The following is a 144,179-nucleotide window of genomic DNA, read 5'->3' as shown; positions in this document are numbered from 1 at the left end:
CTAACCCTAACCCTCACCTTCATCCTAAACCTCACCCTAACCCTTACCCTCACCAAAACCCTAACCCTAACCCTAATCCTCACACTAAGCCTAACCCTCAAGATCAGACGAATCCTCATCCTCACTCGAACACTCACACTAACTCTAACCCTAACCCTTATCCTAAACATACACTCATCCTCACACTCACCCTAAGCCTAACCCTAACCCTAAACCTAACCCTCACCCTCATCCTTACCCTCACCCTGAACCTATCCCTAACTCTAACCCTAACGCTAACTCTGACCTGAACACTCACGGTCACAATAACCATCACACTAAACATCACACTATCCCTAACCCTCAACCTAACCCTTACCCTAATCCTAACCCTCACCCTAACCCTAACCCTCACCGAAACCCTAACTCTCGTATTAATCCTAACCCTAAGCCTCACCATCACCCTCACCCTCACCCTAACCCTAACCCTCATAATAACACTAACCCTCACTCTCACCCTCAACCTCAACCTCAACCTAACCCTAACCTTAACCTTAACCCTAACCCTAACCCACACCCTCAACCTAATATTCACCCTAAACATAGCCCTAACCCTTATCTAAGCAAAAACTTCACCCTCACCCTTACACTCACCCTAAACTTCACCCTCACCCTAGCACTCACCCTAACACTAACCCTCACCCTAATCCTAACCGTAACCCTCACCTAAACCTCACCCTAGCCCTAACCCTAACCGTAACCCTAACCCTCACACTAATCCTCACCCTCACCCTAACCCTGAAGCTAACCCTAAAAGTCATCCTCACCATAACCCTCAACCTAACCCTTAAACTCAACATGAAACTAAGCCTAACCCTAACCCTAACACTCACTATAACCCTTACCCTAACCCTAACCCTCACCCTAACTCTAACCCCAACTCTCATCCTCACCCTAACCATCACACTAACCCTCACCCTCAACCTCAATGTCACCCTAAATCTTACCCTCACCCTAGTCATCACCCTAAACCTGACCCTAATCCTAAACATAATTTTCAATCAAACCCTCACCTGACCGTAACCCTAACCGTAATGCTAACACTAAACCTCACCCTTACCCTCACCATAACTGTAATCCTAAACCTAACCCTCACACTAAACCTAACCCCCATTCTTATGCTAACCCTAAACCTAACCCTAACCCTAACAATAACCCTAAACCTAACCCTAACCCTAATCCTAACACTAACCCTAACCGAAACCCTAAACCTAACCCTAAAACTCACCCTAATCCTAATCCTAACCCTAATCCTCACTCTCACCGTCACCCTCACCCTAAACCTGACCCTCAACCTCACCCTAACCCTAACCCTCACACTAACCCTAACCCTCACTCTAACCCTAACCCTCACCCTCACCCTCACCCTCATCCTCAACCTTACCCTAAACCCAATCCTAGCCCTAAACCACACCATCACCCTAAACCTTACCCGAACCCTTATCCTCACACTAACTCTAATCCTAACCCTCACCCTCACCCTCAACCTAAAACTAACCCTAAACTTAACCCTCACTCTAACACTAATTCTTACCCTAACCCTAACCCTCACACTAACCCTCACCCTAACCCTCATCCTAACAATAACCCTAACCCTAACCCTCAACCTCAGCCTCACCCTCACCCTACCCCTCACCCTAACCCTAAACCTCACCCTAAACCTAAACTTAACCCTCAGCCTAAACGTAAACCTCACCCTCACTCTAATCTGCACCCTAAACCTAACACTTACCTAACCGAAACCCTCACCCTCACCCTCAACATCACCCTAACCCTAACCCTCACCCTAACCCTGACCTCACCCTAACCCTAACCCTAATCCTAACCCTAACAGTAAACCTAACCCTCACACTAACCCTAACACTACCCTTCAGCCTAAACCTCACCCTAAACCTAACCATAACCCTAATCCTCACCCTATTGCTAACCCTAAGCCGAAACCTCAACCTAACCTTACCCTCACCCTAACCCTAATGCTAAACCTAACCTTCACCTTAACCCTAAACCTCACCCTCAACCTAACCCTCAATCTAAGCCTTACCCTTACCCTAACCCTAACCCTAACCCTCACCATAATCCTAACCCTAACCCTAACCCTAAACTTCACCCTCACACTAACCCTCACACTAACTCGTACCCTCACCCTAACGCTAACCCTAACACTAACCCTCACCCTAAAATTCACCATCACCCTAACCCTCACCCTAAGCCTAAACCTCACCCACACCCTAAACCTAACCCTCACGTGAACCCTCACTGTCACCCTAATCCTCACCCTCACCCTAAACATCACCCTATCCCTAACCCTAAGCCTAACCATAACCATCACCCTAGCTATCAACCTCACATTAATCCTCACCCTAACACTAACCCTAACCCTTACCTAACCGAAATCCTCTTCCTCTTCCTCACCCTCACCCTAACCCTCACCCTCACCCTAGCCCTGACCATAACCCTAACCCTAAGCCTAACCCTCACCCTCACCCTCATGTTCACCCTCACCCTCAGCCTAAACCTAACCCTTAACCTAACCCCAACCCTCACCCTCACCCTCACTCTCAACCTCACCGTAACTCTAACCCTAACATTAACTCTCACCCTTACCGTAACCCTATCCTTAACCCTCACCGTAAACCTATCACTCACCCAAACTCTAACCCTAAACCTCACCCTCATCCTAAACCTAACCGTAATCCTAACCCTCACCCTAACACTTATCCTAAACCTAACACTAACCCTAAACCTCACCCTCACCCGAAAGCTCACCTTAACCCTTACCTTCACCATATCCATAACCCTAACCCTAACCCTAAACCAAACCGTAACCCTAAACCTAACCCTCACCCAAACGCTCAATCTAACCCTCACCCTCACCCTAACCCTCACCATCACCCTAATCCTCACCCTAACCCTTATTCTCATACTAACCCTAACCCTAACACTCACCCTGACCCTCACCCTAAACCTAACCCTAACCCTTTCCCTCACCCTAACCCTAACCCTCCCCACACCCTAAACCTCACCCTAACCTGAAGCCTAACCTCACCCTAGCCCTCACTCTCACACTAAACATCACCCTTATCCTAACCCACACCCTAACTGTAACCCTAACACTCCCTAAAACTACCCCTCACATTAACCTCAGCCTCAACCTAATCCTCACCCTAACAATAACCCTAACCCTTACCTAAGCAAAACTCTCACCCTCACCCTCACCCCCACTCTAAACCTCACCGTCACACTAGCCCTCACCCTAACCCTCACACTTACCCTAACCTTCACACTATAACCGTACCTCTCAACCTAACCCTCACCCTCACCCTCAGCCTATCCCTCATGCTAACCCTAATTGCAACCCTAACTCTCAACCTCACCGTCACCCTAACCCTAAACCTAACCCTAATCTTCACCCTCACCCTCATCATAATCCTAAGCCTTACCATAACCCTAACACAAATCGTTAACCTTACCCCCACCCTCACCCTCACACTCACCCTAAACCTCACCCTCACCGTAGCCCTCACCCTAAACCTAAACCTCACCCTAACCCTAACCCTAAACCTCACTCTTACACTAACCCTAACCCTAACTCTAAGAATAACCTAACCCTAACCCTAATCCTAACCCTAACCCTCACTCTAACCCTAACCCTAACCCTAAAACTCAGCCTAAAACTAATCCTAACCCTAAACCTCACCCTCACTGTCACAGTCACCTTAACCCTGACCCTCAACCTCACCCTCACCCTAACCCTCAAACTAAACCTAACCCTCACCCTAACTCTAACCCTAACCCTCACACTCACTCTCACACACAGCCTAACCCTTAACCAAACCCTAATCCTAACCCTAAACCTCACACTCACCATAACCCTAACCCTAAAAATAATGCTCAACATCACCCTCACCCTCACACTTACCGTAATCCTCACCCTCAACCTCACCCTCACCCTAACCCTCACCGTCACCCTAAACTTCACCCTAACCCTATCCCTCATCCTAACCCCAAACTTAACCCTAAACCTAACCCTCACCCTAACCCTAACCCTAACCCTAACCCTACCCCTCACCCTAACCGTCATCCTAACCTTAACCCTAATCCTCAACCTAAACCTAACCCTCACCCTCACCCTCAGCCTGAGCTAAACCCTAACCCTAACCCTAATCCTAAACCTAATCCTCACACCCTCACTCACCCTAACACTAACCATAACCCTAATGCTAACCATCACCCAAACCTCAAACTAAAAATAACCCTAAACCTAACAATAACTGAAACACTAACCCTAACCCTAATCCTAACCCTAACCCTCACACTAATCCTAAGCCTAAACCTATAACTCACCCTAACCCTAACCGTAACCCTCACCCTAACACTAACCCTCACCCTAAGCCTAACCCTAACCCTCACCCTAAACTTCATCCTAACCCTAACCCGCACCCTAACCTTCACCCTAACCCTCACCCTAACCCTAACCCTACCCTCAAATTAACCCTCATCCTAACCGTAACCCTAACCCTCACCCTAACCCTTTCCCTCACCCTCACCCTCATCCTCACCCTCAGCCTAACCCAAACCCTAAACTAATCTTAAACCTAACCGTCACCCCCTCCCTCACCCTAATCCTAACCATAACCCTAATGCTAACCCTCACAGTCACACTTAACTTAAACCTAACCCAAACCCTAACAATAACTGTAACCCCAACCCTAACCCTAATCCTAACCCTAACCCTCACTCTCAGCCTCAACAAAACTCTAACCATCACCCAAACCTCAACCTGACAATAACCCTAAACCTAACAATAACTGAAACACTAACCCTAACCCTAATCCTAAAGTTAAACCTCACCCTCACCCTATCCCTAAACCTAAACCTTACCCAAATCCTCAACCTAACCCTATTGCTAACCCTAAACCTCACCCTCACCCTAAACCTCATTCTAACTCTAAAGCTCACTATAACCCTAACGCAAATGCTAACCCTAATTCTCACCCTCAACCTAAACCTCACCCTAAACCTAACCGAAACCCTCACCCTCACCCTCCCTCTCACCCTCACACTAACGCTCACCCTCACCCTAGCCCTCGCCCTAACCCTAACCCTCAACCTAACCCTAACCCTCCCCCTCACCCTCACCCTAACGCTAACCAAAGCCTAACCCTCACCCTAAACCTAACCCTAACCGTAATGCTAACCCTAAACCTCACCCTCAATCTAGACCTCAGCCTAACCCTAACCCTCAACCTAACCCTAACCCTCAGCCTCACCTTCACCTTCACCATAACCATAAACCTAACCCTCACCCTCACCCTAACCCTCAGTGTAAACCTTACTCTCACCCTAATCCTAAACTTAATCCTACCCCTCACCCTAACTGTAACCCTCAATCTCACCCTCACCCTCAGCCTAAGCCTAAGCCTAACCCTAACCCTAATCCTAAACCTTACCCTAACCTTTACCCTAACCCTAACCCTTACCCTCACCCTAAACCTCACCCTAACACTAAGGCAAACCCTAACCCTCACCCTAATCCTAACCCTGATCATAAACCTTATCCTCACACTAACCCTAACCCTAAACCTAACCCTAACACTAACCTAACCCTCACCCTAACCCTAACCCTACCCCTTACCCTACCCCTCACCCTAAACCTAACATTAACTCTAACTCTCACCCTAAACATAACCCTAACCCTCACCCTCACCATAACCCTCACCGTCACCCTAAACTTCACCCTAATATTGACCCTCACTCACACCCTAACCCTCACCTGAAACCGAACCCTAAACTTCACCCTAACCCTCATACATACCCTAAACATCACCCTATCCCTAACCATCACCCTAACCCTAACCTTAACCCTTTCACTCAACCCCATCCTCGCCCTCAGCCTAACCCTAAACCTAACCCTAACACTCACCCTAAAACTCACCCTAACCTTAACCCTAACCCTCTCACAAGCCCTCACCCTAACCCTAACCCTAATCCTAACCCTAACACTAAGCCTCACCCTCTCCCTCAGCCTAACCCTAACCCTAACTGTAATCCTAACAATAAACCTCACCCTCACCCTAACCCTAACCCTCACCGTCACCCTCACCCTCACACTCACCCTAACTCTCAACCTCACACCCAAACCTCACCCTCACCCTCAACATCACCCTAAACATCACCCTAACCGTAACCCTCACCCTAACCCTATCCCTCTTCCTAAACCTCACAATAACCCTAAGGCTAACCCAAACCCTCAACCTCTTCCTAACCCTCACCATAACCCTTATCCTCACACTAACCCTAACCCTAAACTTCACACTAACCCTAACCCTAACCCTCACGCTAACCCTCACACTAACCCTAACCTTCACCCTAACTGTCACCTTAAAAATAACGCTAACCCACACCCTCACCCTAACCCTCACCGTCACCCTAAACTTCACCCTATCCCTCAACCATAACCTAATCCTCACCTGAACCCGAACTCTTTCCCTCACCCTAACCTTCACCCTCACCCTAAACATCACCCTAAACCTAACCCTCACCCTAACTCTAACCCTAACCCTCACCCTACCCCTAAACCTCACACTAACCCCCAAATTCAACCTAAACCTCACCCTAACAATAAAGCTAACCCTTACCTAACCGACACCCTCACCCTCACCCTAGCCCTCACCTTAACCGTCACGCTAACTTTAAGCCTAACTCTCACCCTCAACCCCAGAATAACCCTAACCCTCAAACTCACCCTCACCGTCAGCCTCAGCCTAATCCAAACCCTAACCCTAATACTAAACCTAACCCCCAACCTCACCCTAACCCTAACGCTAACCCTCACCCTCACACTCACCCTCACCCTAACCCTCATCCTCAACCTCACCCTCACACTTACCCTAACCCTCATCCTAAACTGAACCCGAACCCTCTCGCTCACCCTCATCAAACCCTCAACCTCAGCCTAACCCTAATCCTGACCCTAATCCTAACCCTAAACCTCACACTCACCCTAACCCTCATCCTAAACCTAATTCTAAACCTCAACCTAACCCTAACCAACACCCTAAACCTCACCCTAACCATCATCCTCACCGTAACCCTCATCCTAAACTTTAACCTCAAACTAACCCTAAACCTAACCCTAACCCTCAAACTAACCCTAAGGCTCACCCTAATCCTAAACCTACCTCTCAACCCAAACCTCACCCTAACATTCACCCTAACCCTAACGCTAAACCTCACCCTCACCCTAACCCTCACCGTCACCCTAACCTGACCCTAACCCTAAACCTAAACCACACCCTAAACCTCACCCTCACCTGTACCCTCACCCTAACCTGAACCCTCACCGTAATCCTCACCGTAAACCTCACCCTAACCCTAAACCTTACCCTAACCCTATCCCTAACTCTAACCCTCACCCTCACCCTAACCCTAACCCTAACCCTCACACTAACCCTCACATTCAACCTAATCCTCACCCTAACAATAATGCTAACTCTTACCTAACTGAAACCCTCACCTTCACCCTCATTCTCACCTTATCCCTCACCCTCACCCTAGCCCTCAATTTAACCCTAACCTTAGCCCTAACCCTTACCTTCAGCCGCACCCTCACTGTCACCCTCAGCCTTACCATAACCCTAAGCCAAGTCGTAATCCTTACCCTCAACCTCACCCTCACACTCACCCTAAACCTCACCCTCGCCGTAGCCCTCACGCTAAACCTAAACCTCACCTTAACCCTAACCCTAAACCTCACTCTTACCCTAACCCTAATCCTAGCCATAACAATAACCCTAATCCTAACCCTAATCTTAACCCTAACCCTCACCCTAACCCTAACCCTAATACTAACCCTAAACCTCACCCTCACTGTCACAGTCACCCTAAATCTAACCCTCAACCTCATCCTCACCCTAACCCTCACACTAACCCTAACACTCACCCTAAGCCTAACCCTAACGCTCACCCTCACACTCAGCCTAACCCTTAACCAAACACTAATCCTAACCCTAATCATCACACTCAACCTAACCCTAACAATAACCCTCACCATCACCCTCACACTCACCCTTACCCTAACCCTCACCCTCAACCTTACCCTCACCTTAACCCTCACCGTCACCCTAAAATTCACCCTAACCCTAACCCTCACCCTAACACAAAAAATTAACCCTAATCCTAACCCTCATCCTAACCCTCACCCTAATCCTCACCCTAACCCTAACACTACCCCTCACCCTAACCCTCATCCTAAACATAACCCTAATCCTCACCCTAACCCTAACACTCACCTTCACACTCACCCTCAGCCTCAGCCTCAGCCTAACCCTAACCCTAATCCTAAACCTAAACCTCACCCCCTCACTCAACCTAACACTCACCATAACCCTAATGCTAACCCTCACACTCACCTCAACCTAACCGTAACCGTAACACTAACAATAACTGAAACCCTAACCCTAACCCTAATCCTAACCCTAACCCTCACTCTAACCCTAACCCTAACCCTATCACTCACAATAACCCTAAAACTAAACCTAACCTCACCCTTACTGTAACCCTTACCCTAACCTTCACCCTACCCCTAAACCTAACACTCCAACTAAACCTCACCCTAACCCTCACACTAACCCTAAGCCTCACCCTAAACCTAACATAACCCTCACGCTCACCCTCACCCTCACCCTCCCCATCAGCCTAACCCTAAACCTAACCCTAATCCTAAGCCTAACCCTTACCCTCACCCTAACCCTCAACCAAACCTTTAACCTCACACTAACCCTAACCTTAACCGTAACCTTCACACTAACCCTATATTTCACCCTAACCCTAACCCTACCCCTCAACATAACCCTCACCCTAACCCTAAACCTCACCCTAACACTCACCCTAAACCTAACCCTAACCCTCACCCTTAACCTAAACCTCACATTACCCTAACCCCACACTAATCCTAACCCTAACCCACACCCGAACCCTCAACCGAACCCGAACCCTCAGATTAACCCGAACATGAACCCTCACCCTAAACGTCAGCCTCACCCTAAACATCACCCTAAACATCACCCTCACTCTAACCCTAACACTAAACCTAAACATAATCCTAACACTCAACCTAACCCTCACCCTCACCCTAATCCTCAGCCTAACTCTAACCTTCACACTAACCCTGAACCTTATCCTAACCCTAACCCTAACTCTAACCCTCACCCTAAACCCAAACCTCACCCTAACCCTCGACCTAACCGTAACGATATCCCTAACCCTCACTTCACCGTAACTCTAACCCTAAACCTTACCCTATCCCTCACCCTAAACCTAACCCTAATCCTAAACCTCAACCTAAACTTAACCCTAACCCTCACCCTAACCCTAATCCTTACCCTAACTCTAACCCCAACACTCACCCTAAAGCTAACCATAACACTAACCCTCACCCTCACCCTCAACCTAACCCTAACCCTAACCCTAATCCTAACCCTCACCCTCACCATCACCCTCACCCTAATCCTCACCCTCAATCTCACCTTCACCCTAACTCTCAAACTAACCCTAACCCCCACACTAATCCTAACCCTCACCCTCAACCTCAACTTCACCCTAACCTTAAAACTAACCCTAACCCTAACCCTAACCGTCACATTCACCCTAAACCTAATCCTCACCGTCACCATCACCCTCACCCTCACCCTCAACCTCACCCTCACCCTAACCCTCACCCTCACCCTAAACATCACCCTAACCCTAACGCTCACCCTAACCCTAATCTTAAGCCTAACACTAATCCTAACCCTCAACCGAACCTTTATCCTCATACTAACCTTAACTTTAACTCTAACCCTAACCCTAACCCTCTCCCTAACACTAACCTTAACCCTCACCCCAACCCTCACCTTGATCTTAACCCTAACACTCACCATCACCCTCACCATTACCCTAACCCTAACGCTAAACCTCACACTCACACTCACCCTAACCCTAACCCTATCCCTAACAATAACACTAACCCAAACCATAACCGTAATCCTAATAATAACACTCACCCTAACCCTAACCCTAACACTCACCCTAACCTTAACCCTCACCATAAACCTCACTCTAACCCTAATGCTAACCCTAACCCTCCCCCTCACCCTAACCATTATCCTCACACTAACACTAACCCTATGCATAACCCTAACCCTCACACTAACCCTAACCCTACCCGTCCCCCTAACCGTCCCCCTAACCCCAACCCTAAAGCTAACCTTCACCCTAACCATAATATTAACCCTAACCCTCATCCTCACCGAAACCTCACCAGAACCCGAACCATCCCACTCACCCTAACCCTCAGCCTCAACCTAAACATCGCCCTAACCCTAACTCTCACCCTAATCCCCAACGTATCCGTCACCCTCACCCTACACCTCACCCTATCCCTAACCCTCAACCTCACCCTCACCCTCACCCTAAGCCTAACCCTAACCCTAACCCTAATCCTAAACCAAACTTCACCCTCATCCTCAGCCTAAACCTAAAACTAACCCTCACCAGCACCCTCAACCTAACTCTAACCCTTACCATAAACCTCACACTAACCCTAACTTTCAAACTTACCCTAACCCTACCCCTTAACCTAACCCTCACCCTAACCCTAACCCTCACCCTAACACTCACCTAACCCTAACCCCAACCCTCACCCTTACCCTAACCCTCACTGTTACCCTAGCCCCACCCTAACCCTAACCCTAACTCTAAACCTAACCCTAACCCTAACCCAAACCATAACCCTCGCCCGAACCCTAACGCTAACCCTATCCCTCACTTCACCCTAACCCTAAACCTAAGCCTAACCCTAAACCTCACCCTAATGCTAAACCTTACCCTAACCCTAACCCTAACACTAACACTAACCCTAGCCCTAACCCTCAACTTAACCGTCACCCTATCCCTAACGCTAACCCTAACCCTCACCCTCAACCTAACCCTCATCCTAGCACTTATCCTCACACTAAACCTAACCATAATCCTAACCCTAACCCTCACATTAACAGTAACCCCCACCCTAACCCTAAACCTACACGTCAATCTAAACCTCACCCTCACCCTAACCTTAACCCTAACCCTCACCAGAAAACTAACCCTGAACCGCACACTCACTCTAAAGTTCACCATCACCCTAAACCTCACCCTAACCCTCACTCTCACCCACAACCTTACCCTCACTCTCAACCGAACCCTAACCCTCACCCTAACACTTACCCTCACCTTCAACATCACCCTTACCCTACCCCTCACCCTAATTGTAACCCTAGCCCTCACCCAAGCCCTAACCCTCACACTAACCCTCACGCTCAACTTAAACCTCACCCTAAAAATAACCCTATACCTTATCTAACCGAAACCCTCACCGTCACCCTCACTCTCACCCTAAACCTCACCCTCAACCTAGCCCTCAACCTAACCCTAACCCTAAACCTAAGCCTTACCCTCAACCTCACCCTCGCCCTCAGCTTAACCCTAACCCTAACCCTAAAACTAACACTCACCCTCACCCTCTCGCTCACCCAAAACCAAACCCTAATTCCTAACCCTAACACTCAACCTCACCCTAACGCTAACCCTAATCTTTAACTTTACACTAACTCGAACTCTAATCCTAACCCTAACCTTCACAGTAAACTTAACCCTCACCTTAACCCTAACCCTACTCCTCACCCTCACCCTAACACTAACCCTAAACCTCACCCTCACCTTAACCCTCACCTTCACCCTAACCCTAAACCTAACCCTAACGCTAACCACCACCCTAAACCTCACACTCACCCGAACCCTCATCCTCACCCAAACCCTCACCCTCACCATAAACATCACCCTAACCTTTATACTCATACTAACCCTAATTCTAACCCTAACCCTAACCCTCACACTAACAATAACCTTTCCCTAATCCTAATCCTACCCCTCACCCTAACCCTCACCCTAAACCTAACACTAACCCTAACCCTCAACCTAACCCTAACCCTATCCCTTACCCTCACCCTAACCCTCACCGTCACCTTAACCCTCACAATAAACCTAACACTAACCCACACCCTAACCCTCACCCTCAACCAAACCATCATCCTCACCCGAACCCTCACCCTCACCCTAACCCTAAGCCTCACCCTAGACATCACCCTAACCCTAACCCTCAAACTAACACTCACCCCCACCCTAATCCTCACCCTAACCCTAAACCTAATCCTTGCCTAACCGAAAACCTAACCCTCAAACTCACCGTAAACCTTAAACTCACCATGGCCCTCAACCTAAATCTAAAGCTCACCCTAACCCTAACCCTAAACCTCACCTTCACCCTCACACTAAACCTAACCCTAACCCTAAACCTCAGCCTATCCCTAACCCTTAACCTTACCCTAACCCTAACCCTCACACTCACCCTAACCCTCACCCTAATTCTAAACCTAATCCTAACCCTAAATTTCACCCTCACAGTTACCGTCACCCTCAGCCTAACCCTAACCCTAACCCTAATCCTAACCCTCATCCTCACCCTCACCCTCACCCTAAACTTAACCCTGACCCTAACACTAATCTTAAACTTTACTCTCACCCTAACCCTAACAATAACCCTAAACCTAACCCTAACCCTAATCCTAACCCTAACCATCAAACTTATCCTAAACCTAACCCTAAAAGTTACCCTAAACCTAATCCTAACCCTATCACTCACCATCACCCTCACCCTCACCCTAACCCTCACTCTCACCCACACCCTCACCCTCAGCCTAAACCTAAACATAACCCTCATCCTAACCCTAACCCTCAACCTAAACCTCACCCTAACCATAACCATAACATTTAACCTCACCCTAAGGCCCACCTGAACCTGAAACCTCACACTAACCATAACTATAACGCTAACCCTAACCCTCACAATAACGCAAACCCTCAACTTAACCCTAACCGTACCCCTCACCCTAACCCTCAGCCTAAACCTAACCCTAACCCTAAACCTCACCCTCACCCTAACCATTACCCTCACCCTCACCCGAACCCTAACTCACACTAAACCTAACCCTAACCCTAACCCACAAACTAACCGTCACCCTCAGGCGAACCCTCACTGGAAGTCGAACCCTCAATCTAACTTCAACCCTCAGCCTCACCCTAAACACCACCCGAAACCTAACCCTCACTCAAACCCTAACCCTAACCCTCACCCTAACCCTAACCCTCAACCTAAACCTCACCCTCACCCTAATCTTCACCCGAGCCCTAACCCTAACGCTTACCTAACCGAAACCCTCACCCTCACCCTCAGTCTCAACCTAACCCTCAACCTAATCCTAACCCTAACCATCACCCTCAACCTCACCCTCACAGTAACCCTAAACCTAACCCTCACCCTCACCCTAACCCTCACCCTAACCCTAACGTTAAACTAACCCTCACCCTAACCATACACTTCACACTAACCCTAACCCTCAGCCTAACCCTAACCCTTACCCTTACCCTAACCCTAAAACTCATACTCACCCTAACCCTCACCCTAAACCTAAACCTAATCCTAACTCTAAACTTCACCGTCACCCTCACTGTAACCCTCCGCCTAACCCTAAACCTAACCCTAATCCTAACCCTAACCCTCACCCTCACCCTAAACCTAACCCTAACCCTAACCCTAAACTTTACTCTCAACCTAAACCTAACAATAACCCTAACCCTAACCCGAACCCTAATCCTAAACCTAACCCTCAACCTAACGCTAAACCTAACGCTAAAATTCAACCTAACCCTAATCCTAACCCTAACACTCACCATCACCCACAAACTCACCCTAACCCTCACCCTCACCCTCACCCTCAGCCTAAAACTAACCCTAAACCTAATCCTAACCTTAACCCTCAACCTCACCCTAACCCTAAGCCTAAACCTAAACCTCACCGTCACAGTCACCCTCACCATTAACTTAACACTCACCCTCAACCTCACCCTCACCCTAAGCAGTACTCTCACCCTAACCCTCACCCTAACCCTAACCATAACCCTCATCCTAAACCTAACCCTCACCCTAATCCTCACCCTAACCCTAACCATAACACTTAACCTAACCCTCACCCTAACCCCCACCCTAACCTTCAACCTCAAACTAACCCTAACTCTAAACCTAACCCTAACCCTCACACTAACACGAAACCTCAACCTAACCCTAACCCTACTCCTCACCCTAACCCTCAGCCTAAACCTAACCCTAACCCTAAAACTCACCCTCACCCTAACCCTAACCCTCACCCTCAGCCTAACCCTAACCCTCACCCTCACCCTAACCCTCACTTTCACCCTAACCCTAACCCTAACCAACAAACTAACCGTCAGCCGCAACCGAGCTCTCACCCTCACCCGAAAGCTCAATCTCACCCCAACCGTCAGAATCACCCTAAACATCACCGTAACCCTAACCCTCACTCTAACCCTAATCCTAACCCTCACCCTAACCCTAACCCTCAACCTAAACCTCAACCTCACCCTAATCCTCACCCTAACCCTAACCCTAACACTTACCTAAACGAAACCCTCACCCTCACCCTCACTATCACCCTAACCCTCACCCTAAACCTAAACCTAACACTCACCCTCACCCTCACCCTCACAGTAACCCTAACCCTAAACCTAACCGTCACCCTAACCCTCACCCTAACCGTAACTCTAACCTAACCCTCACCCTAACCCTCTCCCTAACCCTAATGCTTAACCCTAACCCTTACTCTCCCCCAACCCTCACCGTAACACTTACCGTCAACCTAACCCTAACCCAAACCCTAACCCTCACAGTCACCCTAACACTCACCATCACCCTAACCCTCATCCTTACCCTAAACCTCAGCCACACCCGATCGCTCAACATCACCCGAACCCTAACACTCACCCTAAACCTCACCCATACACTAAACCTCAGTCTAACCCTAACCCTCACCAAAACCGTAACGCTAAACCTCACCTTAAAACTAACCGTCACAAAAACCCTCACCCACAACCTAATCCTCTCCCTAACAATATCCCTAATACTTACCTAACCGAAACACTTACCCTCACCCTCACCCTCACCCAAAACCTCATCCTTATCCTAGCCCTCACACTAACCCTAACCCTAACCCTAACCCTTAACCTCACCCACACTCTCCCCCTCCCCCTCAGCCTAAACTTAACCCTGACCCTAACTCTCACGCTAACCCTCACACCCACCCCAACCCTAACCCTAAACCTTACCCTAACAATAAACTTAACCCTAAACCTAAACATACTCCTATCTCTAACCCTCACCCTATACCTTAACCTAACGCGAAAACCGACCCTAACACCAATTTGAAACCTAACCCTCACCCTAAACCTAACCCTCACCCTAACCCTAACCCTAACACTCACCTTAACCCTAAACCTCACCCTAAACCTAATGGTAACCCTAACCCTCACCCTCAACTTAACCCTCACCCTAACCCTTATCCTCACACTAACCCTAATCCTAACCCTAACCCTCACACTAACCCTAACCCTCACCCGAACCCTTGCCCTACCCCTCACACTAACCCTTACCCTAACTCTGACCCTAATACTAACCCTCACCATAACCCAACCCTAACATTAACCCTCACACGCACCCTCCCCCGAACCCTCACCCTAACCCTCACCCTCACCCTAAACGTCACCCTAAAGCTAACACTCACCCTAATCCTATCCCTAAACCTCACCCTAACCCTAACCTAATGCTCACCCTCACCCTAATCTTCACCATAACCCTAACCCTAACTCTTACATAACCGAAACCCTCACCCTCAAACTCACCCTCACCCTAACCCTCACCCTCACCCTACCCCTCACCCTAACCTTAACTCTCACCCTAAACATAACACTCTCACCCTAAACCTAAGCTTAACCCTAAACCTCATCCTATCCATCAAACTAAATCTAACCCTAACCCTAACGCTCACCCTAAAGCTCAAACTAACCCTAACCCTCAACGTCACCCTAACCCTCACCCTCACCCTCACCCTCACCCTAACCCTCACCCTAACCCTTATCCTCACACTAACCTTAACCCTAATCCTGACCCGAATCCTAACATTCACCCTCACTCTCACCCTAAACCTAACCTTAACCCTAATCCTAACACTAACCCTCAACTGCACACTCACCCTAACACTAACCCTAACCCTAACCCTCACTCTCACCCACATCCTAAACCTAAACCTAACCCTAACCCTAACCCTAAAGCTCACACTAACCCTAATCCTCACCCTATGCCTATCTCTAAACTTAACCCTAACCCTAACCCTCACCCTCAACCTAACCCTAATGATAACACTAACCCGCACCCTCACTCTAACCCTCACCCTTATCCTTACCCTCACCCTAATCCCAACCCTCATCCTCATCCTAACCCTCACCTTAACCCTTACCCTCACCCTAACGACCTCCCAAACCCTAACCCTAAACCTAACCCTAACCCTCACCCTAACCCTCACCCTAACCCTCATAATAACCTTAACCCTAACCCTAAACCTCACCCTATCCCTAACCCTCAAACTCACCCTAAAACTCACCGTAACCCTTACCATCACCCTAACCCTAACCCTAACCCTGAGCTTAACACTCACACTAAACCAAAACCTCACCCTCAGCCTAACCCTCATCCAAACCCTAAACTAAACCTAAACCTAAATTGCACCCTAACCCTAAACCTCACCCTAAGCCTCAGTCTCAGCCTAACCCTATACCTAACCCTAATCCTAACCTTAACCCACAACCTCAGATTCACCTTAACTCTAACCATAACATTAATCTTAAACCTCACCCTCACCCTCACACTAACCCTAACCCAAACTCTCACCCTAACCCTCAGCCTAAACCTAACGCTAACCCTAACCCTCACCCTCACCATAAACCTCAGCCTAACTGTTAAACTGACTAAAACCCTGACCCTAACCTTAACTTTAATATGCACCCTAACGAAAACCCTCACCCAAAACCTAACACTCAAGGTGACCCGAATCCTCAACCGAACCCTTACACTCACGCTAACCCTAACCCTAACCCTAATCCTATACCTGTCCCTCACCTAACCTTAACCCTAACCCTAAGCCTAACCATCACCCTCACCCTAATATTCACCCTCACCCTAAATATCACCCTAAACCTAACCCTCAACGTATCCCTAACCCTAACACTCACCCTCACCCACACTTCAACCCTCACACTTACCCTAACCCTAACCCTCACCCTCACCCTCAACCTAACCCTAAACCTAACTCTAACTCTCACCCTAACTCTAACCCTTAACCTAACCCTAAACCTACCCCTCACCCTAACCCTCACGCTCACCCTAACACTAACAATATCGCTCAACCTAAACCTAACCCTAACGCTAAACCTCAACCTAAACCTAAACCTAACCTTCACCATAATCTTAACCCTAACCCTAATCCTCACCCTCACCCAAACCCTAACCCTCACCCTCACCCTAAACATCACCCTAACCCTAACCCTCACCCTAAACCTAACCCTAACACTCACCGTAATCCTCACCATAACCCTAACCCTAACTCTAACCCTCAACCTAGCCGTCACCCTATCCCTAACGCTAACCCTAACCCTCACCCTGACACTAAACCTCATCCTAACACTTATCCTCACACTAAACCTAACCCTAACCCTAATCCTAACGCTCACATTAACCCTAACCCTCACCATCACCCTAAACCTACCCCTCACCCTAAACCTCACCTTCACCCTAACCCTAACCCTAACCCTCACCCAAAACCTAACCCTAACCCGCACACTCACCTTAAAGCTCACCGTCACACTAAACCTCACCCTAATCCTAACCCTCACCCACACCCTAACCCTCACTCTCAACCGAACCCTAACCCTCACCCTAACACTAAACCTCTTTCTCACCATATACAACACCCTAACCCTCACAATAAGCCCTAAGCTGACCCACACCCTAACCCTAACCCTCAACCTAACCCTCACCCTCAACCTAATCTTCACCTTAATCCTAATCCTAAATCTTACCTAACCAAAAACCTCACCCTCACCCTCTCCATAACCCTCACCCTCAGCCTAGCCTTCACCATTACCCTAGCCTTCACCCAAACCCTAACCCTAACCCTCAACCTCACCCTAACCCTAACCCTCACCCTCACCTTAAACAGTTCCCTAACCCTAACCCTCACCCTAACCATAAATCTAAACCTCACCCCAAACCTAACCCTGACCCTAACCCTAAGGATAACCCTACCCAAAACTTCACCCTAACAATCACCCTAACCTTTAACCATACACTAAACGTAACTCTATCCCTAAACCTAACCCTCACACTAAACCTAACCCTCATCCTAACCCAAACCCTAACCCTCACCCTAATCCTCACCCTAACCCTAACCCTTACCCTGTCCCTCACCCTAAACCTAACCCTAATCCTCACCCTCACCCTAACCCTTATCTACACCCTAACCCTCACAATAACCCTAAACATCACCCTAAACCTAACCCGAACCTTATTCCTCAGCCTCACCCTAAACTTCACCCTAACCCTAACTTTCACTCTAACAATAACCCTAACCATCACCCTAACCCTTACCCTCAACCTAACCCTCACCCTCACCCTAATCCTCACCCTCACCCTAACACTAACCCTTACCTAACAGAAAGCCTTATCCTCACCCTCACTCTCACCCTAACCCTCCCCCTAACCCTAACGCTAAACCTCAGACTCACTCTCAGCCTAACCCTAACACTAACCCTCACACTAACCCTCACCCTAAACCTAACCATAAACCTAACACTCACCCTAAACTTCACCCTAACCCTAACGCTAACCCTAACCCTTACCCTCATGCTAAACCTCACCCTAACCGTTACAATCAATCTAACCCTAACGCTAACACTCACACTAACCCTAACACTCACCATAACCCTAACCCTACCCGTCACCCAAACTCTCACCGTAACCCTAACCTTAACCCTCACGCTAAACCTAAACCTAAACCTCACAGTCACCCTAACCCTCGCCATCACCCTAAAGCTCACACTAAACCTAACCCTCACCCACAGCCTAACCCTCAATTTTACCCTCACCCTAACTCTCACCCTAAAACTCACGCTCACCCTAAAATTCACCCTCACCCTAAACCTCAACCTAACCCTAACCGTCACCAAAATCCTAACCCTAACACTCACCCTTACCCTAACCCTCACACTAACCCTCACCCTCAACCTAATCCTCATCCTAACAATAACCCTAACCCTTAACTGAACGAAACCTTCACCTTAACCTCAACCTCACACTCTCCCTCACCCTAAACCTAAACCTAACCCTAACCCTAAACCTCACCTTCAACCTCTGACTCCCCCGCAGCCTAACCCTAACCCTAACACTAATCCTAAACCTAACCTTCTCCCCCACCGTAACCCTAAACCTAATCCTAATCTTAACGCTAACCCTCACCCTAACCCTCACCCTAACCCTAACCCTAAACCTAACAATAACCCTAATCCTAACCCTAACCCTCACCCTAACCCTAACCCTCACTCTAACCCTAACCCTAACACTCACCCTAAACCTAATCCTCACCCTAACCCTCACCCTAACCCTAACCCTCACTCTAACCCTAACCCTAACACTCACCCTAAACCTAATCCTCACCCTAAACCTCAACCTAAACCTAAGGCTAACCCTAACCCTCATCCTAAACATAACCCTCACCCTAACCTTTATCCTCACACTAACCCTAACACTAACCCTAACCTTAACCCTCACACTAACCCTCACACTAACCCTCACCCTAACCCTAACCCTAACTCTCATACGAACTCTCACTCTAACCCTAACCCTAATCCTAACCCTCACCCTAAACCTAACAATAAGCCTACTCCTCACCCTCACCCTCAAACTCACCCTACCACTCACCCTCACCCTAAACATCACCCAAACGCTAACTCTCACCCTAAACCTAACCCTAACCCTCACCTTCACCCTAACCCTCAAACTAAACCAAAACCTCATCCTAATCATCACCATAACACTAACCTTAACCCTTAACTAACAGAAACCCTCACCCTCACACTCACCCTCACCATAAATCTCACCCTCACCCAAGCCCTCACCCTAAACTTAACCCTCACCGTAACCCTAACAAGAACCCTCACTCTCACCCTACACAGACCCTAACCCTAACCCTCACCCTAACACTCACCGTAACCCTAAACCTCACCCTAATCCTAAGCCTCACTCTATCCCTAACCCTAACCCTCACCATAACCCTAACCCTAATACTAACTCTCAACCTCACCCTACCACTCACCCTCACCCTCACCCTCATCCTAACACTCAACATAACACTTATCCTCACAATAACCCTAACCCTAACCCTAACTCTAACTTTCATCCCCAACCTCACCCTCACTCTAACTCTACCCCTAACCCTAACCCTCACCCTCAACCTCACCCTAACTCTAACCCTAAACTTAAGCGTATTTCAAATCCAACACCCTCACCCTATATCTAACCCTAACCCTAAACCTATACCTCAGCCTCACCCTCACTCTAACCATAACCCTAACCATAACCCTCAACCTAACCCTCACCGTCACCCTAATCCTCTCCCTAACCCTAACTCTTACGGAAACGAATCCCTCACCCTCACCCTCACTCTCACCCTAACCCTTACCCTAACTCTAACCCTAACCCTCACCCTAACCCTCACAATAACCCTAAATCTAACCCAAACCCTAACACTCAATGTAACCCTCACCCTGAAACTAACGCTAATCCTAACCGTTACCCTCACCCTAACTCTCACCCTAACCCTTACCCTCACCTTAACCCTCATGCTGACTCTTACACTAACCCTAATTCTCACCCTAAATCTAACCCTAAACCTCACAGTCACCCTATCCCTCTCCGACACCCTAACACTCACCCTAAACCTAACCATCACCCACACCCTAATGTTCAACCTCACCCGATCCCTAACGCTCACCCTAAAACTCACCCTCTCCCTAAACCTCACCCTAAGCCTAACCCTCACCGAAAAGGTAACCCTAACATTCATCCTAACCCTAACCCTCACACTAACCCTCACACTCAACCTAATCCTCACCCTGACAATAAATATAACCCTTACCTAACAGAAACCCTCACCCTCACCCTCATCCTTACCCTCACTCTAGCCCTCAGCCTAACCCTAACACTAATCCTAAACCTACACCTCACACCCACCCCTCACACTAACACTAACGCTAACCCTACCCTCACCCTCACCCTAACCCTAACCTTAACCCATACAATAACACTAACCCTAACCCTAAAACTGACACTAAACCACACCCTCACCCTAAACACCACCCTAACACCAACCCTCACCCTAAACCTCCCCCTAACCCTCAACCTCAACCTAACCCTCAACCTAAACCTCACCCTCACCCTAATCCTCATCATAACCCTAAGCCTAAACCTTACCTAACCGAAACACTCACAATCACACTCACCCTCACCCTAACCCTCACCCTCAACCTAATCCTAAACCTAACCCTAACCCTCAAACTAACCCTCACTCTAACCCTAACCCCAAACCTAACCCTCACCCTAAGCCTCATCCTAACCCTAACCCTCACATTATCCCCACACTCTCACCCTAACTCTAATCCTAACCCTCACCCTCACCCTAATTCTAACCCTAACCCTAATCCAAATTCTAACCCTCAGTCTCACCCTCACTCTAACTCTAACCCTAACCCTAATCCTCACCCTCACTCTCACATTAAACCTAACCCTCACCCTAATCCGCACCCTAACCCTAAACCTCACCCCAACCCTAACGCCAACCATAAACCTCACCCTCACCTTAAATCTCACCCTAACCCTTAAACTCACCCTAACCCTAACCCTAAACCTAAACCTAATCCTCGCCCTAACCATAACTCTCACCCCAAACCCAAAACTCAACCTTACCAAAAACCTCACCCTCACCCTTACACTCACTCTAACCCTAACCCTAAACCTAATCCTAAACCTAACCCTCACCCTAACCATCACCCTCACACTAACCCTCAACATCACCCTAGATATCACGCTAACCCTAATCCTGATCTAACCCTAACACTCACCCTAACATTAACCCTCACCGTATCCCTCACCCTAACCGTAACGCTAAATCTAAACCTAATACTCACCATCACCCTAACACTCACCGGAAACCTAAGCCAAACCCACACTCTAATCCTCACACTCACCCTAACACTCACACCCACCCGAACCCTCAACCTCACCCTAACCCTAAACCTAACACTCAACCTAACCCTAACCCTAACCCTAACCCTAAACCTAACCCTAACACTCACCCTAACCCTAACCCTAACCCTAATTTGAACACTGAACCTCACCCTCACTCTCACCCTAACTCTAATCCTAACCCTAACCCTCACCCTCACCCTAACTCTAACCATAACCCTAATCCAAATTCTAAACCTACTCTCACCCTCAGCCTAACTATAACCCTAACCCTAACCCCAACTTTCACCCTCACCCTCACCCTAACCCTGTCACCCTAACCCGCACCCTAACCCTAACCCTCACCCTAACCCTAACACCAACCATAACCCTCAACCTCACAATAAACCTCACCCTATCCCTTTAACTCACCATAACCCAAACCCTAACCATAACCATAATCCTCACCCTAACCCTAACTCTCACGCACAACCTAAAACTCAATCTCAACTTAAACCTCACCCTAACCCTAATGCTAACCCTAACCCTAACCCTCACCATCCCCCTAACACTCAGCCGAAACCTAACCCTCACCCACACTCTAACCCTCACCCTCACCTGAACACTCACACTCACCCGAACCCTCAACCTCACCTTAACCCTAATTCTAACACTGAAGCAAACCCTAACCCTAACCCTAACCCTAACACTCACCCTAACCCTAACCCTAACCCTCACCCTCAACCTAACACTCACTGTCACGCTAACACTAATCCGTAACCTAATCCTCACCCACACCCTGACCTTCACCCTCTCACGAACACTCACACTCACCGGAACCCTCACCTTCACCCAAACCCTCATCGTCACCCTAAACATCAACCTAACCTTAACCCTCACCCTAACCCCAACACTACCAATCACCCTAACCCTGACCCTCAACCTAACCCTCACCCTCAACTTAATCCTAAACCTAACCCTAAGCCTAACACTTACCTTATCAAAACCCTCACGCTCACCCTCATCCTAACCCTCACCCAAACCCTAGCCCTTACCCTAACCCTCACCCTAAACCTAACCCTAAACCTATACATGAACCTAAACCTAACCCTAACGCTCACCCTCAACCTAAACCTCACCCTAACCCTAACACTCACCCTAACCCTAACCCTAACTCTAATGAAAACCCCAACCCTAAAGCTAACCCTATCCTTCACCATCATCCTAACCCTCACCCTAACCCTTATCCTCACACTAACCCTAATCCTGAACCTAACTCTAACCCTCACACTAAGCCTAAACCTCACCCTAACCCTAACCCTACCCCTCACACTAACCCTAACCCCAACACTCAACCTAATTCTAACCCTAACCCTAACCCTCACCCTAATCCTCAACCTCACCCGAACCCGAACCCTCACCTTAACCCTCAACCTCACCCTAAACATCACCTTAAGACTAACCCTCACCGTAATCCTAACCCTCACCCTCACCCTTAACCTAACCCTCAACCTAACATTCACCCTCACACTAATCCTCACCATAACCCTAACCCTAAACTTTACCTAACCGAAACACTCAGCCTCATTCTCACATTCATCCTAGCCCTCACCTTAACCTTAACCCTAACCCTAACCCTAACACTAACCCTCACCCTCACCCTAAACATAAACCTAACCCTAACCCTCAAACTACCCCTCACCCTAACCCTAAACCTAACCCTAACCCTCTCCCTAACCCTCAACCTAACCCTAACCCTAACCCTAACCCTCAACCTAAACCTGAACCTATCCCTCATCCTCAACCAAACCCTCACCCAAACCCTAAACTTCACCCTAAACCTAATGCTAACCATTAACCTAACGCTAACCCTAACCATCAAACTGAACATAACCCTCACCCTAACCCTTGTCCTCACACTAACCCTAAACCTAACCCTAACATAACCCTCACACTATACCCTAACCCTCAACCTAACCCTAAACTTATCCGTCACACTAACCCTCACTCTAACCCTAAACCTCAAGCTACCCCTCACTCTTACACTAATCCTAACCATAATTATAACCCTAACCCTTACCTAACTGAATCCCTCATCACCACCCTAGCCCTCACCTTCACCCTAGCCCTCACCTTAACCTTAACTCTCACCCTAAACTTAACTATCACCACAACCCTAACACTAACACTCACCCTCACCCTAATCCTCACCATAACCTTAAACCTAACACTTACCTAACCGAAATCCTCACACTCACCCTCACGCTAACACTAACGCTAACCCAAAACCTCAATCACACCCTAAACCTCACCCTAATACTTACCCTCACCATAACCCTAACCCTATCCCTAATCCTCACCCTAAACCTAACCGTCACCCACACCCTAAAATTAACCCTCACCAAAATCCTTACCCTCACCCTAACACTCACCTTACTCTAAACCTAATCCTAAACCTAACCCTCAACATCACCCTCACCCGCCCCCAAACCCAAACGCTAAGCGTAACCCTCACTCTCATCCTCACCGTAACCCTCAACTCACCCTTATCATCACCCTAAACCTAACCCTAACCCTCACCCTCACACTAAACAATACCCAAACCCTAACTCTCACCCTAAACCTAATCCTAACCCTCTCCCTAAACGTAACCCTAACCCTCACCCTCACCCTAAACTTCACCCTAAACTTTAAACTCACACTAACCCTAACTCTAACCCAAATCATCACACTAACCATAACCCTCACCCTAACCCTAAAACTACCCCTCACACTAACCCTCACCCTAACACTAACTCTAAACCTAACCCTCACCCTTAACCTCACCCTAACCCTCACCCTCAAACAAGCCATCAACCTAACCCTAACCCTCAACCTAACCCTAACCCTAACCCTCACCCTCACGTTCAACCTAACACTAACACTAATCATAATCCTCACCCTAAAACTCACCCTAACACTAACCCTAAGCCACACCCTAAACCTCACCCTCACCCTCACACTCACCCTCACCCGAACCCTCACCCGAAGCCTAACATTCAGCCTCACCCTAAACTTCAACCTAACCCTAACCCTCAATCTAACCCTAACCGTAACCCTCACCCTAACCGTAAACCTCAACCTTACCCTCACCCTAAAAATAACCCTAACTCTAACACTCACCCTAATGCTCACGGTCAACCTAACCCTTACCCTAACCCTAACCCTCAAACTAACCCTAACCCAACCCTCAACCTCACCCTAACCCTAAACCTAACCCTAATCCTAATCCTCACCCTAAACCTAACACTTACCCTCACACTCAACCTCACCCTAACCCTCAACCTAGCACTCAACGTAACGCTAACCCTAACCCTAACCCTAAACCTCACCCTCACCCTCAGCCTGAACCTAACCCTAATCCTAAACCTAACCCTAACTCTACCCCTCACCCAAACCCTCACCCTAACCCTAACTCTAAACCTAACCCTCACCCTAACCCTCACCCTAAACCTCACCCTCACCCTCAGCCTGAACCTAACCCTTACCCTCAAACTAACCCTAAACTTAACCCACACAATAGCCTTCAACCTAACCCTAAACATCACTTTAACCATCACCCTAACCCTAACCCGAAGCCACACCCTAAACCTCACCCTCACCCTCACCCTCACCCTCACCCGAATCCTCATCCGATCCCTAACACTCAGCCTCACCCTAAACGTCAACCTAACCATAACCCTCACTCTAACCCTAACCCTAACCCTCACCGTAACCCTAACACTCAACCTAATCCTCACCCTCACCCTAGCCCTCACCGTAACTCTACACCTAACCCTAACTCTAAACCTCACCCTCACCCTCTGCCTGCCCCTCAGCCTAACCATAACCCTAATCCTAAACCTGACCATTACCCCCACCATGACCCTAAACCTAACCCTAACCCTAACGCCAACCCTCACCCTCACCCTAACCCAAACCCTAACCCTAACAATAACCCTAAATCTAACCTTAATACTAACACTAACCCTTACCCTAACCATAACCCTAACCCTAAATCTCACCATAACCCTAATCTTAAAACTAACCCTCAACCTAACACTAACCCTCACTCTAACCCTCACCCTAACCCTCACCCTAAACCTAACCCTAATCCTAACCATCAACCTAAACCTAACCGTAACGCTCACCCTCAACCTAAACCTCACCCTAACCCTAACACTCACACTAACCCTTACCCTAACCCTAATGCTAACCCTAAACTTCACCCTCAACCTAACCCTCACCGTAACTCTTATCCTCACACTAACCCTAATCCTAAATCTAACCCTAACCCTAACCCTCACCCTAACCCTCATCCTAACCCTAATGCTAACCCTCACCCTCACCATAACCCTAACCCTAACCCTGACCCTCACCCAAACCCTTACCCTCACCCGCACCAGAACATACACCCTCATCCTCACCCTCACCCTTACCCTAAACTTCACCCTAACCCTAACCCTAAACCTAATATTAACCCTCACCCTCACCCTAACCCTAACCCTCAACCTAACCATAACCCTCACCCGAACCCTCACCATAAGCCTCACCTTAACCCTCAACCTCACACTATACATCACCCTAACACTAACCCTCACCATAAACCTAACCCTCACCATCACCTTTAACCTAACCCTCAACCTAACCCTCACCCTCACACTAATCCTCACCATAACCCTAACCCTAAACCTTACCTAATCGAAACACTCACCCTCACCCTTAACCCAATCCTCAGGCTCACCCTAGCCTTCAACTTAACCTTAACCCTCACCCTAAACCTAACACTAACCCTCACCCTCTCCCTAAACCTAACCCTAACCCTAACACTCACACTAACCCTCACCCTAACCCTAAACCTAACCCTAACCCTCACCCTAACCCTCAACCGAAACCTGACCCTAAACCTCACCCTCAACCTAACCCTCACCCTAACCCTAAGTCTCAACCTAACCCTAATGCTAACCGTAAACCTAATGCTAAACGTAACCATCACCCTCAACCTAACCCTCAACCTAACCCTTATCCTCACACTAAACCTAAACCTAACCCTAACCCTAACCCTCACACTAACGCTAACCCACACCCTAACCCTAACCTTACCCCTCACACTAACCCTCACCCTAACCCTAAGCCTCAAGCTAACCCTCACTCTCACCCTAATCTTCACCATAACCCTAACCTTAATCCTTACCTAACCGAAACGTTCACCCTCACCCTAATCCTCACCCTCACCCGAAACCTAACCCTCACCCTCAACCTAGCCCTCACCCTAACCCTAACAGTCACCCTAACCCTAACTCTAACCCTCACCCTCACCCTAACCCTATCCCTCACCCTAACTCTAACCCTCAACCTAACCCTAACCCTCATCCTAGTCCTCAGCAATAACCCTAAACCTAACCCTTACTTAACAGAAACCCTCACCGTCACCCTCAACCTCACCCTAACACTCACACTCACCCTCACCCTCACCCTCACCCTCAGCCTAAATATAACCCTAAGACTAATCCAAATCCTAAACCTCACCCTCACCCTCAACCTAACTCTAAAGCTAACATTAAACAAAACCCTCACCCTAAATGTAAACCTATCCCTAACAGTCACCCTAAACCTAAACCTAATCCTAAACCTAACGCTCACCCTCACCCTAACCCTTACCCTCACACTAACCCTAACCCAAACCCTCAGCCTAACCCTCATCCTAACCCTACGCTTAACCCTAACCTCAGCCTAAACTTAATCCTAACCCTAACCCTAACCCTCACCCAAACACTAAACATCACCCTCACCCTCAACCTGACCATCACCCTCACCCCAACCCTCCCCCTCCCCCTCCCCCTAACCCTAACCCTAACCCACTCCCTAAACCTAACCCTCACCCTCACCCTCACCATCACCCTCAACCTAAACCTCATCCTCGCCTCACCCTAATCCTAACCGTAACCCTAAACCTCTCCTGAAACCTAACTCTGACCCTCAACCTCACCCTCACCCTAAGCCTAACCCTACACCTCAGGGTAATCTTAAACCTAACCATCACCCTCACCCTCACTCTAAACCTAAACCTCACCATAAGCCTAACCATAACCCTAACACTCACCTTCACCCTAATTCTCACCATCACCCTAACACTCACCCTAACCCTAAACCTCAAACTAACCCCAACCCTAACCCTCACACTAACCCTAAACCTCACCGTAACCTTAATCCTAACCCTCACACTAACCCTCACCTTAAGCCTAACCCTAACAATCACCCTAAACCTAACGCTAACCCTCACAGTCACCCTAAACCTCACCGTCACCCTAAACCTCACCCTAAACCTAACCCTCACCTACAGCCTAACGCTGAATCTCACCCTCACCCTAACCCTCACCCTAAACCTCACTCTCACCCTAAACCTCAACCTAAACCTAACCCTCACCAAAACCCTAACCCTAACACACAACCTAACCCTAACCTTCACCCTCAACCTAATACTCACCCTAACAGTATCCCTAACCCTTACCTAACTGAAACTCTCACCCCCACCCTAAAGCTCAATCTCACCCTCACACTCACCCTAACCCTAACCCTAACCCTAAACCTCACCCTCACCGTCACCCACCACCTCAGCCTAACCCTAAATCTAACACTAATCCTAAACCTACCCCTCATCCCCACCCTCACCCTATACCTAACAATAACCTTAACGCTAACCCTCACCCTCACCCTCACACTAACCCTAAAGCCTAACCCTAACAGTACGCCTAAACCTAACCCTAACCGTAAGCCTTACCCTAACCTTCACCCTAACCCTAAACCTCAGCTTAACGCTAAAACTAACCCTCACTCTAAACCTCACCCAAACGCTAATGGTAGCCCTAAACCTCACCCTCAACCTAAACTTCACCCTAACCCTTATCCTCACACTAACCTTAACGGTAATCCTAACTCTGACCCTCACACTAACCCTAACCCTCAACCTAACTCTAACCATAACCCTCACATTAACCCTCACCCTAACCCTAAACCTAATCCTAACCCTCATTCTAACCCTAACGCTAACTCTAACCCTCACCCTCACACTCACCCATACCCTAAACCCCACCCTCACCCTAAACATCACCCAAACGCCAACCCTCACCCTAAACCTAACCCTGACCGTCACCCTAACTCTTAACCTCACCCTAACACTAACCCTTACCCTCACCCTAACACTAACCCTAACCCTCACACTCACCCTAAACGTCATCCTAACACTTATCCTCACACTAACCCTAACCCTAACCCTAACATTCAAACTAACCCTAACCCCCAACCTATCCCTAAACCTACCCCTCAACATAAGCCTCACCCTAAACCTAACCATAACTCTAAACCTCACCTTAAAACTAAGCCTAACCCCAAACCTCACCCTTACCCTAACCCTGCCCGTCACACTAACACTCACCCGAACCCGAACCCGAACCCACACCCTAACCCTAACCCTCTCCTGAACCTCACCCTCACCTGAAACCTCACCCTCATCCTAACCCTCACCCTCAGCCTAGCCCTAACCTAACCCTAACCCTCCCCCTAACCCTAACCCTAACCCACGTTCTCACCCTCATCCTCACCCTAACCCCAACCCTATCCCTAAACCTCACCATAACCCTAACCCTAACCCTAATTCTAAACTTAACCCTCACCCCAGCCTAACCATCAACCTAACCCATACCCTCACCCTAATCCTTAACTTAACACTAACTCACATTAAACCTAACCCTCACCCTAACCCTAACCCTACCCCTCAGCCTAAACCTCACCCTAACACTAACCCTAATCCTAATCCTCACCCTATCCCTAACGCTAAACCTAACCCTCACCCTAACCCTCACCTTAACCCTTACCCAAACCCTAATCCTCACCCTATCACTAATCCTAACCTAAAATCTAACCCTAACCCTCAACCTCACCCTAACCCTCAAACTAACCCTCACCCTAACGCTAACCCTAGGGTGAGGGTTACCTCACCCTAATCCTAACCCTCATCCTCACTCTCACACCAAGCCTAACCCTAACCTTAATCCTAATCCTAAATCTAACCCCAACCCTCACCCTAAGACTCATCCTAACACTTACCCTCACAATAACCCTAATGCTAAACCTCACACTAACCCTCACCCTCACCCTACCCCTCACCGTCACCAAAACTCTCACCCTAACCCTAACCCTCAGGCACACGCTAAACCTCACCCACACCCGAACCCTAAACCTCACCCTAAGCCTCACCCTAAGCCTAAGTATAACCCTTAACTTCACCCTCACTCTAACCCTCACTCTAACCCTTAATCTCACACTAACTCTAACCCTCACACGAACCCTAACCCTCACCCTTACCCCAACCCTACCCCTCACCCTAACCCTCACCCTAACACTAACCCTAAAACTCACACTAACCCTACCCTTCACCCTAACCCTAAACCTCACACTAAACCACACCCTAAACCTAACGACAACCCTAACCCTCGCCCTCAACCTAACCCTCACCCTAACACTTATCCTCATACTAACGCTAACCCTCAAACTAACCCTAACACTCACCCTAACCTTAACCCTTACCCTCAACCTAAACATAAACATAGCCATAACCTTAAACCTCACATTAACCACCTCCTTCACCCTCACCCTAACCGTTATGCTCACACTAACCCCAAGCCACAACTTAACCCTAACCCTCACCATAGCCCTAACCCTAAACCTAAACCTAACCCTCACCCTCACACTAACCCTAACTCTCACCCTATCCCAAACGCTAACCCTATCCCGCACCCTCACCCTAAACCTCACCCTAACCCTTACCCTCACCATAACCCTAAACCTAACTCTAATCCTCACACTAACCCTAACAATGACCCTCACCCTAACACTCACCATAACCCCACCGCTCACTCAAAACCTAACCCTCACTGTCACCATAACCCTCACCATAAACCTAACCCTAAACCTAAACCTAACCCTCACCCTCACACTAACCCTAACTCTCACCCTATCCCAAACGCTAACCCTATCCCGCACCCTCACCCTAAACCTCACCCTAACCCTTACCCTCACCATAACCCTAAACCTAACCCTAATCCTCACACTAACCCTAACAATAACCCTCACCCTAACACTCACCATAACCCCACCCCTCACCCAAAACCTAACCCTCACTGTCACCTTAACCCTCACACTAACCCTAACCTTAACGCACACCCTAACCCTAAACATAATCCTAACCATAAACCTCAGCCTCACCCTAAACCTCACCCTAACCCTTATCTTCACACTAACCCTAAACCTTACCCTAACCCTCACACTAAGCCTAACCCTCACCCTAACCCTAACCCTACCCCTCAACCTAACCCTAACCCTAACCCTACCCCTCAACCTAAACCAAACCCTCAAAATATCCCTCAACCTCACCCTAATCCTAACCCTAACACTAACCCTAACATTACCTAGCTGAAAACCTCACCCTCACACTCAACCTCAACCTAAACCTCACCCTCATCTTAGCCCTCACCCTAACCCTTACCCTCACCCTAATCCTAACCCTATCACTCACCCTCACCCTCACCCTCACCCTCACCAATACCCTCACTCTAACCCTACCCAAAACCTAATGCTACACCTAACCCTCACCCTCAGACCAACCATCACCCTAACCCTTGCCCTCACCCTAACCCTTAACCAAAACCTAACACTCATACTAATCCTAACCTCACCCTAAACCTAAACCTACACCTCAGCCTTAACCTCACTCTAATCCTAACCCTAACCCTAATCCTCCCCCTATCCCTAACCCTAATCCTAACGCTCACACAAACCCTCACCTTATCCCTTACCCAAAACCTGATCCTCAACCAATCACTAATCCTAACCTTAACCCTAACCCTCATCCTCGCCCTAACCCTAACCCTCACCCTAACCCTTACCCTAAACCTCAACCTAAACCTAACCCTTACCCTAACCCTCACCCTAACCCTAATGCTAACCCTAACCCTCACCCTAAACTTCAACCTAACCCTTATCCTCACACTAACCCTAACCCTAACCATCACACTAACCCGAATGCAGACCCTAACCCTAGCCCCACCCCTCTACCTATCCCACACACTAACCCTAACCCTAAACATAATCCTCACCCTAACCCTAACCCTAACACTCACCCTCACCTTCAACCTCACCCTTACCCTAACACTCTACCGAACCTGAATGCTCACCCACACCATAACCCTCACCCTAACCCGAACCCTTATTCTCACCCGAAACCTCACCCTCACCCTAACCCTAACCCTCAACCTAAACATAACCCTAAACCTCAACGTCACCCTAAACCTAAGCCTAACCTTAACCCTAACCCTAACCCTCAACCTCACCCTATCCTCAACCTAAACCAAACCCTAACCCTTACCTAACTGAAACCCTCACCTTCACCCTCACCCTCACCTTCAACCTAACCGTCAACATTACCCTAGCTCACACCCTAATCCTAACCCTCACACTCACCCTAACCCTAACCCTCACTCTGACCCACACCCTAACATTAACCCTAACCCTAATACTAACCCTAAGCCTAACCCTAACCCTAATGTTACACCTAAACCTCACCCTCACCCTAACCATCATCCTAACCCTCACCCTCACCCTAAAACTTACCCTGACCCTAAAAATCACACTAAGCCTAACCCTCACCCTAATCCTAACCCTACACCTAAACCTAACCCACACATTAACCCTAAACCTAACCCTTACCCTAACCCTAACCCTAACCCTCCCCCTCACCTTAACCCTCGCGGTCACCTAACACTCAACAGACCCTGAACGCTGATCCACACCCTAACCCTCACCCTCACCCTCAAACTTATCATCACCCTCACCCTAAACCTAACACTAACCATCACCCCCAACATTATCCTAACACTAACCCTAACCCTAATGCTGACCCTAATGTAACCCTAATCCTCACCCTCACCCTAACCATCACCCTAACACTTACCCTCTCCCTAAACCTTACCCTAACCCTAACCCTCACACTACACCTAAGCCTCACCCTGACCGTCACACTCACCCTAAGACTAATCCCAACCCTAATCCTAAATCTAATCCTCACCTTCACCCTAACAGTAACCCAAAACCTAACCCTCACCCTCACCCTTACCCTAACCCTAAACGTCACCCTAACCATCACCCCAACCCTAACGTTAACCCTAACTCTCACCATCACACTACCCATCACCCTAACCCTTACCATCACACTAAACCTAACCCTATCGCTAACCGTAACCCTCACACTAACCCTAACGCTCACCCTAAACTTAAACTTACCCCTCACCCTAACACTCACACTAACCCTCAACCTAAACCTAACACTAAACCTCACCCTCGCCAGAACACTAAACCTCACGTTAAAATTCACCTTCACCATAAAGATCACCAGAACCCTAACACTCAGCCTAACTCTAACACTAACCCTCACCCTAACGCTAACCCTAACCATAACCCTCACCCTCACTCTAACCCTCACTCTAACCCTCACCCTAACACTAATGCTATCCCTACCTGTCACCCTAAACCACATCCTAAACCTTACCATCACCATATCCCTAACAGTAACCCTAACCCTAATCCTCAATCTAACCCTAACCCTCACCCTCACCCTAACACTCACCCTCACCCTCACCCTCACCCTAGCCCTCACCCTAACCCCAAACCTAACACTAATCCTAAACCTAAACCTCATATTCACCCTCACCTAAACCCTAACCCTAAACATAACCCTAACCCTCACCCTCACCCTAACAGTCACCCACACCCTAAACATCACCCTAACCCTAACCCTCACCCTCACCCAAACCATTACCCTCACCCTAAATCTAACCCTGACCCTAACCCTCACCGTAACCCTAAGCCTAACCCTAAACTTAACCCTCACTCTACCCCTTACCCAAACCCTAAAACTCAACCTATCACTAATCCTAACCCTAATCTTAACCCTAACCTTCACTCTCACCCTAACCCTCACCCTAACCCTTACCCTCACTCTAATGCTAACCCTAACGCTAACCCTCACCCTAATCCTAACCCTCACCCTCACCCGAAGCCTAACCTTAACCCTAACCCTAATCCTAAATCTAGCCCTCACTGTCACCCTAACCCTAAACCTAAGCCTAACCCTCACCTGCACCCTAACCCTCACCCTAACCCTAACCCTAACCCTCACCCTAACCCTAACTCTAACCCTCATCCTAACCCTATCCCTAACCCTCACCCTACACCTAACCCTCAAACTAACGCTCACCCTCACATTAATCCTCAACCTAACCCTAACCCTAACCCTTACCTAAGTGAAAACCTCACCCTCACCCTCACCCTCATCTAACCCTCACCCTCACCCAAGCCCTCACCCTAATCCTAACCCTCACCCTAACCCTAAACCTAATCCTCACCCTCACCATCACCCTCACCGTCACCCTAACCCTAACCCTAAACCTAATCCTAACCCTCACCCTCACCCTACCCTCACGTTATACTAAACATCACCCTAAACCTTACCCTCACCCTAACCCTTACACTGACCCTAATATTCACATTAACCTAACCCTCACCCTAACCCTAAACCTACCCCTCAGCCTAAACCTGACCCTAATCCTAACCCTAAACCTCACCCTACCCCTCACCTTAACCCTTACCCAAACCCTAATACTCAACCTATCACTAACCCTAACCCTAATCTTAACCCTAATCCTCACCCTCACCCTAAACCTCATCCTAACCCTTAAACTCACTCTAATGCTAACCCTAACCCTAACACTCAGCCTAATCCTAACCCTCACCCTCACCTTAAGAGTAACCTTAACCCTAACCCTAATCCTAAATCTAACCCTCATAGTCACCCTAAACCTAACCCTAACCCTCACCCTCACCATAACCCTAAACCTAACTCTCACCCTGACACTCACCCCAACCTTAATACTAACCCAAACCTCACCCTCACCCTAACCCTTATCCTCACACGAACCCTCACCATAACCCTTACCCTCACCCAGATGCTAATCCTAACCCTAACCCTCACCCTAATCCTAACCCTCCCATCACCCTAAGCCTAACCCTAACACCAATCCTAAATCTAACCATCACCAACACACTAACCCTAACCCTAAACCTAACCCTCACCCTCACCCTAACCCTCACCCTAACCCTAACGCTAACCCTAACACTCACCATCACACTAACCCTCACCCTATCCCTTATATCACACTGAAACTAAACCTATTCCTAACCCTAACCCTCACACTAAACCTAACGCTCACCCTAACCCTAACCATACCCCTCAACCTAACCTTCACCCTAACACTCACACTAGCCCTCACCCCAAACCTAAACCTGAACCTCACCAGAACCAGAACACTAAACCTCACCCTAAACTCACCCTCACCATAAACATCACGCTAACCCTAACACTCACCCTTACTCTAACCCTAAGCCTCACCCTAAATATAACCCTAACCGGAACCCTCACCCTCACTCTCACCCTCAACCTAAACCTCACCCTCACCCTTACACTCACCCTCACCCTAAACATCACCCTAACCCTAACCCTCACTCTAACCCTAACCCTAAACCTCATCCTAACCCTAACACTCTCGCTAATCCTCAACTGAATCCGAACGATAAATCTAAACGTCTCCCTCACCCAAACCCTCACACTAACCGTTATGCTCACACTAACCCTAATACTCACACTAACCCTAAACCTCACCCTATCCCTAACCCTAACCCTATCCCACACCCTAAACCTCACCCTTACCCTAAAACTAATGATAGCCCTAACCCTCACCTTCATCCTAAACCTCATCATAACCCTTACCCTCATCCTAACCCTAAGACTAACCCTCAAACTAAACCTCACCCTAACCCTTACCCTCACCCTAACCAGCACTCTAAGCCTAACCCTAACCCTCACCCTTACCCTCACTCTAACCCTAACCCTAACCCTCACCCTCACCCTAAACCTAACCTCACCCTCACCCTCATTCTCAACCTCAGCCTAAGCCTAACCCTAACCCTAACCATAATCCTAAACCTAACCCTGGCCCGCAGGCTCAACTTAACCATAACCCTAACCAACACCCTCACCCTCACCCTAAGCCTAACTCTATCCCTAACACTCGCCCTAAACCTATCCCACAGTCTAACCCTAACTCTAACCCTCAGCCTCACCCTAAGCCTAACCCGAACCCTAATCCTCATCCTAACCCTAACCTTAACTCTAACACTATCCCTTACCCTCACCCTCAACCGAAACCTCATCCTAACCCTTACCCTCACCATAACCCTAACCCTTAACCTAACCCTAATCCTCACCCTAACCCTAACCCTCACCCACACCCTAACACTCACCCTCACACTCACCCTAACACTCAGCCAAACCCTAACCCTTACCCTAATCCTAAACCTAACCCTCACGCTGACACTCACCCTAAACCTAAACCTAACCCTAACCCTAACCCTCACCCTCTCCCTAAACCTTACCCTCGCCCTAAACATCACCCTAAACCTAACGCTCACCATAACCTTAACTGTAACCCTCGCCCTAACCCTAACACTCAGCCTAAACCTCACCCTAACCCTAACGCTAACCCTAACCCTTACCCTCACCCTAAATCCCAGCCTAACACTTATCCTCACACTAACCCTAAACCTAATCCTAACCCTCACGCTAACCCTAACCCTCACCCTAACCTTAACCCTACCGCTCAACCTAAGCCTCACCCTAAACCTAACTCTAACCCTAACCCTCACCATAACCCTAACCCTATCCCTAACCGTCACACTCACCCTAACCCTCACCGTCACCCTAACACTCACGTAAACCCAAACCTGACCCACACCATAACCCTCACCCTCTCATGTACCTCACCATCACCTGAAAGCTCACCCTCACCATAACCCTCACCCACACCTTAAACATCACCCTAACCCTAACCCTCACCCTAACACTAACCCTAAACCTCACCAAAAATCAAATACTCAAACTATGCCTCACCCTCAGCCTAATCCTCAACCTAACCCTAACCCTAACCCTTACCTAACTAAAACCCTCACCCTCAACTTCATCATCAATCTGAGCGTAACTCTCACCCTCACCCTAGCTATCACCGTAAACCTAACCCTCACCCTCAACATCACCGTAAGCCTAACCCTAAACCTAAACCTCACCCTAACCCTAGCCCTAACCCTAATGCTTACCCTCACACTCACCCTCACACTAACCCTCACCCAAAACCTTACCCTCACCCTAACCCTTACCCTCACAATAAACCTCACCTTAACCGTTACACAAACACTAATCTTTACCATATCACTAATCGTAAACCCTAGAACTAACTCTAATCCTAACCCTCACCCTAAAACTTACCCTCAACATAATGCTAAACCTAAGCCTAACCCGCACCTTAATCCTAACCCTCACCCTCACCTTCACCCTCACCTTAAGCCTAACCATAACATAAATAGAAACCTCACCCTCACCCTCACCCTAACCCTAACCCTCACCCTAAAATTCACCCTAACTCTAATGCTAACCCTAAACCAAACCCTCACCCTAACAATAACGCTAACCCTAACCCTCAACCTCACACTGACCCTCAACCTCACCCTCACCCTAAATCTAACCGAACCCTAATACTAACCCTCACCTTCACCCTCACCATCACCCTAACCCTAAACCTAATACAAACCCTCACCTTCAACCTCACCCTAAACCTAACCCTCACCCTGACCCTCACCCTAAACCTAACGGTAACCCTAAAACTCACCCTCACACTAAACCTCACCCTAACCCTTATCCTCACATTAACCCTAACCCTCACACTAACCCTAACCCTCACTCTAACCCTAACCCTAAGCCTCACCCTAACCCTAAACCTAAACCTTATACTAATCCTCACCCTCAACCTAACACTAACCCTCACCCTCACCCTAGCTCTCACCCTAATACTGACCCTAACACTAACCCTAAACCTAAACCTTATTCTAATCCTCACCCTCACCCTAACCCTAACCATCACCCTCACCCTCACCCTCACCCTGAGTGTAACCCTAAACCTAACCCTAATCCTAACCCTAACACTCACTGTCACCCTCACCCTAACCGTAACCTTACCCAAACTCTAAAACTCACTCTCACCCTCACCCTAACACTAACACTAAACCTCACCCTAAGTCTAACCCTGACCCTAACCCTAACCCTCACCCTCACCCTCACCCTAATCCTAAACCTAACACTAACCCTAACCCTCACCCTCACCTTACCCACATCCTAACCCTTACCCTCACACTAAAGCTAACCCTAACCCTAACCTTCACCCTCACTCTAACCCTCATTGTCACCCTAACCCTCACCCTAAGCCTAACCCTCACCCAAACCCTAACCCTCAACCTAAGCCTAACCCTAACCCTATCCCTAATCCTGAACCTAACACTCACATTAACCCCAAACCTCAACATAACCCTAACCATCACCCTCACCCTAACCCTCACCGTCACACTAACACTCACCCGAACGCGAACCCTCACCCAGACCCTAACCCGAACCCGAACCCGAACCCTCACCATCACGCTAAACATCATCCTACCCCTAACGCAAACTATAACCCTAAACCTAACCCTCACCCTTAACCTAATCCTCACCGTCATCCTAACACTCACATGAATCCGAACCCTCACCCACACCCTTACCTTCACCCTCATCCTTACCCTCACCCTCACACTAAACATCACCCTACCCCTACCCCTAACCCTAACCCTCACCCTTACCCAACTAAAAACCTAACCCTCACCCTCACCCTCACCCTCACCCTCAATCTAACCCTCAACCTCACCATAGCCCTCACCCTAACCCTAAAACTCACCATAACCCCAAACCTAACCCTCACACTGAACCTCACCCTTACCCTAAACCTTACCCTAAACCTAAAACTCACCCTAGCCCTAAAACTAACCCTAATGCTAAAGCTAATCCTCACCCTCACCCTAACCATCACCCTAAACTTTACCCTCACCCTAAACATTACCCTAACCCTAACACTCACACTAAACCTAACCCTCACCCTAAACCTAAACCTACCCCTCAGCCTAAACCTCAACCTAACTCTAATCTTAACCCTAATCCTCACCTTATCCCTAATCCTAACACTAACCCTCACCCTAACACTCACCTTAACACTTACACAAACCCTAACCTTCACCCTATCCCATCCCTAACTCTATCCCTCACCCTAACCCTCACGCTCACCCTAACACTAATGATAATCCTAAGCCTCACCCTCACCATAACCCTTACCTCATCCTAACCCTAAGCCTCACCCTCAACCTGAACCTCACCCTAAACCTTAACCTCAACCTAACCATAACCCTAACCCTAACCCTCACCCTAACCCTAACCTCACCCTCAGCCTCAGCCTCAGCCTCAGCCTAAACATAACCCTTACCCTAACCATAATCCTAACCCTAACCCTCACCCTCAGCCTCACCCTAACTCTAACCCTAACTCTAAACCTAACCAACAACCTCACCCTCACCCTAACCCAAACCCTATCCCTAACACTCACCCTAAATCTAACCCTCAGCCTAATACTAACTTTAGCCCTCAGCCTAACCCTAAGCCTAACACGAATCCTAAACCTCACCCTAACCCTCATCCTAACTCTAACGCTATCCCTAACCCTCACCCTCACCCTAAACCTCATCCTAACCCTTACCCGCACCTTAACCCTAACACTAAACCTAACCATAATCCTCACCCTAACCCGAACCCGAACCCACACCCTAACACTCACACTCACCCTCACCCTGACCCTAACACTCACCCAAACCATAACCCTAACCCTAATCGTAAGCCTAACCCTCATGCTCACCCTCACCCTAAACCTTACCCTAACCCACACCCTCACCCTAACCCTCACCCTCACCCTAAACATCACCCTAACCCTAGCCCTAAACCTAACCCTAACCGAAACTCTCACCATAGCCCTAACCCTCACCCTAAACCTCAACCCATCCCTAATGCTAACCCTAACCCAACCCTCACCCTAAACCTCACCCTATCACTTATGCTCACACTAACCCTAACCCTAACCCTAACCCTAACCCTCACACATTCCCTAACCCTCATCCTAACCCTAACCCTACCCCTCAACCTAAACCTCACCCTAAACCTAACCCTAAAAATAATCCTCACCTTAACCCTAACCATAACCCTAACCAAAACCTTCACCCTAACACTCACCGTCACCCTAACTCTCACCCGAACCGGAACCCTCACCCACAAACTAACCCTCACCCTCTCCTGAACCTCACCCTCATCCGAAAACACACAGTTACCCTAACCCTCAACCTCACCCCAAACTTCATCCTAACCCTACCCCTCAACTTAACCCTAACCATCAAACTAAGACTCACCCTCACACTAATCCTCACCCTAACCCTAACCCTAACCCTTACCTAACTGCAGCACTCACCCTCAACCTCATCATCACCCTCATCCTAATTCTCACCCTCACCCTAGCCCTCACCATAAACCTAACCAATACCCGAACCCTAACGCTAACCCTCACCCTCACCCTCACCCTAACCGTTACCCTAAGCCTAAACCCCACCCTAACACTAGCCCTAACCCTAATGCTTACCCTAACCCTCACCCTCAACTTACCCTCACCCAAAACCTTACCCTCACCCTAACCCGTACCCTAACCCTAACACTCACATTAACCTAACACTGAGTCTAAATCTCAACCTAACCCTCACCCTAACCTTCACCTTAACAATTACCCAAACCCTAATCTTCACCATATCACTAATCCTAACTCTAGCCCTAACCCTAACACTCACCCTCACCCTAAACCTAACCCTAAAACTTATCCTCACCCTAATGCTAATCCTAACCCTAACCCTCATCATAATCCTAACCCTCACCCTCACCTTCACCCTCACCCTAAGCCTAACCATATCCCTAACCCTGATCCTAAATCTAATCCTCACCCTCACCCTAACCCTAACCCTGACCCTCACCCTCACCTTACCCTCACCCAAACCCTTACCCTCACCTTAACCCTCACCCTAACTCTAACGCTAACCCTAACCCACACCATCACCCTAACTATAACGCTAACCCTAACCCTCACACTAACATTACCCCTCATATTAACTCTCACACTAACCCTCACCCTAACACTAACACTTACAGTCACCCTCACACTAACTCTAACCCTAATCCTCAGAATAACCCTCACTCTCAACCTCACCCTAACCCTAAGAATAACCCTAAAACTCACCCTCACCCAAACATTAATGCTAACCCAAACCCGAACCCTCACCCTAACCCTCACCCTCACCCTAATCCTAAACCTAACCCTCACCCTGACCCTCACCCTAACCCTAACGCTAACCCTAATCCTCACCCTCACACTAACCCTCATCCTAACCCTTATCCTCACAATAACCATAACCCTAACCCTAAACCTAACCATAACCCTCACACTAACCCTAACCCTCACCCTAACCCTAACCCTACCCCTCACCTTAACCCTCACCCTAATCCTAACTCTAACCTTCACCCTAATCCTAACCCTATCCCTAACATTTACCTAACCGAATATCTCACTCTCACCCCCACCCTAGCTCTCACCCTTACACTAACCTCACACCCTAACACTAACTCTAACTTTAACCCTCACCCTAACCCTAACCGTAACTCTCACCCTAACCCTGACTCTAACACTCATCCTTACCGTAAGCCTAATCGGAAACCTAACCATCACCATAACACTCACCCTAACTCTATCACTATCCCGAAAACCTCACCCTAAGCCTCATCCTAACCTTTACCCTCACCATAAGCCAAACACTACACCTAATCTTCACCCAATACCTAAACCTCACTCATCACCTAACACTCACCCTCATCCTCACCCTCTCCCTAACTCTAATCCTAACCCTAATCCTAAACCTAATCCTCATGCTCACCCGCAACCTAACCCTAACCCTAACCCTCACCCTAACCCTCACCCTCACCCTCCTAAACATCACCCTAATCCTAACACTCACCCTAACCCTAACCGCAACCCTCACCCCAACCCCAACCGTAAATCTTACCCTAACCCTTACCCTCACCCTAACCCTCACCCTAACCCTTACCATAACCCTCACCCTAACCCTAAGCCTAACGCTAACCCTAACCCTCACCCTCACCCTAAACCTCACCCTAACACTTGTCCTCACACTAACCCTAACCCTAACCCTAATACTAACCCTACCCTTCAAACTAAGCCTCACCCAAAAACTAACACCAACCCTAACCCTCCCTGTAACCCTAAACCAAACCTTAAACCTCAACCTCAACCTAAACCTCACCATCAATCTAACACTCACCAGAACCCGAACCCTCACACACACCCTAACCCTCACCCTCTCACGAACCCTCACCCTCACCCGAAACCTCAACTTCACCCTAACCCTGACCATCACTCTAAACATCACCCTAACCCTAACCCGTACCCTAACACTAACCCTCACCTGAACCCTAATACTAAAACTAAGCTTCACCCTCAACCTAATCCTCATCCTAACCCTAACCCTAACCCTTACCTAATTGAAACACTCACTCTCAACCTCACCATCACCCTCAGGCTTACTCTCACCCTCACCCTAGCCATGACCCAAAATCTAACCCTCACACTAACCCTAACACTACCCCTCACCCTCACCCTCACCCTAACCCTCACCCTCACCCTAAGCCTCACAGTAACCCTTACCCTCACCCGAACCCTTTCCTTAACACTTAGGCTCACCCTAATGCTAACCCTAACCCTAATCCTCACCCTAATCCTAACCCTCAACATAAACCTCACCCTCACCCTCACCCTCACCCTAACCCTAATCCTAAATCTAACCCTGACCATCACCCTAACCCTAACCCTAACCCTAAACTTCACCCTCACCCTCACCGTAACCCTAAACCTAACTCTCACCCTAACCCTCACCCTAACCCTAATGCTAACCCTAAACCTCACCATCACACTAACCCTCACCCTAACACTTTTCATCACACTAACCCTACCCCTATACCTAACCCTAATCTTCACACTAAACCTAATGCTCACCTTAAGCATAACCCTACCCCTCAGACTAACCCTCACACTAACACTCACAAAAACCTTCACCCTCACCCTAAACATCACCCTAATTTTAACCCTTACCTTATCCCTGACTGTAACCCTCACCCTAACCCTATTCGTAACCCTCCCCCTAACCTTAACACTCACCCTAACCATCACCATAACCCTAACGCTAATCCTAACCCTCACCCTCACCCTAAACCTCACCCTAACACTTATCCTCAAACTAACCCTAACCCAAACCCTAACACTCAAACTAATCCTCACGCTAAACCCAACACTATCCCTAACTATCACTGTAACCCTAACCCTAACCTTAACACTAACCCTCACCCTAACTCTCTCCGTCAACCTAACACTCACCCCATCCCGAACCCTCACACACACCCTAACCCTCACCCTCTCCCGAACCCTCACCCTCACCCGATACCTAACCTTCACCCTAACCCTCACCCTAAACATCACCCTAACCCTAACCCGTTCCCTAACCCTAACCCTCACCCGAACCCTAACACTCAAATTAAGCCTAACCCTCAACCTAATGTTCATCCTAATCCTAAACCTAACCCTTACATAAATGAAACCCTCACCCTCAACCTCACCATCTCTCTCAGCCTAACTCTCACCCTCACCTTAGCCCTGACCCTAAACCTAACCCTCACACTAACCCTAACCCTAACCCTCACTCTCACACTCACCCTAAACCTCACACTCACCCTAAGCCTAACCCTAAACCTTACCCTCACTCTAAAACTTAAACTAACCCTTACCCTCACACTAATGCTAAACCTAACCCGAACTCTCACCCTAATCCAAACCCTCACCCTCAACATCACCCTCACCCTAAGCCTAACCATAACCCTAATCCTAAATGTAAACCTCACCATCACCCTAAACCTAACCCTAAACCTAACCCTCACCTTCACCCTAACCCTAACCCTACCCCTCACTGTAACCCTCAACATAACCCTAACGCTAACCCTAACCCTCACCATCACACTAACCCTCACTCTAACACTTATCATCACACTAACCCTACCCCTATCAATAACCCTAAACCTCACACTAAACCTAATGCTCATCCTAACACTCACCCTAACACTCACCGTAACCCTCATCCTTACCGTAAACATCACCCTAAACCTAACCCTCACCCTAAACTTAAGCGGAACCCTCACTCTAACCTTAACCCTCACCCTAACACTAATGCTAACCCTAAACCTCACCCTCACCCTAAACCTCACCCTAACACTTAGCCTCACACTAACCCTAACCCTAAACCTAACCCTACCCTACCCCTAAAACTAAGCCTTACACTAAACCTAACAGTAACCCTAAACCTCACTGTAACCCTAAACCTAACCTTAACCCTCACCCTCATCCTAACCCTCACCGTCACCCTAACACAAACCCGAACCCGAACCCTCAGCCACACCTAAACCTCACCCTCTCCCGAACCCTCACCCTCACCCGAAACCTCACCTTCACCCTAACCCTGACCCTCCCCCTAAACATCACCCTAACCCTAAACCTTACCCTAACCCTAACCCTCACCCGAACACTAACCCTCAAACTAAGCCTCACCCTCAACCTAATCCTCATCCTAACCCTAACCCTAACCCTTACCTTACTGAAACCCTCACCCTCAACATCACCATCACCCTCAGCCTAACTCTCACCCTCACCCTAGCCTTGATCCTAAACCTAACCCTCACCCTAACCCTAATCCTAACCCTCATTCTCACCCTCACCCTAACCCTCACCCTCAACCTAAGCCTGAGCCTAATCCTTTCCCTCACCTTAACCCTTACCCTAATCCTTACCCTCACACTAATGCTAAACCTAATCTTAACCCTCACCATCACCCTCACCCTAAGCCTAACCATAACCCTAATCCTAAATCTAACCCTCACCATCACCCTAACCCTAACCCTAACTCTCACCCTCACACTAAACCTAACCCTAACACTCACCCTAACCCTCACACTAACCCTAACGCTAACCCTAACTCTCACCATCACACTAACTCTCACCCTAACACTTATCATCACATTAACACTACCCCTATCCCTAACCCTAACCAATACACTAAACCTAATGCTCACCCGAACCCTAACACTACCCCTCAGCTTACCCCTCACCCTAACACTCACCCTAACCCTCAAACTAAACCTTACCCTCACCCGAAACCTAAACCTCACCCTAAACCTCACCCGCACCATAAACATCACCCTAAACTTCACTCACCCTAACTCTAACCTTAAACCTCACCTTAACCCTAACCCTAACCGTAACCCTCACCCTTACTCTCACCCTCACCCTCAACCTCACCCTCACCCTCACCCTAACCCTCACCCTAACCCTAACACTAACCCTAACCCTCACCTTCACCCTACACCTCACGCTAACACTTATCCTCACACTAACCCTAACCCTAAACCTAAACATAACCCTACCCTTCAAACTAAGCCTCATCCTAAACCAAACACTAACCCTAACCCTCACTGTAACTCTAACCCTAACCTTAACCCTCACCCTCAACCTAAACCTCACCGTCACCCAAACACTCACCCGAACCCGAGCCCTCCCCCACAACCTAACCCTCACCCTCACATGAAATGTCATCTTCACACTAACAATGACCCTCACGCTAAACATCACCTTAACCCTAACCCTTACCGTAATCCTAAACCTCACCCTAAAACTAAGCCTCACCCTGAACCTAATCCTCATCCTAACCCTAACCCTAAACCTTACCTTATTGAAACCCTCACCATCAACCTCACCATCACCCTCAACCTAATTCTCACCCTCACCCTAGCCCTGACCCTTAACCTAACCCTCACCTTCACCCTAAACCTAACCCTCACTCTCACCCTAACCCTAACTCTCAACCTCACCCTAAGCCTTACCCTAATCCTTTCCCTCACCCTAAACCTTACCCTAACCCTTACACTCACACTAATGCTAATCCTAAACCTAACCATCAACCTAATCCTAACCCTCACCCTCATCCTCACCCTCACCCTAAGCCTAACCCTAACACTAATCCTAAATCTAACCCTCAACATCACCCTAAACATAACTCTAACCCTAACCCTCACCCTCACCCTAACCCTAACCCTAACCCTAAACCTCACCCTAACCCTAACGCTAACCTTAACACTAACCATCACAATAACCCTCACCCTAACACTTATCATCACACTAACCCTACCACTATCCCTAACCCTAACACTCACACTAAACCTAATGTTCACCTGAACCCTAACCATACCCCACAGTCTACCCCTCACCCTAACACTCACCCTAACCTCACCCTAAAACTAACCCTAAACCTCACACTCACCCAAAACCTAAACCTCACCCTAAACCTCACCCTCACCATAAACATCACCCTAACCCTAACACTCAACCTAACTCTAACCCTAAACCTCACCCTAACCCTAACCCTAACCGTAACACTCACCCTAACTCTCACCCTCACCCTAAACCTCACCCTCACCATAACCCTCACCCTTACACTCACCCTCACCCTAAAAATCACCCTAACCCTAATCATCTCTCTAACCCTAAACTTAACACTTACCCTAACCCTAACAATAACAGTAACTCTCACCATCACTCTCATCCTCACCCTAAACCTCATCCTCAACATCACCCTCACCCTTACACTCACCCACACCCTAAACATCACCCTAACCCTAACCCTCACTCTAACCCTAATCCTAAACCTGACCCTAACCCTTATCCTCTCACTAACCCAAACGCTCACACTAACCCTATCCCTCAACCTATCCCTATGCCTAACCCTATCCCTCACCCTAACTCTCACCCTCACACTAACACAAATGTTAACCCTAACCCTAACCCTCACCCTAACCCTCACTCTAACCCTTACCCTTATACTAACCCTAAGCCTCACCCTCAACCTAAACCTCACCCTAACCCTTACCCTAAGCCTAACCTGCAGCCTAACCCTCACCCTAACCATAAACCTCACCCTTACCCTAACCCTAAACTTAACACTAACCTAACCCTCACCCTAACCCTAACCTCACCCTCACCCTCAGGCTCAGCCTTAGCCTAAGCTTAACCCTAAACCTAATCCTAATCCTAACCCTAACGCTCTCCCTCAGCCTCAACCTAACTCTAACACTAACCCTTACCCTAACCCACAACTTCACCCTCACCATAACCTGAACTCTACACCTAACCATCACCCTAACTCTAACGCTATCCCTAAACCTCACCCTCACCCTAAAACTCAGCCTAACCCTTAACCTCACCATAACCCAAACCCTAACCCTAAACCTAATCCTCATATTAACCCTCACCCTCACCCATATTCTAACACTCACTCTCACCCTCACCCTCACCCTAACACTCACCCTAACTATAACCCTAACCCTAATCCTAAACCTAACCCTCACACTCACCCTCACCCTAACCCTAACCCTAAATCTAACACTAAACTTCACCCTCACCCTAACCCTCAACCTCACCCTAATCCCAACCCTCACCCTAACCCTAACCATAACCCTCACCTAACCCTATCCATAACCCTCACCCTAACCCTAAACCTCACCCAGGCCCTCACCCTAACCCTATCGCTAACCCTAAACCTCACCCTCGCCCTAAACCTCACCCTAACACTTATCCTCACACTAACCCTAACCTTAACCCTAACCCTACCCCTCAAACTAAGCCTCACCCTTAACCCAACACTAACCCTAACCCTCAATGTAACCCTAACCCTAGCCTTAACCCTCAACCTCACCCTAAAACTCACCGTCACCCTAACACTCACCCTAACCCGAACCCTCACACACACCCTAACACTCACCCTCTCCCGAACCCTCACCCTCACCCAATACCTCACCTTTACCCTAATCCTGACCATCACCCTAAACATCACCCTAACCCTAACCCTTACCCTAACCCTATCCCTCACCCGAACCCTAACCCTCAAACTAAGCCTCACCCTCAACCTAATCTTCATCCTAACCCTAACCCTTACCCTAACCCTAACCCTCACCTGAACCCTAACACTCAAAAAATCCTCAACCTCAACCTAATCCTCATCCTAACCCTAACCCTAACCCTTACTTAATTGAAACCCTCACCTTCAACCTAACCATCATTCTCAGCCTAACTCTCACCCTCACCCTAACCCTGACCCTAAACCTAACCCTCACACTAACCCTAACCATAACCTTCACTCTAAACGTCACCCTAACCCTCACCCTCACACTAAGCCTTACCCTAACCCTTACCCTCACCCTAAACCTTACTCTAACCCTCACCCACACACTAAACCTCACCATCACCCTCACCCTCACCCTCAACCTAAACGTCACCCTCCCCCTAACCCTAAATTTAACCCTAATCCTGACCCTAACCCTAAACTTCACCCTCAACCTCATCCTCACCCTAAGCCTAGCCCTAAACCTAACCCTAATCCTAAACCTAACCCTCAAACTCATACTAACCCTAAACCAAACCCTAAACCTCAACGTCACCCTAACCCTTAACCTAACCCTCAACATAACCCTCACCCTAACCCTAACACTCACTCTAACACTAAACCTTAACCTGACACTCAACCTAACCCTAACGCAAACCCACACCCTCACGCTAACCCTTACCCTAACCCTAAGGCTAACCCTAACCCTCACCATAGCCCTAACACTCACCCTAACCCTTATCCTAAAACTAACCCTAAACCTAACCCTAACCCTCACAGTTACCCTAACCCTCACCCTAACCCTGACCCTACCCATCACCCTAAACCTCACACCAAACCTAACCCTAAACCTAAACCACACCCTAACCATAACCCTAACCCTCACCCTCACCCTAACACTCACCGTCACCCTAAACCTCACCCTAAATCAAACCCTCACGCACAACCTAACCCTCACCCTCACCCTCACCCTCACCGTTACACTAACCCTCACCCTTACCCTAAACTTCACAATAACCCTAACCCTCACCCTCACACTAACCATAACCCTCACCCTCACCGTAACCCTAACCCTGAAACTCACCCGCACACTCAGCTAAGCCTATCCCTCACTCTCAGCCTAACCCTCAGCCTAACCCTTACACTTACCCTAAACCTAACTCTAACCCTAACCCTAACCCTAATACAAAGCCTAACCCCCACCCTCACCCTCACCCTCATCCTAACCCTTACCCTCACCCTGAACCTCACCCTAAACTTAACTCTTAACCTAACCCTAAGACTAAACCTCACCCTCAACTTCACCCTAACCCTAAACCTAACCCTAATCCTCACACTAAACCTAAACCTAAACATAACCCTTAACCTCACATTAACCCTCCCCATAATCCTAACCCTAACACTAACCCTCACCCTAACCTTATCCCTAAACCTAACCCTGACCCTAACCCTAATCCTCACACTAACCCTAAACTTAAACATAAACCTAAACCTAAACTTAACCCTCACCCTAAATCTAACCGTAACACTAACCCTCACCCTAATGCTAAACCTAAACCTAACCCTCACCCTCACCCTAACCCTCACCGTCACCCTAACCCTTACCCTAAAACTAACACTAACCCATACCCATACCCTAAACCTCACGCTGACACTCACCCTAACCCTAACCCTCACCCTCATCCTCACCCTAATCCTAACCCTAAAACTAATCCTCACCCTAACCCTAACCCTCCCCCTCCCCCTCATACTTAGCCTAACCCTAACCCTAACCCTAATCCCAAACCTAACCCTCACCCTCAGACTAAACCTAAACTTAACTCTAACCCTCACCCTCATCCTCACCCTCAACCTTACCTAACCCTAACCCTAACCCTCACGCTAACCCTAACCCTCACCATAACGCTAACCCTAAACCTAACCCTATTCCACACCCTAAACCTCAGCCTAACACTAATTCTAACCCTAACCCTCACCGTTACCCTAACTCTCTTCCTAACACTTACAATCACACCAACCGGAAACCTAACCCTAATCCTCACACTAACCCTAATCCTCACCCTAAACCTCAAACTCACCCTAACTCTCACCGTCACCCTAACCCTCACTCTAAACCTAACCCTCACCCAGACCCAAACCCTCAACCTAACCCGAACATGAAACTTCACCCTAACCGTCACCCTCAACCTAAATATCCCCCTAACCCTAACCCTCACCCTAACACTAACCATAAATCTCACCCTCACCCTAACCTTAACCCTAACCCTAACCCTAAACCTAACACTCACCGTAACACTCACCCTAACACTCAGGCTAACCCTAACCCTAAATCTCACCCTAGCACTCACCCTAAACCTTACTCTCACTCTAAACTTAAGCCTAACCCAAACCCTCACACTAAACCTAACCCTCACCCTAACAATAAAGCTAACCCTATCCCTCACCCTAACCCTAATCCTCACCATAACCCTAACCATAAAACTAACCCTAAACCTAACTCTAACCCTCACCCTCACCCTCACCATCACCCTAACCCTAATCCTCACCCTCACCCTACCCTAACCCTAACCCTCAGCCGCACCCTCACCCTAACCCTAACCCTAACCCTCACCCTCACCCTAACTCTAACCCTCAAAATAAACCTCACCCTCACCCTAAACCTAACCGTAACCCTAAAACTCACTCTAACCCTAACCCTAACCCTAATGCTATCCCAAATCCTCACCCTCACCCTAACCCTCACTCTAACCCTTAACCTCACCCTAACCCTAACCCTAACCCTAAACCAAAACCTCCTTCTAACCCTAACCCTAACAATAGCCCTCAACCTAACCCTTACCCTGACCGTCACTCTAAACCTCATCGTAAACCTAACCCTCAAAATAAGCCTAAACTTAACCCTCAAGCTCACCCTAAACCTAAGCCTAATCCTAACACTCACCCTAAACCTAACCCTAAACCTAACCCTCAATATAACCCTCACCCTCACCCTCACCCTCACCCTAAACCTAACTGTAACCATAACCCTCACCCTAACCCTACCACTAACCCTAATGCTATCCCTAACCCTCACACTCACCCTAACCCTCACTCTAACTCTTACCCTCAACCTAACCCTAACCCTAAAACTAAACCTCATCCTAACCCTCACCCTAAACCTAACCCTAACCTTAACCCTCACACTAACCCTAACCCTCAACCTAACCCTAAACCTTTCCCTCACCCTAATCCTAAACCTAACCCTAAGCCTCAGCCAAACGTTCTTCTGAAACTTAACCATAACCCTCAACCTAACCCTAACCCTAACCCTAAACCTAACCCTCACCTAACCCTAAACCTCACCCTCACCCTCAACCTCACCCTCAACCTAACATTACCCTAACCTTATTCCAAACCCTAACCCTGACACTCACCCTCACACTAACTCTAACCCTAACCCTAACCCTGACCCTGAACCTAACCCCAACCCTATTCCTAACCCTCAACCTAACCCTAACCCTCACCCTAACCCTAACCCTAACCCTCACCCTCACCCTCACCCTAACCCTAACCCTAATGCTATCCCTAAACCTCACCCTCACCCTAACCCTCACTCTAAACCTTACCCTCACCCTAACCATCACCCTAACCCCAACCCTAACACTAACACTAAACCTCACCCTAACCCTAACCCTAAACATAACCCTCACCCTAATGCTCACCCTAACCTGCAACCTAACCCTAACTCTCACACTCACCCTAAACCTCACCCTAAACCTTATCCGCACACTAACCCTAACCCTAACCCTAACTCTAACCCTCACTATCACCCTAAGCCTAACCTGAACACAAACACTCACCCTAAACCTCACCCTAATTCTAACGCTATCCCTAAACCTCATCCTCACACTAAACCTCATCCTAACCCTTACCCTCATCATAACCCTAACCCTAAACTTAATTCTCACGGCAAACCTAACCCTCACCCTCACCGTAAACCTCACCGTCACATTAGCCCTCACCCTAACCCTAACCATCACACATACCCGAAAACTCACCCACAACTGAAACCTCACCCCCACCCTTAACTTTCCCTAAACCTCACCCTAAACCTAACCCTCACTCTAAACCTAACTCTAATCCTCACCCTCATACTAAACCTAACCCTCACCTTAACCCTCACCCTAACTCTCACCCTAACTCTAATGCTAACCCAAACCCTCACTCCCACCCTAACCCTAACCTTAATCATTATCCTCACACTATGCCTAACCCTAACCCTAACACTCACATTAAACCTAACCCTCACCCTAACCCTAACCTTAACCCTCACCCTAGCTTTCAACATAACCCTAACCCTATCCCTCATCAAACCCTAACTCTAACCCTCAACTTCACCCTAAACCTCAATGTCACCCAAAGCCTCGCCCTAACCCTAAACCTCATCCACACCCTCAACCTCACCTTCACTTTCACAATCACCCTAAACCTCACCCTCACAATAAACATCACCCTATCCCTAACCCTTACCCTAACCCTAACCCTAACCTCACCTTAACCCTAACCCTCACTTTAAAACTCACCCTCACCCTAATCCTCACCCTAACCATAACCCTAAGCCTTTCCTAACCGAAACCCTCACCCTAACCCTAACCCTTACCCTCACCCTAGCCCTCACCCTAAAACTAATCCTAACTCTAACCCTCACGTCAACATCACCCCACCCTCAACTTAACCCTAACCTAACCCTCACCCTAACCCTAACACTAATGCTAACCCTAAACCTCAACCTCACCCTAACCCTCACCGTAACACTTACCCTCACCCTTAGCCTCAACCTCAAACTCAACACTATCCCTAACCCTAACCCTAATTCATACCTTAACCTTCACCCTCACACTAACACTAACCCTAATACTAACCCTCAATTCACACTAACCCTCACCCTAACACTCACCCTAACCCTTACCCTCCCCCTCACCCTAACCCTAACTCTAACTCTAAACCTCACACTAAACCTAACCTTCACGCGAAACCTAACCCTACCCCTCAAAATAACCCTCACCCTAACCCTACCCCTAAGTCTCTCCCTAACCCAAACACTAAACCTAACCCTCACCCTCAACCTAGCCCTCACCCTAAACTTAATCCTAACCCTAAACCTCACTCTAACTCTTAACTTCACCCTAACCCTCACCCTCACCTCCACCCTAACCCTCACCCTAAACCTAATCCTAACATTAACCCTCACCCTCATCCTAACTCTCACCCTTAACCTAACCCTAAACCTAAACCTAACCCAAACACTGACACTAATTCTCACCCTAACCCTAACTTTAACCCTCACCCTCAACCTCACTCTAACCCTCCCCCTCCCCCTCACACTAACCCTAAAGCTAAACCTAACAATCACCCTAACCCTCACCCTAAACCTAATGCTAACCCAAACTCACCCTCAACATGAACCTCACGCGAAACCTTACCCTCACGCTAACCCTAACCCTAACCCTCACACTAAACCTAACACTCACCCTAAAACTAACTCTACAACTCAGGCTTACCCACACCCTAACCCTAACCCTAATCATCACCCTATCCCTAACCCTAACCCTAACCCTCACCCTCACACTAACCCTTACCCTGACAATATCCCTCACCCTAACCCTAACCCTAAACCTCACCATAACCCGCACTCTAATCCTAACACTCATTCTAACACTAACCCTCACCCTAACCCTTAACCTCACCCTAAGCGTAACCATAACCCTAACTATATCCTCAAACTAAACCTAACCTTCACCCCAATCCTTACCCTAACCCGCAACTTAACCCTCACCCTAACCCTAACTCTAAAGTTCATGCTGACCCTCACCCTAAACCTAAACCTAACCCTTAGACTAACCCTCACCCTAACACTCACTCTAACCCTAACCCTCACTCTCACCCTAACCCTCACCCAAACCCTTACCTCATCCTAACCTTAACCTAACTCTAACTCTAACCCTCATTCTAAACCTAACCTTCACCCGAACCCTAACCCTACCCCTCAACCTAACCCTCATCCTAACCCTAACACTAAGCCTCTCCCTAACCCAAACATTAATGCTAACCCTCACCCTCAAACTAGCCCTCACCCTAAACCTAATCCTAACCCTAAAACTCACCCTAACCTTAAACTTCACCCTAAACATCACCTTCACCCCCACCCTAAACCACACCCTAAACCTAACCCTAACATTAACCTTCACCCTCACCCTAACTCTCACCCTTAAACTAACCCTAAACCTAACCCTAACCCTGACCCTAATTCTAACCCTAAACCTAACCTTAACCCTCACCCTCACCCTCACCCTAACCCTCACCGTCACACTCCCGCTAAACCAACACTAACCCTAACCATCACCCTAATACTCACCCTAACCATAATGCTAACCCAAACACTCACCCTCAACATAACTCTCACCTGAAGCATTACCCTCACCATAACCCTAACCCTAACCCTCACACTAAACCTAACCCGAACCCTAAAATTATCTCTACCACTCATCCTAACCCACACTCTAACCCTAACCCTAATCCTCACCCTATCCCTAACCCTAACCCTAATCCTCATCCTCACCCTAGACCTCACCCTAACCCTAACCCAAACCATCACCCTAACCCTAACCCTCACCCTAACCCTAACCCTCATGCTCACCCAAACACTCACCCTAACCGTAACCCTAACCCTCACCCTAACCCTCATCCTAACCCTAAACCTCACCCTCACCCTAAACCTCACTCTAACCCTAACCCTAACCTTAACACTCACCCTCAGACTCACCCTCACACTAATACTAACCCTGATCCTATCCCTCACCCTCACCCTAACCCTAACCCTAACTCTCACGCTAACCCTTACCCTAACCCTAAAAATCACCATATCCCTCACCCTAAACCTAACCCTCATCCTAACACTAAACCTCCCCCTAAAGCTTAACCTCTCCCTAACACTAACCCTAACCCTATCACTCACACTAACCCTAACCCTCAACCTAACCCTAAATCTGCTCCTCATCATAATACTCATTCTAAGCCTAACACTCACCCTAACCCTAAACCTAACACAAAACCTAAACCTCTTCTTAACCCTCACCCCAACCATAAACCTAACCCTTACACTAATACTCACACTAACCCTAAACCTAACCCTTAACCTCAGCCTAATCCTCACCCTAACCCTAACCGTCACACTCAACGTGATCCTAATCCTTACCCTAAACCTTAGCCTAACCGTCATTCTCACCCTAACCCTCACCCTAACCCTGACCCTCACCTTAACCCAAAACCAAACCCTAACCCTAAAACTCACCCTAACCATAAACTTAAAACTAAAGCTAAACCTCATCCTAACCCTCACCCTAACCATAACCCTAACCCTAACCCTCAAACACATGCTCACCCTAATCCTAACCCTAACCCTAACCATCACATAACTCTAAAGCTAACAATAACCCTAACCCTAACCCTAACCCTCACCATATCCCTCGCCCTTACCCTAACCCTCACCCTATCCCTCACCCTTACCCTAACCCTCACCCTATCCCTAAACCTAACACTAAACCTCACCCTCACCCTAATCCTCACCCTAAACCTTACCCTCACCCTAACCCTTAGCCTCTCACTAAGCCTAACCCTCAACCTAACCCTAACCCTAACCCTTACCATCACCCTAAATCTCAGCCTAACCCTAACCCTAACCCTAATCCTAATCAAAACCCTCACCCTCACCCTCACCCTAACCCTCAACCTCAACCTCACCCTAAACCTAACCCTATCCCTAACCCTCAACCAAACCCTAAACATACCCCTAATAATAAACCTATCACTCACCCTAAACATAACACTCATCTAAACCCTTACCCTCACCCTAACCCTAACCCTAACCCTAACCCTAACCCTCACACAAAACCTAACCCTCACCCTAACCCTAACCCTAACCCTACACCTGAGCCTAAACCTCACACTAATCGTAACCCTAATGCTACACCTCATCCTATCCCTAACCCTAACCGTAACTCTCAACCTCACCCAAGCACTCAGCTCACACTAACCCTAATCCTAACCCTCACTCTCACCCTCACCAAAACACTCAACCTAACCCTAACCGTAAACCCCACCTCCCACTAACCCTCACTCTAACCAAAACTCTAATTCTCACCCTAACCCTATGCCTCATCATAACAATAACCCTTATCCTAACCCTCACCCTCACCCTAACCCTCACCATAACCTTTGACCTCACCCTAACCTAAACCAAAATTTCACCTTAATCCTCACCCTTACCCTAACCATATCCCTCACCCTATGATTAACCCTAACCCTAACCCTATCCCTCACCATCACCCTAATCCTAACCCTAAACCTCACCCTCAACCTCAACCTCAGCCTAACACTAACCCTAACCATAACCCTCACCCTCACCCTCACACTAAACCTAAGCTAACCCTAACCCTCAGCCTAACTGTAAAGCTAACAATAACCCTATCCCTAATCCTAAACCTAAACCTCACCTTAACACTAATTCTAACACTAAACGTCACCCTAACCCCAAACCTAAACCTAATCCTCACCCTAACCCTAACCTTAATTCTCACCCTCACCATAAACCTAACCATAACCCTAACCCTCACACTTAACCTATCCCTGACCCTTAACCTAACCCTCACCGTAATCCTAACCCTCACCCTCACCCTCACACTAAACCTTACTCTCACCCTCCCCCTTACCCACAAACTAACCGTAAACCTCAACCTAACCCTAACCCTAACCCTCACCATCAGCCTCACCCTAAACCTAACCCTAAACTTAACCCTAACCCTAACCCTCACCCTAACCCTAACCCTCACCCTACCCCTAAACTTCACCCTAACACTTACCCTCACTTACCCTCACCCTAAACCTAACCCGAACCCTCACACTAATCCTAACCCTCACCCTAACGCTAACCCTCACTCTAACCCTAAACCTCATCCTAACCCTAACCCTAAACCTCACCCTAACCCTAAAACTAAGCGTTACCTAACCCTCATCCTAACCCTCACACTAACCCTATCTCTAAACATAACCATAACCCAAACCCTAGACCTCACCCTACCCCTAACTCTTACCCTCAGCCTCACAAACATCCGAACCCTCACCTTCACCTGAACACTCACCCACACCCTAAACCTCACCTGAACACTAACCCACGGCCTAATTCTAACAGTAATCCTCACCCTGACCCAAACCGTCACCCTAACCCTTATTGTAACGCAAAATCTCACCCTAAACCTAACCTAAACCAAACCCTCACCCTCACCCTAAACTTCACCCTCACCCTAGCCCTCACCCTAGCCCTAACCCTAATCCTCACCCTCACCTTAACCCTAACCCTAATCCTCACTCTCACCCTGTTCCTCACCATAAACCTTACCTTCACCCTCACTCATACCCTCAAACTAACCCTAAACCTCAACCTAACCCTAACCCTAACCTTCACCTCACCCTCATCCTAAACCTAACCCTAACCTTAACCCTAACACTAAACCTCACCCTAAACCTAACCCTCACCCTTAACCTAACCCTCACCCTAACACTTACCCTCACTTACCCTCACCCTAAACCGAACCCTAAACCTGATCCTAATACTAAACCTCACCCTCACCCTAACCGTCACCCTACCCCTCACCCTAACCCTACCCCTATCCCTAACCCTAACCCAAACCCTAGACCTCACCCTAACCCTAACTCTTACCCTCAGCTTCACAAACATCCTAAACACCACCTTCACCCGAAATCTCACCCTCACCCTAACACTCACCCTTACCCTAAACCTCACCCTCACCCTAACCCTCAGCCTAATCCTAACCCAAACCCTGACCCTGACCCAAAGCCTCACCCTAACCCTTACCGTAACCCAAATTCTCACACTAAACCTAACCTAACCCAAACCCTCACCCTCACCCTAGACTTCACCCTCAACCTAGCCCTCACCCTCACCCTAACCCTAACCTTAGCACTTAAACTAAACCTAATGCTCACCCTCACCCTCACCCAAACCCTCAACCTAACCCTAAACCTAACACTAACCCTCACCCTAACACTCACCCTTACACTAACCCTCACCCTCACCCTCACCCTCACCCTAACCCAAACCCTAACCCTCACCCTGACCTTCTCCCTAACTCTCACCCTAATCCTAACTCGCACCCTCACACTCAACCTCACCCTCACACTAACCCTAACCCTCACCCTCACCCTCAACCTTACCCTCACCCTAAACCACACCGTAACCATAACCCTCACCCTAACACTAATGCTAAAACTAATCCTCGCCCTAAACCTAACCCTAAACCAAACCCTCACCCTCACCCTCAGCCTAACCCTCACCCTAACTCTAACCCCAACGCTCACCCTAACCTTCACCCTAAATTTAACCCTCACCCTCACCCTAACCATAACCCTAACACTAAACTTCACCCTAACCCTAAACCTAACCCTAATGCTAACCCAAACCCTCACCCTCACCTTAAACCTCACCGTAAACCTTACCCTCACCCTAACCCTAAACCTAACCCTAACCGTCCCACTAATCCTAACCCTCACCCAAACTGTAACCCTAACCCTCACCGTCACCCTAACTCTCTCGGTCAACCTAACCCTCACTCTACCCCTAAACATCACCCACACCCTAACCCTAACCATCACCCACACCCTAACCCTCACCCAAACCTTCACCTTCACCCGAAACCGAATCCTCACGCTAACCCTCATCCTGAAACAAACCCTCACCCTAACACTCACCGTCACCCTAAGCCTCATCCTAAAAATAACCATAACATTTATCTAATCCAAAACCTCACCCGAAACCCCACCCTCACCCTATCCATAACCCTAACAATACCCCTAACCCTAACCCTCATCCTCACCCTAACCCTAACCCACACCCTCTCCCTAACCCTCACCGTCACCCTAACCCTCACCCGAACACTAAGACTCACCCATAACCTAACCCTCACCCAAAACCTCACCCTCACCCTAACCCTAGCCCTCAACCTAACTCGAACCCTAAACTTAACCCTAATCTTAACCCGAAACCTAACCCTCACCCTCACCCTAACCCTAACCCTCAACTAACCCTCACCATAACGCTAACCCGCACCTTAATCCTAGCCCTCACCCGCACGGAAACCCTAACCCTAAACCTCACCCTAACCCTAACACTAACCCTAACCCTAACCCTCACTCTCTCCCTAACCCTAACCCTAACACTCACACGAACCCTAACCCTTACCCTAACACTAACACTCCCCCTCCCTCTCCCCCTCACCCAAACCCTAACGCTAACCCTGTCATCCTAACCCTAAGCCTAACCCTCATCATCACCCTAACCCTTACGCTCTCCTAAACTCTCACACTAACGCTAATCCTAACCCTCACCCAACACTAACCCTAACCCCAACCCTCACACTAATCCTAACCCTCACCCTAACCCTAAACCTAACCCTCACACTAACCCTCACCCGAACACTGACTCTAACCCTAACCCTCACTCTCACCCTAACCCTCACCCTAATCCTTACGGTCAGAATAACACTAACCCTAAACCTAACTCAAACACTCACACTAAACCTAATGTTCAGCTGAAACCTAACCCTACCCCTCACCTTAACCCTCAACCTAGCCCCATCCCTAAACCTCACCCTAACCCTAACACTAACCCTAACCCTCACCCTCGACCTAGCCCTCACCCTAAACCTAATCCTAACCCTAAACCTCACGCTAACCCTAACCTTCAACCTAAGCCTCAACCTCACCCCCACACTAATCCTCACCCTAAACCTAACCCTAACATTAACCCTAACCTTCAACATAACCCTCAACCTTACCCTAACTCTAAACCTAAACCTAACCCTAACCCTAACCTTAACCCTCACACTCACCCTCACCTAAAACTCACCCTCACCCTAACGCTAAACCTAATGCTGACCCTCACACTAAATGTAACCCTCTACAATAACCATAATCCTACCCTTCAGCCTAACCCTCACCATAACCCTAACCATAACCTTAAACCTCACACTATCCCTAACCCTAACCCAAACACTCACCCTCACCCTGGCCCTCACCCTAACACTGACCCTAACCCTAACCCTCACCCTAATCCTAACCTCACCCTAAATGTAAACCTCACCCTCACCCTAAACGTAACCCTCAACCTCACCCTCAGCCTCACCCTCAGCCTAACCCTAACCCTAACACTAATCCTAACCATAAACCTCACCCTCACCCTCAAGCTAACTCTAACCTTAACCCTAAACCTAAAACTCACCCTAATCCTAAGGATAACCGTAACTCCCACCCTCACCTTAAAACTCACCCAAACCCTTAACCTAACCCTAACCCTTACCTGCACCCTAACCCTAACCCTCACATTAAACCTAAGCCTAACCCTAACCTGAACCATACCCCTCACCCTAACCTCATCCTAACCCTAAACCTAACCCTAACCCTCACCTAAACCTAACCCTAAACCTTACCCTAACCCTCACCCACACCCTCACCCTCAGCCTAACCCTAATCCTAACCCTAAAACTCAGCCTTAACTTAAACCTAACTCTAACCCTAACCCTAACGCTAACCCTCAACCTCACCCTAAACCTCACCCTAAACATTACCCTCACCCTAAACCCAATGCTAACCCTAACGCTCCCGATAATCCTAACCCTAATCCTCATCCTCAACCTAAACTTAACCCTAATCCTAATCCTCACATTAAACCTAACCCTCACCCTTACCCTAACCCTTACCATAACCCTAAACCTAACCCTAACGCTCACCCTCACCCTAATCCTCACCCTAAAGCTTATCCTCATCCTCAACCTTACCCTCAAACTAACCCTAAGCCTCAACCTAACCCTAACCCTAACCCTCACCATCACCCTCACCCAAAGTCTAACCTTAACACTAACCCTAACCCTAACCCTCACCCTAAACCTAACCCTAACATTAACCAAAACACTCACGCTAACTCTCACCTTAACACTAAACCTAACCCTAACCATCACCCTCACGCTAACCCTCACCCTAACTTTTACCCTCACCGGAACCCTAACCCTCACACTAAACATAACCCTCACCCTAACCCTCACCCTAACCCTAAACATAACCCTGACCGTCACCCTAACCCTCACCCTAACCCAAAACTCATCCTCACCCTAACAATCACCCTCACCAAATCCTAACCCTAATTCTAACCCTCACACTAACCCTAACCCTCAAACTAACCTTTACCCTACCTCTCACCCTAACCCACATCCTAAACCTAACCCTAGTCCTAAAGCTCATCCTAACCCTAACCGTGACCCTCACCCTCATCCTCACCCTAACCCTAAACCTACCCCTAACCCTAACCCTCATCCTCACCTTAAACCTAACCCTAACCCTCACACTCAACCTCAACCTAACCCTAACCCTCCCCCTAAATCTTACCCTCACCCTACCCTAACGCTAACACTAACCTGAACCCTCACCCTCACACTAACACTCACCCAAACGCTAACCCAAACACTAACCTGAACTCTCACGCTAACCCTCATGCTCACCCTAATCCTCTCCCTAACCCTAAACCTAACCGTTACACTAACCATAACCCTCACCCTCACCCTCAACCTAACCCTAACCCTAACCCTAAACCTCACCCTCAACCTCACCCTCACCCTCATCCTCACCCTAACTCTAAACCTAACCCTACCCCTCAGCTTAACCCTCACCCTAACCCTAACCCACACCCTCAACCTGACCCAAATCCTTACCCCAACCCTTAGCTTAACCCTCACCCTTACCCTAAACCTCATCCTAACCCATACCCTCACCCTAACCCAAAACCTAACACTAACCCTAACACTCACCCTAACCCTAACCCTAACACTAAACCTAAACCTCACCCTAACCCTCCCCGTAACAATAACCTTAAACCTAACACTAAACCTAATCGTCATCCTAAAATTCACCATAACCCTGAACCTAAACCTAACCCTCACCCTCACGCTTACCCTAATCCTCTCCCTAAACCTAACCCTAACCCTTACTCTAACCATCAACCTCACCCTCACACTAACCCTAACCCTAAGTCTAACCCTCACCCTCAACCTCACACTCACCCTCAGCATCACCCTAACTCTAACCCTAATCCTACCCCTCAGCGTAAGCCTCACCCTAACCCTAACCCTCACCCACAACCTGACCGAAATCCTTATCCTAACCCTTAGCCTAACCCTCACCCTCACACTAACCCTCACCCTAACACTTACCCTCACCCTAACCCAAAACCTAACCCTAACCCTAACTCCCACACTAACCCTAACACTCACCCTATCCCTAACCCTAACATTAAAACTAAAAATCAGCCTAACCCTCACTCTAACAATAACCGTAACCCTAACACTAAACCTAATCCTCACCCTACCGTTCACCCTAACCCTAACTGTAAAACTAACACTCACCCTCAACCTAAAACTCACCCTAATCCTTATCCTCAATCTACTCTAACCCTAACCCTTACAATAACTGTCACCCTAACCCTAACACTCACCCAAACCCTAAGCCTAAACCCTATCCCTCACCCTCACACAAAACCTCTCCCTAAGCCTAACACTAACCCTATCACCCTAACCCTAACCCTAAACTTTACCCTCACCTTCACCCTCACCCTAACCCTAAACCTACCATTGTCGCTAACCCTCATCTTAACCCTAAATGTAAGCCTAACATTAACCGTAACACTAACCCTAACCCTTATGCTCACACTCACACTCATCCTCAGCCAAACCCTAACAATCACCCTAACCCTTACACTCAAACTACCCTAACCCTAACCCTAACCATCGCCTTAAACCTAACACTCACCCTAACCCTAACCCTAAATCTAACACTTACCCTAACCCTAACCCTAACCAAACCCTCACCCTAACACTAACCCTCATCCACACCCTAATCCTTATACTCACCCGAACTCTCACCCTCACACTAACTCACACCCTCATCATAAACATCAACCTAACTCTAACCCTCTCCGTAACCCTAAACCTAACCCTCAAACTCATGATCACCCTAATCCTAACCCTAACCCTAACCCTCACATAACTCTAAAGCTAACAATAACCCTAAACCTAACCCTAAACCTCACCCTAACCCTAACCCTAACCCTCACCCTATCCCTCACCCTTACCCTAACCCTCACCCTATCCCTAACCCTAACACTAACCCTCACCCTCACACTAATCCTCACCCTAAACCTTACCCTCACCCTCACCCTTACCCTCTCACTAAGCCTAACGCTCAACCTAAACCTAAACCTAACCCTCACCATCACCCTTCATCTCAGCCTAACCCTAACCCTAACCCTAATCCTAACCCTCACCCTCACCCAAACACTGAACCTAACCCTAACCGTAAACCCCACCCTCCCACTAACACTCACTATAACCAAAACCCTAACTCTCACCCTAACCCTTTGCCTCATAACAATAACCTTTAACCTAACTCTCACCCTCACCTTCACCCTCACCCTAACCTTTGCCCTCACCCTAACATAAACCAAAATTTCACCTTAATCCTCACCCTTACCCTAACCCTATCCGTCACCCTCACCCTAACGCTAACCCTAACCCTAAACCTAATCCTCACCCTATGATTAACCCTAACCCTAACCCTAAACCTCACCATCACCCTAATCCTAACCCTAAACCTCACCCTCAACCTCAACCTCAGCCTAACACTAACCCTAACCATAACCCTCACTCTCACCCTCACAATAAACCTAAGCTAACCCTAACCCTCAGCCTAACTGTAAAGCTAACAATAACCCTATCCCTAATCCTAAACCTAAACCTCAACTTAACACTAACTCTAACCATAACCTTCACCCTAACCCCGAACCTAACGCTAATCCTCACACTAACCCTAACCCTAATCCTCACCCTCACCATAAACCTAACCCTAACCCTAACCCTCACACTAAACCTATCCCTCACCCTTAACCTAACCCATACCGTAACCCTAACCCTCACCCTCTCCCTCACCCTAATCCTCACCATAAACCTTAACCTCACCCTCACCCTTACCCACAAACTAACCCTAAACCTCAACCTAACCCTAACCCTCACCATCACCATCACCCTAAACCTAACCCTAAACTTAATCCTAACCCTAACCCTCACCCTAACCCTAAGCCTCACCCTAACCCTAGCGCTCACCCTAACACTTACCCTCACTTACCCTCACCCTAAACCTAACCCTAACCCTCACACTAACCCTAAACCTCACCCTAACCCTAAAACTAAGCGTTACCCTAACCCTCAACCTAACCCTCACACTAACCCTATGTCTAACCATAAGCATAATCCAAACCCTAGACCTCACCCTACCCCTAGCTGTTACCCTCAGTCTCACAAACATCCGAACCCTCACCTTCATCTGAACACTCACCCACACCCTAAACCTCACCCGAACCCTAACCCTCAGCCTAATCCTAACCCTAATCCTCACCCTGACCCAAACCCTCATCCTAACCCTTACTGTAAACCAAAATCTCACCCTAAACCTATCCTAACCCAAACCCTCACCCTCACCCTAAACTTCACCCTCACCCTAGCCCTCACCCTAACCCTAACCCTAACCCTAACTCTCACCCTAACCCTAACCCTAATCCTCACCCTCACCCTATTCCTCACCATAAACCTTACCTTCACCCTCACCCTTACCCTCAAACTAACCCTAAACCTCAACCTAAACTAACCCTCACTATCACCCTCATCCTAAACCTATCCCTAACCTTAACCCAAACCCTAACCATCACCGTAACCCTAACCCTCACCCTAAACCTAACCCTCACCCTAACACTTACCCTCACTTACCGTCACCCTAAATCTCACCCTAAACCTCACCCTAATCCTAAACCTCACCCTCACCCTAACCCGCACCCTAACTCTCACCCTAACCCTACCCCTACCCCTAACCCTAACGCAAACCCTAGACCTCACCCTAACCCTAACTCTTACCCTCAGGCTCACAAGCATCCTAACCATCACCTTCACCCGAACTCTCACCCTCACCCTAACACTCACCCTTACCTAAACCTCACCCTCATCATAACCCTCAGCCTAATCCTAACCCTAACCCTCACCCTGACACAAAGCCTCACCCTAAGCGTTACTGTCACCCAAATTCTCAGCCTAAACCTAACCTAACCCAAACCCTCACCCTCACCCTAAGCTTCACCCTCACTCTAGCCCTCACCCTCACCCTAACCCTAACCATAACACTAAAACTAAACCTAATCCTCACCCTCAACCTCACCCAAACACTCAGCCTAACCCTAAACCTAACACTAACTCTCACCCTAACACTCACCCTTCCCTTACCCTCACACTCACACTCACCCTCACCCGAACCCAAACAATAACCCTCACCCTAACTCTCTCTGTAACCCTCACCCTAATCCTAACCCTCACCCTCACCCTCACACAAACCCTAACCCTCACCCTCAACCTCACCCTTAACCTTACCCTAACCCTCAGCCTAACCCTAACCCTCACCCTAACACTAATGCTAAAACTAGTCCTCACCCTAAACCTAACCCTAAACCTAACCCTCACCCTCACCCTCAGCCTTACCCTCACCCTAACTCTAACCCTAACGCTCACCCTAACCCTCACCCTAAACTTAACCCTAACGCTCATCCTAAATATAACCCTAACCCTAACCCTAACTCTCAGCCTAAACCTAACCTTCACCCTACTCCAAACCCTAACCCTCACCCTCACTCTAACTATACTCCTAAACCTAAACTTCACGCTTACACTAAACCTAACCCTAATGCTAACCCAAACCCTCACCCTCACCTTAAACCTCACCCTAAACCTTACACTCACCCTAACCCTAATCCTAACCCTAACCGTCCAACTAATCCTAACCCTCACCCAAACTGTAACCCTAACCCTCACCGTCACCATAACCCTCACGGTCAACCTAACCCTCACTCTAACCCTAACCATGACAACAACCTAACCCTAACCATCCCCCACACCCTAAACTTCACCCAAACCTTCACCCTCATCCGAACTCGAACCCACACCCTAACCCTCACCCTGACACAAACCCTCACCCTAACACTAACCGTCAACCTAATCCTCACCCTAAAAATAAACATAACATTTACCTAATACAAACCCTCACCCTCACCCTCACCCCAAAACACACCCTCACCCTATCCATAACCCTAACAATACCCCTCACCCTAACCCTCATCCTTACCCTAACCCTAACCCACACCCTCACCCTAAACCTCCCTAACACTAAGACTCACCCACAGCCTAACCCTCACCCAAAACCTCACCCTCACCCTAACCCTAGACCTCACCCTAACTCGAACCCTAACCTTAACCATAATCTTAACCCTAACCCTAACCCTAACCCTCAACTAACCCTCACCATAATGCTAACCCACACCTTAACCCTAGCCCTCACCTGCACCCAAACCCTAACCCTAACATTCATCCTAACCCTCACCCTAAACCTAACACTAAGCCTAACCCTCACCCTCTCCCTAACCCTCACCCTAACACTTAACCTCACCCTAACCCTCACACAAAATCTCACACTCACGCTAACCCTCACCCTCACCCAAAACCTCACGCTAACCAAACCCTCACCCTGACCCTAAGCCTAACCCTTACACTAAACCTAAACCTAAACCTCACCCTCACACTCACCCTAACCCTAAACCTAACCCTAACCCTCACCCTATCCCTAAACCTAACCCTAACCCTCACCCTCACCCTAGCTCTCACCCTAACACTGACCCTAACCCTAACCCTCACCCTAACGCTCACCTCACCCTAAACGTAAACCTCACCTTCACCCTAATGGTAATCCTCAAACTCACCCTCAGCCTAAACCTAACCCTAACACTAATCCTAACCCTAACCCCCATCCACATCCTCAAGCTAACTCTAAACTTAACCATAAACCTAAAACTCACCCTAATCCTAATGCTAACCCTAACCCTCACCATCACACTAAACCTCACCAGAACCCTTAACCTCACCCTAACCCGAACCCTAAACCTAAGCCTAACCCTCACACTAATCCTAACCCTCACCCTAAACCTAATCCTATACCTCACCCTAACCCTCACCCTAACACTAACCCTAATCTTCACCCTCACCCCAACCCTCATTGTCACCCTAACCCTCACCCTAATCCTAACTCTCACTCACACACTAATTCTCATCCTCACACGAACCCTCACCCTCACACTAATCCTCACCCTCACCCTAAATATCATCCTAACCCTAACCCTAAACCTAACCCTAACCCTCACCCTCAGCCTCAGCCTAACCCTAATCCTAACCCTAACCCTCAGCCTCAACGTAACCCTAACTCTAACCCTATCCCTAAACCTAACCTTCACCCTCACCCTAAACCTCACCCTAAATATTATCCTCACCCTAACCCCAATGCGAACCCTAACCCTCATGCTAACCCTAACCCTAATCCTCACCCTCAACATGAACCTAACCCTAACCCTCACACTAAACCTAACCCTCACACTTACCCTAACCGTTACCGTAAACCTAACCCTAACCCTAACCCTCACCCTCACCCTAATCCTCACCCTAAAACTTACCCTCACACTCACCCTTAACCTCAAACTAAACCTAAACCTCAACCTAACCCTAACCCTCACCCTGACCATCACACTCTCTCTAAGCCTAACCCTAACCCTAACCCTAACCCTCACATTAACCCTAAGCCTAACATTAATCATAACACTCACCCTAACCCTCACCTTAACACTAACCCTAACACTAAACCTCACACTAAACATAACCCTCACCCTACCCTTACCCTAACCCTAACACTCACCCTCCCCCTAACCCTAAACCTAAACCTAACACTAATCCTCACCCTAACACTCAACCTCAGCCTAACCCTAACCCTAATCCTAACCCTCACACTAACCCTAACCCTCAAACTAACACTTACCCTACCCCTCACCCTAACCAACATCCTAAACCTAACCCTAATCCTCACCCGAAGCCTCACCCTCACCTGAACCCTCACCGTAACCCTAAACCTAACCTTCACCCTACTCCTCATCCTAAACCTAATCCTAACCCTCACCGTCAACCTCAACCTAACCATAACCCTCACCCTAAATCTTACCCTAATGCTACCCTAACCCTAACACTAACCCGAACCCTCACCCTAACCCTAACACTCACCCAAAGGATAACCCTATCACTAACCTCACCCTTACCCTAAAGCTCACCCTAACCCTAAACCTAACCCTAAACATAACCCTCACCCTACCCCTTACCCTAACCCTAATCCTAACCCTCACCCTCACCCTCACCCTAATACTCACCCTAACACTTACCCTCAACCTAACACTCACCCTCACCCTAACCGTAACCCTCAACTTCACCCTCACCCTAACCGTGACCCTAACCCTCATCCTACCCCTAAACCTAACCCTAACACTCATCATAAACCTAACCCTAACCCTAACCCTAACCCTCACCCTCAGCCTAACCTTAAGCCTCACCCTATCCAATACCCTCACCCTACCCTAACCCTAACCCTAACCGTAACCCTCACCCTAACCCTTATAAACACCTAACTGTAAACATAACACTAACCCTAAACCTCACCCTAACCCTCACATTAAAACTAACCCTAACCCTAACTGTAACCATCACCCTACACCTCACTCAACCCTAACACTAACCCAAAATCTCACCCTCAGCCTAACACTCACCCTAACCGTTACCCTCGCCCTAGCCATCACCCTCACCCTAACCCTCACCAGAAACCTAACACAAACCCTAATCCTCACCCTCACCCTAACCATAACTCTAACCCTAGCCCTCAACCTAACCCAAACGCTATCTCAAAATCGCACACTCACCCTAACCATAACCCTAACCCTAAACCTCATCCTAATCCTCACCCTACACTAACCCTAACCCTATCCCTAACCCTTACCCTAACCCTAACACTCACCCTAACTGTGACATAACACTAACCCTAACCCTCAAACTAACCCTCACACTAAAACTAAACCTAAACCTAACTGTGACCATCACCCTACCCCTCACCCTAACCCTAAAACTAACCCTAAATCTCATCCTCACCCTAACACTCACCCTAACCGTTACCCTCGCCCTAACTCTCACATTCACCCTAAACCTCACCCTAATCCTAACCCAAACCCTAACCCTCACCCTCACCCTATCCATAACCCTAACATTAAACTTCAACCTAAGCCTAACTCTCGCCCAAAACCTCACAACCACCCTAAACCTCACCCTAACCTTTACCCTAAACTTAACCCTAACCCTCACACTAACCCTTAGCCTCACACTAACCCTCACCCTAACTCAAACTTAACCCTCACCTTAACCCTCAACCTTAACCTAACACTAACCCTAAACCACACAGTCACGCTCACCTTAACCGTCAGCCTAAACCTAACCGTAAACCTAACACTAACCGAAACCCTCACATTAACCTATCCCTCACCCTAACCCTAAACCTAACCCTAAACCTCACACTAAATGTAACACTCACAATAACCCTAATCCTACCACTCAGCCTAACACTCACCCTAACCCTAACCGTAACCTTAAGCCTCACACTATCCCTAACCCTAACCCTAAACCTCACCCTCACCCTAGCCCACACCCTAACACTGACCCTAACCCTAACCCTCACCCTAACCCTCATCTCACCCTAAACGTAACCCTCACACTCACCCTAACCATAACCCTCACACTCACCCTCAGTCTAAACCTAACCCTAACACTAATCCTAACCTTAACCCTCACCCTAATCCTGACCCACACACTTAACCTCACCCTAACCCGAACCCTAAATCTAACCCTAACCCTCACACTAATCCTAACCCTCAACCTAACCCTGATCCTAGACCTCACCCTAACCCTCACCCTAACCATAAGCCTAACCCTCACCCTAACACTCATGCTCACCCTAATCCTCTCCCTAACCCTAAACCTAACTCTTGCCCTCACCATAACTCTCACTCTCACCCTCACCCCAACCCTAACCCTAACCCTAATCCTCACCCTCAACCTCACCCTCACCCTCAGCCTAACCATAACCCTAACCCTAATCCTACCCTAAACCTAAACCTAACCCTAACCCTCACCCTAACCCTAACCCTAACATTAACCATAACACTCACCCTAACCCTCACCTAAACACTAAACCTAACCCTAACCCTAACCCTCCCGCTAACCTTCACCCTAACCCTTACCAGTACCCTAACCCTAACCCTAATTATACCCCTCAACCTCACCATCATTCTAACCCTAACCCTAACCCCAACCCTCACACTAAACCTAACCCTAACCCTAACCCTCAGCCTCAGCCTAACCCTAATCTTAACCCTAACCCTCAGCCTCAATTTAACCCTAACCCTAACCCTAACCCTCACCCTCACCATAAACCTCACCATAAAAATGTCCCTCACCCTAACTCTAACCCTAACACTAACCATCACACTAACACTAACCTTAAACCTACCCTTAAACCTAAACCTCACACTAACCCTAACCCTCACCCTAACTCTAACCCAACCCCTCACGCTAACCATCACCCTCACCCTAACCCTAATGCTAACACTAATCCTCACCCTCAGACTAACCCTTACCCTAACCCTTACACTCACCCTAACCCTCACCGTCACCCTAATCCTCACCCCAAACCTAACCTAAACCAAACCCTCAACCTCATCATAAACTTCACCCTCACCCTAGCCCTAACCCTAACCCTAACCCTAACCTTAACCCTTAAACTAAACCTAACCCTCATTCTCACCCTCACACAAACCTTAACCCTAACCCTAAACCTAACCCTAACCTCATCCTAACACTCACCCTTAACCTTACCTTCAACGTAACAATCAACCTAACCCTAACCTTAAACCTCATCCTAACCCTCTCCCTAACCCTCACCCTAATCCTAACCGTCCCCCTCACCCTCACCCTCACCCTCCCACTAACCCTACCCCTCAACCTCACCCTCACCCTTATGCTAACCCTAAGCCTCACCCTAAACCTTACCATCACCCTAACACTAATGCTAACCCTAATCCTCACCATAAACTTAACCCTAAACCTAACCCTTACCCTCACGCTCAGCATAACCCTCACCCTAAATCTAAACCTAACCCTCACCCTAACCCTCACCCTAAACTTAACCGTAACTCTCATCCTAAATCTAACCCTAACCCAAACCCTAACCCTCACCCTCTCCCTAACCATAACCCTATCCCTAAACTTCACCCTAACCATCCACCTATCCCTAACGCTAACACAAAACCTCACCCTCACCTTAAACCTCACCATAAACCATACCCTCAACCTGCCCGTAACCCTAACCCTCACCGTCACCCTAAACCTAACCGTCAACCTAACCCTCACCCTAACACTAACCATCACCCACACCTTAACCCTAACCATCACGCACACCATAACCTTCACCCAAAACTTCACCCGAATCCGAAACCGAACTCTCACCCTTGACCCTCACCCTGACCCAAAACCTCACCCAAACCCTCACTGTCCCCCTAAGCCTCACCCTAACCCTAAGACTCACCCACACCTTAACCCACACCAAAAACCTCACCCTCACCCTAACCCTAGCCCTCACCCTAACCCTAACCCTAACCTTAACTCTAATCCTAACCCTAACCCTAACCTAACCCTCACCCTTACCCTAACCCTAACCCTCACCCTAACCCACACCCTAACGCTAACCCGCACCTTAACCCTAGCCCTCACCCGCACCCAAACCCTAACCCTAACCCTCACCCTAACCCTCACGCTAACCCTAACACTAACACTAACCGTAACCCTCTTCCTAACCCTCACTCTAACCCTTACCCTCACCCTAACCTTCACACTAACCCTAACCCTTACCCTAACACTAAACCTCCCCCTCCCCCTCACCCTCACCCTAACCCTAAGGATAACCCTAACCCTCAAACTAAACATAAGCCTAATCCTCTTCCTCACCCTAACCCTTACCCTCACCGAAACCCTCACATTCACGCTAACCCTCACCCTAAACCAAACCATCACGCTAAACCTAACCCACATCCTAACCCTAACCCTCACCATAAACCTAACCCTCCCTCTAACCCTCAAACTCAACCTAATCCTCAAATAACCATAACACTAACCCTTACCTAACACAAACTCTCACCCTCACCCTTACGCAAACCCTCAACATAGCCCTCACCTTAACACTAAACCTAACCCTAACCCTATCCCTCACCCTCATATTCACCCTCACCCTCAGCCTACCCCAACCATAAACCTAATCCTAACCCTAAACTTAACCCTCACCCTCAACCTCAACCTAAACCTAAACCTATCCCTAACAATAACCATAACTCTAACCCTAACCCTCACCCTAACCCTAACCCTAACCTTAACCCTAACCCTCACCCTCACCTTAACACTCACCTTAACCCCTAACCTAACCCTAATGCTCACTGTCACCGTCAAACTAACACTCACCCTAAACCTAACCCTCACCCACATTTTAACCCTCACCCTCACCTGAACCCGAACCCTCACCCTAATTCTCAACCTCACCCTAAACATCACCCTAACCCTAACCCACACCCTAACTCTAACCAAAACCTTCACCCTAACCATAACCCTCACCCTCACCCTAACCTTAACCATAACACTAACACTAATCCTAAGCTTAACCCTCACCCTAAACCTAACCCTAAACTTCACCCTCACACTCACCTTAACCCTAACCCTAAAACTCACACTCACCCTGACCCTAACCCTAACCCTGACCCTAACCATAAACCTAAACCTAACCCTCACCCTAAACCTCACCCTAACCCTAACGCTAACCCAAAACCTCACCCTCATCTTAACACTTACCTTAACCCTTACCCTCACCCTAAACCTAATCCTACCCCTAAACCAAACCCTCACACTAACCCTAACCCTCACCCTAACCATAACCCTACACCTCACTCAAACCCTCAACCTATCCCTAACCCTAACCCGAACCCGAACCCTAACCCTTACCTAACCGAAACGCTCATGCTCACCCTCCCCCTAATCCTAACCCAAACCCTAACTCTAACACTTACCCTCACCCTAACACTCACCCAAACCCTAATCCTCTCGCTAACCCTAAAGCTAAACCTTAAGTTACCGAAACCCTCACCCTCAACCTCACCCAAACCCTCAACCTCACCCTAAAACTCACACTTAACCTTACCCTCACACTAACCATAAGCCTAACCCTAATGCTCACCTTCACACTAACCCTAACACTCATCCTAAACCTAAACCTAACACTAAAGTTAAACCTCACCCTAACCCTCACCCTAACCCTAAACATAACCCTATCCCTAACCCTCACCCTCACCCTAACACTAAACCTAACCCTAAACGTCCCTCTAACCCTCACCCTAACCCTAACCCTAACGCTAACCCTCATCCTAACCCTAACACTCACCCTCACTATAACCGGTAACCTAACCCTAAACCTCACAATAACCATAAACCTAACCCTCATCCTCACCCTAACACTCACCCTCAACTTAATTCCAGCCCTAACCCTAACCTTCACACTAACCCTAACCCTCATACTAACCCTTAAACTACCCCTGACCCTAACCCTCAACATAAACCTAACCCTAATCTTAACCCTCATCCTAACCCTAAACTTCACCCTCACTCTCAACCTCAACCTAACCCTCACCCTAAACCTTACCCTCACACTACCCTAACGCTAACACTAATCCGAACCCTCACCCTAAACCTAACACTCACCCAAACCTTAACCCTAACATTAATCCTAAACTTTACACTAAACCTCACCCTAAACCTAACAGTAAACCTAACCCTAAACCTACCCCTCACCCTACCCCTCACCCTACCACTAATCATTACCCTAACCCTCACCCTCACCCTAACACTCACCTTAACATTTATCATCACCCTAACACTCCCCCTCCCCCTAACCATTTCCCAAAACCTAACCCTAACCTAAACCTCACCCGCAACCTAACCCTAACCCTCAACCTCACCCTCGCCCTAACCCTAACCCTACCCCTCTAACCCTCATCTAACCCCAACCCTAACCCTCACACTCATCGTAACAGTAACCCTAACCCTAACCCTCACCCTCACCCTCACCCTCACCCTCAGCCTAACCCTAACCCTCACCCTACCCCTTACCCTCACCCAACCCTAACCCTAAACCTAACCTTTACCCTCACCTTAACCCTAAATCTAAACCTAACACTAACCCTAACCCTCACTCTAACCCTCACCCTAAAACTAACCCTAAACCTAACCGTAAAAATCACATTACTCCTTACCCTAAACCTAGCCCTAACCCTAAATCTCACCGTCACCCTAACACTCACGCTAACCCTTACCCGCGCCATAACCTTTACCTTCACACTAACCCTCACCCTAATTCTATCGAAAATCATAACCCTCACACTCACCCTAAACCTTACCATCACCGTAACAATCACCTTTACCCTAAATCTCACACTAATTCTAACACAAACCCTAAGACTCACACTCACCCTAATCATAACCCTAACCCTAACACTCATCCTAAACCTCAACCTAAACCTAACGCTGACCCCAAACCTCACCCTCACCCTAAACATTACTCTCACCCAAACCCCAATGCTTACCCTAACACTCACGATAACCCTAACCCTAATCCGCACCCTCAACAAAAACCTAACCCTAACCCTATCCCTCACAAAAAACCTAACCCTCACACTAACCCTAACCCTATCCCTCACACTAAAATTAACCCTCACTCTAACCCTACCCCTACCCCTTAGCCTAACCCTCACACTAACCCTAACCCTAAACCTAAACCTCAACCTAATCCTAACCATAAACCTAACCATCACCCTCACCCTAAGCCTAACACTCACCCTCACCCTAGCCCTCACCCTAACACTGACCCTAACCCTAACCCTCACCCTAACCCTCAGCTCACCCTAAATGTACTGCTCACCCTCACCCTAAACGTAACCCTCACCCTCACGCTCAGCCTCAGCCTATAACTAACCCTAACGCTAATCCTAACCCTAACCCTCACCCTCACCCTAAACCTCACCCTAAATATTACCCTCACCCTAACCTCAATGCTAACCCTAACCTTCACGCTAACGGTAACCCTAATTCTCACCCTCAACATAAGCCTAACCCTCACACTAAACCTAACCCTCACCTTCACCCTAACGCTAACCTTAACACTAACACTAATCCTAACCCTCGCCCTCACCCTAATCCTCACACTAAACCTTAACATCACCCTCAACTTTACCCTCAACCTAACCTTAACCTCAACCTAACCCTAACCCTAAACCTCACCATCACCCACACCTAAAGCCTAACCCTAAACCTCACCCTAAACCTCACCCTAACCCTAACCCTCACCCTAACCCTAAACCTCACCATAACCCTTACCCTCAAAAAAACCCTCACACTAACACTAACCTCAACCCTCACCTCAACCCTCACTCTTTACCTAACCCTAACCCTAACCCTCACCCTCACGCTCCCCTTAACTGTCAGCCTAAACCTAACCCTAACCCTAATACTAACCGAAACCCTCACAGTAAACCTAACCCTCAACCTAAATCTAAACCTATCCCTAACCCTCACTCTAAATGGAACCCTCACAATAACCCTCATCCTACCCCTCAGCCTAACACAAACCCTAACCCTAATCGTAACCTTAAGCCTCACCCTATCCCTAAATCTAACCCTAAGCCTCACACTCACCCTAAACTTGACCCTAACCCTAACAGTCACCCTAACCCTCACCTCACCCTAAACATAACCCTCACCCTCACGCTAACCGTAACCCGCACCCTCACCCTCAAGCTAACTCTAACATTAACCCTAAACCTAAACCTCACCCTAATTCTAACGCTAACCCTAACCATTACGCATACCCTAAACCTCACCCAAACCCTTACTCTCACCCTAGCCCGAACCCTAAACCTAACCCGAACCCTCACACTAATCATAACCCTCACCCTAACCCTAAACCTACAGCTCACCCTAACCCTAACCATCACCCTAACACTAACCCTAATCCTCACCCTCACCCCAACCCTCATTGTCACCCTAACCCTCACCCTAATCCTAACCCTCACCCACACACTAACTCTCATCCTAACCCTCACCCTCACCCTCACACTAATCCTCACCCTCACGTTAAACCTCACCCTAACCTCACCCTCAGCCTAACAATAACCCTAAACTTAATCTTACCCTAACCCTAGCCCTCACTCTAACCCTAACCCTAACATTAACCATAACACTCACCCTAACCCTCACCTTAACACTAACCCTAAACCTAACCCTCACCCTCACGCTAACCCTCACCCTAACTCTTACCCTCACCCTAACCCTAACCCTCACACTAAACATAAGACTCACCCGAACCCTAAACATAACCCTCACCCTAACGCTTATCCTAACCCTAACCCTAACCCCAACCCTCACCCTGAACCTAACACTAACCCTAACCCTCACCCTAACCCTCACCCTAAACCTTACCATCACCATGACCTTTACCCTCAAACTTACCCTATACCTCAAACTAACCCTAACCCTAACCCTCACCATCACCCTCACCCTAAGCCTAACCCTAACCCTAACCCTCAACCTAACACTAACCCTCACCCTCACCCTAACCCTAACCTTAACCCTCACCTTAACCCTCAGGCTTAACCAAACCCTAACCATTACCCTCACCCTCACTCTACCCTTAACTGTCAGGCTAAACCTAACCCTAACCCTAACACTAACTGAAACTCACACACTAAACCTAACCCTCACCCTAAACCTAAACCTAAACCTAACCATCACACAAAATATAACCGTCACAATAACACTAATCCTACCCTCAGCCTAACCCTCACCCTAACCCTAACCATAACCTTAAGCCTCACCCTATCCCTAACCCAAACCCTAACACTCACCATCACCCTAGCCTTCACCCTAACACTGAACCTAACCCTAACCCTCACCCTAACCCTCACCTCACCCTAAAATTAACCCTCACCCTCACCCTCACCCTAACCATAACCCTCACCCTCACCCTCACCCTCACCCTCAGCCTAAACATACCCCTAACACTAATCCTAAGCCTAACCCTCACTCTTACCTTCAAGCTAACTCTAACCTTAACCCTAAACCAAAACCTCACCCTAATCCTAACACTAACCCTAACCCTCATACTCACCCTAACCCGAACACTAAACCTAACCCTAACCCTCTCACTAATCCTAACCCTCACCCTAACCCTAATCCTACACCTCAACCTAACCCTCACCCTAACACTAACCCTAACCCTAACCATCACCCTAACACTATCCCTAATCCTCACCCTAACCACAACCCTCATTGTCACCCTAACCCTCATCCAATCCTAACCCTCACTAACACACTAACTCTCATCCTCACCCTCACCCTCACCCTCACACGCATCCTCACCCTGTCTCTAAACATCATCCTAACAATAATCCTAACCCTAACCCTAAACCTATCCCTCACACTAACCCTAACACTCACCCTAAACCTCACGCACACCCTAATCCTCTCCCTAACCATTACCCTAACTATAACTCTCAACCTCACCCTCACCCTCAGCCAAACAATAACCCTAATCCTACCCTAACCCTAACTCTAACCTTAACCCTCACCCTAACCCTAACACTAACCATAACACTCACCCTAACCCTCACTTTAACACTAACCCTAACCCTAACCCTAACCCTCACGCTAACCCTCAACCTAACACTTACCCGCACCCTAACCCTAAACCTCACAGTAAACATAACCCTCACCCTAACTCTAACCATACCCCTCACCCTAACCCTCATCCTAACCCTAACCCTAACCCCAAAACTCACCCTAAACCTAACCCTAACACTAACACTAACCCTCAACCTCACCCTCACACTCAGGCTAACCCTAACCCTAACCATAACCCTCAGCCTCAACCTAACCCTAACTCTAACCCTAGCCCTAACCCTCACCCTCACCCCCACCCTAAACGTCACCCTAAACTTTACCATCACCCTAACCCCAATGGTAACCCTAACCCTCATGTTAAACCTAAACCTACACCTCAACCTAACCCTCATCCTCACACTAAACCTAACCATACCACTTAGCCTAACCCTCACCCTCACCCAAACCCTAACCCTAAACCTCAACCTAACCCTAACCCTCACCCTCACCATCACCCTCACCCTAAGACAAACCCTCACCCTAACCCTAACCCTAACCCTCCCCATAACCCTAACTCTCACCCTAACCCTAACCCTCACCGAAACACTTACCCTCACACTAACTCTCACCCTAACCCTAACCTTAATCCTCACCTTAACCCTAACCCTTAACCTAACCTAACCCTAAACCTCACCCTCATGCTCACCTTAACCGTCAGCCTAAACCTAACCCTAACCCTAACACTAATCGAAACCCTCACACTAAACCTAACCCTCACCCTAAACCTAAACCTAACCCTAAACTTCACACTAAATGTACCCCTCACAATAACACTAATCCTACCCCTCAGGCTAAACCTAAAGCTAACCCTAACCATAACCTTAAGCCTCACCCTATCCCTAACCCTAACCCTAACACTCACCCTCACCCTAGCCCTCACACTAACACTGACCCTAACCCTAAACCTCACCATAACCCTCACCTCACCCTAAAAGTAAAGCTCACCCTCACCCTAACCATAACCCTCACCTCACCCTCACCCTCACCCTCAGCCTATACCTAACCCTAACACTAATCCTAACCCTAATCCTCACCCTCACCCTAAACCTCACCCTAAACATTACCCTCACCCTAACACCAATGCTAACCCTAACCATAACACTAACCCTAACCCTAATGCTAACCCTCACCCTCACCCTAATCCTCACACTAAACTTTACCATCACCCTCATCTTTACCCTCAACCTAACCCTAAACCTCAACCTAACCCTAACCCTAACCCTCACCATCACCCTCACCCGAAGCCTAACCCTAACCCTAACCCTAACCCTCACCCTAACCCTAAACCTCACCCTAACCCTAACCCTCACCGTAACCCTTAACCTCACACTAACACTCACCCTAACCCTAAACTTAACCCTCAGCTTAACCCTCACCCTTAACCTTACCCTAAACCTAACCCTCACCCTCACACTCCCCTTAACCGTCTGCCTAAACCTAACCCTAACCCTAACAATAATCCAAACCCTCACACTAAACCTCACGCTTCCCCTAAACGTAAACCTAACTCTAACCCTCACACTAAATGTAACCCTCACGATAAACCTAATCCTACCCCTCAGCCTAACCCTCACCCTAACCCTAACCATAACCTTAAGCCTCACCCTATCCCTAAACCTAACCCTAATCCTCACCATCACCCTAGCCCTCACCTTAACACTGACCCTAACCTTAACCCTCACCCTAACCATCACCTCACCCTAAACGAAACCCTCACCCTCACCCTAACCATAACCCCCACCCTCCCCCTCCCCCTCAGCCTAAACCTAACCCTAACACTAATCCTAACCCTAAATCTCACCCTCACCCTCAAGCTAACTCTAACCTTAACCCTAAACCTAAACCTCACCCTAATCCTAACGCTAACCCTAACCCTCACCCTCACCCAAACCTTTAACTTCAACCTAACCCGAGCTCTAAACCTAACCCTCACCCTCACACTAATCCTAACCCTCACCCTAACCCTAATCCTAAACCTCACCCTAACCCTCAACCTAACACTAACCATAACCATACCCATCACCCTAACACTAACCCTAATCCTCACCCTCACCCCAACTCTCATTGTCACCCTAACCCTCACCCTAAACCTAAACATCACCCACACACTAAGTCTCATCCTCACCTGAACCCTCACCCTCACAATAATCCTCACCCTCACCCTAAACATCATCCTAACTATAATCCTCACCCTAACCCTAAACCTATCCCTCAACCTAACCCTAACCCTCACCCTAACCCTCCCGCTCACCCTAATCTATTCCCTAACCAAAACCCTAACCCTTACCCTAAACATAACCCTCACCCTCACCCTAACCCAAAACCTAACCCTAACACTCACCCTCAACCTCACCCTCACCCCCAGCCTAACCATAACCCTAACCTAATCCTACCCTAACCCTAACCCTAACCATAACCATAACCCAAACATTAACCATAACACTCACACTAACCCTCACCTTAACACTAACTCTAAACCTCACCCTCACGCTAACCCTCCCCTAATCCTTACCCTCACCCTAACCCTAACCCTCACACTAAACATAACCCTCACCCTAACCTTAACCATACTTCTCACCCTAACCCTCATCCTAACCTTAACCCTAACCCCAACCCTCACTCTAAAACTAATCCTAACCCTAACCCTCACCCTAAACCTCACCCTCACCCTCACCCTCACCCTCAGATTAACCCTAATCTTAAACCTAACCTTCAGCCTCAAACTAACCATAAATGTAACCGTAACACTAACCATAAACCTCACCCTCACCCTAAACCTCACCCTAAACATTCCCCACACAATAACCCAAATGCTAACCCTAACCTTCATGCTAAACCTAACCCTAATCCTCACCATCAACATAAACCTAACCCTCACACTAAACCTAAACCTCACCCTTGCACTAAACCTTACCGTAACTCTCACTGTAACCCTCACCCTAATACTCACCCTAAACCTTACCCTCACCCTCACCTTTACCCTCAAACTAACTCTAAACCTCAACCTATCCCCAAACCTAACCCTCACCATCACCCTCACCCTAAGCCTAACCCTAACCCTAACCCTAACGCTAACCTTCACCCTAACCTTAACCCTAACCCTAACCCTCACCCTAACCCTTACCCTCACACTAACCCTCACCCTAACCCTAACACTCACCCTAACTATAAACCAAACACCAACCCTAACACTCACGCTCACCCTCACATTAAAACTAACCCTAACCCTAACTGTAACCACCACCTTACCCCTCACCCTAACTGTAACAGTAACCCTAATCCTCACCCTCACACCAACCCTCATTGTCACCCTCACCCTCACCCAAACCTAACCATCACCCAGATACTAACTCTCATCCTCACCCGAAAACTCAGCCTCACACTAGTCCTCACCCTTACCCTAAACATCATCCTAACCATAACCCTCACCCTAACCCTAACCTTAAACCTAATCCTAACCCTCATCCTAGCCTTCATGCTCACCCTAATCCTCTCCCTAACACTTACCCTAACCATAACCCTCACCCTCACCCTCTGCCTAACCCTAATCCTAACCATAACCTTCACCCTCACCCTCACCATCACTTCACCCTAAATCTAACCCTAACCTACACACTATCCCTAACCCTATTACTTATCCTCACCCTAACCCTAATATTAAGCCTAACCCTAACCCTCACACTAACCCTAACCCCCACCCTAAACCTAAGCCTAACCCTCACCCTCACCCTAACCCTCAACCTAACTTTTACCCCAGTCTAACCCTAACTCTAAACCTGACATTCACACTAAATCTAACCCAAGCCCTAAACCTAACCCTAACCCTATCTGTAAGGCTCAAACCCACACTCACCCATACCTTCAGCCTAACCCTAACCCTAACACTAATCTTAACCCTAACCCTCACACTCAGGCTAATCCTAAACCGAACCCTAACCCTAACCCTCAGCCTAACTCTAAAGCTAACAATAACCCTATCCCTAATCCTAAACCTAAACCTCACGTAACCCTAACCCTAACCCTCACCCTCACGCTATCCCTCACCCTAAACCTAACCCTCACCAAACCCTCACTCTAACCCTAACCCTAACAATAACCCTCACCCTCAACCTCACCCACACCCTCAGCCTAACCATAACCCTAACCCTAATCCTACCCTAACGCTACCCCTAACCCCAACGCTGACCCTAACCGTAACCCTAACATTAACCATAAAACTCACCCTAACCCTCACCTTAATGCTCACCCTAACCCTAAACCTCACCCTCACGCTAACCCTCACCCTAAGGCTTACCCTCACCTAACCCTAACCCTCACACTAAACATAACACTCACACTAACCCTAATCATAACCCTCACCCTAACCCTCATCATAAACCTAAACCTTACACCCACCCTCACCCTAAACCTTACCCTAACACTAACCCTAACCCTAAACCTCACCCTCACCCTCAGCCTGACCCTAATCCTAACCCTAAGCCTCAGCCTCAACCTAACCCTCACCCTCAGCCTAAACCTAACCCGAAATCTAACCCTAACCCTCACCCTAACCCTAACCCTCACCCTAACCCTAACCCTCACCCTAATCCTTACTCTCATGCTAACTCTCACCCTAACCTAACCTTAACCTTCACCTGAACCTCACCCTTAACCTAACCAATATCTTAACCCTCACCCTCACGCTCACTTTAACCGTCAGCCTAAACCTGACCGTAAACCTAACACTAACTGAAAACCTCACACAAAACCTAAACCTCACCCTAAACCTACACTGAACCCTAACCCTCACACTAAATGTAACCCTCACAATAACCCTAATCCTACCCCTCAGCCTACACCTCACCCTAACCATAATCGTAACCTTAAGCCATACCCTAACAATAACCCTAACCCTAACACTCACCCACAGCCTAGCCCTCACAATAACACTGACCCTAAACCTATCCCTCACCCTAACCCTCCCCTCACCCTAAACGTAACCCTCACCCTCACCCTAAACCTCACCCAAGCCCTTACCCTCACCGTAACTCTCACCCTAACCCTAACACTAACATTAACCATAACACTCACCCTAACCCACACCTTAACACTAACCCTAAACCTAACCCTCACCCTCATGCTAACCCTATCCCTAACCCTTACCCGCACCCTAACCCTCACCCTAAATCTTACCCTCACCCTACTCTAACCCTAACACTAACCCGAACCCTCACCCTAAACCTCACCCTCACACTCAGCCTAACCCTAATCCTAACCCCTAGCCTCAGCCTCAACCTAACCCTCACCCTCAGCCTAACCCTAACCCGAAATTTAACCCTAACCCTCACCGTAACCCTAACCCTCACCATAAACCTCACATAAACTCTAACCCTAAACCTTACCCTAAACCTAACCCTCACCCTACCCCTCACCCTAACCCTAATCCTAACCCTAACCCTCACCCTCACCCTAATATTCAGCCTAATATTTACCCTCACCCTAAACCTCACCCTCATCCTAATCCTAACCCTAAAACTAACCCTCACCCTAACCCTCACCCTAATGCTATCCCTAACGCTCACCCTAACCCTCTCCCTAACCCTAACCCTAACCTTAAACCTCACCCTCACCCTAACCCTCACCCTCACCCTCACCCTCAACCTCACCCTAACCCTAACCCTACCCGTCACCCTACCCCTCATCCTAACCCTAACCCTAACCCTAACACTTATCATAACCCTAACCCTAAACCTAACCCTCACCCTCATCCTCAGCTTAACCCTAACCCTCACCCTACCCCTTACCCTCATCCTACCCTAACCCTAACCCTCACCCTAATCCTAACACTCAACCTAATTGTAAACCTAACACTAACACCCTTACCCCAACCCTCACCCTAAAACTAACCCTAACCCGAATTGTAAACATCACCCTAACCATCACCCTAACCCTAACACTAACCCTAAATTTCACCCTCACCCTAACACTCATCCTAAACCTAACCAAAACCCTAACCCACACCCTCACCTTAACCCTCACCATAAACCTAACCCAAACCCTAAATCTCACCCTCACTCTAACCCTAAACCTAACCCTAACCCTCATCCTAACCCTCACCCTACCCTAACCCTAACCCTAACCCTAACACTCACCCTAACCCTAACACTCACCCGAACTGTAAAGCTAACACTAACTCTAACCCTCACCTTAACTCTCAACCTAAAACTAACCCTAACCCTAACTGTAACCATCACTGTACCCCTCACCCTAACCCTAACCCTATCCCCTAAATCTCACCTGCACTCTAAAAATCACCCGAACCGTCACCCTTGCCCGAACCATCACCCTCACCCTGAACCTCACCCTAAACCTAACCAAAACCCTAAACCTCACCCTTACCCTAACCATAACCCTAACCATAACACTCATCCTATCCGTCAACCTAACCCTAACGATAACCCAAATCCTCACCCTCAAACTAAACCTCACCCTAACTTTTAACCTCACTCTAACCCTAACCCTAAGCCTCATTCTAATCCTAACCCTCACCCTAACCCTAACCATACCCCTCACCCTAACCCCCACCCTAACACGACCACTAACCTTAACCCTCACCCTAACCATAACCCTAACACAGAAACACAACCTAAGCCTCTCAGTCACCTAAACCTCACCCTAACCCTAAATCTCACCCACATCTTAACCCTCACCTTAACCCTAAACCTAAACGTCACCATAACCATAAACCTAATCCTAAACCTCACCCTCACCCTAACCCTAATACTCACCATCATGCTAACTCTAACCCTATCCCCAACCCTCACACTAAACCTATCACTCAGCCTTACCCTATCCCTCACCATCACCCTAACCCTTACAGTAACCCCCACCCACACATTCAACCTTACCTTCACACTAAGCCTAACCCTCAACCTAACTCGTAACCTAAACCTCACCACCAACCTCACCCTCAGCCTAACCCTAACCCTAACCCTAATCCTAACACTAACCCTCACCCTCACCCTCACCCTAACGCTCAACCTCCCCCTCACCCTAACACTAATACAAACCCTAACCCTCACCCTCACCCTTACCCTCACCCTAAACATAACACTAAATCCTCACGCTCACCCTCACCCTAAACTTAACCCTAACCCTATCCCTATCCGTAACCCTCACCCCCACACTCAAAGTTACCATCAGCCTAACCCTAACCCCAACACTAATCCTAACCCTAACCCTCACCCTCAGGATCAACCTAAACCTAACCCTAACCCTAACCCTCATCCTTTCTCTAAAGCTAACAGTAACTCTATCCCTAATCTTAATTCTAAACCTCACCCTAACCCTAAACCTAACCCTCAACCTAACCCCAACGCTAACCCTAACCCTCACGATAACCCTAACCCTAATCCTCACCCTCAACATAAACCTAACCCTAAAACTAACCCTCACACTAAACCTAACCCTCACCCTTATCCTAACCCTCTCCGTAACCATAACCCTAACCTTCACCCTGACCCTCATCCTAATCCTCACCCTAAACCTTACCCTCACCCTCACCTTTACCCTCAAACTAACCCTAAACCTCAACCTAAACCTAACCCTAACCCTCACGATCACCCTCACCCTAAGCCTAACCCTAACCCTAACCCTAACCCCCAACCTAAACCTAACCGTCACCCTAACCCTTACCCTCACTGTAACCCTTACCTTCACACTAACCCTCACCCTAATCCTACCCTTAACCCTCACCTTAACCCTCGACATTAACCTAAACCTAACCCTAACCCTCAACCTCACGCTCCCCTTAACCATCAGCCTAAACCTAACCCTAACCCTAACACTAACCGAAACTCTCACACTAAACCTAACCCTCACCCTAAACTTAAACCTAACCCTAACCCTCACACTAAATGTAATCCTCAAAATAACCCTAATCTTACCCCTCAGCCTAACCCTCACCCTAACCCTAACCGTAACCTTAAGCCTCACCCTCACCCTCACCCTAGCTCTCACCGTAACACTGACCATAACCCTAACCCTCAACCAAACCCTCATCTCACCCTAAATGTAACCCTCACCCTCACTTTCAACCTCAGCCTCAGCCTAAACCTAACCCTAACACTAATCCTAACCCTAAACCTCACCCTCACCCTCAAGCTAACTCTAAACTTAACCCTAAACCTAAACCTCACCCTAATCCTAATGCTAACCCTAACCCTCACCCTCACCCTAAATGTCACCCAAACCCTCACCCTCACCCTAACCCGAACCTAAACCTAAGCGAAACCTAACACTAAACCTAAACCTCACACTAACCCTAATCCGACACCTCAACCTAACCCTCACCCTAACACTAACTATAATCCTCACCCTCACCCCAACGCTCATTGTCACCCTAACCCTCACCCTAATCGTAACCCTCACCCATACACTAACTCTCATCCTCACCCAAACGCTCACCCTCACACTAATCCTCAACCTCACCCTAAACATCATCCTAACCATAACCCTCACCCTAACCCTAAAACTATCCCTCACTCTAACCCTAACACTCACCCTAAACCTAACCCTAATCCTATCCCTCACCCTAAACCTCACCCACACCCTCAGACTAACCATAACCCTAAGCCTAATCCTACCATAACCCTAACCCTAAACCTAACCCTCACCCTAAACCTAACATTAAACATAACCCTCACCCTAAACCTCACCTTAACACACACCCTAACCCTAAACCTCACCTTCACACTAACCCTCACCCTAACCCTTACCATCACCTAACCCTAACACTCACACTAAACATAACCCTCACCCTAACACTAACCATACCCCTAACCCTAACCCTCATCCTAACCCTAACCCTAACCATAACCCTCACAATAAACCTAACCCTAACCCTAACCCTCACACTAAACCTCAACCTCACCCTCACCCTTAGCCTAACCCTAATCTTAACCCTAACCCTCAGCCTCAACCTAACCCTAACTCTAACCCTAACCCTAACCCTAACACTCTCACCCTCACCCTAAAACTTCCCCTAAACATTACCCTCATCCTAACCCCAATGCTAACCCTAACCCTCAAGCTAACCCTAACCCTAATACTCACCCTCAACATAAACTTAACCCTAACCCTCACACTAAACCTAACCCACACCCTTAACGTAACCCTTACCGTAACCATAACCCTAAAACTAACCCTCACCCTCACCCTAATCCTCACCCTCAAACTTACCCTCACCCTCACCTTTACCCTCAAACTAACCCTAAACCTCAACCTAACCCTAACCCTAACCCTCACCATCACCCTCACCCTCACCCTAAGCCTAACCCTAAACCCAAATCTAACCTTAATCCTCACCCTAACCCTAACCTTAACCCTCACCCTAACTCTAACCCTCACCCTAACCCTTACCCTCATGCTAACTCTCTCCCTAAACTAACCTTAAACTTCAGCAGAACCCTCAACCTTAACCTAACCCTAACCCTAACCCTCAACCTCACGCTCACCTTAACGGTCAGCCTAAATCTAACCCTAACCCTAACCCTAACCGAAAACCTCACACTAAAACTAACCCTCACCCTAAACCTACACCTAACCCTAACCCTCACATGAACTGTAACCCTCACAATAACCCTGATCCTACCCCTCAGCCTACCTCTCACCCTAACCATAATCGTAATCTTAAGCCATACCCTAACCCTAACCCTAACACTCACCCTCACCCTAGCCCTCACAATAACACTGACCCTAACCCTAACCCTCACCCTAACCCTCACCTCACCCTAAACGTAACCCTTACCCTCACCCTAAACCTCACCCAAGCCCTTACCCTCACCGTAACCCTCACCCTAACCCTAACCCTAACATTAACCATAACACTCACCCTAACCATCACCTTAACACTAACCCTAACCCTAACCCTCACCCTCACGCTAACCCTATCCCTAAAACTTACCCTCACCCTAACCCTAACCCTAAATCTTACCCTTACCCTACCCTAACACTAACACTAACCTGAAACCTCACCCTAACCCTAACACTCACCCAAAATCTAACCCTAACACTAACCTTAATCCTCACATTAAACCTCACACTAACTCTAACCCTAAACCTTACCCTAACCCTAACCCTCACCCTACCCCTCACCCTTACCCTAATCCTAACATTAACCCTCACCCTCACCCTAATATTCACCCTAACACTTACTCTCAACCTAACCCTCACCTTCATCCTAACCCTAACCCTAAAATTAACGCTCACCCTTTCCCTCACCCTAACTCTATCCCTAACCCTCACCCTCACCCTAACCCTAACCCTACCCCTCACCCTACCCCTCATCCTAACCCTAACCCTAACCCTAAAACTCATCGTAACCCTAACCCTAAACCTAACCCTCAACCTCACCCTCAGCCTAACCCTAACCCTCACCCTACCCCTTAACCTCATCCTACCCTAACCCTAACCCTCACCCTAAACCTAACACTCACCCCAACTGTAAACCTAACACTAACCCTAACCCTCACCCTAACCCTCATCCTAAAACTAACCCTAACCCGAATTGTAAACATCACCCTACCCCTCACCCTAACCCTAAAAATAACCCTAAATTTCACCCTAACCCTAACACTCATCCTAAACCTAAGCAAAACCCCAACCCTCACCCTCACCTTAAACCTCACCATAAACCTAACCCAAAACCTAAATCTCACCCTCACCCTAACCATAACCCTAACCCTAACCCTCATCCTAACCCTCACCCTACCCTAACCCTAACCCTAACCCTAACCCTCACCCTAACCCTAACACTCACCCTAACTGTAAAGCTAGCACTAATCCTAACCCTCAGCCGAACTCTCACCCTAAAACTAACCCTAACCCTAACTGTAACCATCACCCTACCCCTCACCCTAACCCTAACCCTAACCCTAAATCTCACCCTCACCCTAAAAATCACCCGAACCGTTAAACTTGCCCTAACCATCCCCCTCACCTGAACCCTCACCCTAAACCTAACCAAAACCCTAACCCTCACCCTCACGCTAAACATAACCCTAACCCTAACCCTCATCCTAACACTCAACCTAACCCTAACGCTAACCCAAATCCTCACACTTACCCTAAACCTCACCCTATCCTTTACCCTCACTCTAATCCTAACCCTAAGCCTCCTTCTAATCCTAAACCTCACCCTAACCCTAACCATACCCCTCACCCTAACCCCCACCCTAACAGGAACACTAAACTAACCCTCACACTAACCATAATCCTAACACAACCACTGAACCTAAACCTAACAGTCACCCTAAACCTCACACTAACACTAACCCTCACCCACATCCTAACCCTCACCTTAACCCTAAAACTAAACCTAACCATAACCGTAAACCTAAACCTAACCCTCACCCTCACCCTAACCCTAATACTCACCATCATGCTAACTCTAACCCTAACCCTAACCCTCACATTAAACCTATCACTCACCCTTCCCCTATCCCTCACCATCACCCTAACCCTTACACTAATCCCCACCCTCACCCTCACACTTACCCTTACACTAAGCCTAACCCTCAACCTAACCTGTAACCTAAACCTCACCATCAACCTCACCCTCAGCTTAACCCTAACCCTAACCCTAATCCTAACCCTAACCCTCAACCTCACCCTCATCCTAACCCTTAACCTCATCCTCAACCTCACCCTAACACAAACCCTAAACCTCACCCTCACCCTAACCCTCACCCTAAACTTAACACTAAATCCTCACGCTCACCCTCACCCTAAATTTAACCCTAACCCTAACCGTATCCATAACCCTCACCCCCACACTCAAACTTACCTTCAGCCTAACCCTAACACTAACACTAATCCTAAACCTAACCCTCACCCTCAGGCTCACCGTAAACCTAACCCTAACCCTAACCAGCTTCCTAAGTCTAAAGCTAACAGTAACCCTATCCCTAATCTTAATCCTAAACCTCACCCTAACCCTAAACCTAAACCTAACCCTCAACCTAACCCCAATGCTAACCCTAACCCTCATGCTAACCCTAACCCTAATCCTCACCTTCAACATAAACTTAACCCTAACCCTAACCGTCACACAAACTTAACCCTCACCCTTACCCTAAACCTCACCATAACCCTAACCCTAACCCTCACCCTCACCCTCACCCTAATCCTCACCCTAAACCTTATCCTCACCCTCACCTTTACCCTCAAACTAACCCTAAACCTCAACCGAACCCTAACCCTAACCCTCAACCTAACCCTAACTCTCACCCTAACCCTAACCCTCACTGTAACCCTTACCCTCACACTAACCCTCACCCTAACCCTACCCTTAACTCTCACCTTAACCCTCGACATTAACCTAACCCTAACCCTAACTCTCATCGTCACGCTGCCCTTAACCATCAGCCTAAACCTAACCCTAACCCTAACACTAACCGAAACTCTCACACTAAAACTGACCCTCACCCTAAACTTAAACCTAACCCTAACCCTCACACTAAATGTAACCCTCACAATAACCCTAACCTTACCCCTCAGCCTAACCCTCATCTAACCCTAACCATACCCCTCACTCTAACACTAATACTAAAGCTAACCATCACCGTAACCCTAACCCTAACCCTCACCCTCACTCTAACAATCCCTGTCACTCTAAACCTCAAACTTACCCTAAGCCTTAGCCTCAACCGAACCATCACCCTCACCAAAAACCCTATCCCTAACCATAACCCTAAATCTTACCCTCAAGCTCACCTTCACCCTAAACCTAACCCAAACCCTTACCCTCACCCTATCCCTCACCCTCACCCTAAACATCACCATAACTCTAACCCTCACCCTAATCCTAAACATAAACCTCACCCTAAATCTAATCTTCACCCTAAACTTCACCCACACTCTAATCCTCACCCTAAAACTAACCCTAAATCTTACACTCACCCTCACCCTCACCCTCACCCTCAGTCTCAGCCTAACCCTAACCCTAACCCTAATACTAACCCTAACTCTCACCCTCACCCTAAACCTAACACTAACCATTATCCTAACCCTCACCCTAAAGCTCACCCTAAGCCTAAACTTAACCCTAACCCTAACCCTCAAACTACCCCTAACTCTAACTCTCACCTTAACCCTCATCCTATCCCTAACCCAAACCCTAACCCTAACCCTCAACCTAGACCTCACCCTAAACTTAACCCTAATCCAAACCCTCATCCTCACCCAACTCTCAGCCTAACAATTGCCCTCACCCTCACCCTAACCCTAACCGTCAAACTAACCCTAAATTTCACCCATTCCCACACGATAAACCTAATCCTAGCCCTCACCCTAATCCTAACCCTAACCCTAATGCTAACACTCACCCTTACCCTAAGCCTCACCCTCACGATAACTCTCACTCTCACCCTAACCCTCACCCTAACCCTAACCCTCACACACACCCTAACCCTCATCTTCACCCGAATTCTCACCCTCACCCTAACCCTCACCCTCACCCTAAACATCACATTACCCTAATTCTCAGCCTAACCCTAACCCTAAAACTCACCCTAAACCAAAACCACAACCTAAACCTCACTCTCACCCTAAACCTCACCCTAACCATTACCCTAAACGTAACGCTAACCCTAATCCTCACCCATACCCTAAAACTCACCTTAAAACTTACCCTCACCCAAACCCTCACAATAAGACTAACCCTAAACCTCAACCTACCTTCAACCTCACCCTAACCCTCACACTAACTCTCAACCTAACACTAAACCTCACCCTAACCCTAACCCTCACCCTAAACATAACCCTACCCCAAACCTCACCCTCACATTAACCTTCACCCTAACACTTATCCTCACCCTAACCCTCACACTTTCCCTAACTCTAACCCTAACGCTAACCATCAAACTAAACCTAAACCTAAACCTAACCCTAAACATCACCCTAACCCTCACCCTCACCCTAACCCTAACCCTCACCTTCATCCTAACCCTCAACCTAACCTTTACCCCCAACCTAACCCTAACACTAAACCTAACCCTCACACTAACCCTCAACCTCACCCTAACCTTAACCCTACCCCTCACCCTAAACTTCATCCTGACCCTAATCCTCACCCTAAACCTAACCCTAAAGCTAACCCTCAGCCTCACCCTAACCCTCACCATCACTCTAACCCTCACCCTAACCCTACCCTCACCCACACCCTAACCCTCAACCTCATCCTCATCCTCACCCAAAACCTCACCCTTAACCTAGCCTTCACCATAACCCTAACACTAAACCTTACCTAACTGAAACCCTCACCCTCACCCTCACCCTCACCCTAACCCTAACCCTCACCCTCAACCTAACACTTACCCTCACCCTAACCCTCACGCTAACCCTAACCCTCACACTCACACTCACCCTCACCCTCCCGGTCACCCTTACCCTAAAACTAACACTGACCCTCACCCTAACCCTTACCCTCAACTTAACCCTCACCCTCACCCTCACCCTCACCTCAGGCTAACCCTCACCCTCACCCAAAACATCACCCTAACCCTAACCATCACCCTAACCCTAACCCACACTCTAACCCTCAAACTCAACCTAATCCTCACCCTAACTATCACCCTAACCCTTAACTACCCGAAAACCTCATCCTCACCCTCACCCTTAATCTAAACCTAACTATCATCCTAACCCGAACCTTAAACCTAACCCTAACCTTAACCCTAACCCTAGCCCTCACCCTAACCCTTACCCTAACCCTAACACTAACCTTAACCCTCACCCTCAAAATAACCCTGACCCTAAACCTTAACCTCACCCTAACCCTCACCCTCACTCGAACCCTCATCTCACGGTAACCCTCACCTTCACACAAAACTTCACCCTAACACTAACACTCAACCTAACCTTAAACCTAACCCTCTCCCGAACGCTAACCCTCCCTCTAATCCTCAAACTCTCCGTGATCCTCACCCTAAACATAAACCTAACCCTTACTTAACCCAAACTCTCACCTTCACCCTCATTCTCACCCTAACCCCACCCTCACCATAGACCTCCGCCTAACCCTAAACCTAACCCTAACCCTCACCCTCACACTCCCCCTCACCTTCAGATTATCCCTAACCCTAAAACTAATCTTAACCCTAAACTTCACCCTCACACTCAGGATAACCCTAACCCTAACTCTCACCCTAACCCTAAACCTCACCCTAACCCTAACACTAACCCTAACCCTAAACCTAACCCTCACCCTACCCCTCACCTACCCCTCACCCTAACCATCACCCTCACCCTAACCTTCAACCTAACCCTTACCCTCACCCTAACCCTCATCATAAACTCAACCAAAACACTAACACTAAACCTCACCCAAAACATAATCCTAAATTTAAACATCACTCTAACCCTAAACCTCACCTCATCCTATCCCTCAACCTAACCCTTACCCTCATCCTAACTCTGACACAAAACCTATCCCCCACCCTCACCCTAACTCTAAACCTCACCCTAACCCTAACCCTAACCCTAAACCTCACCCTCAGCCTAAGCTTCACCCTAACCCTTACCCTCACCTTAACCCTCACATTAACCCTACCTCTAAACCTAACCCTAACCCTCAAACTAACCCTAAACCTAACCCTAACCTTAACATCACGCTAACCCTCACCCTCACCCTCACCCTAACCCTAAACCTCAACCTCATCCTAACCCTCTCCCTAACTCTTACCCTCGACATAACCCTAAACCTAACCCTAAACCTCACGCAAACCCTAACCTTAACCCTCACCCTAACCCTCATTCTGACCCTAATCCTCACACTAAACCTAATCTTCACACTAAACCTAACCCTAACCCTAAGCCTCACGCTAACCCTAACCCTCACCCACACCCTAACACTCAACCTCACCCTCACTCTCACCATAAACCTCTCCCTTATCCTAGCCCTCACCGTAACCCTAACCCTAAACCTTACCTAACCGAAACAGTCACCTTTTACCCTCACCCTCACCCTAAACCTAAACCTCAGCCTCAACCTAACAATTACCTTCACCCTAACACACATGCTAACCCTAAGCCTCACCCTCACCCTCACCCTCACAGTCACACTCATTCTAAACCTAACCCTCAACTTCACCCTAACCCTAACCCTCAACCTAACCCTCACTCTCACCCGAACCCTCACCTCACGGTAACCCTCACCCTCACCCAAAACATCACACTAACCTTAACCGTCACCCTAACCGTAACCCTCACTCTCAAACTAACCCTAACCCTCCCTCTAACCCTCAAACTCACCCTAATCCTCACCTTAGCCATAACACTAACCCCTACCTAAACAAAAACCTCACACTCACCCTCAACCTAACCCTAACTCTCATCCTAACCCTAACTTTAACCCTAACTCTCACCCAAACCCTAAACCTAAACCTCACACTCACCCAAACCCTAACCCTAACCATAACCCTCACCCTAACCCTCACCCTAAACCTTAACCTCAACCTAATCCTAACAAAAACCCTAACCCTAACCCTCATCCTCACCGTAACCCTCACTCTCACTCGAACCCTCACCTCACGGTAACCCTCCACCTCCCCCAAAATATCAACTTTAACCTAGCCCTCACCAAACCCTAACACTAAACCTTACCTAACAAAAACCCTAATCCTAACCCTAACCCTCAATCTAACCCTAAACCTCACCCTCAACCTAACACTTAACCTCACCCTAATCCTCAGGCTAACCCTAACCCTCACCCTCACCCTCACCCTCGCAGTCACCCTCACCCTAAAACTAACCCTCACCCTCACCCTAAACCTTACCCTCACCCTAACCTTCACCCTCACCCGAACCCTCACCTCAGGTAACCCTCACCCTCACCCAAAATATCACCCTAACCCTAACTGTCACCCTAACCCTAACCCTCCCTCTAACCCTTACCCTCACCCTCATCCTAACCCTAAACCTCACCCTCATCCTAACCCTCACCTTAACCCTTACTCTCACCCTAACCCTAACCCTAAAACTAACCCTCACACTAACCCTAATCCTCACCCTAACCCTAGCCCTACCCTTCACCCTAACAATCACCCTCAACCTAACACTTACCCTCACCCTAACCCTCAGGCTAACCCTAACCCTCCCCCTCCCCCTCCCCCTCGCGGTCACCTTCATCCTAAACCTAACACTCACCCTAACCCTAACCCTTACCTTCCCCCCAACCCTCACCCGAACCCGAACCCTGACTTCAGGGTAACCCTCACCCTCACCCAAACATCACCGTAACCCTAATCGTCACCCTAAACCTAACCCTCCCTCTAACCCTCAAACTCACCCTAATCCTCACCCTAACCATAACCCTAACCCTTACCTAACCAAAAATCTCACCCTCAAACTCACCCTCAACCTAACCCTAACTCTCATCCTAACCCTCACCTTAACCCTAAATCTCACCCTAACCCTAACCTAAACCTCACCCTCAAACTCACCCTCAACCTAACCCTAACTCTCATCCTAACCCTAACCTTAACCCTAACTCTCACCCTAACCCTAATCCTAAACCTCACCCTCACCCAAACCCTAACCCTAACCCTCACCCTAACCCTCACCCTAATCCTAACACTAACCTTAACCCTCACCCTCAACCAAACCGTCACCCTAAACCTTAACCTCACCCTAATCCTCACACAAACCATGACCCTAACCCTCATCCTCACCCTAACCCTCACCCTCATTCCAACCCTCCCCTCCGGTAACGCTGACCCTCACCAAAAAACATCACCCTAACACCAACCCTTAACCTAACCTTAACCCTAGCCCTCTCCCTAATGCAAACCCTCCCTCTAACCCTCATACTCACCCTAATCCTCACCCTAAACATAACCCTAACCCTTACCTAACCCAAACTCTCAGCCTCACCCTCACTCTAACCCTAACATTCACCCTCACCCTCAGACTATCCCTAACCCTAAAACTAATCCTAACCCTAAACTTAACCTTGAACCTCAGGCTAACCCTAACCCTAACCCTAACCCTCACCCTAACCCTAATCCTCACCCTAATCCTAACGCTAACCCTCACACTAACCCTAAAACTAACCCTAAACCTAAACGTAACCCTCACCCTAAACCTCACCCTAACCCTAACCCTAACCATCACCATCACCCTAAACTTCAACCTAATCCTTACCCTCACCCTAACCCTCATCCTAAATCTAACCTTAACACTAATCCTAACCTTCATCTTAACCCTAATCCTAGACTTAAACATCACTCTAACCCTAAACCTCACCTCATCCTAACACTCAACCTAACCCTTACCCTCACCCTAAATCTAACACGAAACCTAAACCCCACCCTCACCCTCACTCTAACTCTAACTCCCACCCTAACCCTAACCCTAACCCAAAACCTCACCCTCAATCTAACCTTCACCCTAACACTTACCCTCACCTTAACCCTCACACTAACACTAACTCTAACCCTAAACTTAAACCTCACACTAACCCTAAACCTAACCCTAACCCTAAACATCACCCTAACCCTCACCCTCACCCTCATCCTAACCCTAAACCTCACCCAATTCCTAACCCTCACCCTAACCCTTACCCTCAACCTAACCCTAATCCTAACCTTAACCCTCACATTAACCCTAACCCTCATCCTAACCCTTACCCTGCCCCTCACTCTAACCCTCACCCTGACCCTAATCCTCACACTAAACCTAACCCTAACCCTAACCCTAACCCTCACCCACACCCTAACCCTCAACCTCACCCTCACTCTCACCATAAACCTCACCCTTAGCCTAGCCCTCACCGTAACCCTAACCCTAAACCTTACCTAACCGAAACCCTCACCCTCACCCTCACCCTCACCCTCACCCTCACCCTCACCCTAACCCTAACTCTCAGCCTGACCGTCACAGTTACCTTCACCCTAACCCACACGCTAACCCTAACCCTCACCCTCACCCTCACAGTCACCCTCAATCTAACCCTAACCCTCACCTTCACCCTAACCCTAATCCTAAACCTAACTCTCACTCTCACCCGAAACCTCACCTCACGGTAACCCTCACCCTCACCCAAAACATCACACTAAACCTAACCATCACCCTAACCGTAACCCTAACTCTCACCCTAACTCTAACCCTCCCTCTAACCCTCAAACTCACCCTAATCCTCACCCTAAACATAACCCTAAACCCTACCTAAACCAAAACCTCACCCTCACCCTCAACCTAACCCTAACTGTCATCCTAACCCTAACCTTAACCCTAACTCTCACCCTAACCCTAACCATAAACCTCACACTCACCCAAAACGTAACCCTATCCCTAACCCTCACCCTAACCCTAAAACTAACCCTAACTCTCAACCTCACCCTAACCCTCACCCTAAACCTTAACCTCACCCTAATCCTAACAAAATCCCTAACCCTAACCCTCATCCTCACTCTAACCCTCACTCACACTGGAACACTTACCTCACGGTAACACTCACCCTACCCCAAAACATCACCCTTAACCTAGTCTTCACCATAACCATAACACTAAACCTTACCTAACCGAAACCCTCACCGTCACCATCACCCTCACCCTGACACTAACCCTCACTTTCAACCTAAAACTTACCCTCACCCTAACCCACAGGCTAAGCCTAACCCTCACCCTCACTCTCACCCTCGCGGTCATCCTCACCCTAAAACTAACCCTCACCCACACCCTAACCCTTACCCTCATCCTAACCCTCACCCGAACCCGAACCCTCACCTCAGGGTAACCCTCACCATCACCAAAACATCACCGTGACCCTAACCGTCACCCTAACCCTAACCCTACCTCTAACCGTCAAACTCACCCTAATCCTCACCCTAACCATAACCCTAACCCTTATCTAACCGAAAACCTCACCCTCACCCTCACCCTCAACCTAAACCTAACTCTCATCCTAACCCTAACCTTAACCCTAACTCTTACCCTAACCCTAACCCTAAACCTCACCCTCACCCAAACCCTAAGCTTAATCCTCACCCTAACCGTCAAACTAACCCTAACACTAACCTTAACCCTCACCCTCAACCTAACCCTCACCCTAAACATTAACCTCACCCTAATCCTCACACAAACCCTAACCCTAACCCTCATCCTCACCATAACACTCACCCTCACTCGAAACCTCACCTCACAGTAACACTCACCCTCACCCAAAACATCACCCTAACAATAACCCTCACCCTAAGTGTAACCCTAACACTCTCCCTAACGCGAAGCCTCCCTCTAACCCTCAAACTCACCCTAATCCTCACCCTAAATATAACCCTAACCTTTAACTAACCCAAACTCTCACCCTCACCCTCACTCTCACCCTAACCCTCCCCCTCACCGTAGCCCTCAGCCTAACCCTAACCCTAACCCTGACCCTCACACTAACACTCACACTCACCCTCAGACTATCCCTAACCCTAAAACTAATCCTAACCCTAAATTTCACCCTGGCCCTCAGGCTAACCCTAACCCTAACCCTAACCCTCACCTTACCCTAACCCTCAACCTAACCCTAACACTAACCCTAACCCTAAACCTCACCCTCACCCAAAACCTAACCCTAACCCTAACCCTCACCCTAACCCTAAAACTAACCCTAACCCTCACCCTCACCTTAACCCTCACCATAAACCTTAACCTCACCCTAATCTAACAAAAACCCTAACCCTAACCCTCATCCTCACCCTAACCCTCACTCTCACTAGAACCCTCACCTCACGGTAACACTGACCCTCACCCAAAACATCACCCTAACCCTTACCCTCATCCTAATCCTAACCCTAACACTCTCCCTAAACCTAACCCTCCCTCTAACCCTCACCCACACCATAACCCTCACCCTCACCCGAACAATCACCCTCACCCTAACCCCCACCCTCACACTAAACATCACCCTAACCCTAATCCACACCCTAACCCTCACCCTCACCCTCACCCTCACGGTCAACCTCACCCTAACCCTAACCCTCACCTTCACCCTAACCCTAACCTTCAACCTAAATCTCATGCTCACCTGAAACCTCACCTCACGGCAACACTCACCCTCACCCAAAACAACAACCTAACCCTAACAGTAACCCTAACTCTCACCCTAACCCTGACCCTCCGTCTAAACCATTAACTCACCCTAATCCTCACCCTAACCCTAACCCTAACCCTCACCCTAACCCTAACCGTCAACCACGCCCTAAACCTAAGACTAACCCTAACCCTAACACTAATCCTAAACCTAACACTCACCCTCAACCTAAATCTAAACCTATGCCTAAACCTCACCCTCACACTCACCCTAACCCTAACCCTAACCATCACCCTCACCCTAACCCTAACCAAAACTCTAACCCTAACCCTCACCTTATCTCTCACCCTAACACTTAACCTATCCCTAAACCTCATCCTCACCCAAACTCTAAACCTAACCCTAACCCTCACCCTAACCCTAACCCTCACCCTAACCTTAACCATAAACCTCATCCTCACCCTAACACTCACCCTCAGCCTAACCCTGTCCCTAACCCTCACCCTCATCGTAACCCTAACCCTTACCCTAACTCTAAACTTCACCCTAACCCTCAAGCTAACCCTAACTCTAACCCTAACACTCAACCTCACCCTAAACCTAACCCTAACCCTTATGCTCACCTTAACCCTAACCGTAACCCTAACCCTCATATTAATCCTAACCCTCACCCTAAACCAAACACACCCCCTAAACCTAACTCTAACCCTCACCCTCACCCTAACTCTAAACCTCACCCTAACCCTCTACCTAATCCTAACTCTAACCTTAACCCTCAACCTCACTCTAACCCTAACCCTAACCCTTGTGCTCACCATATCCCTAACTGTATCCCTAACCCTCACACTAATCCTAACCGTCACCCTAACCTTAACCATACCCATTACTCTAACCTTCACCCTAGCACTAATACTAACCCCAACCATCACCCTAACCCTAACCCTAACCTTCACCCTCACTCTAACACTCCCCATCACCCTAAACCTCACCTTTACCCTAACCCTCACCCACAACCCAACCCTCACCCTCACGCAAAACCTCAACTTATCACTAATCCTAACACTCACCCTCACCCTAACCCTCACCCTCACCCTAAACATCACCCAAACTCTAACCCTCACCCTAATCCTAATCCTAAACCTCACCCTAATGCTCACCCTCACCCTAAACTTCACCCACACTCTAATTCTCACCCTAACCCTAACCCTAATCTTCACCCTAACCCTAAAGCTAACCCTTACCCTAACCGTAACCCTCATCCTAACCCTCACCCTCAGCCTAAACCAAACCTTAACCCTAATCCTAACCCGAACCCCCACCCTCACCCTAAACCTCACCCTAACTGTTACCCTAACCCTCATTCACAGCCTAACCCTTACCCTCACTCGAACCCTCACCTCACGGTAACCCTCACCCTCACCCAAAACATCACCCTAACCCTAACCCTCACTCTAACCCTAACTCTAACCCTCTCCCTAACCCTAACCCTCCCTCTAACCCTTGAACTCACCCTAATCCTCAACCTAAACATAACCCTAACCCTTATCTAACCCAAACCATCACCCTCACTCTCACTCTCACCCTAACCCTCACCCTCACCGTAGACCTCAGCCTAACTCTAACCCCAACCCTAACCCTCACTCTCACACTCAGCCTTACCCTCAGCCTATCCCTAAGCCTAAGCCTAATCCTAACCCAAACTTCACCCTGACCCTCACACTCACCCTAACCTTAACCCTCACCCTAACCCTAACCCTCACCCTAACCCTTACTCTAACCCAAACCTAAACCTAACCCTCACCCTACCCCTCACCCTCACCCTAACTCTAACTGTCACCCTCAACCTAACCTTCACCTTAACCCTTATCCTCACTCTAACCCTCATCCTAAACCTAACCCTAACCCTAAACCTAACCCTCACCCGAAACCTCACCCTAACACTAATCCTATGCTTAAACATCACCCTAACCCTAACCCTCACCCTCATCCTAACCCTCAACCTAACCCTTACCCTAACCCTAACTATAACCCAAATTCTAACCCTCAACCTCATCTTAACCCTAACTCTAACTCTCACCCTAACACTCACTTTAAACCTAACCTAACTATCACCCTCACCCTAACTCTAAACATCACCCTAACCCTCAACCTATCACTAACTCTAACCCTAAACCTCAACCTCACCCTAACTCTAACCCTAACCCTTATCCTCACCCTAACCCTAAACATGACCCTAACCCTCACATTAATCTTAACACTCACCTTTACTCTAACCATACCCCTCACTCTAACCCTCAACCTAGCACTAATACTAAACCTAACCATCACCCTAACCCTAAACCTAACCCTCACCCTCACCCTAACACTCCCCGTCACCCTAAACCTCACAGTTACCATAACCCTTAGCCACAACCCAACGCTCACCCTCACCCAAAATCTCACCCTATCCCTAACCCTAACACTAACCCTCAACTTCAACCTTACCTTCACCCTAACCCTAACCCACACCCTCACCCTCACCCTATCCCTCACCCTCAACCTAAACATCACCCTAACTCTAACCCGCACCCTAATCCTAAACCTAAACCTCACCCTAACACTAACGCTCACCCTAAATTTCACCCACACTCTAATCCTCACCCTAACCCTAACCCTAAATCTTACCCTAACCCTAAACCTCACCCTAACCCTCAGCCTAATTCTAACTCTAACCCTAATCCTAACCCTAACTCTCACCCTCACCCTAAACCTAACACTAACCATTAACCTAACGCTCACCCTCACCCTCACCCTAACCCTAACCGTAACCCTAACCCTAACCCTCAAACTAACACTAAACCGAACCCTTACCTTCACCCTCATCCTAACCCAAACCCGAACCCTAACTCTATCCCTCACCCTAGAGCTCACCCTAACCTTAACCCTAATCCTAACCCTACCCGAACCCTAACCCGAACCCTACCGCTCACCCTAACCCTCATCCTGACCCTCATCCTCAACATAAACCTAAACATAACCCTAACCCTCAGCCTCATCCTAACTCTCATCGTCATTCTAACCCTCACCCTAACCCTAACACTCACCCACACACTAACCCGCAACCTCACCCTCACCCTCACCCAAAACCTCACCCTTAACCTAGCCCTCACCATACCCCTAACCCTAAACCTTACCTAGCCGAGACCCTCACCCTTACCCTCACCCTAACACTGACCCTCACCCTCACCCTAACACTTACCCTCACCCTAACCCTCACGCTAACCATAACCCTCACCCACACCCTCAACCTCACGGTCACCCTCACCCAAACCCTAACCCTCACCTGCACCCTAACCCTTACCCTCACACTAACCTTCACCCTCGCCCCAACCCTCACCTCAGGGTAAACCTCACCCTCAACAAAACCTCACCCTAACCCTAACCGTCAAACTAACCCTAACCCTAAAATTCACCCTAAACCTAACACTCCCTCTAAACCTCAAACTCACCCTAATCTTCACCCTAACTATAACCCTAACCCTTACCTAACCGAAACGCTCACCCTCACCATCAACCTAAGCCTAACTCTCATCCTAACCCTAACCTTAACCCTAACCCCTAACCTTAACCCTAACCCTCTCCCTAAACCTAACCCTAAACCTCACCCTCACCCAAACCATAACCTAAACCTAAACATCAACTTAACATTCACACTAACCCTAACACTAACCCTAACCCTCATCCTCACCCTAAACCTTAACCTCACCCTAATCCTCACACAAACCCTAACCCTAACCCTCACCCTCACTCAAAGGTTACCTCACGGTAACACTCACCATCACCCAAAACATCTCCCTAACCCTAACCCTCACCCTCACCCTAACCCTAACCATCTCCCTAACCCTATCCCTCCCTCTAAAACTCAAACTCAACCTAATCCTCACCCTAAACATAACCTTAACCCTTACCTAACCGAAACTGTCACCCTCACCCTCACTCTCACCCTAACCCTCACCCTCACCATAGCCCTCAGCTTAATCCCAAACCTAACCCAAACCCTCACACTCACACTCACCCTCACCCTCAGACTATCACTAACCCTGAACCCAATCCTAACCCTAAACTTCACCCTGACCCTCAGCCTAACCCTAACCTTAACCCTCACCCTCACCCTAACCCTAACCCTCACCCTAACCCTTACCCTAACCCTAACCCTAAACCTAACCTTTACCCTACCCGTCACCCTAACCCTAACCCTAACAATCACACTCACCCTAAACTTCACCCTAACCCATACCCTCACCCTAACACTCATCCTAAACCTAACACTAACACTAACCCTAACCCTCAAACTAACCCTCACCTTAACCCTAATCCTAACCTTAAACATCACCCTAACCCTAACGCTCACCTCATCCTAACCCTCAACCTAACCCTTACCCTCACCCTAAATCTAACCCTAAACTTAACCCCCACCCTCAACGTAACCCTAACTCTAACTCTCACCCTACCCCTAACCCTTACCCTAAACCTAACCCTAACCCTCACCCACACCCTAACTCTAAACCTCACCATAACCCTAACCCTAACGCTAAACCTCACCCTCACCCTAACTTTCACCCTAACCCTTACATTCACCCTAACCCTCACACTAACCCTAACTCTAACCCTAACCCTAACCCTCACACTAACCCTTAACCTAACCCTAACCCTAAGCCTAAATGTCACCCTAAACCTCATCCTCACCCTAACCCTAAACCTCACTCTCATCCTAGTCCTCACCCTAATCCTTACCCTCACCCTAACCCTAACCCTAACCCTAACTCCCACACTAACCCTAAACCTAACTCTAACGCTAACCCTACCCCTCACGCTAAACCTCATCCTAATCATCACCCTCAACATAACCCTAACCCTAACCCTCAGCCTCACCCTAACCCTCAGCCTCAGCCTAACCCTCACCTTCACCCAAACCCTCACCCACACCCTACCTTCAACCTCACCCTCACCCTCACCCAAAACCTCACCCTTAACCGAGCCCTCAATGTAACCCTACCCCTAAACCTTACCTAACAGAAACCCTCACCCTCACCCTCAACCTAAGCCTAACTCTCATCCTAAACCTAACCTTAACTCTAACTCTCACCCTAACTCTAACCCTAAACCTCACCCTAACCCTATAACTAACCCTAACCCTCACCCTCACCCTAACCTTCATCCCTAAACCTTAACCTCCCCCTAATCCTACACAAACCCTAACCCTAACCCTCATCCTCACCCTAACCCTCACTCTCACTCGAACCCTCTCCTCACGGTAATCCTCACCCTCCCCCAAAACATCACCCTAAGCCTTACTCTCACCCGAACCCTAACCCTAACACTCTCCCTAAACCTAATCCTCCCTCTAATCCTCAAACTCACCCTAACATTCACCTTAACCCTTAGCCTCACCCTAACCCTCACCCTAAGCCTAACACTAACATTAACACTAACCCTAACCTTAAACATCAACCTAACACCCACCCTAACGGTAACCCTCACCCACACCCTAACCCGAACACTCACCCGAACACTCACCCGAACACTCACCCTCACTCGAACATTCACCCTCACACTCACACTAAACATCACCCTAACCCTAACCCGCACCCTAAACCTAAACTTAACCCTTACACTAAACCTAACCCTCAACCTCACCCAAACCCTAAGCCTACCTTTAACCCTAACACTAATCCTAAACCTAACATTCACCCTCACCCTAAACTGAAACCTATGCCTAAACCTCACCCTCACACTCATGCTAACCCTAACCCTAATCCTCAACCTCACCTTAACCCTAAACAAAACCCTAACACAAACACCCACCCTTCCCCTCACCCTAACACTTAACCTAACCCTAACCCTCACCGTCACCCTAACTCTAAACCTAACCCTAACCCACTCCCTCATCCTAACCCTCACAATTACCCTTGCCCTCAGTGTAACCTTAATCCTAAACCTAACCCTAACCCTCAAACTAACACTAAGGGTCAGACTAACCCTAAGCCTACCCCTCACCCTAACCCTCAACCTAAACCTAACTCTAACCCTTACCCTAACCCTAACCCTAACCTTCACCATAACCCTGACCCTCACCCTCACCTTCACCCTCACTCTAAACCTAAACCTAACCCTAACTCTCATGCTAAACCTAAACCTCAAACACACCCTCAGCCTAACCTTAACCCAAACAATAATCCTAACCCTAAGCCTCACACTCACCCACACCCTAACCCTAACCCCAACTCTAACCCTCACCCTCACCCTAAACCTAAACTTAACCGTAAACCTCACCCTAACCTAACCATAACCCTCACCCTAAACCTAACCGTAAACCTAACCCTAAGCCTTACCCTAAACCTAACCATAACATTAACCCTAAAGCTCACCCTAAACCAAAACCTAAACTTAACCCTATCCATCACCCTAACCCTCAAACTAACGATAACCCTAACCCTAACTTTCCCGCTCCCCCTATCCCTCAACCTACACCTTAACCTCATACTCAACCTAACCCTCACAATAAACCTAACCCTCACCCTAACCCTAACACTAAACCTCACCCTCACCCTCAACCTAACCCTAACCTGAACCCTAACCCTCACCCTCACATTCACCTTCATCCTCATTTAAACCTCATCCTCAGCCTCAACCTCACCCTAACCCTAACGTTAAACCTCACCCTAACCGTAAACCTAACCCTAACACTAACCCTAACCCACACCCTAAGCCTCACCCTCACCCTAAACCTCCCACTCACCCTAGCCCTCACCCTAACCCTAACCCTAACCCTAACTCTAATTCTCAACCAAACCCTCACCCTCTTCCTAACTCTCACCCTAACCCTTACCCTCACCCTAACCCTAACCCGCACCCTAACCCTAACACTACCCCTCACCTTAACACTTATCCTTACCCTAAGCCTAAACCTAACACTCACCCTAATCCTCACCCTAACCCTAACACTCACCCTAACCCTAAACTTAACCCTCACCCTCACCCTAATACTAAACCTCACCCTAACCCTCAATCTAACCCTAAATCTAACCCTAAACATAAACCTCAACCTAACACTAATACGAACCCTAACCATCACCCTAACTCTAACCTTAACACTCGCCCTCACTCTAACCCTCCCTGTCAATCTAACCCTCATCTTTACCATAACCCTCACCCACAACCCAACACTCACCCTCACCCAACCCTCACCCTATCCCTATCCCTAACCCTTACACTAACCATCACCCTCAACCTCACCCTCAACCTAACCCTAACCCTAACCCTCACCTTAACCCTCACACTAACACTCATGCTAACCCTAAACCTCACTCTCACCCTAACCTCATCCTAAACCTTACCCTCACCCTAACTCTATCCCTAAACATAACACTCACACTAAACCTAAACCTCACCCTACCCCTCACACTAACCATAAACCTAACCGTAACCCTACACCTCACCCTAAACCTAATGCTAACCCTCACCCTCACCCTAGCCCTCACCCTAACCTAATACTATCCCTAACACTCACCCTAACCCTAAACCTCACCCTAACCCTAACCTTCACCCTCACCCTAACCCTTAACCTAAACCTAACGCTAACATTAACCCTAACTCTCACCCTTAACTTAACCCTAAACCTCACCATAACCCTAAACCTAACCCTAACCCTCCACCTCACTCTAACCCTAAACCTAAAACTTAAACTCATCCTCACCCTAACCCTCACAATAAGCCTATCCCTCACCCTAACACTAACACTAAACATCACCCTCACCCTCACATTCAGCCTAACCCTAAACTTAAACCTAACCCTAACCCTCACCCTGACCCTAATTCTAAACCTAACCCTAACCCTACCACTCAACCTAACCAAAACCCTAAATTTAACCCTAACCCTAATACTCACCCTAAACTTCAACATTACCCTCACCCTAACCCTAACACTCACCCTAACCCTAAACCTCACCCTGACCCTAAACCTAAACATCACCATTACCTAACTCTCAACCTAACCCTAACCCTCACCTTAATCTAAGCCTCAATCTGACCCTAACCCTCACCCTAACCCTAACACTACCACTCAGCCTAAGCCTAACCCTAAACCTAACCCTAATACTCACAGAAACCTCACCCTTACCCTTACCTTAACATTAAACCTCACCCTTACCCTAACCATAACCCTAACCCTAACCCTCACCCTAACCATAACCATAACCCTCACCCTGACCCTAAACCTCAACCTAACCCTAACCCTAACACTAACCCTCATCTTAAACCTCAACTTAACGCTAACCCTAAACCTAACCCTCAACGTATGCTTCACCCTAACCCTAACCCTAAACCTAACCCTCGCCCTAACCCTCAACCTTACCGTTACCTTCACCCTAACCCTCACGCTAAACCTCAACCTAACCCTCACCCTCACCCTAAACAACACACTAAACCTTACACTCAACCTAACCCTAAACCTAACCTCTACCCTCACACTAACCCTAACCCTCACCCTAACCATAACCCTACCCCTCACCCTAACACTCATCTTTACCCTAATCCTAACCCTAACCCAAACCCTCACCCGAAACCTCACTGTAACCATAACCCTCATGCTAAACCTAACCCTAAACTTCACCCTAAACCTCACCCTTGCCCTAAACCTAAACCTAACCCTAATCCTAACCCTAATCCTAACCTTACTCCTAAACCTAAGACTCACCCTCACCCTCACCCCAAATCTAACCCTTACCCTAACCCTAAACCTCATCCTCACCCTAACCCTAACTCTAACCCTAACCCTAACCCTAACCCTCACATTAATCGTAATCCTGACCCTAACCCTAATCCTAAACTTCACCCCAACTCTCACCCAACCCCTAAGCCTAACACTCACCCTAACCCTAACATTAACCCTCACTCTCACCCTAAGCCTCACCATCACCATAACCCTCACCCAAACCCTAACCATCACCCACACCCTAACCCTCACGAACAACCGAACAGTCACTCTAAAACTAAAACTCACCCTCACCCTAAACATCACCCTAACCCCAACCCTCACCCTAACCCTAACCCTAGCCCTCACCCTAAAACTCACCCTCACAATCACCCTAAGCCCAACCCAAAACCTAACACTAATCATAAACCAAAATCTCACCATTACCCTAACGTTAACCCTAACCCTAACCCAAACTTTAACCCTCACCCTCAACCAACCCTCACCCTAAACCTAACCCTAACCCTCAACCTAACACTCAACCTAACCCTTATCCTCACCCTAACCCTAACCTTCACCCTAACACTAATCCTCACCCTAACCCTTACCCTCACCCTAACCCTAACCCCAAACCTAACCCTAACCCTCACACTAACCCTAATTCTCACCCTAACCCTACACTCACCCTAAACCTAAACCTAAAACTAAACCTAACCCTAACACTAATCCTCACTCTAACCTTAAACTTCACCCTAACCCTAACACTAAACCTAACCCTCACCCTATCCCTTACCCTCGTCCTAATCCTAACCTTAATGTTACCCTAACCCTCAGACTGAACCTAAACCTCACACTAACCTAACCCTAACACTCAACCTAACCTTCACTCTAACACTTAGGCTAACCTTAACCCTCACTCTCACCCTAACCCTCAACCTGACACTTACTCTCACTCTAACCCAAACCCGAACCCTCAACCTCACCTTCACCCTAAGCCTAAGCCTAACCCTAAACCTAATCTTTACCCTAACGCTCACCTTCACCCTCACACGAAACCTAATCCTATCCCTAACCCTCACACTCAAACTCAATTTGAGCCTAACCCTCAGCCTCAGCCTCACCCTAACTCTAAACCTTACCCAACCTTAACCCTCACCCTAAATCTAACACTCATCCTAACCATAACCCTATGCCTCAGCCTAACACTCATCTTAACCCTAACCATAAATATATACCTAACCCTCACCCAAAACCTCACCCTAACCCTAACCCTCACGCTAAACCTAACCCTAACCTCACCCTAAACCTCACCATAGCCCTCAAACTAAACCTAAACCTAATCATAACTCTAACCCTAACCCTACTCCTAAACCTAACCCTCACCCTCACCCTCACCCTAACCCTAACCCTAACCCTAAGGGTAACCCTAACCCTCACCCTCACCCTCATATTCAACCTAAACCTAAATCTAACCCTAACCCTAAACCTCACGCTAATCCTAACCCTAACCCTAAACTTCACCCTAACTCTCACACTAACCCTACTTCTAACCCTCACTCTAAACCTAACCCTAACCCTCACCCTAACCCTAACACTCACCGTCACCCTAACCCTCACCATAACCCTAACCGTCACCCACACTCTAACCCTCAACCTCACCCGAACACTCCCCATAACCCTTAAACTAACCCTCACCCTAAACATCACCATAACCCTAACCCTCACCCTAACCCTAAGTCTAACCCTCACCCTAAACCTCACCCTCACCCTATGCCTAACCCTAATCCTGACACTAATCAAAAACCTAAATCTCACCCTCACCCTAAAGTTAACCCTAACCCTAAACCTAACCCTAAACCTCACCCTAACATACAACCTACCCCTTATCCTCACCCAAACCCTAACCCTCACCCTAACCCTAACCCTCATCTTAAACCTTACCCTCACCCTCACCCAAACCCAAAACCTAATCCCAACCCTCACAATAACCCTAACTCTCACCTTAACATTCAACCTAACACTTATACTCACCCAAACCCTAACCCTCACCCTAATCCTAACCCTCACCCTAACCCTTACCCTCTCCCTAACCCCAACCCTAACCCTAACCCTCACACTAACCTTAACTCTCACCCTAACCCTACCCTCACCCTAACCCTAAAACTAAAACTAACCCTAACCCTAATCCTCACTCTAACCCTAAACCTCACACTAACACTAACCCTAAACTTAACCCTCACCATAACCCTGAACCTCACCCTAACCCTAACCTTAATGTAACCCTAACCCTCAGACTAAACCTAACCCTCACACTAACCCTAACTCTAACCCTCAACCTAATCCTCACCCTAACATTCAGGCTAACCCTAACCCTCACTCTCACCCTAAATATCAACCTAACACTTACTCTCACCCTAACCAAACCCTAACCCTCACCTTCACCGTAACCCTAAGCCTAACCCTTACCCTAACCCTAATCCTAACCCTAAAGCTCACCTTCACCCTCACTCTAACAATAATCCTATCCCTATCCCTAACCCTCACCCTCAACCTCAATCTCACCCTAACCCTCAGACTCCCCCTCCGCCTCACCATAACCCTGAACCTAACCCTCACCCTCACACTTGCCCTAAGCCTAACCTTAACCCTAACCCTCACCCTAACCCGCACCCTAACCATAATGCTAACCCTAACCCTCACCCTCACCCTCACCTTAAACCTAACCCTAACCCTCACGCTAACACTAATCCCAACCCTCACCCTCACCCTAACCCGCACCCTAACCCTAACCATCACAATAACTCTTACTCTCAAACTAACCCTAACCCTAACCATAACCAAAACCTCACCCTCACCCTAAACCTCAGCATCACCCTAACCCTCATCACTCTAACACCCACTGTCACCCTATCCCTCACAATAACCCTAAAACTCACCCTCACCCTAACCTTCACCGTCACACTAACTCTCACACTAATCCTAACGCTCACCCACACAGTAGCGCTCACACTCACCAAAACCATCACACTCACCCTAACCCTCACCCTCACCCTAAATATCACACTAACCCTACCCCTAACCCTACCCCTAACCCTAACCCTCACCCTAACCCTCACCTTCACGCTCCCCCTCAGCCTAAGACTAACCCTAACCCTAAACCTAATCCTAAACATAACCCTCACCCGCACCCTAATCCTCACACTCACCCTAACACTCATCCTCACCCTTTTCCTCAACCTAAATCTAACTCTAACCCTTACCCTCACACAAAACCTAACCCTCATCCTAACCCTAAACCTAATCCTAAACCTCACCCTCAACCTAACCCTCACCCTCAATCTATCCCTCACCCTAACCTCTACCCTCACCCTAACCCTAACCTTAACCCTAACCCTCACCCTACCCTAATACTCACCCTAATGATAACCCTCACCCTAAACCTCACCCTGACCCTAAACACAATCCTAAACCTAACCCTCACCCTAAACCTAACCTTACCCTCACGCTATTCCTAAGCCTAAGCCTCAGCCTAACCCTCATCCTAACCCTAACCCTAACCATATACCTCACCCTAACCTTAACCCTAACCCTCACCCAAAACCTAACCTTCATGCCCAACCTCAACCTCACCATCACCTTCACCCTAATCATAACCCTAAATCTCACCCTAAACCTAACTCTGACCCTCACCCTCACCATCACCCCAAGCCTAACCCTATACCTAAGCCTAATCCTAAACCTAAATCTCACCCTCACCCTCACCCTAAACCTAAAGCTCACCCTAACCCTAACCATAACCCTAGCCCTCACCCTAACCCTTACCCTCAACATCATCTTAACCCTCACCCTCAACCTAACACTAACCCTAAACCTAACCCTAACCCTCACCCTCAACCTAACCCTAAACCTAACCCTAACACTCACCCTAACTCTAAACCTAAACCTAATGCTATCCCTAACCCTCACCCTCAACCTAAACCTCATTCTAACCCTTACGTTCACCCTAACCCTCACCCTAACTCTAACCCTAACACGAACACTAATCCTCACCCTAATCCTGGCCCTAAACCTAAACCTAAACCTAACCCTCACCGTAACGCTCACTTTAACCCTCGACCTAAACCTAAAGGTCACCCTCACCCTAACCCTCACCCTAAACCTTACCCTCACCCTAACAATAACAGTAAACCTAACTCTAACCCTCACCCTCACCCTAAGCCTAATGTGAAACCTAACCCTCACCCTAACTCTAACACTATCCCTAAAACTCACACTCACTCATCCTAACCCTTACCCTCATCCTAACCCTTACCCTAATCATAACCCTAACCCTAACCATAACACTAACCCTCACCCACACCCTAACCCTTACCATCACCTTATCCCTAACCCTAAGGCTAACCCTAACACTCAGTCTCACCCTAAACCTAACCCTTACCCTAATCCTCACTCTATCCCTAACCCTAACCCTAATCCTTACCCTAAACCTCACCCTAAACCTTACCATCACCTTAACACTAATCCTAACATTAACTCTAACCCTCATCTTCCCCCTTAGCCTAACCTGAATTCTAACCCTCACCCTAACTCTAATGATATCTCTAAACCTCACCCTCACCCTAAACCTCATCCTAACCCATACCCTCACCATAACCAAAACCCTAAGCCTAATTCTATTCCTCACCGCAACACTAACCCTTACCCTCACCCTAACCCTCACCATCACCTTAACCCTCACCCTAACCCTAACCGTCATCCACACTATAAAACTCACCCTCACCTAAACCCTCACACTCACCCTAACCTTACCCTAAACCTCACCTAACCCTACCCGTCACCCTAAACCTAACTCTAACCCTCACCCTCATACTAAACCTAACGCTCACCTAAACCCTCACCCTAACCCTCACCCTAACCCTAACGCTAACACTAACGCACACTCTCACCCTAACCCTCATCCTAATCCTTATCCTAACTCTAACCCTAACACTATGCCAAACCCTCAAATGAACCCTAACCCTCACCCTAACCAGAAGCCTACCCCTCACCCTACAACTCACCATAAACCTAACCCTAAATCTCAAACTAACCCTAACCCTAACCCTCACCTTCATCCTAACCCTCACCAACATCCTCACCCTCACCCTCAGCCTAACCCCAACCCTAACCCTAAACCTAACCCTCACCCTAACCCTAAACCTCACCCTCACCCTCACCCTCACCCTCACCGTCAGCCAAACCCTAAACCTAACCCTACTCCTAACCCTAACCCTCACACTCACCCTCACCATAACTAACCCTAACCCTAACACTGACCCTCACCCTAACCCCTACCCTGTCCCTAACCCTCAACCTAACATTAACCCTCACCCTAACCCTAACTCTCACCCTAACCCTAAACCTAACCCCAATGCTATCCCTAAAACTCTCCCTCACACTAACCCTCACTCTAAACCTTACCCTCACCCTAAGCCTCACCCTAACCCTAAACCTAAAACTAACTCTCACCATAACACTCACCCTAACCCTCAACCTAACCCTAAACCTCACTCTCAACCTAACCCTCACCCTAAACTTTACCCTTACACTAACACTTACCTTAATCCTGACTCTAACCTCACCCTCACCCTAAGCCTAACCTGAACCCTAAACCTCACTCTAACCCTCAACCTAACTCTAATGCTATCCCTAAACCTCACCCTCACCCTAAAGCTATTCCTAACCCTTACCCTCACTGTAAGACTAACCGTAACCCTAACCCTAATCCTCACCGAAACCTAACCCTCACACTCTCCCTAACCCTCACCGTCACCTTAACCCTCACCCAAACCTTAACCGTCACCCACACCCTAAATCTCACCCTCAGCTGAACCCTCACACTCACCCTAACCTTAACCTAAACCTCATCCTAACCTTAACTCTCACCGCAATTCTAACTCTAACTCTCACACACATACTAAACCTAACCCTCACCTTAACCCTCACCCTAACCATCACCCTACCCCTAACGCTAACCCTAACCCTCATTCTCACGATAAGCCTCACCTTAACCCTTATCCTCACACTAACCCTAACCCTAACCCTAAACCACATATTAACGCTAACCCTCACCCTAAACCTAACCCTACACCTCACACTAACCCTAACCCTAACCTTCACTCTAACCCTAACCCTAACCCTCACCTTCACCCTAACCCTCACCTACACCTTCACCCTCACCCTCAGCCTAACCCTAAACCTAACCCTAAACCTAACCCTCACCCTAAACTTAAACCTCACACTCACACTCACCCTCACCCTCAGCCTAAACCTAACCCTAACCCTAATCCTAACCCTAACCCTCACACTCACCTTCACCCTAACTCTATGCCTAACCCTAAAGCAGACTTTCATACTAACCCCAACCCTATCCCTAACCCTCAACCTAACACTAACCCTCACCCTAAGCCTAACCCTAACCCTCACCCTCACCCTAAACCTAACCCTAATGCTATCCGTAACCCTTACCCTCACCCTTACCCTCACCCTAACCTTCACCCTAACACTAACACTGAAACTAACCCTAACCCTCACCCTAACCCTAACCCTCATCCTAAAACTTACCCTCACCCTAACGCTAATCCTAACCCTAACTCTAACCCTCAACCTCACCCTAAGCAAAACCGGAAACCTAACCCTCACCCTAATCCTCACCCTAACTCTATGCTGTCCCTAAACCTCACCCTCACCCTCAACCTCATTCTAACCCTTGCCCTCACCATAACCCTAACCGTAAGCCTAAACCTACTCCTCACCACAACCCTAACACTCACCCTCACCCTAACCCTCACTGTCACCTTAAACCTCAACCGAACCCTAAGTGTCACCTGAACCCGAAAACTCACCCTCAAGCTCACCCTCACCATAACCTTAATCTAAACCTCACCCTAAACCTAACCCTCACCATAAACCTAACTCTAACCCTCATCCTCATACTAACCCTTACCCTCACCTTAATCCACACCCTAACCGTCATTCTAACCCTAACCCTAATCCTCACCCTAACCCTAAACCTCACCTTAAACCTCTCCTTCACCATAATCCTCACCCTAACCCTAACCCTAAGCCTTTCCTAAACGAAACCCTCACCCTCACCCCAACCCTCACCCTACCCTTCACCCTCAGCCTCACCCTAAGCCGAAACCTACCTCTAAGACTAATCCTAGCTATCCTAATCCAATCTTAAACCAATGTTATCCTTAACCCTCTCCCTCACACTAACCCTCACTCTAAACCTTACCGTCACCCTAACCCTCACCCTAACCCTAAACCTAAAACTAACCCTCACCCTAACACTCACCCTAACCCTCAACCTTACCCTAACCCTCAAGCTCAACCTAACCCTAAACCTAATCCTCACCCTAACCCTCAACCTAACCCTAACCCTCACCCTAAACTTTACCCTCAGACTAACCCTAACCCTAAACCTCACTGTAACTCTCGCAGTCACAAGCCTAACCCGAATCCTAACACTCACACAAACCCTCACTCTAACTCTAACACTATCCCTAAATCTCAATCTCAACATAAACCTCATCCTAACCCATACCCTCACCATAAACCTAACCCTAACCCTAACCCTAATCCTTACCATAATCCTAACCCTCACCCCCACCTTAACCCTCACCGTCACCTTAACACTCACCATAACCATAACCATCACGCCCACCCTAAAACTCACCATCATTCGAACCCTCACCATCACCCTAACCCTAACCTAAACCTCACCCTAACCCGAACCCTCACCCTAAACCTAACTCTAACCGTCACCCTCATACTAAAACTAAATCTCACCTAAACCCTCACCCTAACCCTCACCCAAACCTTACGCTAACCCTAAGCCTCACTCTCAACCTAAACCTCACCTTAAACCTTATCCTCACACTAACCCGAACCTTAACCCAAACCCTCACATTAACCCTAACACTCACGCTAACCCTAAACCTACCCCTCACACTACCCCTCACCGTAACCCTAACCCTAACCCTCATCCTAACACTAAACCTAACCCTCCCTTTGACCCTAACACTCACCATCACCCTCACCCTCACCCTCACCCTCACCCTCAACCTAACAATCACTCTAACCCTTACCCTCACCCTAAACATCACCCTAACTCTAATCCTAACGCTCACCCTAACTTCACCCTAACCCTCAACCTCACTCTCACCCTCAACATAACTCTAATCCTAACCCTAATCCTAACCCTCACCCTAACCCTAACCCTCACCCTCACCCACACCCTCACCCTAACCCTAAACCTAACCCTAACCCTAATCCTCACACTAACCCTTGCCTTAAATCTAACTATAAACATAACCCTCACCCTAACCCTCAACCTCACTCAAACCCTAACCCTAAACCTGACGGGTAAGCTAACCCTAACCATCCACCTTACCCTAACCCTCACCCTAACCATTACTCTCACTATAATCCTAACCCTAACCCTCACCCTAACCCTAACTCTCACCCTCAACCTCACCCTAAGCCTAACCCTAACACTAACCCTAAACCTAAACCTAACCTTCACCCACACCCTAATCCTCACACTCACCCTAACCCTCACACTAACCTTAATCCTCACCCTAACCCTAACACTACCCCTCACCCTAACCCTCACCTTCACCCTCACCCTAACCCTAAGCCTCACCCTAACCCTTACCCTAACCCTAACGCTAACCCTTACCTAATAATAAACCTAAACCTCAACCTCACACTAACACTCAACCTCACCCTAACCTTCACGCTAACCCTTTTCCACACCCTAACCCTAACCCTAACCCTAACCCTATCGCTCACACACCCCCTAAGCCTCACCCTAACCCTTACCCTTACCCTAAACCTAAGCCTATACCTAAACCGCACACTAACCATGAACCTCACCCTAACCCTAAACCTACCCCTCACCCTAACCCTAAGTCTAACCCTAATCCTCACCCTATCCCTACCCCTACCCCTAACCCTCACCCTCACCCTAAATCTCACCATTACCATGATCATCACCCTAACACTAATCCTAACCCTCACTCTCACTCTCACCCTCACCCTCACCGTCAGCCTAAACCTAAACCTGAAACTAAATCTAACCCTAACCATCACCCTCAACCTCACCCAAAACCTAACACTAAAACAAACCCTCACCCTTACCCTCACACTCACACTCACCCTAACACTAACCCTAAAATTAACCCTAACCATCACCCTAACCCTTTTCCTCACCTTAACCCTAACTCTAACCCTAATGCTCACACAAACCCTAACCCTCACCCTAAGCCTTACCTTCGCCCTAACCCTAACCCTAACCCTAACCTTTCCACTAACCCTTACTCTCACCCTAACCCTAACCCAACCCGCACCTTAACCCTCACCCTAATCCTAAACCTAATCCTCACCCTATCCCTATCCCGCAACCTAACACTAACCCTAACTCTCACCCTCACAGTAGCCCTCACCCTAATCCTAACCGTAAACCTCACCCTCACCCTAACCCTAACAGTTATGCTAACCATCACCCTAACCCTCACCCTAACCCTTGCCCTCATCCTACCCTAACTCTAACTATAACCCTCACCTAACCGTAACCTTAACCCTAACACTAACGCAAACCGTACCCCTCATCCTAACCCTAAACCTACCCCTCACCCTAACCCTAAGCCTCACATTTAGCCACACCCTCAGCCTAACACTAACCCTAAACCTAATCCTAACCCTAGCACTCACCCTCAGCCTCACCCTAACTCAAGGACTAACCCTAATACTAACCGTCACCCTCACACTTTCCCTAACCCTATCCCTACCCCAAAACCTAACCCTAACCCTAACACTCACCCTAACCCTAAACATCAACCTCACACTTTCCCTCACACTAAACCTAACCCTCACTCTTACTCTCACCCTCACCCTAACCCTAAAGCTATACTAACCCTCACCGTAAACCTCACCCTAACCCTAATCCTCACACTAACCCTAACCCTAATCCTAACCCTACCCATAATGCTCACCCTAACCCTCACCCTAACACTAACCCTAAATCTAATACTCACCCTAAATCTAACCGTAACCCTCCTCCTCCCCCTCCCCCTCCCCCTAACTCTAAACCTAACCCTAACCCTAATACTCCCCCTCAACCTAACCCTAACCCTAACACTAACAATCACCCTAAGCCTAACCCTCATGCTAATCCTATCCCTAACCCTTACCTTCACCCTAACCCTTATTCTCACCATAACCCTAAACCTAACCATAACCCTAACTCTCACCCTAACCCTAACCCTCACCATCAACCTAACCTTCACCGTCACCCGAACCCTCACTCTCACCCTAAACATCACACTAATCCTAACCCTCACCCTCGCCCCACCCAAACTCTAAACTTAACCCTAACCCTAACCCTAACACTCACCCTAACCCTAACCCTCATGCTAACACTAACCCTAAACCTCACCCTCACCCTAATCCTCACTCTAACACTTAATCTAACCTAAACCTAAACCTAACCATAACACTAACACTCACCCTAACCCTAAACCTCACCATGGACCTAAACTTCACCATCACCCGAACCCTCACTCTCACCCTAACCATCACCCTCACCCTAAACATTACACTAACCCTAACCCTCACCCACACACTCACCGTCACTCTCAGCCTAAACCCAAACCTAGAACTAAACCTAATGGTAACAATCACACTCACGCTCCTCCTAAACCTAACCCTAAACCAAACACTCACCGTTACATTCACCTTCAACCTCAACCTAAATCTAACCCTAACAATAACCCTAACCCTCACCCTAAACCTTTTCCTCATCCTAACCCTAACCCTAACCTTAATACTCACACAAACACTAAATCTCACCCTAACTATTACCCTCACCCTAAACCTAACCCTAAATCTAACACTCAGGCTAACCCTAACTCTCACTCTAACCCAAACCCTACCCCGCAGCCTAAACCTCATCCTAACCCTAAACCTAACCCTAACCCTAACCCTCACCCTCAACCTAACTCTCACCCTAACCTGTACAATCAACCTAACCCTAAACCTAAACATCATACTAACCCTAAACCTCACTCTAACCTAATCCTCACCCTAACCATAACACTCACCCTCACCCTAACCCTCACCCTATCCCTAACTCTAAACCTAACCCTAACCTCAACCTAAAACTCACCCTAAACTTAACCCTAACACTAACCCTAACCCTCACCCTACACCTCACCCTAACCCTAACCCTAACGCTCACCCTAACCTCACCCTAACCTTCACCCTCACTCTTACCTTCAACCTAACTCTAACCCTAAACTTAACCCTAACCCTCACCGTAACCCTAAACCTCACCCTCACCCTAACCCTCACCCTCACCCTAAACCTAACCCTAAACCTCACCCTAACCCTTACACTGATGCTAACGCTAACCCTTACCCTAATAATAAACCTAAACCTCACCCTCACTCTAACACTCACACTCACTCTAACACTCACCCTCACCCTAAACCTCACCCTAACCCTTTTCCTCACCCTAACCCTAACCCTAACCCTATCGCTCACACTAACCCTTACCCTTACCCTAACCCTAATCCTATCCCTAAACCTCACACTAACCCTAAAACTCACCCTAACCCTAAACCTACCCCTCACACTAATCCTAAGCCTAAACCTATTCCTCACCCTATCCCAACCCTAACCCTAACCCTCACCCTCACCCTAGCTCTAATCCTAACTCTAACCCTAACCCTAATCCTAACCTTCACCATCAACCTCACTCTAACCCTAAGCCTATTCCTATACCTCACCTTAACCCTAATCGTTAACATAACCCTATCCCTAACCCTCACTCTCACCCTAAACCTAACACTAAACCTAACCCTCACTCTAATCCTCACCCTAATCCTAATGCTAACCAAACCCTCACCCTAACCTATACCCTCACCCTAACCCTAACCCTAATGCTCACACTAAACCTAACCATATCCCTAACCCTCACTCTATCCCACAAGCAAAACCTAATCCTAACCCTAACCCTCACCCAATGCTAACAATAACCCGCAACCTCACACTAACCCTCACCCTCAGCCTAAAGCTAACCCTAACCCTAATCCTAACCCTAGCCCTCACCTAAGTCTAACCCTAACCCTCACACTCAACCTAACCCTAACCCTAACCCTAACACTCATGCTAACGCTAACTCCAACCCTCACCCTCACCCTAACCCTCACCCTAACCCTAACCATCACCCTAACTCTTACTCTCAAACTAACCCTAACCCTAACCATAACACAAAACCTCACCCTCACCCTAACCCTCAGCATCACCCTAACCCTCATCACCCTAACACTCACCGTCACACTAACCCTCACAAAAACCCTAACCTCACCCTAAACCTCACCCTCACCAAAATCTTCACTCTCACCCTAACCCTCACCCTCAATCTAAACATCACATTAACCCTAACACTCAACCTCACCATCACCCTCACCCTCAGCCTAAGCCTAAACCTAACCCTATCCCTAACCGTAATCCTCACCCTAACCCTAACACTAAACCTAACCCAAACCCTCACCCTCACCTTAACCCCGACCCTAACTCCAACGCTAACCCTATCCCTCACCCTTATGCTAAACCTCACCATAACCCTTACGCTCAATCTAACTCTAACCCTAATGTTCACACTAACGCTAACCCTAACCCTCACCCTCACCCTAACCCTCATGCTAACCCTACCCCTAACCCTACCCCTCAACCTAACTCTAAACCAAACCCTAACCCTCACCCTCTCCCTACCCCTCACCGCCACCCTAACCCTCACCCTAAACCTAACACTCAACAAAACAGTAACTCTCACCATCACCTGAAACCTCAGTTACCCTAACCCTCACACTCACCCTAAACATGACATTAACTCTAACCCTCACCCTAACCCAAACACTCACACAAACCCGAGCCCTCACCCTAACCCTAAACCGAACCCTCAGCCTAACCCTCATCCTAATCCTAACCCTAACCATCACCCTAAACCTAAACCTCAACATCACTCTTACCCTCATTCTCAGATTAACCTAAAAATTAACCCTAATCATAACCCTAACCCTAACCCTAATCCTCACCCTCACCCTGACCCTAACCCTAACCCTAACCCTCACCCTCACCCTCACTGTAACGCTAAGCCTAACCCTAATCCTCACACTAACCCTAACCCTAACCCTAGCCCTAAACCAAACCCTAAACATAACCGTAATGCTAACCCTAACCTTACACTAAATCTCACAGTCACCCTAATCATCACCCTTACCCTAAACTTCACACACACTCTAAAACTCACCCTCACTCTCACCCTCACTTTCACCCTAACACTCACCCTCATTCTCACCCTAACCATCACACTCACCCTAAACATCACACTAACCCTAACCCTCCCCTTACCTTAACCCTAACCCTCACCCTAACCCTAACCCTCACCCTCACCTTCACCGTAAACTTAACCCTAGCCCTAAACCAAATCATAAACCTACCACTCAACGTCACCCTCACCCTCACCCTAACCCAAGAACTAAACCTCACCCTAACCCTAAAAAGAACCAAATCCAAAAACTAACCCTCAACCTAACCCTAACCCCAACTGTAACCCTCACCCTAAGCATCACCCTAACCCTTACCCTCACCCTAACTCTAACCCTAAGCCAAAACCTAACCCTAACCCTCAACCGAACGCTCACCCTACCATAACCCTATACTTAAACCTCACCTTAACGCTAACCCCAACCCTAACCCTCACCCTCACCCTCACCCTTACTTTCACCCTAAACCTTACCCTCACCCTCACTCTATCCCTAACCATAACCTTCACACTAACCTAACCCTCACCTTAACCCTAACCCTACCCATCAGCCTAACCCTCACCCTAACCCTCACCCTCACCCTCACCATCAGCCTAACCCTCACCATAAGCCTAACCCTAACCCTAACCCTAATCGTAAACCTAACACTCACCCTCACCCTCAGACTCATCTTCAGCCTACCCTAAACCTAACCCTAATCCTAACCCTAGCTATCACCCTCACCCTCACCAGAACTCTCACACTAACCCTAAACCTAACCCTCACACTCACCCTAACCTTAACCCTAAAACCAGCTCTCATCCTAACCCTAACTCTCACGTTGACGCTAACAATAAACCTGAACCTCACACTTACCCTTACCCTAAACCTTATTCTCAACCTAACCCTAAACCTAAACATAACCCTAACCCTCACCTTCACAATAATGCTCACCCTAACCGTGACCCTCAACCTAAAGCTAACCCTCACCCACATCCTAACCCTGACCCGAACCAAACCCTCACACTCACCCTAACCCTTATACTCACCCTCAACTTCACACTAACCCTAATGTCACCCTAACCCTAACCCTTACCTTCATCCTAACCCTCACCCTCAAACTCACCCTCACCTTCACCCTATGGCTAACCCTAACCCTAACCCTAACCCTAATTCTAAACCTAAACCTCACCCTAACCCTCAGCCTAACTCTAACGCTAATACTAACCCTAAGCTCACCCTAAGCCTCACCCTCACTCTTACAATCAAAGTCACCCTAACCTGAACCCTATCCCTATCCCTAATCCTCACACTAACCCTAACTCTAACCCGAACAGGAAACACAACCATCACCTTAACCCTAACTGTAACCATCACCATACACTAAACCTAACCCTAACCCTAACCCTCACCGTCACCCTAACCATCACCCTAACCCTAACCCTCACAACCACCCTAACCCTCACCCTCACCTGAATCCCCAATCTCACCCTAACCCTCACCCTCTCCTTAACCCTCACCCTCAACCTAAACCTCAAACTAACCCTAAATCTCACCCGAACCCAAACCCTCTCCCTCACCCTAACCCTCATTCTCACCCTCACACCAAACCTCACCATAAACCTTAACCTCAACATAACTCTAACCCTAACAATTAACCCTAAACCTCAGACTAACCCTAACCGTAACGCTAACCCTAAACCTCACCGTCACTCTCACCCTCAGCCTAACCCTAAAACTAAAACTAAACCTAACCCTAACCCTCAAACTCACCCTCACACTAAACCTAACCCTAAACCTAATCCTAACCCTCACCCTCACCCTTACCCTAATTCTAACCCCAACAATAACCCTAAACGTAACCCTGACCCTAACACGAACCCTAACACTAACACTAACCTAACCCTCAGCCTAAACCTAACCCTCATCCCCACCCTCACCTTAAACCTCACCCTAACCCCAACGCTAAACCTAACACTCACTCTCACCGTAAACCTCACCATAACCCTTACCGTCAACCTAACCCTAACTCTAACCCTCAACGTTACCTTAACCATCACCCTAACCCTAACACTCACACACACCCTAACCCTCACCCTTACCTGAACCCTCACTCTCACCCTAACACTCACCCTCACCCTCACCCTAACATTCACGCTCACCCTAACACTTACCTTAACCCTCACCCTAACCCTCACCCTAAGCCTAAACCTAACCCTAACCCTAATCCTAAACCTAACACTCACTCTAACACTCACCCTCAACCTCACCCTCAGCCTAACCCTAACCCTAATCCTAACCCTAGCCCTCACCCTCACCCTAATACTAACCCTAAACCAAACCCTAACCCTTACCCACACCCTAAATCTCATCCTCACCCGAACCCTTACACTTACCCCAAACCTCACCCTCACCCTAAACATCACACTAACCCTAACCGTCACCCTAAACTTATTCCTTACCCTCACCCTAAACCTCACCCACACCCTCACCCTCACCCTAAGCCTAACCCTAACCCTAACCCTAATCCTTACCCTATCACTAACCCTAACCCTAACGCTCACACTCACCCTAGCCCTCACCCTAACACAAACCCTACCCCTCACCCTACCCCTCACCCTAACCCTAAACCTGACATTCAACCTCACCCTCAACCTCACTCAAACCCTCACCCTATCCCTAACCCTCACCTAACCCTAACCCTAACCCTAACCCTCACCCTCGCCCTCACTGTAGCCCTAAACCTAAATTTAACCGTCAACCTCACCCTAACCCTTACTCTCAACATAACCCTAAACCTAACAAAAACCCTAAACCTCACCGTCACCCGAACCCTCAACCTAAACATAACACTCACCCTAACCCTAACCCTCACCAATACCCTAAACCTCATCCCCACCCGAACCCTTACACTTCCCCTAAACCTCACCCTCATCCTAAACATCACACTAACCCTAACCGTCACCCTAAACTTATTCCTTACCCTCACCCTAAACCTCACCCTCACCCTCACCCTAAGCCTAAACCTAACCCTAACCCTAATCCTCACCTTATCACTAACCCTAACCTTAACCCTCACACTCACCCTAGCCCTCACCGTAACACTAATCCTACACCTCACCCTACCCCTCACCCTATCCCTAACCCTCACTTAACGCTAACCCTAACCCGAACTCTCACCCTCGCCCTCACGCTAACCCTAACCCTAACCCTCAACCTCACCCTCACTCTAACCCTAACCCTAACCCTAACCCTAACCCTAATCCTCACACTAAACCTAACCCGAAACTGAACCCTAACCATCAACTTTACCCTAACCCAAACCATCACCCTAATGCTAACCCTAATCCTAAACATAACCTTCACCTTCACCCTAACCAACACCCTAACCCTAACCCTCACACACACCCTAAGCCTCACCCTCACCCGCACCCTCACTCTCACGCTAAACATCAGCCTCAACCTAACCCTCACCCTCACCATAAACATCATACTAACCCTAACCCTCACCCTACCCCTAACCCTAAAAATCACCCTAACCCTCAACCTCACCCTAAACCTAAGCCTAACCCTAACCCTAAACCTAATACCTAACCTAACACTCAACCTCACCCTAAACCTAAGCCTAACCCTAACCATAAACCTAATACTTAACCTAACACTCAACCTCACCCTCACCCTCATCCTCAGCCTACGCCTAACCCTAACCCTAATCCTCACCTTAGCTTTCACCTACACCCTCAACCTAACTGTAACCCTAACCCTAACCCTAACCCTCACCCTCACCCTAACCCTAACCCTAAACCTAACCCTCACCCTAACCCTATCACTCACGCTAACGCTAACACTAACCCTTACCCTCACTCCAACCCTCACCCTAACCCTTACTCTCATCCTAACCCTAAACCTAACCATAACCCTAACCTCACCCACCCTAACCCTCACCCTCACCCGAACTCAAACACTCACCCTAACCTTCAGCCTCACCCTAAACATCACACTAACCCTAACCGTCAGGCTAACCCTAAACATTAACCTCACCCTAACCCTCACTCTCAACTTCAGCCTCACCCTATGCCTAACCCTAACAGTCACCCTAATCCTAAACCTATCCTTCACCCTAAATCTCAACCTAACCATAATGCTAAACCTAACCCTCACCCTCACCCTAAACCTCACCCTCACCCTTACGCTCACCCTCACCCTCACAGTAACCCTAAAAATAACCCTAAATTTCAAACTAAACCTAACCCGAACCCGAACACGAATCCTAACCTTCACCCTAACCCTAACCCTAACCATCACCCTAAGGCTAAACCTAACCCTAAACCTAACCCTCACCTTCACCCTAACCATCACACTAACCCTAATCCTCACACACACCCTATTTCTCACCCTCACCCAAAACCTCACTCTCACACTAACCCACACCCTCACCCTCACCCTAACCCTCACCGTCACCTTAAATATCAAACTAACCCTAACCCTCAACCTAACCCTAACCCTAACCCTCATCCTAACCCTCAACCTCACACTCACCCTAAGGCTAACCCTAACTCTAAACCTAATCCTAATCCTAACAGTCACCCACATCCTCACCCTCATCCTCAGGCTAACCCTATACCTAACCCTAATCCTAATCCTAGACCTCAGCCTCACCTTCACATTCACCCTAACTCGAAGTTTAACCCAAACCCTCACCCTCACCCTAAACCTAACCCTAAACCTAAACCTCACCTTAAACTTTCCCCTCATGCTAACCCTAACCCTCACCCTCACCCTAACCCTCACCCTAACCCTTACTCTCACCCTAACCCCAAAACCTAAACATAACCCTAACCCTCACCCTCAGCCTAATCCTAACCCTCACCCTAAACCTAACCCTCACCCACACCCTAACTCTCATCCCTCACCCGAACCCTCACACTCACCCTAACCCTCACCCTCACCCTAAATATCACACTAACCCAAACCCTCACCCTCTTCCTAACCCTAACCCTAATCCTAACCCTCACCCTAAGCCCCACCCTAACCCTAACGCTCACCATAAACCTAAACCTTCCCCTCACCGTAACCCTCATCCTAACCCTAACCCTAAACTTCAACCTAACCCTTACCCTCACCCAAACCCTAGCCCTAAACCTAACCTTAGTTCTCACCATAACCCTCACCATAACCCTAACCCTCACCCACACCCTAACCCTCACCCTTACCTGAACACTCACACTCACCCTGAACCTCAGCCTCAACCTAAATATCACCGTAACCCTAACCGTCACCCTCATCTTAACCCTAACCCTAACCCTAAACCTTACCCAAAGCCTCACCCTAACCCTAACGCTCACCATAAACCTAATCCTTCCCCTCACCGTAACCCTCATCCAAACCCTAACCCTAACCCTCACCGAATACCTCACCCTAAACCTTACCCTCACCCTAACTCTAACCGTAACCCTAAACATAACCCTCACCCTAACCCTAACTCTCACCTGAACTCTAACCCTAACCCTAATCCTAACCCTCACCATCACCCTTTACCTAACACTAAGCCTATCCCTAAACCTCACCCTAACCCTAACCCTTACCCTAACCCTAACCCTCACTCTGACCCTAACCCTAACACTAAACCTAACCCTCACAATAACCTTCACCCTAAGCCTAAAGCTAACCTAACACTCACCCTAAACCTCAGCCTAACCGATACCTTCACCCTAACCCTAACCCTAATGCTCACACTAACCCTAACCCTATCCCTAACCCTCACCCTAACCCTCACACTAAACCTAACCCTCACCTTAAAGCTAACCATAAACCCCAAGCTTACCCTCACCCTCACCCTCACCCTAAGTCTAACCGTAACCCTCAACCTCAACCTAAACCTAACCCTAACCATAACCGTCACGCTAACGCTAACCCCAACCCTCACCCTCACCCTAACTCTCACCCGAAACTTAACCATAACCCTAACCCTTACTCTCACCCTAACCCTAACCATAACCCAAAACCTCACCTTCACCCTAACCCTCACCATCACCCTAAACCACACCATCACCCTAACACTCACCGTCACTCTAATCCTCACAATAACCCTAACCCTCACCCACACGCTAACCCTCACCATCACTCTAACACTCACCGTCACCCTAACTCTCACATTAACCCTCACCCTAACCTTCGCCCCCAGCCTAACCCTAACACTAAACATAACCCTCACTCTAATTATCACCCAAACCCCAACGCTAAACTAACCCTCAACCTATACTTCACCCTAACCCTTACCCTCACTCTAACCCTCACCCTCACCCTAAACATCACGCTACCCCTAACCTTTACCCTAAAACTAACACTAAACCTAACCTTAATCCAAACACGAACCCTCATTCTAACCCTAAACCTAACACTAAGCCTCACCCTAACCCTAACCCTAACCCTCACCCTAAGCCTAAACCTCACCCTCACCCTTACGGGCACCCTCACACGAACCCTCCCCTAACCCTCACAGTCACCCCTAACATCATCCTAACGCTAACCCTCACCTTCACCCTAAACTTTACCCTAACCCTAAACCTAACCCTAACCCTAACCCTAACCCTAAGCCTAACCCTAAGCCTAACACTAACCCTAACCCTAACCTTAACCCTAACCCTCACCCTAACCGTCACCCTAACCTTAACCCTAAACCTCACCTTCACCCTAGCCTTCACACTAACCCTAATACTAACCCTAACCCTCACCCTCACTCTAACAATCAACCTCATCCTAAACCTAACCCGAACGCTCAAACTCACTCTAACCCTTGCCCTAACCCTAACATTATCTCTCACCCTCTCCCTCACCCTCACCCTTAACCTCACCCTAACCCTCACCCTATCACTAACCCTCACCTTAAACCTAACCCTCAACCTCACACTCACCCAAATACTGAACCTAACCCTAACCCTCTGCCTAACCCTAATGCTAACACTAACCCTCACTCTCACCCTAAATCTCACCCCAACCCTTACTCTCAACCTAACCATAACGCTAAAACTAACACTAACCCTCACCCGAACGCTTACCCTCAACCTAACCCTAACGCTAACACTAACACTAACCCTCACATTAAACCTAGCCCTCAAACTAAACCTAACGCTAAACCTCAGTCTAACCCTCACCCTAACCCTAACCCTAACCCTAATCCTCACACTATCTCTAACCCTAACCCTGACCCTCAAACTAGCCCTCACACTAATCCTAACCCTAAACCTAAAACTCAATCTAACCCTCACCGTAACCCTAACCCTAACCCTTACCCACACCCTAATTCTAAACCTCACCCTAACCCTCACCTTCACCCTAATCCTCATCGTCACCCTACCACACACCCTAACACTAACCCTCAACCTAAACCGAACCCTAACCCTCACCCTAACCCTAACCCTCATCCTAACCCTAAACCTAACACTCACCCTCACCCTCACCCTAACACTAAACCTAACTCTAAGTCTCTTCCTAACCCTAACCTTAACCCTAATGCTAACCCTAACCCTCACCCTCACCTTAACCCTCATCCTAACCCTATCTCTCGCCGTTACCATAACCCTAACACTAACCCTAACCCTAACAAACCCTCACACTAAACCTAAACCTCACCCTCACCCTAAACCTAACCCTAACACTAGCCCTCACCCTACCCCTCACACTAACACTAATGCTAAGCCTAAGCCTCACCCTCAACCTCACCCTAAACCTCAACCTCACCCTAACCCTAACCCTAATGCTAACCCTAAACCTCACCCTCAACCTCACCCTAAACCTCATCGTCACCCTAACCCTCAACCTAATCCTAACCCTAACCCTCACACTAACCCTATCCAAAACCCTCACCCTCAACCTAAAACTAACCCTAACCCTAAACCTACCCTAAAATACACCCTAACCCAAACTTTAACCATAAACCTCACCCTCACCCTAAACCTCACCCTAAACCTTACCCTCACCCTCACTGTAACCCTAATGCTCACCCTAACCCTCACACTAACGTAAACATCCACCTAACACAAACCCTAACCCTCAGCCTAACCCTCACCCTAACCCTAAACCTAATCCTAATCCTCAACCTATCACTAACCCTAAACCTAACCCTCACACTCACACTAGCCCTCACCATAGCACTAACCTTAACCCTAACCCTCAACCTAAACCTAAACCTCATCCTAACCCTAACCCTCACCCTCACCCTAACCCTCACCCTAAACCTAATGCTAACCCTAAACTGCATCCTCACTCTAACCATCCCACTATACCTAAACCTCACACTAACCCTAACCCTCACCCTAACACTCAACCTAACCCTAAATCAAACGCTCACCCTAACCGTTACCCTGACCCTAAACCTCACCCTAACCCTAACCCGAACTGTAACCCTCAGCCTAAACCTCACCCTTACTCTAACCCTAAACCTCACCCTAACCCTCAGCCCAACCCTAAACCTAACACTAACCCTCACCCTAACCCTCAATCTAACCCTTATGCTCAACCTAATCCTAAACCTTATATTAACCCTAACACTCACACTGACCTTAACCTTCACACTAACCCTAAACCTACCCCTCAACTTAACACTCATCTTAACCCTAAACCTAACCCTAACCCTCACCCTAAACCTAAACCTAACCCTAAACCTCACCCTAACCATAACTCTCACCCTCACCCTCACTCTCTGCCTCACACTAACCCTAACCCTAATACGAACACTAGCACTCATCCTCACCCTCACCCTAACTCTAACCCTAACCCTAATTCTAATCCTCACTCTCACCCTAAACCTAACACTAACAATAAACCTCACCCTAACTCTAACCCTCACCCTAACCCTAAACCTAAACCTAACCTTCATTCTCAACCTAACTCTCACCCTAAACCTAATCCTAACCCTTACCCTAACCCTAATCCTAACCTTCAACTGAACCCTAACCCCCACCCTCACTGTCACCGTTACCCTCATCCTCAGTCTCAACCTAACCCTAACCCTAAACCTAATCCTAACCCTAACCCTCACACTCACCCGCAGCCTAACTCTAACCATAATCCTAATGCTAACCCTCAACCTCAACCTCACCCTAACCTTAACCATATCCCTAAACCTCACACTAACCCTACCCTCACCCTAACCCTACCCCTAAAACTCACACTCACCCTAACCGTAACATTTAACCTAACCCTAATCTGAAACCTGACCCTAACCTTAAAGCTAATCCTAAGCCTCAAACTAAACCTCACTCTAACCCTTACCCTCACCCTAACCCTCACCCTAACCCTAACCCTAACCATTACACTCACCTTAACCCTCACCCTTACCCTAAACCAAACCCTCACCGTAACCCTTACCCTAAAGCTAACCCTAAACCTAACCCTCAACCTCATCCTAACCCTTACCCTCACCCTAACCCTCACCCTAACACTAACCCTAAACCTAACCCTAATACTAACCCTAACCCTCTCACTAACCCTCAACTTCACCATCACACTAACCCTTACCCTATTACTAAACCTCACCCTAAACCTAACCCTCACCCTAACCCTCACACTAAACATCACCCTCACCCTAACCATTACCCGAATCCTAACTTTCACCAACAACCTAATCCTCACCTTCTATCGAACCCTCACTTTCAGCCTCACCTTAAACATCATCCTAACCCTAACCCTCACCCTAACCCTAACCGTCACCCTAAACCTTACCCTAACCCTCACCCTAAACCTAACCCTAACCCTAACCCTCACCCTCACGATCACCCTCACCCTAAGCCTAACCCTAATCCTCACCCTATCCCTAACCCTAAACCTAATACTCACTCTCACCCTAACCATTACCATCACCCTAACCCTCAGCCTGACCCTAACCCTAACCCTCACCCTCATCCTAAACCTTACCCTAACCCTAACCCTAAACCTTACCCCCACCATAACCCTCATCCTAAACCTTATCCTCATCATAACCCAAACACTAATCCAAAGTCTCACACTAACCCTAACCCTCACCCTAACCCTAACCCTCCCCCTCAGCCTAACTCTCATCCTAACCCTAACCCTAACGCTAACCCTCAACCTAACCCTAACCCTAACCCTAACCCTCATCCTAACCTAACCCTCACCCTCACAATTACCCTCCCCCTCAGCCTAACCCTAACCCTAACCCTAATCCTTACCCGAACTCTCACCTTCACCCTCACTTTAACTCTAAAAATAACCCTAATCCTACCCCTCACCCTCATCTCACAGTAAACCTAACCCTATCCATAAACCTCACCGTAACCCTAACTGGCACATTAACCTTAACACAGTCCTCCCCTCCCCCTAATCCTAACACTAAACCTAACCCTCACCCTAACCATCACCCTAACCCTAACGCTAACCTAATCCACACTCTATACCTCACCCTAACCCTTACCCTCCCCCTAAACCTCACCCTAACGCTAATCGTAAACCTCAACCTCAGCCTAACCCTAACCCTAACCCTAATCCTAACCCTAGCACTCACCCTCTCCCTCATCTTAACTCTAAACCTAACCCTAACCCTAACCCTCACCCTCAGTCTAACCCTAACCCTTACACTCACCCGAACCCTAACTCTCACGTTAATGTAAAACCTAACCCTCACCTTCACCCTAACCCTCAACCTAACCCTTATTCTTACCATAACCATAACCCTCAACCTCACCCAAACCCTCATACTCACGCAAAACCTCACGCTCACCCTAAACATCACACTAACCCTAACCCTCACCCTAACCCTAACCCTACCCCTCAGCCTAACTCTCATTCTTAACCTAACCCTAATGCTAACACTCTCCCTAACCCTAACCTTAATACAAAACCTAACCCTCACCCTCAACCTATTCCTCATGCTCACCCTAACCCTCAGCCTAACACTTTTCCTCACCCTAAACCTAAACCTAACCCAAACCCTCATACAAACACTAACCCTCACCCCAAACCTAAGCCTAACCCTAACCCTCACCCTCACCCTAACCCTAACCCTCAACCTAACCCTAACACTCACACTCACCCTAACCCTCACCCTAACCCTAACAGTACACCTCAGCCTAACACTCATCCTAACACTAACACTAAACCTAAACCTCACCCTTACCCTCACCCTCAGACTAACCCTAACCCTAACCATAACCATAACCCTAAACCTAACTCTCCTGCTCAACCTCACCTTAACTCAAACCATTACCCTAATCCTAATCCTCACCCTCACCCTGACCCTAACACAACCCCTAAACCTCACCCTAACCCTAACTGTAACCATAACCCAAACCCTCATCCTAACCTAACCCTCACCCTCACAATTACCTTCCCCCTCAGCCTAACCAAAACCCTAAGCCTAATCCTAACCCTCACCCTCAATTTCACCCTCACCCTAACTCTAACAATAACTCTAATATTAACCCTCACCCTCAACCTCACCGAAACACTAATCTTATCCCTAAACCTCAACATAACCTTAACCCTCACATTAACCCTAACCCTAAACATCCTCCCCACCCTAACCTTAACTCTAAACATAACCCTCAAACTAACCATTACCATAACCCTAACGCTAACCTAACCCTCAACCTATAACTCACCCTAACCCTTACCCTCACCCTAAACCTCACACTAACCCTAACAGTAAACGTCAACCTCAGCCTGACCCTAATCCTAATCCTCACCCTCACACTCACCCTCACCGTTACCCTAAAACTAACCCTCACCGTAACCCTCACGCTCACCCTAACCCTCACCTTAAACCTAACCATAACCCTCACCCTCACCCTAAACCTAACCGTCACCCTCACACTCACCCTCACACTCACCATCACTTTAACCCTCACCCTAAACATCACCTTAAACCTAACCCTCACCTTAAAACTCACCCTAACCCTAACCCTAACCCTTACCCTAACCCTAATCATCTCCTTCACCCTAACCCTCACCCTCATCTGAACACTCACCCTCACCCTAAACCCCACCCTTAACATCGCACTAACCTCACCCTCTCCCTAACCCTAACCCTAACCCTAAATTTCACCCTATCCCTAAACCTAACTCTATCCCTAACCCGAACCCTCATCCTAAACACAAACCTAACATTCACCCTAACCCTCACACTAAACCTAACCCTAACCCTCACCCTCGCTTTCACCCTCACACGAACCTGAACGTGAACACTCACCTTAACCCTCACCGTCACCCTGAACATGACCCTACCCCTAACCCTCACCCTAAACCGAAACCTAAACCTCACCCTAATCCTAACACGAACCCTCATTCTAACCCTAAACATAACACTAACCCTCACCCTCACCCTAACCCTAACCCTAACCCACACCCTAACCCTAAACCTCACCCTCACCCTCACGCGAACCCTCACGCGAAACCTCACCCTAACCCTCAACCTTACCCCTAACATCACCCTAACCCTAACCCTCACCCTCACCCTAACCTTTACCCTAACCCTAACCCTAACCCTCACGCTAACACTTACATTAACCTTAACCCTCACTTGCACCCTAACCCTCAGCCAAACCCTAACCGTAACCCTAACCCTCACCCTAACAATTGCACTAACCCTAACCTTACCCCTCACACTAACCCTCACCCTAAACCTAACCCTAACCCTCTCCCTCAGCCTAAGCCTAAACATAACCCTAAACCTCACCCTAACCCAAACCCTCGCCCTATCCCTAAGCCTAACCATTAACATCAACCTAACCATAACGCTAACCCTCACACAAACCCTCACCCTGATCCTAAAGGTAACCTTAACCCTCACCCTCACCATAACCCTCACCCAAATCATTATCCTCACCCTAACCGTAAATATAACCCTAATCCTAAACCCCACCCTAACCCTCACCCTCTCCCTAACCCTTATCCTAACCCTTACCCACACCCTAAACCTCAACCTAACAATTAACCAAATCTTAACCCTAACCATAACCCTCACACTAACCCTAAACCTCACCCTAATCCTAACCCTACCCCTCACCCAAACCCTCAACCTATCCCTAACCTTCATCCACACAATAGGCCTCATCCTCACCCGAAAACTCAAACTCACCCTAACCCTCACCCTCACCCTAAACATCACCCTAACCCTAACCCTACACCTCACCCTAACCCTAAACCTCATACTAACGCTAACCCTCACCCTTACCATAAACCTGCTCCTCTCCCTAACTCTATCCCTAACGCTTACCCTCAAAATAATCCTCATACTAACCCTAACCCTAACCCTCACCCTCACTCTAACACTCACTGTCAACTTAATCCTACCACTAACACCAACCCTAACACTCACCCTCAACCTTACCTTCACCCTCACCCTCACCCTAACCCTCACCCTCACCCTATCCCTCACCCTAAACCTAACCCTATCCCTCAGCCTAAACCTCACCCTAACCCTAACCCTAACCCTAAACCTAACACTAACCCTAACACTAATCCCATCCCTCACCCTCACCCTCACCCTCACCCTAAGCCTAACCCTAACCCTAACTCTAATCCTAAACCTAACCCTGACCCTCAGCCTCACCCTCACCCTCACCCTAACCCTAACCTTCACCCTAATCCTCACCCTAACCCTAACCTAACCCTCACCCTCACTCTAACCCTCACTATCACCTTAATCCTCACCCTAACCCCAACCCTAACTCTCACCCTCACCCTCAACCTCAACCTCACCCTAAGCCTAACCCTATCCCTCACCCTACCCCTCACCCTAAACCTAACCCTAACTTTCACCTTAATCCTCACCCGTAACCTAACCCTAACCTTCCCCCAAACCGTCACCCTCACGCTAACCCTAACCCTACCCTCACCCTAACCCTAATGCTAACACTAACCCTCAACCTCACCCTAACCTTCTCCGTAACCCTTACACTCACCCTAACCCTAACCCTCACCCTAAACCTTACCCTCACCCTAATCCTAACCCTAACCCTCCCCCTCACCCTAACCCTAAACCTAAACCTCACCCTAACCCACAAATTAACCCCAATGCTCACCCTAATCCTCACCCTACACCTCAACCTAAGCCTCATCCTAAACCTAAACCTAACCCTCACCCTAACCCTAACCCTCACCCTAACACTAACACTAACCCTCACCCTCACCCACATGCTCAGCCTAATCATAACCCTAACCCTAACCCTAAAACTAACTCTAACCCTCACCCTCACCCTAACCCTAAAACTAAACATAACTCTCACCCTCACACTCACTCTCACCCTAACCCTAAAAATAACCCTAAACATAACCCTTACCCTAAAACTCTCACTAAACTTTACCCTCACACACAACCTAACCGTACCCCTCACCCTAAACCTCAACCTCACCCTAACCCTAACCCTCACCCTAACACTAAACCTAACCCTCACCCTAAACCTAACCCTCACCCTAACCTTAAAACTATCCCTCACCCTCACACTCATCCTCACCCTCACCCTCAGCCTAACCTTAACCCTAACACTAATCCTCACCCTAATCCTCACCCTCGCCCTGACCTTAACCCTAAACCTCACCCTCACATTCACCCTCACCCTCACGCTAACCTGCACCTCACCATAAACCTAACCCTAAATTTCACCTCAACTTAACCCTAACTCTCACCCTAACCCTAATGCTCAGCCTAACCCTACACCTAACCCTAAATCTCACATTCACCCTAACCCTAATGCTTATCCTCACCCTAACCCTCACCCTAACCCTTACCCTCACACTAAGCCTAAAACTCACTCTCGCCCTATCACTCACCTTAACACTTAACCTCACACTAACCCTCACCCTAACCCTAGCGCTCACCTTAACCCTCACCCTACCCCTCAACTTAAGCCTCATTCTAACCCTAAACCTAAACCTCAACTTAACCCTAACCCGCAACCTAACCCTAACCCTAACCCTCACCCTCAGCCTAATCGTAACCCTAACCCTAATCCTAACTCTAACCCTCACCCTCACCCTCACCCTCACCCTAACCCTAACACTATACCTAACCCTCAACCTCACATTCACATTCACCCTAAACCTAACCCTAACCCTAAAATAACCCTAACCCTAAGGCTACCCCTAGCCCTCACACTAAACATAACCCTCACACTAACCTAACCATAACTCTAACACTAATCCTTACCCTCATCCTCACACTAACCCTCACCCTAACCCTAAACCTAACCTTCACCCTCACCTTAGCCCTCACCCTAACCCTAATCATAACCCTAATTCTCAACCTAAACCTAACCCTCACGCTCAGACTAACCCTCACCCTCAGGCTAACCCTCATCCTAACCCTAATCCTAACACTCACTCTCACCCTAAACCTAACCCTAAACCTCACCTGAACCCTACCCCTAAACCTAACCCTCACCCTCAACTTTACCCTCAACCTAAACGTTACCCTAAACCTAACGCTAGCCCTAACCCTCACCCTCACCCAAACCCTCACCCTAAAACTTATCCTCAACCTAACCCTAATCCTAACCCTCACACTAACCTTAAACATCACGATAACCCTAACCCTATCCCTCACACTAGCCCTCACCCTAACCCTCACCCTCACCGTAGCCCTCACCTTCAACCTAACCCTTACTCTCCATCTCACCTCACCCTCACACTAAACCTAACCCTAAACCTCACTCTCAACCTAACCCTAACAGTAATCCTAATCCTAACTCTCACACTATCCCTAACACTCACCATAAACCTAACCCTAACCCTAACACTCAACCTCAGCCTAACCTTAACCCTGAACCTAAGCCTCACCCTCAAATTAACCCTAACCCTAATCCTAACCCGAACTCTCACCCTAACCCTCACCCAAACCCTAGCCCTTATCCTAAACCTCACCCTCACCCTAATCCTCACCCAAACCCTAACTCTTTCCTATCTAAAACACTCACCCTCACCCTCACTCTCAACCTCACCTAACCTAACCCTAATTCTATCCCACACACTCACCCTCAACCTAAACCTAACCCTAAATATAACCCTAACACTAACCCTAAAACTAAACCTAACCCTCACCCTAACCCTAACCATAACCCAAACCCAAACACACACCCTCACCTTAAACCTAAACCTCACTCTAACCCTATCCCTAACGCTTACCCTAACCCTAACCCTACCCCTCACCCTAACACTAATCCTAAACCTAATCCTCACCATAACCATAACATTCACCACCAGCCTAACCCTCACCCTCACCCTGACCCTCACCCTAACCCTAATCCTAAATGTCAAGCTCACACTAATTCTCACCCTAACCCTTACACTCAACCTCACCCTAATTATCACACTAACCCTAACCTACACCCTAACCCTAAATTTAACCCTCACCCTCACCCTCACCCTCAGCCTAAAACTAACCCTAACACTAATCCTAAGCCTAACCCTCACCCTCACTCACTCCCTAACCCTAAACTTAATCCTAACCCTCACCCTCACCCTCACCCTCAACCTCAACCTCACCCTCACCCTAACCCTCGCCCTCACCCTAAGCCTAAACCTAACCCTAATCCTAACATGCACCCTAACCCTAACAGTCAACCTAACCCTAACCCTAACCCTCACCCTCACCGTCACCCCATCCCTAACCCTCAACTTAATCGTCACTCTCAACTTAACCCTAACCCTAACCCTAAACCTCACCCTAACCCTAACCCTAAGCCTAAACCTCACCATAACCCTAATCCTCACCCTCACCTAACCCTAAACCTCATACTAAACCGCTCACCCTAATCCTCAACCTATCCCTAACCCTAACCCTAACCCTCACTCTCACCCTAGCCCTGACCCTAACCATAACACTAACCCTAAAACTATCCCTCAACCTAACACTCACCCTAATATCATGCTATGCTTAACACTCACTCTCACCCTAAACCTCACCTTAAACCTTAACCTCACCCTAACTCTAACCCTAACCCTAACCCTCAAACTAAACCTAACCCTCACACTTAACCTAACCCTCACCCTCAACCTCAGCCTAACACTAACCCTAACACTAATCCTAACCCTAACCCTCACCCTCACTCACTCCCTAACCCTAACCCTCACCCTCACCCTCACCCTCACCCTCAACCTCAACCTCACCCTCACCCTCACCCTAACCCTCACCCTAATCCTAATCCTAAACCTAACCCTCACACTAACCCTAACCCTAAACCTAATGTTAACCCTAACCGTCACCCTCAACCTAACCCTTCCCCTCACCATAACTCTAACTCTAACCCTAACTCTCACACTAAACCTAACAATCACCCTTACCCTAACCCTCACCCTCACCCTCACCCTAACCCTAACCCTAAACCTAACCCTAACCGTAACACTAACCCTAATGCTAACCCTACAACTTCCCCTCACACTAACTCTCAACCTAACCCTTATTCTTACCCAAACCCTCATCCTAACCTTAACGCTGACCCTCACTCTAAACCTAACCATCAACCTAACCCTAAACCTACCCCTCAGCCTAACCCTCACCCTAACTCTTACCCTCACCTAACCCAAACCCTAACACTCACCCTAACCCTAATATTAACACTAACCCTCACCCTCACATTAATCCTCACTCTGACACTTACTCTCACAATAACCCTAACCCTCACCCTAACCCTAATTCTCACCCTAGCACTAAACCTAATCCTCATCCTCAACCTAACATTAAACCTCACCCTAACACTCACCCTAACCCTAACGCTCACCCTAACAACAATCCTACCCCTTATCCTAACCCTCATCCTAACCCTAAACCTAACCCTCAGCCTAACCCTTACCCTGACCCTAACCTAAACCTAACATTCACCCTCACCCTCAACCTCACCCTCAACCTAACAAAAACCCCAACCCTAAACCTAAACCTAACCCTCACCTTCACCATCACAGTCAACCTAAACCTAACAATAACACAAAAATTAACACTCACCCTGACACTCACCCTCACCCTAAAAGTAACCCTAACCCTCAACCTCACCTTTGCCCTCACGCTATCCCTAATCCTAACAGTAATCTTCACCCTAACCTTAATCCTCACACTCACCCTAACCCTCACCCTCACCCTCATACTCACCCTAACCCTAACCCTAACCCTAAAACACACCTTCACCCTACCCCTCACACTAACCTTAACCCTCACCCTAATCCTCACCCTCACCCTAACCCTAACCCTCAACCTCACCCTCACCCTAACGCTAATGCTCCCCCTCACCCTAACCCTCACTCTAACCCTTACCCTCACACTAGCCCTAATACTTACCCACACCCTAACAATCATCCTAAAACTTAACCTCACCTTAAAACCTCACCCTAACCCTACCCCTAACCCTAGCCCTCATTCTCACTTTAACCCTAACCCTAACCTTAAACCACACCCTAACCCTACTGCTAACCCTAACTCTCACCCTCACCCATACCCTCAACCTTAACTTTACCCACACCCTAAACTTAACCCTAACCCTAATCCTAAATCTAACACTCACCCTAACCCTAACACTAATCCTCACCCTCACCCTCTCCCTAAACCTAAACCTAATCCTCACTCTCACCTTAATCCTAACCTTAAACCTAATCCTAATCCTCACACTAACCCTAACACTCACCCAAACCCTAAACGTCAACCTAACCCTCACCCTCACCCTCACCCTCACCCTCACCCTAACTCTATCCAAACACCCAACCTCAACCTAACCCTAACCCTAAAAATTACCGTAAACCTAACCCTCACACTAAAACTAACCCTCACCCTAAACCGAACCCTAACCCAAACCCTAACACACACCCTCACCCTAACACTAAACCTCACCATAACCCTAACCCTAAACCTTACCCTAACTCTCACCCTCACCCTAGCGCTCAGCTTAACCGTAATCCTAACCCTAATCATCACCATAAACCTAACACTCACTCTCATCCTAACCCTCACCCTCAACCTAACCCTAATCCTAAACTTCATGCTCACACTAATTCTCACCTTAACCCTTACACACACCCTCAGTCTAACCATCCCACTAACCCTAACGTACACCCTAATCCTAAACTTAACTCTCACCCTCACCCTCACCCTCAACCTCAGCCTAACACTAACCCTAAACCATAATCCTAAACCTTAATCTCACCCTCACTCTCATCCTAACCCTAAACCTAACCCTAACATTCACCCTCACCCTCACCCTCATCCTCAACCTCAACCTCAACCTCACTCTAACCCTCACTCTCACCCTCACCCTAACTCTAACCCTAACCCTAACACGCACCCTAACCCTAACACTCAACCTAACCCTAACCCTAACCCTAAACCTCGCCCTCACCCCATCCCTACGCCTCAACTTAATCCTCACCCTCAACCGAATCCTGAACCTAACACTAACCCTCACGCTAAAAATAATCCTTACCCTGACACACAACCTCACCCTCAGCCGAAACATCACCCTAACCTTAAACCTAACCCTAACCATCACCCTATCCCTAGCCCTCACCCTAACCCTAATCTTCACCATAAACCTAACACTCACCCTAACCCTAACTCCAACCCTAACCCTAACCCTCACAGTAACCCTAACTCTCACCCTAAGCCTACCCTCACCCTAAACCTAAACCTAAATCTAACACTAATCCTAACCCTAATCCTCACTCTAACCCTAAACCTCACCCTAACCCTAACCCTAAACCTAAACCTCACTCTTACCCTCACCATAACCCGAACCTTAATGTAACCCTAACCCTCAGACTAAAGCTAACCCTCACACTAACCCTAACCCTAAACCTAAACCTACCCCTCACCCTAACACTCAGGCTAACCCTAAATCTCACTCTCACCCTAACCCTCAATCTAACACTTACTCTCAACCTAACCCAAACCCTAACCCTCACCCTCACCCTCAGCCTCACCCTAACCCTAACCCTCACCCTAAACCTCACCCTCACCCTCACCCTCACCCTAAGCCTAACCCTAAACCTAACACGAATCCTAAACCTAACTCTCACCCTCAATCTAATGATAACTCTAACCCTAAACCGAACTTTAACCCTTTCCCTCACTCTAGCCCTCATCCTAAACCTAACCCTAACCCTCACCCTACCACTCAAACTAACCCTTATCCTCATCTGAAGCCTAAGCCTCACCCTAACCCTAAACCTCACCCTAAACCTTACCCTCACCCTAACCCTAACCTCAGCCCTAACCCTAACCCTCACAATAACCCTAAATCTCACCCTAACCCTACCCTCGCCCTAACCCTAAACCTCAAAATAACCCTAACCCTATCCCCACTCTAACCCTAAACGTCACCCTAACCCTAACCCTAAACCTAACCCTCACCATAACCCTTACCCTCATCCTAAAACTAACCTTAACGTAACCCTAACCCTCAGACTAAAGCTAACCCTCACACTAACCCTAACCCTAAACCTCAACTTAACCCTCACCCTAATACTCAGGCTAACCATAACCCTCACTCTCACCCTAACCCTCAACCTAACACTTACTTTCACCCTAACCGAAACCCTAAGGCTCACCCTCACCCTCACCCTCACCCTAAGCATAACCCTAACCCTAACCCTAATCCTAACACTAACTCTGACCTTCACCCTCACCGGAACCCTAATCCTATCTCTATCCCTAACCCTCACCCTCAATCTCAATCTCACCCTAACCCTCAGCCTCACACACACCTTCAACCTAACCCTAATCCTAACCCTCACCATCACCCTTAAGGTAACCTTAACCTTAACCCTAAACCTCACCCTCAGCCTCACCCTAAACAAAAAACCAACCCCTCACTCTAACACTCAACCTAACCCTAAACCTAACCCTAATCCACACACTAACCCTCACCCTAACCCGAACACTCACCCTAAACCTAACCCTCACCCTGAGCCTCACCCTGACCCTAACCCTAACCATAAACCTAACACTCACCCTCACAGTAATCCTCAACCTTACCCTTAACTTCACCCTAAACCTTAACCTAACCCTAACCCTAACACTAACCCTCACCCTAACACTCACCCTAACCCTATGACTACCCCTAACCCTCAACCTTACCCTCACCCTAACCATAAACCTAACCCTGACCCTCACACTAACCCTTACAGTCACCCTAAACCTAACCCTAACCCTCAGCCTAACCCTAACCCTAACACTCACACTAATCCTAAGCCTAAACCTAAACCAAACCCTAAACTTCACCCTAACCCTCACCCTCACCCTAATCCTAAGCCTAACCCTAACATAACACTAATACTAAACCTAAATCTCAACCTCACCCTCACCCTAACGCTAACCCTAATCCTAACCCTAACCTTAACCCTCACACTAAACCTTACCCTCACCCTAAACCTAACCCCAAACCTAACCCTAACCCTCAACCTAACCCTTACCCTCAGCTTAATCCTAACCCTCACCCTAACCCTAACCGTCACCCTAAACCATAACCACACCCTAACCCTAACCCCAACCCTAAACCTAACCCTCACACTAACCCTACCCGTCACCGTCACCCTAAACCTCTCCCTAACCCTTACACTAACACTAACCCTAAGCTAGCCCTAACCCTAACCCTCACACTAATCCTAACCCTAACCCTATCTCTAACCCTAAACTTCATCCTAACAGTCACCGTAAACCTAACGCTAACACTCACCCTAACCCTAACCGTAACCCTAACCCTCACCCTCACCCTAACCCTCATGGTCACCCAAAACCTGACCCTAAACCTAACCCTCACACGCATCCTAAACCTCAAACTTACCCTAACCCTCTCCCTCACACTAAACCGAACTCTCACCATAAACCTCACCCTCAACCTCACCCTCAACCTCACCCTAAGACTAACCCTAAACCTCACACTAATCCTAAACCTAACCCTAATTTTAAGCTTCACCTTAACCCTTACCTTCACCCTAACCCTAACCCCAACGCTAACCTTAACCCTCAACCTAACCCTTACACTCACCTTAACACTAACACTCACCCTAATTATAACCCTCACCCTAACCATTAACCTCACTCTAACCCTAACCCCAACCCTAATTCTACCCCTCACCCTAACCCTAAGCTTAACTCTAACCCTCACGTTAACCCTAACCCACACCCTCACCCTAACCCTAAACCTAGACCTAATCCTCACCCTAACCCTAACCCTTACCTAAACCTACCCCTAACCCTCACACTCACCCTCACCCTAACCCTAAGCCTAACGCTAACCCTCAACTTAACCCTAACCGTCACCCTCAAACTCACCCTCAACCTAACCTTAACCCTAACCCTAACCCTAAACCTCACCCTAACCCTAACCCTCACACTAAAACTTACACTCATCCTCACCCTAACTGTAACCCTAGCCCTAACCCTAACCCACCCCCTCACCCTCACCCTCACCTCAGCCTAACCCTAACCCTTTTCCTAATCCTAACCCTAACCCTAACTCAAATTCTCACCCTATACCTAAACCTAAACCTAACCCTGACCCGAACCCTAGCCCTCACTCTAAATCTAACCATAACCCTAACCCTCACCCAAACCATCACCCTCACCCTAACACTTACCCTCACCCTAAACATCAACCTAACCCTAACCCTCACCCGAACCCTAACCCTAACCCTCACACTAAACCTAACCCTCACCCTAAAC

Source organism: Dipodomys merriami, unplaced genomic scaffold (genome assembly GCF_024711535.1).
Source record: "Dipodomys merriami isolate MVZ:Mamm:240054 unplaced genomic scaffold, mDipMer1.0.p SCAF_23, whole genome shotgun sequence".
In the NCBI taxonomy this organism is placed as follows: domain Eukaryota; kingdom Metazoa; phylum Chordata; class Mammalia; order Rodentia; family Heteromyidae; genus Dipodomys; species Dipodomys merriami.
Note: the sequence above shows the minus strand (reverse complement) of the source record.